The sequence below is a fragment of the Solanum verrucosum genome, unplaced genomic scaffold (assembly GCF_900185275.1).
Source record: "Solanum verrucosum unplaced genomic scaffold, falcon-dt-bn FXZP01000302.1, whole genome shotgun sequence".
NCBI classification, from domain to species: domain Eukaryota; kingdom Viridiplantae; phylum Streptophyta; class Magnoliopsida; order Solanales; family Solanaceae; genus Solanum; species Solanum verrucosum.
This window is the reverse complement of record NW_026019914.1, coordinates 359,390-503,568: the sequence shown is the minus strand read 5'-3', so window position 1 is coordinate 503,568 and position 144,179 is coordinate 359,390. Positions and strand designations below refer to the sequence as shown.

At 38.1% G+C, this 144,179-nt stretch overlaps 2 pseudogenes; both read right to left on the bottom strand.

Moving 5' to 3' along the window:
- Window positions 1–24,263: 24,263 nt before the first annotated feature.
- On the bottom strand, window positions 24,264–36,227 carry LOC125822483 (long chain base biosynthesis protein 2a-like; annotated as a pseudogene).
- A 12,952-nt stretch (window positions 36,228–49,179) lies between these two features.
- LOC125822465 (uncharacterized) lies at window positions 49,180–75,721 on the bottom strand (annotated as a pseudogene).
- Between the last annotated feature and the right edge of the window lie 68,458 nt (window positions 75,722–144,179).

The following is a 144,179-nucleotide window of genomic DNA, read 5'->3' as shown; positions in this document are numbered from 1 at the left end:
TCGAAGATTCAAGAGTTAATAATCAATCTAGAGGTGCGTGGATTTTGAAATCGATGTCACATAAAAGTAATTGTGCTGCTCTATAGTGATGAACATTCATGAATAAGCTAAGTCATCTTCAAAAAAGCTAATCATCTTTTGGTCCAAAGCATCTATACATAGAATCTCCTTTCGGTCTAATCTAAATGCCACGCTAAACAACTCAATACTTTACTTTATTCTCCCTTTCGATGCAGAAATAGGGCAAAAAGATCCGACCCATAACCTCTATTTTCTATCAAGTTACAGACATCAAACCTAAATTGCTAGTATTGGATTAATTACCCACTCCAATTAATCTCTTTCGAACAACAATCAGAGATAATAAGTAAGAATTAAGTTTGCAACCTTAACCCATAAATTAATCTCATGCTAAATAGCCCAAATTCATGTATGAACAAAAGAAAAACAGAGCATAACGCAATACCCACTACATTAAATCAACACCAAATCCCATAATTAAATCCCTAGCTCTTGGGGTTTTAGCCACCCATCACAAAAAGTAAATAAAGAATACCTTCCTTGAAGGCAACCATGGGTAACATGAAATTAAGCAATTACAAGTAAACCCACTTCAGTTTCAACTTCAATTTATCAAATTCAAGAGCAAAGTTTTAAAACCCCAAAAGCTAGAAAGTGTTCTTAGAAGGGTCAAGCTTTCTCTCTCAAAACTCTATCTTAGAACTAATTTTTCAGACTTCGGAATCATTTTTTCTCTCCTTTGGGCTATTTATAGTTTCCCAATATTTTGGCCATAACCCAATGAGCGTCTTTTAGATGATATTAATCAAGCTCGCAAGCTGATTCGGCGCATCGCCTTTCACTCTTCATCTCACCTTTTCATGCTCTAAGCTTCAAGTGATTGAACCTCAGTCGGCGAACTCGTTTGAGTCAGCCTTTTGCATTTGGCGAATCAGTGAGTACCACCTTGGTTCACCTTTAGAGCATTCAATCTCTTTTTACATTGTCAGTTTTGGTAATGATTAGCAAGGTCGCCTTTCTCATTTGATGTATCACCTTCTCCAATGGAGTTCGCCGACCTGATTCGATAGACACAACTGTTATGCACTGTCATTTTGGGTGAAGTTATTCTCACTTGAGGATCTGCCTTTTTCGATTGGCAATCAACAATGTATAGTTTGCACTTTTTTGCATTCTTGGCCATTCTTTCAAATATCAATCCTTTCCATGGCAAGGTCACTAAGGTTTCAAGCTTCTATACAACTAAAATAATGGGATCACTATGTCACCAGTGTTTCGTATCTCTTAAATAAGCTTCCCTCTACTTGCCTATAAGTCACCATATGAAAAACTACATCTACATTCTCCATCCTTATCCCATTTTAAGATTTTTGGCTGCCTGTGTTATGTTGTCTGTCTTAAAATACCTGATAAATTTTATCTAGGGTTATTCCTGCAGTTTCTATGGGATATTCATCCACTCCGAAGGGGTATGTCTTATATGATTTTCAAGCTCATAATTTTCTTGTGAATAGACATGTGGTGTTTCAAGAAGAATTGTTTCCATTCAAAGACATGCAAGCCTCCTCAAACCCAATGTTCCCGGTCCTTAACCTAATACCACTAGTTGATGTCCACCCCTCATGTCCTTCTGAGTCAGTGTCACTTTCCACTGAGTCTCCTATGGTACCTCAACTTGTCATCTCTCCTGAAACATCAGCTAACACTCCTATAGTACCTCTCCTAGCTATCCCTCTTGTGGTACAAGTAGCACCCTCAAGGAGATCAGGAAGTCTAAGTAAACCCTTTTTATGGTTGCAGGATTTGATACTCAACCCAAAACTAATACTTGTCTTTGTCCATTAGCAACTCATCTTACTTACACTCATCTGTCATCCACTTATAGACAAGCACTGCAGGCTTATGCAATTGTTTGTGAACTTATATCCTTCAAAGAGGTTGTTACAGACCGTGCTTAGGTAAAGGCTGTGGAATTGGAAATTGCAGCTCCAGATGCTAATAAAACCTCAAGAAAAGTTGACCTTCCACCTAGCAAGAAACCTATTAGGTGTAAGTGGATCTATAAGATCAAGTGAGGTAGAAAGATTAAAGGTCAAGCTTGTTGCTAAGGGGCTTGGTCAGAGGGAAGGACTTGAATATGGTGAGACATTCAGTCCATCAGCCAAGATAGTGACTGTTAGAGCTGTGGTTTCTCTGGCTGCATCTAAAGGTTGGTATATCTATCAGATGGATGTACACAATGCTTTTATTAATGGTGATCTACATGAGGAGTTTTATATGTAGATTCCTAATGGATTTGCAAACCGGGGGGAGCCACAAGGTGTCCAAACTATAGAAGTCTTTGTATGGTATAATGCAAGCACCTAGGCAATAGAACTTGAAGCTGATTGGGGCATTGGTGCAGATAGGGTTCACAGAAACTCACTATGACTACTCACTCTTCACTAAATAGACTAATGGTGATATTGTGGCAGTTTTAGTTTATGTGGATTATCTACTAATTAGTGGAAGTATTTCTCAACAGTGGTGCATGACTATTGTCACGCTCCGAGGCTACCCCCTTGGGATAACACGGGACCTAGGATCACGAGTGACCTCAAGCTAATCTTGTGTCTCGCATATATCAAGCATATTGAGAATAACTGAATAAGACATATACTATGCAGAAGCTAAAACAATGGATAACTGAAAGTGGGAAATACCCAACTAGTCTGAATGTATAAAACATACTAAGAGTTTAGCAATAACTGAAGCAATCACTTAACAACTCAAGTTAATTCTACTACTTTGTCTGAAAAGCCTCTAACTGTGTTGAGTTGCTGGGACATGCCCCCCAGCTAACTCTAACAAAACTGAAAACTGGAAATAAAGACTATAATGAAAGCATGTCTATTGTCCTCAGAATATGAGGACTCACCAATGAAGTTGCTGAAATGCATACCGAGAATCGATCTAAGCGCGATCTAGATGCTAAGTACCTGAACCTACAACATGAAAGGATGTAGCGCAGAGTATGTGTCAGTACTTTGAATGTACTGAGCATGAAGGATATAGATACTAAGATGAACAAACATATATAAGCGGAAACAAGGCATAACTGAACAATACTGTAAACTGAGCAAGAATGTAAATACTAAAAACATAACTGAAAAGCTAAACTGAATGCAATGACTAAGTACTAATCATCAACATGACATGCTGAACCGAATACTCAATTATATACTGAAAACATCGTCAAATGCACTAAGAGTCTGACTGTGGGAGCTACTATTAATTAACATAAAACCACGTGAGCTAAACGTGGAGTCTGATGTATATGCCCCATCGAGACGACCCAATATACCTTGCTGGGGTATAAAGGCATGACTAGCGTGATCACTAAATTTGTTGCCCAACAGAGGGGACTTATAATTCTACGGGGGCACATAGTTCTGGGATTATGAGGGTACGCTGAACCCTAGTCCAGTTTAGTCTACTCCCAACTGAATATGTATATGACTGAAATGTAACTGAAATACTGACATACTAAATAGCTCAAATACTGACATGCAAATCTGAGAATGCAACATTTATATATTGATAATGTGACATTCATAAACTGAAGTATGATTATTTGTTTAACTGACCTAGCAAGCTTGATTCATGAACTAAGAGAATCTACACAAACTAGGGTTCTGAGTTTCATGCAAGGAACTAAACAACGTTTCCAAGAAATCATGATATTTTGATTATGAATACTACAACATCTAAATCACAACAATTATCCAAGGATTTAGAAACCCTAGGTCTAAACAAGGTATGGAGAAACAAGAATCTGACTGAATTCTAGGGACCTAGTGGAAGAAAGGAATCCACTAGTGAAATCCCACATACCTTGTGATGAAATCTACGGAGAAATCCTTCGATTTTAGGGCAAAAGCTTGAAACAAACTTTCTGGTTGTTCTTGGGAAATTGGTGCCTCTTTCTTCTCCTTTTTCCTTTATGTTTGGATGATATTTGATGAATAAAGATTATGGGTATGTCTGACTAAGTTATTAGGCTTAAAATTAGTAAAACAACATAGTTTAGGCATCAAATGACGTTGTTTAAGTGCCCAACGCATAGGGGAAAGGACCAAACCGACCCTGACTTAAATCACTCGAGTTCTACCTACTACAGGACTGATGGGTAGTCGGTTGACCTACCAACTGTTGGTAAGAGGAGTCGATCAAGCTCTGCCCGACAGGACTTCACTAAAATGAGCATAACTTTTTACTCCGAGATGGGATTTCAGCAAACTAGGTGGAGTTGGAAAGAGTATTCAATTATATTTCATTTGATAGGTCATGTGCCACCTAATTCATTTTGTGCTAAAAGATATGACCGTTTGAATTTGACCCAACAACCAATTCCCTCCAATTAGTTGCGGACCCTCCTCACCTACGGTTCGTAGGTCCAACCATGGATCATCCTGGTCGACCGCGGGTGGGGTCAAAGGCCATAAATATTTGGTTCCCAATGACGGACCCTACCTACAGACCGTGTGTCAAACCACGGACCGTCGGTGGCTTCTGTGGTTCTTGAACCAGGTCTGGAAAGCTACATTATTTTCTATTTCTCAAACCCAAGGTGTTACAATATCTCCCCCTTGGGAACATTTATCCTCGAATGAAGTCTAAACAAGCTGAGTATGGAGGGAAGGATCTGCAATCCTTACCACTAAGTACTACAAACTGTTATCTAGCTAAACTGAGTTCCAAAAACATGCAAATATGCTGAAATGCAAGAACAATTGAAGGAACAAGATACTAAGACTGAATTTACACACGAGTGAACTGAGAGACTGGAGAGGAACTATTGCCTGAAGTTGAAACGGAATCGAAAGGAAAGAGATGAGGATACTTGGCCTTCATGGTTGCTTCTGCTTCCCAAGTAGCCCCCTCTACAGACTGACTCCTCCACAAAACCTTCACTTAAGCGAATTCTTTATTTCTCAACCTTCGATCATGACGATGAATAATTCCAACTGGAACCTCCTCATAAGTGAGACTATCCTTCATAGCTACACTCTCTAATGGTACTATGAATGCCGGATCACCCACACACTTCTTCAACAAGGAAATGTGAAAGACTGGATGAACCACTACTAGTTATGTTGGCAATTTCACGACCTAGGGTACCCCCTAGATATAACAAGGCGTATAAGACCCCAAGAGGCCTCATACAATCCACTTATCATATCATAACATAAAGCAATAGAAAATGGTACGAAAATTTAAAACATTTCAAAATAATCAAAGTCTTCCATAAAACGAGAAGAAGTCGTCGGACACTACATTATGATAAGAAATGTAGGCAAGAGTATGAGTTAGTACAAAATTGTACTAAATATGATGGCTAGCATAAACAACATAAACATAGTCATTAATCAACATAAGGCATAAGGTATAAGCATAATCAAGACATAATAAACATGATAATGAGAGAGAAGTACTTCCTTAAGTAACCTCACTTAACCTTAGTCAAGACTTGGGTCATCTCCTCTAGTCAAGCTTACATCATGGAAGGCATATCTGGCAACACTCCAAGTCAAACATCTTCATAACATAATCATATCCTTCATACTTATGTTTATACACATTGGGATTCACCTCTATGCCTAGCTTATAATGGCTAATGGGTATTCACCTCTTACCTTACTTACTTTAAGATTATGGGTACTCGCCTCCACAATCACATTGTATTACACGGGTACTCGCCTCCACAATCACATTGTATTACACGGGTACTCGCCTCCACATCATTTCATAAGGATCATGGGTACTCGCTTCCATGTTCATTCATCATAATAGGAATGTGGGGAATCACCTCTTGTTCAATTCTAAGGAGTATGAGAAATCACCTTATAGCCTTAACATATGGAGGTAAAGAGTAGTCGCCTCTAGTCTCATCATTCATTTGGCATTTTAGTCTAGATTCCTTTTAGGTGAGCAATCCTTTCAACCTAGAATCATTCATGCGAGTCAACTTTTCACATTCATACAATCATACTTAGAAATTCATTGTAGGAAGTATCTCTTCCATACTACAACATCAACAATCAATAATCCATAGTATAGGCTTTACTCTCAAAGCATCTTATCTCAGGATCATCATCTATGCTCTACTCTCAAGCAACTAACATCATAGTCATCACATATGCTTCAATCCAAGCAATTCTAGTCGTAATTCATCAATCCTATCAAGAGGTTTCTAAACCCATGAAGTTTCCCTTCAAGGCATAAAATCCAATTTCATCAATCCTAGGTTATATACATGGAATAGGCATGGGTACATGTAATTTCATCCTAAAAACATGATTTAAAACAAATTCAATAATAAACAATCATTATCTGCTCAATTGGATCAACATCTGTCAATACCACAACATTGGAAGAAACCCTAACTCAAATTGGGGAAAACTAGGGAACTCCATGGATGAAAGAAGTCCATGCATGAAAATCCATCATACCTTGATTAGAAAGTCTACAAATGCTTGAGGATTGGAGAATTGACCTTGGCCCTATCTTGAACTCTTTCTTCTTCTTCAAGTTCTGGGGAGAGAAATATTTCAGAGGATGCTCTTGGGTTTTCTTTTGATTCTTGAGAGAATGACTTAGGTTGGGGAAATCTAGAATAAAATACTTATATACTTTTCTAGGTTAAGAGAAAAACGGTGTAGTATTGCATTAAAAAATTTTGAAAAGACATTTAAGACCCCAACATAAAAATCTGCAGCTTTTCACTCTGAAGCTCGCCAAGGGCACTTGGCGACTCGCCAAGTGGACCCTTGGCTCACCGAAAATCACAGTAGCTCCCTCAAGGAGGCAGGTCCACTAGACGATGTGGTTGAGCATTGGGTGATGCGCCAACTATATCGGCGAGCCCCAACTTTGCTCGCCCAAATTTCTAGTACCTAGGGCTTCCTAGGTTGTCTACTAGGCGATGGGGTTGCTACTTGGCGGATCGTCAAGTAGCTTTGGCGACCACACTGCCTCACCAAGTTGGCTGGGCAGAAACTGTTTTCCTTCAACAATTTCTTAGGCGTCTTAGGCTCTTTCCCTCTTCCATGGCATTTACCCCTACAAACTTAGCCCCAGTTTAGTTACTAGGTTATAAGGTGTTACATTATCTCCTCCTTGGGGACATTCGTCCTCGAATGATGTTTCTAGACACCTTTCGGAAATAAGGACTCAATACTAGAAGCTCATCATGCATGTAACTCATCTAAATGCACACAACTAAGGAGGAACTTCATCTCCAAACTAAACATACTTAATGCATCTCAAGGAAGTAGGAACTACATCTATCAACCCAATATGCACACATTTTCAACCTTATTCATTGGCATGGAGGAACTACCTACTCCGAGCTACAGTCTTGCTCAACAAAATCTCATTGAGCTCATATGCATTTTTTTCTCGAAAAGCATAGTTAACATGTTCTTCATTTCATCTCATGAAGTCTATAGTCAACTAATACTCAATGCACAACAACATGAGGCAAACAAATCATAAAAGCCCTTTTTCTTTCAAAACTTAAGCTTTTTCATGAACATGCATAGAACAAGGAAATCATGGAAACACATAAAACACATATGATCTCAACAAGAGCAACACAAGAGGAACTTATTACCTCAATCTAGAATAAGAGGAAAAAAATGAGGATACCAGGACATCATATCGGCTTCGGCCTCCCAAGTAGCACCCTCAACAAGGTGGTTTCTCCATAACACTTTCACGGAAACAACCTCTTTGTTTCTCAATTTCTTAACTTGCCGGTCTAGAATCTCTATCAGCACTTCTTCATAGGAAAGGTTCTCTTTCACTTCCAACCCTTCTAGGGGGACTATGGATGTCGGATCTCCAACACACTTTCTCAACATGGAGACATGGAAAATCGGGTGCATCGATGCCAACTCATTTGGCATATCAAGCTCATATGCAACCTTACCAACACATCTCACAAGTAGATATGGGCCTAAAAAACGAGGACTAAGTTTCCCTTAATTTCCAAATCTCATCACACCCTTCATGGGTGAGATTTTCAAGTAAACCCAATCAAGCACATCAAATTCAAGGTCTATCCTTCTAACATTAGCATAAGACTTTTGTCGACTTTGGGCGGTTCTAAACCTCTCTCTAATGAGTCGAATCTTCTCTATAGCCTCATGAACTAACTTGGGCCCTATCAAGGCAACCTCACCCACCTCAAACCATCCTATAGGAGATCTACACCTCCTACCTTAAAGAGCCTCAAATGGTGCCATACTAATACTAGAATGGTAGCTAATATTATAAGCAAATTCAATCAAAGGCAAATGGTCATCCCAATTTCCCTTGAAATCGATCACGCATGCCCTTACCATGTGTCCAAAGTTTGGATAGTTTGTTCCGCTTGCCCATCGATTTGTAGATGAAAACTCGTACTAAGCTTAACTTGAGTGCCAAGACCCTCTTGGAAAGTCTTCCAAAACAGAGAAGTAAATTGAGTACCTCTATCGGAGATAATGGACAAGGGCACTCCATGCAACCTTACCATCTCTCTCAAATACAACTTAGTGTACTCTTCCATTGAATAGGAAACCTAGATGGGAATGAAATGGGCTGGCTTCGTCATCCGGTCTACTATAACCCAAATCGACTCATATTGCCTTCGAGTAGGTGGCAACCATACTATGAAGTCCATATTCAAATCTTTTGACTTCCAAGTAGGAATGCTAATGTCTTGGGATAAACCTCCTGGTTTTTTATCCTCAACCTTCACTTGTTGGCAATTTGGACATTTATCCATAAATCCCGCAATATCCTTCTTCATCCCATTCCACAAATAGACCTCCCGCAAGTCACGGTACATCTTGGTGGCTCCCGGGTGAATAGAATACCGAGAACTATGGGCTTCAGATAAAATTTGTTCCCACAAGTCATCCACATTTGGAACAAATATACGACCTTGGTATCTAAGTACCCCATCTCCCTCTTGGGAGAAAGCCTCAACGGACTTTTTAAGTACCGCTTCTTTCAATTCTACCAAAGTCGGATCAAGAAATTGCTTTGCTTTTACATTCGCCACAAAAGACAATTCTGACCCTTTATGAACTATGACACCATCCTTGGTGAAGTCTACCAACCGAACACCCAATCGCCACTTATGGACATCTCAAGCTAACTCTTTCCTATCCTCATCAACTTTTGCAACACTACCCATCGATAGTCGGCTAAGAGTGTCCGCTACTACATTCGCCTTACCGGGGTGGTATAGGACACTCATATCATAGTCCTTCAACAATTTGAGCAACCTTCTTTGTCAACGATTCAAGTTCTTTTAGGTAAACACATATTGTAAGCTTTTATGATCGGTGAAAACATTGACATGGACCCCATACAAATGATGCCTCCAAATCATTAAGGCAAATACAATTGTCGCTAATTCGAGGTCGTGGGTAGGATAGTTCTTCTCCTGAACCTTTAGTTGCCTTGAAGCATAGGCAATCACTTTACCATTTTGCATAAGCACACATCCCAACCCAACTCTAGAGGCGTCGCAATATACCACAAAGCCATCCGTACATTCCAGTAAATTCAACACTAGAGCAGTGGTAGTCTATCTTTCAACTCTTGGAAATTCTTCTCACAAGCATCCGACCATATGAACTTAGCCTTCTTTTGAATCAAAGTTGTCAATAGAGAGGAAATCATAGAAAACCCCTCAAAAAATCTTCTATAATAATTGGCCAAACCCAAGAAACTTCTAATATCGGTCGGTGATAGAGTTCTAGGCCAACTCTTGACCGCACCCATCTTAATCAGTCTACCTCAATACCCTTGCTTGAAATAATATGGCCTAAGAAAGCCACGGACCTTAATAAAAATTCACATTTACTAAACTTTTCATATAGTTGTTGGTCCTTAAGAATTTGCAAAACGATCCTTAAATGATCAATATGCTCATTCTCACTCCTTGAGTAAATCAAGATATCATCTATGAATACAATTACAAACATATCAAGGTATTGTCTAAACACCCTATTCACTAAATCCATAAATGTCACCAGTGCATTAGTCAAACCAAAGGGCATCACCAAAAATTCATAATGACCATATCGAGTAATAAAAGCCTTTTTTGGAATATCTTCTTCCTTCACCCTCAATTGGTGATAACCCGAACGTAGATCAATCTTGGAGAAATATCTTGCCCCTTAAAGTTGGTCAAATAAATCATCTATTCCCGAAAGGGGATACTTATTATTAATGGTCACCTTATTCAATTGTCAATAATTGATACACATACAAAGGGACCCATCTTTCTTTCTAATAAATAAAATCAGAGGACCACATGGAGAGATACTCGGCCGGATAAAATCTTTGTCCAACAAATCCTTTAATTGCTCCTTCAACTCCTTAAGTTTCACCGGAGCCATTCTATAAGGTGGAATAGAGATAGGTTGTGTATTCGGAAGAAGGTCAATTCCGAAGTCAATTTCCCTTTCAGGAGGAATACCGGGTAGATCTTCCGGGAAGACTTTTGGAAACTCTTTTACTACGGGGACCGACTCAAGAGAAGGGGTTTTGAAACCCACATCCCTCACCCTAACTATATGGTAAATACAACCCTTGGAAATCATTTTCCTAGCTTTAAGGTAAGAAACAAATTGACCTCTAAGCATAGAATTTCCCCCCTTCCACTCTAGGATAGGCTCATTTGGAAATTGAAATTTGACCACACGTGTTCTACAATCAATCAAAGTGTAGCATGTATGCAACCAATCCATACCAAGAATGACATCAAAATCTAGCATGTCAAGCTCTACCAAATCAACAAGAGTAACTCTATGGGATAAGGAAATGGGACATCTCCTATAGACCCTCTTAGCCAACACAAAATTACTAACAAAGGTAGAGACAGAAAAAGGTTCTAACAACACATCAAGGGGCACATCAAACCTCATAGCTATATAAGGAGTCACAAAGGACAAATTAGCCCCTGGATCAAGTAAAGAATACACATATATATGGAAAAAATTTAACATACCGGTCACCACATCCGGGGAACTCTCTTGATCACCTCTAGTTTGGAGAGCATAGAATCGGTTTTGCTTAGGAGAACTTGCACCTGAACCACTTGGACCGCATGAAGGGTTGGGTTGAGCCCTACGATGACCATCTCCATCATTATTTGCAATCGAAGGACAATTCCTTATTTAGTAATCCGTCTTTCCACATCCAAAGCAAGTATTGGAACCCGCTAAGCACTTCCCTTCATAATTTCTCCCACATTTTGCACAAGTAGGCATTAAAGGCCTATTACAATCTCCTTGAGGTATTAGGTTAGACACCCTCTCATTGTTAGGCCTCGGAGGAGCACTAGAAGAACTTTGCCTGGAGAACTTTTGTCGAAACCTTGAACGACCCCGTCCACCAGACCTAGAATGTGAGTAGTTACCATCATCCACTCTTGCTCTCTTTGCCTCTCTAGATCTTTCCTTGAGCTTTTCTTCCTCAATTTTTGGGCATGCACCATAACACGAGAGATGTCCATGTCTTGTACAAGAATAGTGGTGCGGGATTCTTTGACTACTATGTTGGATACTCCCGATACAAAGTTACTCATCTTGGCCCTACGATCAACCACAATAGAAGGAGCATACTTGGATAGTTGAGTGAACCTTAAGGCATACTCCCTCACACTCATATTTCCTTCTCTAAGATTAATGAACTAAAGTACCTTGGCCTCTCTCATCTCAAGAGGGAAGAATCAGTCAAGAAAAACACTTTTGACCTTTTCCCTTTCTATGGGTCCTGCTTCCACCGGCCTTGCCTCTTTCCACTAATTGAACCAAATCTGACCAACCTCTTTGAGTTGATAAGCGACTAATTTCACCTTCTCTACCAGAGTCACTCCCATAATAGCAATTACCTTGTAGACCTCGTTGATAAGTCTTCCTCAACTTTGGAGCCATAAAATTTGGGAGGGTTCATCCTTGTAAAATCCCTCACTATTGCCACCGTCATACCCACATTTGGGTCCACGGGAACTACCACCTCTCTATTGGCTTGCGTCGTCACGGCTTGAGCCAACACTTGGAAAGCCGACCTAAACTCCGCATTTGTTACATTCTCATTCAATGGGTCAATCAAAGCTTTGGAGGAGCTTGGGGAGTAACCTGAGGAGGAACCTCTTGATCAACATTGCCCATCTCAATCCTTCTAGCTAACCCTTCTAGTAGTCATGTCTTGAAAACCATCGGGTAAGGATTTAGAAAAAGACCGAATAGAGTTAAACTCCATGGCACGACTTAGACAAATGAAGAAGTGAGATTTCCTAAACATCTAATAGTCTCTCATTCATAAATGTGGAACACTTCACACTTATGAACAAGACTCTACTAGACATGGTTTGAGACATCCTGGAACCATTCTAAACCTTATGCTCTGATTACGAAGTTGTCACGACCCAAGGTACTCACTAGATGTAACAAGGCGTATAAGACCCCAAGAGTCCTCATACAAGCCACTTAACATATCATAACATAATCCAATAGAAAATAGTACGAAAATTTAAAACATTTCAACACAATCAAAGTCTTTCATAAAACGAGCACAAGTCTATAACATTTGTCTCAGACCATCTAAACTTGAACAATATAATATCCTTGGGACACATCCCATACAATAGTTCTAAAATGAAATGAATGATATAAAGGAACAATGGTGGCCAAATCCTCGAATGCTATGAGGACTCACCAAATATTCATTCCTTGATCAACTACGAACCTAGCCTTGAGTGTGAGAATCAAAGTCGTTGGACCAAACATTTTGATAAGAAATGTAGGCAAGAGTATGAGTTAGTACAAAAATGTCCTAAATCTGATGGCTACCATAAACAACAAAAACAGAGCCATTAATCAACATAAGGCATAAGGCATAAGCATAATCAAGACATAATAAGCATCATAATGAGAGAGAAACTTCCTTAAGTAACCTCACTTAACCTTAGTCAAGACTTGGGTCATCTCCTCTAGTCAAGCTTACATCATGGAAGGCATATCTAGCAACACTCCAAGTTACACGTCTTCATAACATAATCATATCGTTCATACATACTTTTAAAGACATCAGGATTCGCCTCTATGCCTAGCTTATAATGGCTATTGGGTATTCGCCTCTTACCTTACTAACTTTAAGATTATGGGTACTTGCCTCAACAATCACATTGTATGACACGGGTACTCGCCTCCACATCATTTCACAAGGATCATCCTTTAATCATAATAGGAATGTGGGGAATCACCTCTTGTTCAATTCTAAGAAGTATGGGAAATCACCTCATATCCTTAACATATGGAGGTCAAGGGTAGTCGCCTCTAGCCTCATCATTCATTTAGCATTTTTGTGTAGATTCATTTTAGGTGAGCAATCCTTTCAACCTAGAATCATTCATGTGAGAAAACCTTTCACAATCATACAATCATGCTTAGAAATTCATTGTAGGAAGTATATTTTCCATACTACAACTTCAACAAACAATAATCCCTAGTCTAGGCTTTACTCTCAAAGAATCTCATCTTATGATCATAATATATGCTCTACTCTCAATCAATTAACACCATAACCATCATATATTCTTCAATCTAAGAAATTGTAGTCATAATTCATCAATCCTATCAAGAGGTATCTAAACCCATGAAGTTTCCCTTCAAGGCATAAAAGCCAATTTCATCAATTCTAGGTTAGAAACATGGAATAGGCCTGGGTTCATTTAATTTCATCCTAAAAACATGATTTACTACCAATTCAATAATAAACAATCATTATCCACTCAATTGGATCAACATTTGTCAATACCCAGATTATTTGGAAGAAACCTTAACTCAAATTGGGGATCTCATCTTCACAAGTGGGGAAAACTAGGGAGCTCCATGGATGAAAGAAGTCCATTGATGAAAATCCATATTACCTTAATTACAAAGTCCACAAATGCTTAACGATTGAGAATTGACCTTGGCCCTAGCTTGAACTCTTTCTTCTTCTTCAAGTTCTAGGAAAGAAATATTTGAGAGGAAGCTCTTGGGTTTTCTTTTGATTCTTGAGAGAATGACTTAGGTTGGGGAAATTTGGGAATAAAATACTTATATACTTTTCTAGCTTAAGAGAAAAACTACGTAGTATTGAATTAAGAAATTTTGAAAAGACATTAAGGACCCCAACATAAAAATCTGCAGCTTTTCACACTAGAACTCGCCAAGTGGACCCTTGGCTCACCGAAAATTACAGTAGCTCCCTCAAGGAGGCAGGTCCACTAGGCGATGTGGTTGAGCATTGGGTGATGCATCAATTGGATCGGCGAGCCCCGACTTTGCTCGCCCAAATTTCCAGTACGTAGGGCTTCCTAGGATGTCCACTAGGCGATGGGATTTCCACTTGGTGGATCGCCAAGTAGCTTTGGCGACCACACTGCCTCGCAAAGTTGGCTTGGGCAGAAAATGTTTTTCGTCAACAATTTCTTAGGCCTCTTAGGATCTTGCCCTCTTCCTTGGCATGTTATCCCCACACACTTAGCCCTAGTTAAGCTTACTAGGTTCCGGGGTGTTACAGAAACTCTAACTCATAAGCCACATTACCAACCCTTTTCAGGATTCTGTGAGGGCCTACATATCTAGGACTGAGCTTCCCTTTCTTGTCAAATCTCATCACCCCTTTCATAGGCGACACTTTCAGGAAAACCCAATCATCGATCTCAAACTCTAAGTCTTTTCTCCTTACATCTGCATAGGTGTTTTGATGACTCTAAGCTATTTTTAGTGTATCTCTGATGAGCTGAACTTTGTCCATCGCTTCATGAACCTAATTTGGCCCTTTCAAGGCTTCTTCACCTACTTCAAACCAACCAACTGGGGACCTGCATCTACACCCATATAGTGCCTCATACGGGGCCATCTAAATATTGGAATATAAGTTGTTATTATAGGCGAACTCTATGAGAGGTAGGTGATCATCCCAACTATCCTTGAAATCGTTCATGTAAGCTCTAAACATGTCCTCTAAGGTCTAAATGGTATGTTCTGCCTCACCATCTATTTGTGGATGAAATGTTGTACTGAGATTTACGTGAGTACCAAGACCTTTCTGAAATGATATCCAAAAATTAGAGGTAAACTGAGGACCTCTATCTGAGATAATAGACAAGGAAACCCCATACAACTTGACTATATCATTGATGTAGAGTTTGTTGTAGTCCTCTGTTGAATCTGTAGTCTTGACAGCCAAGAAGTGAGCGGACTAAGTGGCTTTGTCTACTATCTCCCAAATGGGGTCATGTTGTCTGCAAGTACAAGGTAAACCCGTAATGAAGTCTATGTTTATAACTTCCAACTTATTTAGGAATGTTAATCTCTTGAGTCATACCTCCTGGATTTTTATGTTCTACCTTAACCTGTTGACAATTAGGACACTTAGCCACAAAATCTGCTATGTCCCTCTTCATGTCGTTCCACTAAAAGACTTCCCACAGATCACAGTACATCTTAGTGGAACTTGGATGAATGGAATGCCTAGAGTTATGGGCTTCTATAAAGATCTGCTGCCTAAACTCACCCACATTAGGAACACATAAGCGACCCTGATAACGAAGCACACCATCTCCCCCTTGGGAGAAAACCTCAAGTTTTTGTTGATGAACTGCACCTTTTAACTGAAGTAATATAGGATCACTATCCTATTTTTCCTTGACCTTCACTACTAATGAAGATTCTAACCCATTTTGAACTATCGCATCACCATCTGACGTGTCCATAAGACCAACTTCTAAGCCAACAACTTGGTGAACATCTTTTGCTAATTCCTTGTTTTCTTCCTCAATATGTGCTACACTACCCATAGATAGTCTGCTGGAAGCATCAGCCACTATGTTGGCCTTACCCGGATGGTAAAGCACATTCATGTCATAGTCCTTGAGGAATTCAAGCCACCTTCTCTGACGAAGAGTCAACTCTTTCTAGGTGAACATATATAAGTAATGTCTCCAAATCTTAAGGGCAAATACTACGGCAGCAAGCTCGAGGTCATGAGTCGGGTAGTTCTTCTCATGGACCTTAAGATATCTAGAAACATAAGCTATGACCACACCTCGCTTCATCAACACACAACCTAGGCCGACTCTGGATGCATCATAATAGATTATGTAACCGTTTGAACCTTCTGGTAGGGTCAAGACCGGAGTTGTAGTCAACCTAGTCTTCAATTCTATGAAGCTTTTCTCACACTCATCTGATCACTAAAACTTGACCTTTTTTTAGTCAACTTGGTCAATGGGGAAGCTATGGATGAAAATCCTTCAACAAATCTCCTGTAATAACCAGCCGAACCCAAGAAACTTTTGATATCTATTGGAGAGGTGGGTTTGGGCCATTGTGTCACTGCCTCTATTTTCTGTGAATCCACGTGGATTCCTTCGTTAAATACCACATGACCAAGGAAAGACCGACTTTAACAAATCACACTTGCTGAACTTAGCGAATAATTGGCGATTCTTGAGAGTTTCAAAAACAACTCTTAGATGAGTCGCATGCTCCTCTTCATTCTGAGAATAAATGAGGATATCAACAATAAAGACAATAACAAACAAATCCAAATACTATTTGAACACCCTATTGATTAAGTCCATGAAATTTGCAGGAGCATTTGTTAGTCCAAATGACATAACTACAAATTCATAATGACCATACCGAGTTCTGAAGGTTGTCTTTGGAATGTCACTATCTCTGACTCTAAGCTGATGACAGCCAGATCTGAGGTCTATCTTCGAAAAATAACTAGCACCCTGAAGTTGGTTGAACAAGTCAGCAACACTAAGGATAGGGTACTTATTCTTGATTGTGACTTTATTCAACTGAAGATAGTCAATGCACATTTTGAGAGAACCATATTTTTTTTCATGAACAACACTGGAGCACCCCATGTAGAGATACTAGGTCAGATGAAGCCCTTATCTAGAAGTTCTTTCAACTGTTCTTTCAATTCCTTAAGCTCAGTTGGAGCCATTCTGTAAGGACGAATCGAAATGCACTGGGTATCTAGAAGGGGATCTATTCCGAAGTCGATTTCCCTTTCGGGAGGAACTGTGGGAAGATCTTATGGAAACTCATCTACTACTGGGACTGACTCAAGAGTTGGGGTTTCGAAGTTTGGACCCTTGACCCAAACAAGATGATAGATATACCCTTTAGAGATCATTTTTCTGGCCTTAAGGTTAGAGATAAATTTACCTATAGGCACTGAGCTACTACCCTTCCATTCTAAGAGTGGCTCATTTGGAAACTAAAAATGAATGATCCTAGTCCTATAATCAACTGAGCCATAACATTAATGTAAAAATTAATGCCTAAAATGATATCAAAATCTACCATTTGTAACTCTACAAGATCTGTTGAGGTGACTTTCTGAGAGGCTGTGACAGGGCAATTTCTATATGCTCGTCTAGCTATAATTGGGTCAATAACTGGAGTAGAGACTGAGAAAGGTTCTGAGAGATTTTCTAGACTGACACCGAAGTTTATTGCTATATAGGGAGTTACGAAAAAGAGTAGCTCCTAGATCTAACAACGCATAAACATCTTGATGAAATACTCGGAATGTACTAGTGACCACATTAGGAGAATCTTCCGGGTCCTGGCAAGCCTGGGGAGCGTACAACCTGTTCTCGCATTGACCGCCACCTATACCAGTTGAAGCACCCTGTTGAGTTAGGCGACCTGCTGGTGCTTCTGGAGTTGTAGACTAGGCCCTATTATTGTTCCTTCATTGCCCCTGCTAGGCAGAAGGGCAATCTAACCTATGGCCAGACTAACCACACCTAAAGCACCCTTCATTTCCTACAAGACATTCGGCCGGATGGTTCTTACCACACATTGGATAAATCGATAAAGTCATGTTACATGAAGTACTCCTTTGAGACATAGAGCCTGATGCCCTGCCTTTATGATCCTGTCGGAACATAGGGGATGGAGCACTAGCTGATGAAGGTGCTGGGGTTGTAGACCTCTACTTAAACTGTGAGCAATTTCTACCACCCCATTTTTGTTGAGAGTGTTCATAGTTCCCTATTCTAGCCTTCTTGTTGTCCTTAGCCAGTTCCCTAAGATTATCTCCCTCAACCTGTTGAGCATGAGTCATAAGCCTAGAGATATTCAGATCATATAACAGCATACATTCATGCACTCTATCTTCACCAAGTCGGATACCCCAAATAGAAACTTACGCATTTGTGCCCTTGGATCTACAACCATGTGTGGAACATACTTGGAGAGCTGGGTTAACTTAAACCAGTATTCCTGGACTTACATTGTACAAATTCATAAAATCCTGAGCTTTAGCCTCCCTCAACTCTCTGGGTAAGAGCCTGTCAAGAAAAGCTCCAATAAAACACTCCCAAGTCATAGGAGTTGCATCTGCACCCCTGCTTTTTTTCCACTGAGTGAACCAAATGTGGCTACATCTTTAAGCTGGTAGGATGCCAACTATACCCTATCATTACTAGTCACTTGCATCACTGCAAAGATTTTCTTAACCTCATCAATTAAGTTTTGTGGGTCCTCACCAACCTGCGATCCTAGAAACTCAGGCGAATTCATCCAAAAAAAATCTCAAACCCTAGTTGCAGCTGATCAAATAATAGTGTTAGTAGGAACTAGGACCTGCTAATTGTTCTGATTGGCTACACTGTGATCCAAAAGTTGGATCGCATTCCGAAACTATGCATTTGTAAACTCATGGTCCAAGACTAGAGGAATTGTGTTAGCGTTGGGTGCATTAGCATTCCGTACAAAATATTTACGAGGAGGCATGATCTAAAATGTATAACGACGGATTAAAATGGAGAAATTGGATCATACCTCACGCACAATAAGAGTAGCAAAGAAAGTGATTTTTTTCTTAAAACACTTCATAGACTCCCTCCCATAGATTGCACTTCACACCCATGAAATAGACTATACTTAGTGCGGCTTTCAGATATCCTAGGACTTTTAAACTTAATGCTATGATACCAATTTTATTAATCCCTGAGGCTGCCCTCTTGGTGTAACATGGTGCCTAGGATCACGAGTGACTCCAAGCTAACCATGTGTCTGGCATATATCAAGCATATATCAAGCATACTGAGAATAATTGAATATGATATATACTATGTGGAAGCTAAATCAATAGATAACTGAAAGTGGGGAATACCCAACTAGTTTGAATGTTATAACATACTAAGATTTTAGCAAAAACTGAAGCAATAACTTAATAACTCAAGTTGATTCTACTACAATGTCTCAAAACCCTCTAACTGAGTTAAAATGTTGAGATACGCCCCCGGCTAACTCTAAAAAAACTGAAAACTAGAAATAAAGACTGTAATGAAAGCATGTCTATTGTCCTCAAAATATGACGACTCACCACTAAAGCTACTGAAATGCGGACCAAAAATTGATCTAAGCGCGATCTGGATGCTAAGTACTTGAACCTACATCATGAAAAGATGTAGCGCAGAGTATGCGTTAGTACATTGAATGTACTAAGCATGCAGGATATATATACTAAGCTGAACAAGCATATATAAGTTGAAAGAAAGCATAACTTAGAATTAATGTAAACTGAGCAAGAATGTAAATACTAAAAATATAATTGAAAAGCTAAACTGAATGCAATGACCAAGGACTAATCATGAACATGACATGGTGAACTGAATACTAAAAACCTGGTCAAATACACTGAGAGTCTGTGGGAGCTACTATTAACCGACATAAAACCATGTGAGCTAAACATGGAGTCCAATGTATACGCCCCATCAAGAGGACCCAATATACCTTGACAAGGGTATAAAGGCATGACTGGCGTGATCACTAAATCTGATGCCCAATAGAGGGGACTTATAATCCTATGGGGCCACGTAGTTCTGGGACTATGAGGATACGTTGAATCCTAGTCCAACTCGGTGTTAAGTCTACTCCCAACTGAATATGTATATGACTGAAATGTAAATGAAATACTGACATATGGAATAGGTCAAATACTAACATGCAAATCTGAGAATGCAACATTTATATACTGATAATGTGACATTCGAAAACTGAAGCATGATTATCTGTTTAACTAACCTAGCAAGTGTAATTTATGAACTAAGAGAAACTACACAAACTAGGATTCTGAGTTTCATGCAAGGAACTAAACAATGTTTCCAAGAAATCATGATATTTTGGTTACGAATTCAACAACATCTAAATCAAAACAATTATCCAAGGATCTAGAAACCCTAGGTCTAAACAAGGTATGGAGAAACAAGAATCTGACTGAATTTTAGGGACCTAGTGGATGTAAGGAACCCACTAGTGAAATCCCACATACCTTGTGACGAAATCTACGAAGAAATCCTTCGATTTTGGTGCTGAAACTTGAAACAAACCTTATGGTTGTTCTTGGGAAACTGGCGCCTCTTTCTTCTCTATTTTGCTTTAAGTTTTGATGATATTTGGTGAATAGAGGTTTTGGGTATGTCTGACTAAGTTATTAGGCTTATACTAAGTAAAATAACATAGTTTAGGCATCAAACGACGTAGTTTAAGTGCCCAATGCACAGGCAAAAGGACCAAAATGACTCTGACTTAAATCTGACGAGTGCCACCTACTACAAGACTGACGGGTAGTCAGTTGACCTACCAACCATCAGTAGGAGTCGACGATCAAGCTTTGCCCAACAGGGCTTCACTAAAATGAGCATAACTTTGTACTCTAAGATGAGATTTTAGCAAACTCGATGGCGTTGGAAAGAGGATTCAATTATATTTCATTTGATAGCTCATGTGCGACCTAATTCATTTTTTGCTAAAAGATATGACCATTTGAAGTTGACCCAACAGTCAATTCCCTCCAATTGGTTATTGACCCTCACCTATGGTCCGTAGGTCCAACAAGGGACCATCCTGGTCAATCGAGGATGGGGTCAGAGACCATATATATTTGGTGCCCAACAACGGACCCCACCTACGGACCGTGTGTCAGACCACATACCGTCGGTGGCTTCCGTGGTTCTTGCACCAGGTCCGAAAAGCTACATTTTTTTCTATTTTCTCAAACCCGAGGTATTACAACTATGTAGGAGATTCAATAAAACTTCAAGATAAAGGATTTAGGAGAAGTCAAATTCTTCCTATAATTGAGTTTTATAAATCTAGAAAGGGTATTTTAATGACAAAAAGGAAGTATGCTTTGGAACTTATTTCTGAGTTTGAGCTAGGAGGAGTCAAAACTGCCTACACACCACTAGAGATGAATCAGAAAATCACTTTTATAACTTAAGAAATAGAACAAAAGAAGTAAAATAACATTTCAAGTCCAATAGTTTTATAAAAGAAAAGTGGAAGTCTAAAACACTCGTCTCAATAGCCATCTAATACAATAGAATGAAATTGGGTCTAGCCCATACATCATGTCCAAAACTAAAAATAGGAAAGAAAACTAAAACAATAGAATCTTTCCTCGAAGCATGATGACTCACCAAATCTCGGGAATCTCAAAATTAACCACTAGCCACGAAACTTAGAAACCTGATTGTCGGACCCTACATTTGGGAAAATGTAGGAAAGAGTATGCGTTGGTACAAAACAATGCACGAAGTATGATAGCTATGTATAAAACATTTAAATCATGCTAAAAGAGGACATTTCATGACATGCAATTGACCAAGCTAAAACATGATATACAAGGGTTAGAAAACATAAGTCATAAAATATGATCAATGCAAGCTAACATCATTTGAACCTTTGAACACAAATGAGATACTTCTTGAAGTAACCTTAGGTCATTATTAATGTGCGAAGTGGCCTTAACCGACATAGAGACCATGTGAGCTATAACATGATCCCTCGGTGTCTCCCACACTGAAAAGAGTTGTCCTACTTGCCAAGTTAAGGACCATGAACTTCTAGCTTAGGTGGATCCACTAGCTAATGTCTATCTAGACAATCATCCTATGGGGGCACATAGGTAAGGTATAAGGAGATTGCTTCTAGAAACCCAACCTCTACTAACGGGAGAGCTTCCATCTCAATATCCTCTCGGTGCTAAGAATAAATCCCACGGAATAGTCATTTCTTACTTGTTCTTATTATCCATGAAAGGGAATGTCATCTTGTTAATCCAAGCTAAGTCATTATCCATGGAAAGGTATCATTCAATAACCAATCCAAGCTAGATTTCATTAGGTAGCTCTTAATCTTTGATTCAATTAGGTGAGAAGACCTTTCAACCTTAGAATCGTTACTATGTGAGAAAACCTTTCACAATCATGCTTTTATGTGTTTATGAGAAATCATTTCAACAACACAACAACAACATCATCATTAATACTTTACTCTCAAAGCATTCTTAAAACATTTGCATAGATTTCCTAAGAACATGCATAATTCCATAATTTACCTTTCAAGGCTCAAAACCCACTTTCAATCATCAACATTTAGGAAACATGGATTAGATATATATTTCATCATAAAGTCATGCAATTCTATCAATATATGCTTAATTTCATGAAACTCTTCCTTCATAATCAAAATCCCACATCATATACTCATAACTTGGATAACATGGGATTACATGGGTTCATAAGGAAATCATCATAAAATTATAGTATTTCATCAACTCATGCATAAGAGATCATAATCCAATCGTTTAAATCAATAATCAAGAGAACCCATGACAATTGAAGAAAATCCTAACTAAATTTAGGAATTTCTAACTTTGAAAATAGAGGAATTTGGGAACTCCATGAATGGAAGGAATCCATGGATGAAAGCTATCATACCTTGAAGACAATTGCTAATCTTCAATGGAGGAATTGAAACTTGACTTGAAACCCTAGGTTGAATCCTTCTTCATCAAACTTTCTAGAGAGAAATATGTGACAGTTCTTCTTTTTGGTGAATTTGGGGAGAATAAAGTAAATGAACTAATTTAGTGGTTGGAATCACTTATATAGCGGTCTTAGTGAAGTGTAAAATGACATAGTATAGAGAAAAAATAATTAGGAAAAAACTCAACTACCCCTAAACTTAACTGCCAAACCACTACTTACGGCGATGACCGACGGACTGTGGACAAGACGATGGGCCATCCTGCACGATCGTCGTTCGTGGTCAGAAACTTGTTTTTGGGGCCCTTGACCTACGAACACCTGACCACGGACCGTCATCTGATCGATGGCCCGTTGGTCAGGCCATGGTTCATGGCCTATAAGGATCCTGGGAGTGACATGTCCACGGACCACCCTACGATCTGTGGTTCTAGCCATGGCCCGTGGTTGGCCTCTGTGGCTGGCACTTGAAAATTCTTGAAATAAGTTAGCTTACCCTTTTTCGGATCCAGGGTGTTACAATTGGCTCAGGACTATTAATGTCAGCTAAACAAACTACGCAACTCAATGTCGATTATGACTCTGACTAGGGAGCATGTGTAGAAACTAGGAGGTCAGCCACAAGATATTTAGTGAAGTTTGGTGTTGCTTTAGTGTTTTGGAAATCTAAGAAGAAAGAAACAGTGTCAAGAAGTGCAACTGAGGCAGAGTACAGAAGCATGGCTACTTGTGCAACTGAGATAACTTGGTTATTAGGCTTGTACAAAGAGCTGGGAGTTAGTGCTAATCTTCATGTGCATATGATGTGTGAAAGTAAGGCAGCCATTCAAATAGCTGCTAATCTAATCTTTCAAGAGAGAACTAAACACATAGACATTGATTGCCACTTTGTAAGAGAGAATTTGTCAAGGATTGATGAAAACTAAACAGATCAACACCAAACATCAACTAGCTGATTTACTGACTGAAGGTCTGGGAAAGGCACAACATAACTTTCTGATGAGCAGACTTGGAATGAAAAATGTGTTTCAACCATAAGCCTAAGGAGGAATGTTAACTAATATAAATGGTTAAGCAAGCTATATGGTTGAGTTAGTTAACTAATCAGATATATTTAGTTAGAAATATGTGTAGTTGGCATTAGTTAGTTACTGAGTCATATTGAGTAGTATAAATACATAATATGTATAGATTCAATGTAACAAGTATGACAATTCAATCAATCTGATCCTCTCTTCTTCCCCTCTTCTTTTACTGTGAGTTTAAGCTCCACCTATGGAGCTATCACTATCAACTTCCGTCAGCAGCAACAGGTACCAAGTAATTTTGTCCACCAAGATTAGGATAGATGAGAAGAATCACCTAGTGTATTTATCTCCACTGGGATAGTAGACAAGTATTTTATACCCAATAAATCACCAACTCTGCTGATAACATGGCAAAAGCAACAAAATTGTCAGTAACTAGTCAACATCTACATTGCTTTTCTTTCTCATAAGATATTACTACATTGCCCAATGAGACAATATTCTCACAAGAATAAATAATTGAGACACCAATATACATTTGCCCCTATTATGATTATTGTATGAGTTGGAAATATGCAAACATAACATAAAGCAAGTCATCTCAGCGTTTTAGTACTCATTTTTTCCTCACGGAGATGATATATGATCAGGTCATAATTATTCACAATGTAGTTTCCCAAAACCCCATCCACCACCCTAGGATGAATTTGGAAAAGGTAACAAATATATCAAGTCTAGCAATTAAGTTTATGGGTGTATTAAATATTGTTTGGCCATGGATATTTTTCACCTATTTCCAGAATATTATTTCAAAAAAGTTTTTGGACATTGAACTGTTACAATTCTTCAAAATTCAATAACCGTTTTCACGTCAAATCACTCATAAAAATCCAAAAACAACTTCAATTTGTATGCATGACCAAATGTCTAAAACAATCCAATTTTCAATTTTATTTTTTCCAAATTTCACAATTTTTATGTTCAAACACCTACATCGATGACAAAAATGTATGCGTGAAATATCTTTCTGCAAAGAAACTGAAAAGTGACCATCCTAATATCAGTTTCCAAAAGTTCATATAAATCTAGAGGCAGTTCAAAGCCAGATTTTGTGGGTTCAATTGCACTCATTGAGTCTATAAGATGACAATTATTATCAACCACTAACAGTAAATGTCAAATTCACTTATGAATTCAACCCATATTGCTAACATTTCGATTTCTCTCAGAATATGAATTAAGTAAGAAGTAAGTCAAGTTCTATTAGCGCTTCTAACTTGTCAGTCTGTGATGCATTAAGTTGAGAGTGAAAGAAGAAAATGGAGTAGAAAAAAATTCGAGTGAAAGCCATGTGAATGAATTTGAAGTTCATAACGAGGGTATATAGCGCTTAAGAGAAGGAAAAGAAATTGAAGAGCAAGCTCTAACATCCAATGCTTTGATGAGATCTTCCTTTGAGTGGGCAGCAATGCAGTGAGTATTAAGACATAGATACAAGTGGGATCATGTTCTTTTCACAAATAATTATATAGATAGATAAGGATAAAGAGAAGAAACTGTACATTCTATTTCAGACACTCTCATGAAAAAGCCAGTAATTTTGCAATATTATAAAGCATTATGGGCATCACAGGTTAATCATAGTCTCCCAGAACATCAAATCCCATCTTCTACAGTTCAGACCAGAAGAAGTTGCTATTTTCACGTTGGCGTGCTATTTTTTGAGCTCCTATAACAATGAATTCAATAGTGGTTTACGAGTAGTTAGAATTTGAAAAGCTCATACAATTAATTATAAGAAAGAATTTTGACCTCTTTTTGAACCATCTTCACCAAGCAAAACCTTAATAGCATAAATGATTTGTTGAACAGCTGGAGGTGATATGGATATTGTATATACATGCGCTGGACAAGTGTACTTCAAATATTCAATTAGTTCCTGAAATTTTCATCTTAATGTTACAATCATATATTACAAATTACACTATCAAATTTACCAAACGAAAATCTCAAAAGTGGAAGGCAAATTACTATAGAAGTAGTAAATAAGTTTCCACCTTTTAATGGTTTATTGTCAGTTTGGAACATGATATTGTTCTAAGCCCACTATGATCCTTTACCGGAATGATAAATAGATATGAAGGTGTGGAGGACACAAACTAGGGTAGAACGTCATAGTGCTATGGTTGTAGTTTGATGGTAATATTATTTGGTTGTGTTACTGTTCTGCTACAATATATGTTGTTTAGTTTCTCTTGTACTTTCATTACGTCTTTTTAGTCTATTTTTTACTTGAGCCTCTAAGGTAGAGGTAAGGTCTACTAAGTACATTCTACCTTCTACAAACCCCACTTTGTGTGAATACACTAGATATGTTGTTGTTGCTTAAATTGAGTAATTAAGAGAAGAATGAATAGATGATAAAATAAAATAGTATAGCCATGATAGAATCTGTTGATACTCCAAAATAGCACAACTAGGTTACTCGTTCAATTTCATAATGTACGTAATTCAAGTAGAAAATCTATTGATTAAATAAAAAATTATATTTTTTTCTTGAATCATTTGCATCAAACTACTAATGATAAAGATAGTTCAGTAGCATTGCCATAAGAATGATGAAGGAAACATACCTTGGATCCTGCAATATAAACCCCACAGGATCCAAATGACTTTGTGAAAGTTCTCATCATAATGTCCACATTTGCAGTATCAATTCCCAAGAGCTCACATACCCCCTTTCCTATTTTACCAACTGCTCCAATGTTGTGAGCCTCGTCTACATAAACATATGCCTGCATCAAGAAGATCAAACACACAAAGACGCATGAGAAACAAATCCCAAAATGTATATAATAGAAATATAGTGAAACAGAGTTTGTCCCAGAAATGAAAGATGGTTAGTGTATTAAGAAGTTGAAGTTGTTCTTCTTGTTCTTAGAAAAATCATAAAGTTAGTAATTAAGATGAAAATAGTTTCAAAGAAGTACCTTGTACTTCTTGCATATGGCAACAATCTCTGAAAGCTTGCAAAGCTCCCCTTCTATGCTATATATGCCTTCCACCACAACAATTATCTTAGTCCACCGTCTATGATTTTGGGGCTGTCCCTCAGCAATATTCTCTCGTAAAACTCTTTCCAAATGTGAGGGTTCTAGAGAAAGAAGGGGATGAGAAACTATACCTTGTTTTCCAAATCATATTTGTACTAACAAGGAGAAGGGATACATTCTTCAAAACTTACTATTATGTTGAAAAACACAAATAGTGGCTCCAGATCCTCTAGCTCCATTGACAATAAAGCTGTGATTTAGAGAATCACTAATAATCAAACCTCCTTGCAATGACCCTATTTGAAGCTAAAAATGAAAATGATAAGCTAAACACAATGATACGATAGTAACACTATGTACCTCTCCCTATCAAGACATGAAGCACAACTGAGTTTGTTACGTTGCCCATACCAAAAATGGTAGCAGCTGATTTTCCAACAAATTTAGCCACATGCTCTTCTAATTCAGTATGTATTGTTGTGGTTCCTATTTTAGCAAATAATGACCTTTAAGAAGAAGGCTCCCCTCCCTATTCTAGAAAGATACACATGAGAAACTTGCCTACCTCCATCAACTCGGGTACTACAAGTGCTTGCGGAAAATATTTTCAAAGACTCAATTGTCCGATGAGAACAATATTCATCAAATGCAGCAAAACCAAGATAATTATATGATCCCAAGTTGAGGCACCTCGAAACATTTTTCGTCCGCCTACATAATTTGAATTTCTTTTGATTGAGAAAATAAAAAAGTATTTCAATACGTACTGTTACCCCTAAATACATGTCTTTTATAAAAAATAATTACGACACATTACATATAGTTAAAGTAAATTACAAATTGAAACAAGTAAATTACGACACTTTTGTATCTTGTTGTTATCATTGCTCACGCGCTTCACCACATCAAACCAAGCATCTGGAGAACTACATATTGGCCGTTCAAAACAGTCCTACAAAAGTACGATATAAATTAATTGACCAAAACTAGAAACTAAACATATTTATGATTAGTGCAAGTATTTTTATGTTTCTCATTGAAATAAATGTATGTAGCTCTAGAATATAGACCCCCTCCTAGAACATGGCCATATCAACACACCGGAGCATGGAAACACCACCCCCAAGACCACCAGACCTACCGAAACCACCAGATGAAAACAATAATATGATAGAGTGTTATATTCTATATTTTTATGACTTAACAAACAATGGAATCTGGTAAAGGGATCTGATCCATCGAGTGGTATTGTCCAGAACGAGTCATGGGAGCGCAACTGTAAAGTTGTCATGCCTGTTGTGGTAGGTGAGCATGACAGCTCAGGCCCAGAGCTCTCAGCCAATGGAAGTAGACTAGGTTGTATTTGTACATCCTATATTGGAAACTTTGACAATAAACAAACTAGTTCTTGCATAACAAGAATATTCAAAGCAAAACCTATTCTATTAAGAAAGAACAAGCTCATATGAACATCAAGGAACCTGATCGAGTGATTTGCAGAAAGTCTGGAGTTGTTTGTTGAGAGTTGTGCCTTGTGCTAAAACATTGTAAGATCTATGTGTATTCTATAAAAGAACATCGATCATGTCAATTGAAATCTATGTAAAGTAAAGCTCATGGCTAGAGTTAGTTATGGTGTGTGCAGTTCAAGTATATGTTATCTAGAGATAGCTAATACAGTGGGTAATAAAGTTATTATTCTGAGTCTAGTAATAGAGGTGTTACAATGTGTAGGATCAATAGTTTAATCATTTGTGATTACCGGAGGTTGTATTCACATGTTTCTTGAAGTTTTAGTAAAGTTGTTGAGAAATCCTGTGTGACTGGTTCTGATTTTCTTCTCCCTTGAGCAAAAAGATTTCCATGTAAACATCCTTGTTCTTTACGTTCAACTTTACTATTCTTATCACTATTTAAATAGTCAAGGGACCTAGTCTCTTGACTTGAAGTGGATTCATATAAGCCAACAATTTGTGTGAGTGTTTGAACTCTCAATACCGTTAATACCTAGAGAGGATCCTTCTTAAATGAATGCTCCACCAAACTTGGAAGAAAGACATTCTACCACCAGACCCCTTATTCAATGGCCAGTAATATGATTGGTGGAAGACTAGGTTACATGATTTTATCATGGCTGAAGATAGCGAACTTTGGTACATCATTTGGGATGGACCTCATGTTCCTATAAATGAAGTAAAGTAAGGAGACATAACTTGACTTGTTTCTAAGAATTTGATGGATTATAACGAGGTTTATAGGAAGAATATTGAAAAAAATTATAAGGCAAATAAACTCCTGGTATCTGACATAGGACTAGATGAATATAACCGGATATTTACTTGTGAGTATGCCAAGGAGATCTGGAATGTTTGAAAACAGCTCATGAAGGAACAAGTCAGGTGAAAGTGTCTAAGGTATTATGCTTGCCACCCCAATATGAGAAATTTTAGTATGAAGGAAACCATCCAAGAGATGAATACCAGGTTCACCTCGATCACTATTGAGTTAAATTTTTTGGGTGTGACGTTTTATCCAAGTAAACAGGTAAGAAAGATTTTCAGAATCCTTTCCAAGTCTTGGGAAAGCAAAGTTGATGTCATTTCAAAAGCTAGGGATCTAAAGACTCTTACCATAGATGAGTTGATCGAAACTTGAAAATCCACAAGCTAAACAAGAAACAAGATCACTCCTAGAAAGATTAGAAGAAGGAAAAGACCTTGACTCTCAAGGCTTCCCAAGGTGAACTTAGTGAAGAAAATGAATATATGGCATACTTTGCTCGAAGGTTTCACAAAGTTGTGAGAAAAAAAATGAATATAAGAAAAATGGAAGCTCCAGCAAACCCTCAGATGGAATTGATTTGTGTCACAATTGTGAAAAACTAGGGAATTACATCATATATTTCCCTATGCATGGAGTACAAAGATTATGTTAAAGCTAGAGGTCATAAAGGAAAATGAAGGAACCCGGTCCCTAACAAATTAAAAAGGAGAGTTGGAACTAACTATGTCATCAAAAGAGCTCTTGTTGCATGGAGAGATTTATCAAGCAACACTCTTGAACCTAAGTACCAAGATCAAGGATACTTTCATGATGGCAGTAAAGGTTGATGAAGTTGTTTTTGACTCTTTGTTTACTCTTATGACCAAATCAATTGATGGTGCAGATGAAGAGGTAACCTTTCTTGATATTAAACAAAATCTGAACGTCTACTCCATCAAGAAATTGAAAAGGTTAGCTAGTGTTCTGATTGACTCACTTTGTGAGTTGGCTGTTGAGAAGGATTTTTTAAATAAAAGTCCAAACATCTTTCAAAATAAGAAAATTGCTCTGACTACTTAGATGTTTGAAATTGAAGAAAGATCCTCTTCTCTAGATGTTGAAAACTTAGATCTCAAGAAGAAGCTGAAGAAAATCCCGAATCTAATTCTTAAGAAAAGAGTGAAGCTAGTAGGTTGCAGCTAGAACTTAAGTATAACCTAAAACAAATTGAGTTGAAGTTGATTATGTCTCTAGAGAGGAACTTGGTACGTGTTAAGGAAGAACAGAACAAATCTCTTAAATGAACCATCTCCTCTAAAAAGTTAGCAAATCTCACTAGTCAGGATACAACAATGGAAAGATTTTGGGATATCTAAAGTTAGGTCATCCTTATAATCCTCCTGATAATTCGTTGTGCATCCATTGAGGTCGCAAATGCCATCTTAAGAAAGACTGTGAAGTTTGGAAAAGAACGGAATATTGTTTCAAATTATTCCAAGCAAAAGGAAAATTTGAGAAGGGGACCTAGTATTGGTCCTAAAATGGAAAAAGCTAAGTTGACTTTTTGGACCAAGAAGTCACTGATTAAGACTCTGTCTGTATTTTGAGCATCAAGACTCAAATGGGTTCCCAAAGTTAACGAGTGATTTATTTTGTAGGTAAGAGTAGGAGGTAGCGGTCAATGCTGGTTCATGGATAGTGGATGCTCTAGACATATGACTGGGAAGACTGAAAGCCTCCTATCATTCAAAGCACTTCAGGGAGGAGGTGTCTCATATAACAATGGAAAGAAGGGCTATATTCTTGGCATTGGAAGAATTGGAAAATCTCTGGAACTTTCAATTGGAGACGTATATTATGTGAGTGGACTAAGGTACAATCTAATCAATGTATCCCAAATACACGACAAAGGAAATGAAGTCAACTTCTTGTCAGATTGTTATATTGTCACAAAATTGGTTTCTTAGATTGTAATTCTGATTGCTAAAATATGTAAAAATATATATGTGACTGACTTGGACACTGCTTGTGGAGATGACCTTACCTGCCTCAGTGCTCAGAGTGAAAATTCTAATCATTGACACAGAAGATTTGGTCATATTAACGCATCTCTTCTAAATAAACTTGTCTCAAAAGACATGGTTTGTGGATTGTCAAAAATCAAATTTGCATAATGACAGTTTGTGATATCTATGTTATAGGGAAGCAGACTAGATCCTTATTTAAACAGAAGAAATAGGTAAGCACTACAAGACTGCTTGAATTACTTCACATGGTTTGTCGATATGACCTACATTGGATCCCAAGACAAGAAAATGCATGTGTTGTTTGATATGACGAAAGGAAAAATGGTTGGAAGTGCATGGATTCAAAAACTCATCGCTTTGTTGTTTCTAGAGATGTTGTATTTGATGAAATCTCCTTGTCGCTGGAGTTGCATCAAAAGGAGAGGGTTCTGAAATATTGAAACCTGGAGTTTCAAACTTGTCAATCACAAGTGCTTCTCTATATAAAACATTTGATGAGGAGTTAAGCGAGAGGGCAGCCCAAAAACTCAACAAGAAGATGATGCATTAGTTTCGCTAAGACCAAACATAACTATTGTTAAGCCATCCCGCTTCAAAGATGAAAACTTTGTTAGTACATATTCATATTTCTTTGCAGGCCTGATTGACGATGAAGGGACTTCAGCTTTTGAAGAAGTTAAAGGAGTCAAAGAGTGGAAGTTTGCTATGGATGATGAAATGAGGCTCTAATGAATAATCAAACTTGAAGCTTTGTGCCAAATCCAAGAGATATACAATACGTTTCTTTCAAATGGGTTTACAAAATAAAAAAAAGAGCATATGGAAGCATACACAGATTTAAAGCTAGGTTGGTTGCTCGGGGTTTTTCTAAAATATATGGCAAAGACTACAAAGAAACCTTCCACCCATTGTCTAAGATGATCTCAGCTTGAATTGTACTAGCTTGGCAGCCTCATATGGTTGGAAAAAATGACAACTTGACGTGAATACTACTTTATTGTATGGAGATCTTGACAAAGATGTTTATATGGATCAACCACCCAGGTATGTTTCTAACTTATATCTTGATTGTGTTCACAAACTTAAAAAATCACTTTATGTATTAAGCAGAATCTACGAGCAAGGTATGAAAAAAATTATCAATATCTATATTTTTATGGCTACGCTGCATCATATTCAGATTGTAGCTTATTTGTTAAGAAACAAGGAGATTTCCATTTGGTTGTTCTTTTGTACATGGATGACATGATAATAATAGGAAACAATGATGCTGAAGTTGCAAGGCTTCCAGAAGAGCTTGCCATAAGATTTGATATCAAGAAGTTGGGAGAATTACATCATTTTCTTGACTTAGAGGTAACAAACACGGGTAAAAGGATATTTGTTACCCAAGAAGGGTATGCCAAGGAGCTTGTTGACATGTTTAGGATAAAACAAAGCAAAAAGTATTCTATGTATCTTGAGACTAGTATGAGATTAACATGTGAAGAAGGCTCACTTCTTGTGACTGTCTGACAAACATATTCTTTTCAATATGTCTGGTAGATTGGATGATAATAATATATATCTCGATATAGAGATTGATGATATGTCTTTTTGAGAAGTTTATAAGTTTTCATCGTGTCAAATCTTGCAAATGAATTTATGAATCCGACACATGAAATAAGTTAAGCATTGCTCTAAAGGAAATTAATCTTTGAATTAAATTTGTGAGTAATATAATTAATTGATTAGTATCTGAATCTTAACATGGAGAATTTTGAAATATAAATAGAGGAGTGCAATTATGAATTTATAGTGAAATGATTTGTAATTTATTATGGTAAGAATAATTTAAATTAATTATTTGAAACTATATCCATAATAGGAAGCTTCAGTAATTAATTTGGTGGTGCATAAAGTGTCCATATATAACTAAAACTCACAATCTTATTTTCTAGGAAAAAGGAACAAAGAACGTTACTTTTTGGTTCTTGAAAATAGGTGTCTTATTGTTCTCTTTTTTAAACTGGGAAGAATTCTATATAAGTAGACGTTCTTCTAACCTATAAAGACAATCAGTTTTCTATACAATACTTGTACACCCAAGTATTGGGAGAGTTCGATGTGAACATGGGATCGTTGCAGAAGACCAGAGACCTGCTGTCTAACTTGTGGAATCGCTTAAAGGTTCGTCTAACTTGTGGATTCGTTTGAAGGTATTCATGCTTCAAGAGGTAATTTTTAAATTAAATTTAAGAAAGTTTATTATATGTTCTAGCATAAACGTATTGATTATTTATTATTCATGTAAGCAATATGATTCTAATATGTTTCCGTTGTGCATATAGTTTTCCAACAGTAGACACATGTGTCCTAGGAGACATATCACACGTAGGATGCCACATAGGACACCATGTAAGACTGGACATGTATCTACTTGTTTAGTTTTATACAAATTTAAGTATTTACTTGCGCATATCCAAAATTATTGGACATAAATATCAATTGAAACAAAATTAAATAACACATTTATATATTATCTATATCTATATTACCTTAAAAGCATGAACTCCTAACTTGAATATTAAATTACTATAATATCTCTAACTTAGATTGTGACTTTTTCGATGAATTGTGACTTTTTCGATAAGTTGTGACTCTTTTCGAAGAGTTGTGATTTTTCGATGAGTTGTGACTTTTTCAATAAGTTGTGACTTTTCCAAAGAGATGTGACTTTTTTAATAAATTGTTACTTTTCCAAAGGGTTGTGACTTCTCGAAAAGGTCATGACTTTCAGATAAAGACACAAAAAACATTTGTTCATACTACCCTTTGTTCACTATACATAGAGGGGTTTCCTCTCATTTTTCAACCACAATTTTTTTAATCTTCTACTCTTCTTCTTCTTGCATTTTAATTTATTTTTTTTGTGTGATTTATTATCTTTGAGTGAGTTCGAAGTTTAGCGGAATATGAGGTACCACTATTCTGATGAAGTAAGTCGTTCTATCATAAGAGGGTATATTCCATAACCTCAAGTACTTGAGGAAAATAATTTTGATGACATGATAATTATTTTTTTGCTTAATAGATACATTAGTATGTAATGTTCTAATATATGAAGTTAACATGATGTAGCCTAAATTCATTTTTTTGTTATCAATTTCTCTTGTAATGTAGATATATGCTTCTGAATATCTTTTCCAAAATTTAGAGAATTGTCACAATTTATTTTTGATGCTCAAGACAAAAGAATGATTTTATTTATCAATGCTACTTATTTGATCTAGACTCTCATGAACTTTACTTCAAGATAGTTATTACTATATAAACACTGCCCTTTTGTTTTACTTATTTACTATTTCTTAATATTTTAGTATTTTAGACGAAGAAGTTCATATGACTACAAATAATGCTAGTTAAAGTTTGTATTAGTTTAATTTTTATTATTTAGTTAATTTAATTAGATAAATATTTTCATTATTAATGCAAATATATATTTATATTTGGGTAGATATTTGTATTTAAATTAAAGTATTATATGTCACAAATGTATTATCAAGTTAACAAGATCTTCTAGCTTCAAAATATATTATTTTAAAATGTTCCGAGTTTTTTTATCCAAACATTTGGTTAGATGACAAGAAAAATACAAAGCAAATATTGTCTATAGGGAAATATTAGTGAGATAAGACTAATTACATGATTGAACCTCATCGAATTGAAATAAGTATATACATTATTGAATTTAACTAATAAAATTATTCATTGACCATCTTCATAGGTTTGCATGAATAAAAGATATATATGACGATCCACGTTGCAAAAGAATCTGCAATATTATTTTTTGCTAAGCGTATTATTCAAATCTTCGCTTAAATAAGCAATACTATTTACTATAATATATATTTTTGAAATTGGTAATCACGTGCAACACACATGTCAAAAAACTAGTGCCTAGTATAACTGCAGGATGAAGTAGAGAGTTTAGCAGACCTCCGTATTAGATATTCGTTGCGCACTCGACATAGTATTTGGTGAGCTTCAACTAATAGATGTCTAGTAATCTTTGCTTGTACTTATAATTATAGTTTGAACATGTCCCGACAACTTTACATTATATAGTTATAGATTCTATTATAGGCTTAATGTACATTATAAACTTGTATAACATTATACAGTAATCTCACTTGTCGTTTACGTTAGCGCTAGTAGGCCACTACTGTTTCTTATTTAGAAATTTTTATCAATTTTTTTATTTACAGTGATTCATGTGCTTAGTAAAAATCATTTACATAGCATAAGTAACTGTAATTTGATCAGCTCATTCGATTAATATTGTCATTACACATATTAGCCACTCATATTAGTAACTGTAATTTCTTTTTCAGGTTACAAATACTAATATCATACTCATATTTTGTGGTATATTTATATATTGTATGCTTTATTTTGAACTAGTGTACACTATATATTCATTTTGGGGAAAAATGCCTGATATAGTTGGTTAACTGTAATTTCTTTTTCCCATCTTTTCATTTAATATAAATTAGTTGTTGGGGTGCTTAACGATGACTAAGATGAGATTATATGGGGCATAAAATAGGTTAAGGATTACGAGAAGTGAAGTTGCTTATCTCAATGCGATTATACAACCGCATAATGAAATCTTCATGTCCTTCGCTGATGGTTGAATATCCCTGCAACACAACACAACAGAAGAGGGATATCGTGATTACTCCATTGGTCTCATTTTAAAAAAAAAGTCATTTTAGAAGTTGAAGACAAAATGAGATTATTGTATGTTGTTGAAGAGAATTACGATGGAGATGGAAGGAAAAAAGACAACCTGAAGATTAGTAAAAAGAGAGCAGATATGACGAAGTTTGCCAAAGGCGATGATAATGGCACAGCTGAAGTAGGTGGTTAAAGTGATGAAGAAATATGGAATATTATTATTATTATTATTATTATTATTATTATTATTATTATTATTCACCATTTCTTCAACTAATTAGGAGGAAATGCAAAGTTATTAACATTTTAAACCTGCATATATAGTTGACTTTTTTTTTTACGTACATTTTACTCTTTTGCACATCACTGCCTGACATAACAACTCATTTACTATTTAATACACATCGCATGCATATATATTAAGCAACAACAACCATGCATATTACAGACTAGACCTCTCTCTATTTTTTTTTCTCAACTACGTTAATTTGCTGGACCCGAGAAGCAGGGCCGACTCAACAACATTGGAGGTCTAAAGCCAAACTTAAGAGAGGGGCCCTAATATTTAACTTTTTTCATTATTACTTTTATTTAAAATCTACTTTTCTAGCTATTTTAGATGCGAAGTCATTAGGTACTGTTTTATAATCAATTTGTTTTAATAATTCCTTTTCAAATGATAATATAGCTAATTCATTCAATCTCTCATGAGACATTGTTGATCTTAAAGAAGATTTAATCAATTTTAATTTCGAAAAAACTTATTTCGGCTGAGGCAACAGTTACAGAAACTGTTAACATTATTCTATAAGCAATATGTGTATTTGGAAAAGAATCAAGTCTTTTTGTTTGATAGGGTATTTTCATTAGATCATTATCTTCTACTTGTATTATTTCCCTTAACACTTTTAATTTAAAAAATAAATTTAAACCATCAATATCAGAATAACTATTACGTGTTAAAGAAAGTTCAAGGTTAAGACAATATTTTTAAAAAAAATTCTCATCATCTAGTGATCTCAATATTTTACCACTAAATAAGAAATCAAAAATATTTCCATATGCTTCAATTGGTTCAAATATATTTTGAAGTGAAAAAATAGTTTGATCTACTCTACATATATAAAGCAATTAACTCTAAAAGATTCTTTAAGGGACTTTGTGATTTCGCTATCCATATTTTCATCAAAGTGTTTCTTACGAAATTCAGGTTTGTTTTCATCTCATATGCAATTTTCTTAGTAGAAATCATAACACTCATAGTACATATAATATTTTTCTAAAATAAAATATATAAGTAATTATTTTTAAAAAATGGGCCCCCCAAAATATATGGGGCCCCAAGCGATGGCTTTAGTGGCCTAGGGGTTAAGACGGCCCTGCCGAGAAGGCATATTCCATCTAGTCCCTGGCCGAAGCTTCACAAACTTATCATCTTTTAAATTAATTTTGTTTTTCATGGATATTGTGGACTAAATTAAACTATCCTTATATATCCAAACCTTATTCACTTTATATGAATTTAGAGTTTTTCATTCAACTTTTGGTTCGCCACGCACAAGTTTTGTAGGAACTAAGTTATGTGGCATAATTAAGTTGTCTAATATTTCAAGAATTTATTATAGTGTTCATAAATTGAAATTGTTTTTTTTCTGGGGCTTATAATCTTTATTTGTTTTAGAGATCTTTATTTTGACAGTTATTGCTGGATGATAGAGTATTCTAACTCGAATTCAACACTGTCACCGGATCTTGTAGATAAATAAATCTTCAAGCTCAACTCACCACACGAGAAAAAAAGACTCCCTTTATCAAGTGTATAAAGCTGCGCCACTTCTTCCACTAATATAGCAATGCTTGACCCAGAAATCCGAGCTCGATCCAAAATATTTATGCTTGTATTCGATCTTTTTTCGTTGAAAACATTCACTTCAATCGTCCAATAAAGAAGATCAGCAACATCATTCACATGATACACAAGATTTTTATTTTATACAGGGTTTAAATCTCTCATTTTTACTTGTGTTCTTTGTCTTCGATTCTCAAACTCAACTTCTACAAATGGTGATGAAGAACCTTCACCATCTTTTGGCATCAAGTTATGTGTTGCCACCACTTCTACAATCAATTTTTCTTTACCATTATTCATAAAAGAAAAAAAAAACAGAGAGAAAAGAGACAGATAGGAAAACAGAGGAATAAGATTATACAGTTGACAGTGTTGAATTTGGGTTAAAAGATATGGGTTACGGCTTACGGATGGGGCTTTTAGGTGGGTATTTTGTTTTTTTTTTTAATAAGTTTAATTAATTATTAGGATAGCCAATAGAATAGCGACACATCATAAATGAATTTGCTAAGTGAAGTTATTATTTAGGTTGTTAAAGATGAAGGGGAAAATAGAGCCAAAAGGTTGACATCAAGGGCATGTTAGGCCCGAAAGGTAGAAGAGGGCTAATTTTGTACCAATTCGCATAGTTGAGGGATATTTTAGGCCCTTTTCCATTAATTAAGGACAATAGCTCAATTGCTGCTAAATATGTATTTTTAGCGGCAATTAGCACTCTTTATATATATATCCCTAAAGCCTTTAGCGACATTAGATCTAATGACACTTAACTAATGCTGGTAAAGACTTTAATACTATTGATTAATTTGCTTATTTATTACTGCTAAAAGTTATTTTTGTTGCAGTAAAAAATCAAAGTGGTGTGATAGACTCATAGGTTCATCTCCCTCTAAATGATGTACATTGTCCTCGATGCATAAAAAATACAATAAAGCTCTAGGGTATACCGGTGAAGCCTAGCCTTTCGAGTCTGGCACTTGCGTTGAGGAATTAGTCACCCTAGTAACCTCAATAGTGGTGTCGGTGGTGACCAGCACACACACAATGATGCCTCAAAAGGAATCTACACAACAAATAGTGAAGTAATAGGAGTTTCACGACCCAAAAGTTTTTAAAATAATAATTTTTTTGGTTTTATTTTAATTTAAATAGTGTACTATTTTTTACTTTATCTTTGGCCTTTAGTTTTAAATTCATATATTTTAGTTATAGCTTTATTATTTTGAGCGTCGCAAGTATTTGTATAATTTTTTTTAATTACTTTGAATAAGAAAATTAACTATTAATGAAGAAAAATATTTTAATCATGTACATCTTAATGGGACTCTTCACATTAGATTTGTGAGAGAAGAAGGACAAATTAAACAAAGTATTCATTAGGTTATATTTCTTACATAAAAAATAACATATTAACAAAATTAAACCATTTATCATTCGATACTTTTTCCTTGCAAAATTGGCTCGTGTTCTTTTTTCTTTTCTTTTTTATCGGATGTCCACTGCAGCTGCTTCTTCCTCATTGCTGCTTCTCTTGGCTCTGCTTCTTCTTCTTGCTTTTGTTTGCTCCTTTTGCTTCTTCGTCTTCTTTACTGTTGTTGATCCTTCTTCTTCTCTTTTATTTTTTTAAAAAATTAAAAAGGAAAATTGACGTACCGCAAAGGTGAATCGTTTTGAGTGAATTATATATCAAAACACTTGAAACATCGAGAGGATTTCATATCCAAAAATCTATGACTATTTAGAGGTGATTTTAAGTTGATTGAGATTGAATATTCAATGTATACTTCATGTATAATTAAGTTATATTCAACATTTTGCATGCATCATAATTTATAGTCAATGTATAGCTCTGATACCAACTTGGGGGGAGTCCCGATTCATAAATATATTATGAATTAATTTTTTCATAATACATCTTTTCTAGGGGTATTAATCTTATAATTTCTTTTATGTTTTCTAATATATACTCTATGTATTGTATGTCGTGGGTTTGTTGAAATGCTTCTATATTTTCTTTAATTAAATTACTTAATAAGGTAATATCTATTATAGTTTGTTGCCAATATTCTAAGTATTCTTGATTTATCATTAATCATTATATTGGATTTCTAAATCACTTAAGTTAAATTTTAACATTTCCATTTCTACTCTATCTAATTTGAATTCATACCATTCCTGGTTCATTAATTCTTCTTCTTCTTCTTCAAATATCAACTGCCATATCATTTGTTTTAGTTCCGTAATTTCTATGTTTCTTAATACATACAAGATTAATATTTTATATGCTAATATCATTTCGTCATGCAAATTAGGCATAATAATTTCAAAACATAATTCCCTTATACCATAGTTTTGACGAATATTATTCATATTAGATTACTATAAACTAGATTATTTTCAACATGTTTTCCTGTCACTGTTAACATCGTACTTTCGAAAGTATTTTCTTCCTAACAGCGCCTCAACTATGTTTACTCCCCTCACGGCTTCTCATGCCTATGGTTTCAACTTTAGGATGGCATAGTCTGAAAGTTTTCCTTTCTTTCCTCATGTTAACAAACTAGAAAACATCTAAAAATAATTCTAGTATATAATAACTAATATAAATTCTATTCTATCATTACTATGATATTCAGGAATTAATAAATTTAGTTATGCATAATCATAAATGTATATACCTGTGTAGTATCTGCACTATTTTGATCCATAGTTTTACTTGAAACTTAGATTTTTATTTGAGAGAATATTTGATTACAAAAGGGCTGTGCTTTCCGTGTAGAAAGTCTTGCCTCTATATGCCATAATGGCTACCTATTTATACACATATAAGTAACCTTACTATGGTTACTTTATTCCTACTATGATTACTTTACACCTAACTATAGTTACTTTACTATTCCTACTTTTGTACATATTCTAACTTAGACTAACACGTTAGTGCTTCTTTACATCTGCACTACTTTACAAAGTCAACAAAATGACAAACAACTTTACTTTACATTTTTGTACATAATATTTCTAACTTAACACGTTTACTACTATCTTTTCTTTTCATAAAGTAGCTCCACTTAGCAAAGTAGCTCCACTTATAGCTTTTTCTTTTTATCTTGTCGGTTTTGTCACTTCTTGTGTTTACTCTAGCTGCACGTCTGGGATCACATTATCTTCGCCTTGACATTTGGAACATTAATGATCCGGATATTTATGGCCAATAGTTTTGCAGTATCTGGTCATTATTTCTGAAGAGATAAAATCCTTCCTTATAGCTCTTGTTGTAGGTTGCTGCTCAGGTTTTAGCAGACTTAGCGCCCATTGCCTGAGTTCTTCCATATCTGCTGCTCTAAATTCTCGACAATTCGAATATATCATTGTTTGTTCCCGTGAATAATAACTCCATATTGAATTGTTGTTCAAATAATTAGATGTTAACTCATTCAGTATAGTAGCTATTCCAATAATCCTTTTTCCTGCATAGAATGCTGGTATCTCTACTTTTTGTATCTCCTCTATTTTTTCCGGTATAATCATTTCTCTAGTTAGTCCAATTTTTATAACTTGTATAATCGGTTTTATTTCGTCGTAAAGTATTTCTGCTGGTGCTGAATAAAACTTTATATAAAACAAAGTTCCTTTAGTTATTCTCTTGTAGTTCATGAATGCTTTATGTAACTCTGGTATCGTAGCTATTTCATCTCCAGTTTGGGTATATACTGTGTTCAATAATCCATAGTTATAGCAAGTTGCTATTAGGTTTGCATTTGTCTTAGGTAAAGCGATTAGTTTATTATATCCTTGCAAAGCTTGGGTAATATAATCTTCATGTGGATTTTGGGTAGTTTTTGATCTGGGGTTTTTATTTAAAAAGGTTTGTATTTTGTGGATATTTTCTATATATGCTCTGGTTATATGGTTATAGGTCTTTTTGTCTTGGTTTAGACTTTCCTTATAAGTATTTATTTGAGGTGGTACAAATATGGGGTTTTGTTTTTTGGGTATAAATGATTTTTCGAATATCTTGTTCATATTTGTATTGACATATCTTTTCTCCTCTTTTGTAGATGACATGCTACCTGTAGCTGCATGTAATAAATTGTTAGCTTGGGTTTTTCGGTGTTTCCCAGCGTCACCTTCTAGCTCTGGAATTTTTAAGTCTTCCGATCGACTTAGCTCCGCATATTTACCGTCATGCTGCTGACCTTTCATTTTTTTGTATCTCTTTGTCCATGTTATCTATCTTTGTACAAAGCATTGCTATAGCATTGAATATTTTTTCATCTTTGTCTAGGTCCGTTTGTGTAGCTTTGTCTTGATATGTAGTCTGCAATGACATTTTTGTTAGTACTTATTACTTCTATTGTAAATGTAAAATTCTGTATATTTAATACTAGTCTTCGTATTTCTTTTGTTGTTACTGAATCTTGTATCTTCCTTGTAATCCACCATTTCACCTGCGTATTATCTGTTCTTACAATGAACTTATTATATACTATATATGGTTCAAAAGCTAATAAACATTTATATAGTGCATATAATTCTTTTCTATTTATTTCCCATTTTATTTCAGGATTTGTAAATGTTCCTGAGTAGTATCTACAATGATGTTCTAGTTTTTCTTTTTCATATTTATATTTTAATACTCCTCCGTAACTTATTTCACTAGCATCTGATTCTACTATGTATATAAATTTTTTATTTTCATCTGGAAAATATAATTTAGGTAACTTCTTAGATAATGATTTTATTTTTTGTATCTGTTCTTGATCTTTTTTATCAAAATAATATTCTACATCTTTCTTCAATTTTTTGTGCAAAGGTTTTAGATTTTCTGCTAAATTAGGTATATATTCTCTTACCTGGTTTACTAATCCTAAAAATGATTGTAATTTCTTTTTCGTATCTATTTGTTCGTCAGAATTTATTATTTTTTGTACTATATGGTTTTGCATTTTTATACCATTTTTATCTATTTGTATTCCTAAAAATTCTATTTGATTTTTCATTATTTCTGCCTTTTTCTTACTTAAACTTATTCCTGAGTATGTTATAATATGTATAAATTTTTCTAACAATCGTATATGATCTTCTTCTGTTCGTGAATATAACAATATATCATCTATGTATACTATACAATTTTCTAGTTGGTTAAAATAATTATCCATAAAATGTTGGTATCTTCCTGGTGCATTTTTATATCCAAAAGGTAGTACGTTCCATTCATAAAATCCTTGTGGTACTGTAAAAACTGTTAATTTTTTAGATTCTTCTTCTAGCTTTAGATGATAAAATCCTGATTTACAATCAAATTTACTAAAATAATTATATCCTTGTATTTGTCTTAGGGATTTATCAGGTATTGAAGATAGATCTAGAGATTCTGTCGGAATTGTTTCAGGATGGCTATCGAAGATGAATTAACGGGAGTATCTACTGACAGAGCTTCAACAGAGCGTGACAATGGTGGAAATGGAAGTTTTGTGACAATTGATCACAATCATCCACTTTGTTTGAGTTCATCTGATGTGCCTGGAGCTCTCTCTCTTGGAATTCAGCTGACAGGGATGGAGAATTACACATTATGGATTCGCGCTATGGAGATTGCTCTGCTTGGACGAAACAAACTGGGATTCATTGATGGTTCAGTCTTACGAAGTGATTTCGATGGACCTTTGAAGAAAATTTGGGATTGATGCAATGCGATTGTGATCACTTGGCTTACCTGCAACGTAAGTAAAAATTTGCTCAGTGGCATTCTCTATTCATCCAGTGCAAATCAGGTATGGCTTGATCTCAAGGAACAATTTGACAAAATTAATGGATCTAGGCTTTTTCAATTGCATAGAAACATCTTCACTCTCACGCAAGGAACTTTGACTGTGTCTGCTTATTTTACTAAATTGAAGAGTCTATGGGATGAGTATGATTCAATCTTACCTCCGCCTAGTTGTGACTGTCATAAGACAAAGGACTATGTAGAGCAGATGCAGTATCAGAAGTTACTGCAATTCCTAATGGGCTTGAATGAAAGCTATTCGCAGGCAAGAGGCCATATTCTGATGATGTCTTGCCTCCCTAATGTGAATCAAGTATATGCATTAATCATACAGGATGAAAGTCAGAAAGGTATTGCTGGTTCTATTCATGAAGGAATGGAATCCTTAGCTATGTACTCTAGTAGAGCTGCTAGGCCTCCACTATTTAACAACAACAGACAACCATATCCTAGAAGGAACTTGTATTGTGATTTTCGCAATATGAAGGGGCATGTTAGGGCAGACTGTAACAAACTAAAGAAGTGTGATCATTGTAATGCAACTGGTCATGTGAAGGATAATTGCTATTTGCTCATTGGATATCCTGATAACTTCAAGGATAAGAAGAAGGTCAATACAGTAATGGGAGATCCACATAAAAGTGCTTGTTGAATGAGAACAACAAGATGATGGAAGATCCACATAAAGGTGCTTATATGGCCGGTAATCCCACTTCCACTTCCATTTCTTCCTTGAAATAGATTATAGCTACTGGGGCTACTGACCATATGATTCATGACCACACTCACTTGAATTCTAAGACTATAATGGGAAGCTTAGGAAAAGTGGAATTACCTACGAGTGAATTAGCTATAGTATCTCATGTTGGTAGTCTGAAGATAAATGAGAATGACCTGATCACAAATGTGTTATGTATACCAACATTTAGGTTTAATCTCTTGTCTGTCTCCAAACTGACAAAAGAATTGAACTGTAGTGTTGTGTTTTATCCTGCATACTGTGTGTTTCAGGACCTCTTGTCTGGGAACGTCAAGGGGATTGATGATATAGAGGATGGACTGTATGTACAGAATTGGAAGGCAGATCAACAGCAGGTGATTCAAACAATGTATGCAGTTAGAACTGATCCAGCTTTTTGGCACAAGAGATTATGACATGTTCCAATGGGAGTAATAAGGAAAATAAAAGAATTTACTTGCAGTAGTTTTAACATTGATCAAGGTCTCATTTGTCCACAAGCTAGGCAGACTAGAGTCTCATTTCCTGTAAGTCACACTGTAGTAGATGAGGTCTTTGACTTGGTACATATGGATGTTTGGGGTCCATATAAGGTTTCTACATATAATGGAATGAAATACTTCCTTACTTTAGTTGATGATAAATCTAAATAGACATGGACTTTCTTACTGGCATTAAAGTCTGATGTAATTGTTGTATTGAGACAGTTTTTGTTGATGATAAAGAACCAATTTGAGAAATGTGTCAAAAAATTTAGATCTGGTAATGGAGGTGAATTTTTGAATTCTACTTGTCCTGATTTGTTTGTAATACATGGTATTATTCATCAAAGGTCTTGCCCACACACTCCACAACAACATGGAGTGGTGGAAAGAAAACATAGACACTTGTTGGAAACTGCAAGAGCTATTAAATTTCAAGGTTGTTTACCTAATAGATTTTGGGGAGATTGTGTGGAAGCTGCCACTTATATCATTAACAGAGTTCCTTTGTCTGTACTTGGAAATAAGTCTCCATATGAGTTATTATATCACAAGCTACCTTCTTTAGTTCACATGAGAGTGATTGGTTGTTTGGCATTTGCTACAAGTCTCAGAAGGGATGATAAATTTGCACCTAAGGCTAGAAAAACAGTGCTATTAGGATATGCTGTTAGTAAAAAAGGATACAAGTTATTAGATGTTGAGTCCAGACTTGTTTTTGTCAGCAGAGTTGTTCTTTTCTTTGAAGATAAATTTCCATTTCAAGCACCAGGGCTGGTTGAAGCAGATGATTATGGACCTATTATGTCTTCACATACAGAGGATGAACTTACACCTTGTGTTGTTTTCAAGACTGTAGTACAAAATGGTGATGCAAATAGGAAGGATGAGAATGCAGATCCTAGTTCACTTGTAGTTAATGAGCATGCAGATCTTAGCCCATGTGCAGCCACTGAGCAGCCCAACACAGAAGCACATACACATGATCATTCTAAGGATCAGAATCAGGTTTCATCAGTACAACCTGATGATGTTACTTCACCTGCTGTAACTAGGAAATCTAGCAGGCATGTAAGCCTCCCATCTGGCACACTAATTACATATTGACAAAGCAGAAGACTACATCTGGCAATTGCTCTTATTCTATTGCTAATGTAGTAGATTATCACAACATCTCACCAGCATATAGGAGTTATGTGACCAAGTTCTCTCAGGAAAGAGAACCACTTTCATATCAAGATACTAGGTGGATTCTGGCCATGAAAGATGAGATACAAGCACTGAAAAATAATCATACATGGGAGATTGTTCAGCTGCCTAAGGATAAGAGGGAAATAGGATGCAAATGGGTATACAAAATAAGTATAAGTCTGATCGTGAGGTCAATAGGTTCAAAGCTAGGTTGGTAGCCAAGGGTTACAATCAAAAGGAAGGGCTGGACTATCAAGAGACTTTTTCACCTGTAGTAAAAATGGGAACTATCAGGGTTGTCATAAGTCTAGCTGTTGCACAACATTGGCAAGTATATCAGATGGATGTGTTCAATGCATTTCTTCAAGGAGATTTGAAGGAAGAAGTATACATGGAGTTACCACCAGGATTTGTTCACCAAGGGGAGAAAGGGACAGTGTGCAAGCTCATCAAATCACTTTATGGGCTCAAACAGGCCAGTAGGGGAACATTAAATTGACCACATCACTAGTTGATTCTGGTTTTCAGCAGAGTCACTATGACTATTCATTATTCACCAAGCACAAAGGAGAGAGTTTAGTGATGGTATTGATATATGTTGATGATTTACTTATTATAGGGAATGATCACAAATTGATATTAGAAACAAAAGATATTCTCAAGGACAGGTTCAAGATTAAAGACTTGGGTGATTTGAGAAATTTTTTGGGTATTGAATTTGCCAGAAATGAATCAGGGATACTTTTGCATCAAAGGAAATATTGTCTTGAGTTAATCTCAGACATGGGCTTGTCCAATTCAAAGCCAGTTGGAGCTCCTGTTGAGCTGAACCAAAAGCTCACAACTGCAGAATTTGACTTACATTTTCCTACTGAATCTGGAGATGATAGGGTGCTGGATGATCCTAGTATGTATCAGAAGTTAGTAGGAAGGCTGCTTTACTTAACAATAACAAGACCAGACATAGCTTTTGCAGTGCAGCTCGTGAGTCAGTTCATGCACAATCCCAAATCATCTCATATGGAAGCAGCAATAAGGGTGGTAAGATATGTCAAGCAAGCACCAGGATTGGGTATACTTATGGCAGCCAACACAACTGATCAGTTAATTGCATACTGTGATGCAGATTGGGCTGCATGTCCGAACAATAGGAAATCAATCACCAGTTACATGGTTACATATGGAGGTTCCTTAATCTCATGGAAGTCAAAGAAACAGGATACGATTTCAAGAAGTTCAGCTGAATCTGAGTATATGAGTTTGGCTTCAACTGTTGCAGAAATTATATGGTTGGTTGGTCTCTTTAAGGAGTTGGGGGTACAACTAAACCTGCCAGTGCCTATATATAGTGAAAGTTGCTGCCAACCCAGTCTTTCATAAACGAACTAAACATATAGATATTGATTGTCATTTTATAAGGGAAAAGGTTCAACTAGGAATGGTTCAACCCCTCTATCTGAAGACAACAGAACAGCTTGCAGATTTGTTCACCAAAGGACTCACTCATGTACAACACACTTATTTGTTTACCAAGCTAGGAATGAAGAATGTGTTTCATACTCCTAGCTTGAGGGAGGATGTTGAGGAACGAGTTAAATGTACAACTATTAGTTAGTTAGAAGTTGGTTAGAATAAATTAACAGACTATGAGTCATCAGTGAGTTAGTTAGGAATTGTCATTGTCAGTATTATATTCACTACTCCCTTTCTGTATAAATATAATAGCTTGTAACAGATTTTCATTCATTCAATACAATCTTCTCTTTCACAAATCCTAATAGTTTCTACACTGTCTTATCACTAATCAGTCGTTGAAGACTATTTTTATCAATCTCAAAGGCATTTCATGGACAATGCCTAGAAAGATTGTTGGCACTCTTTTCAGGTAGGAGAAAGCTAGAGTTGGGGCAAGAGATAGGGATAGATGGATGATTAAATGTATTTGGTGGACGATTTGGAAGGAAAGGAATGTTAGATGTTTTGGGAATAGGAGTAGAATATACAGAATGTTAAGCTCCATTGTAGATTGTTATTTTGTTTCTGGTGTACAAAGGCTTTTGCTGATGATACTGCAACAATTCTAGATGTTTTGGTGTCAGTAAAGGTTTGTAGTATCAGTCTTGTAAATTTTTTAATCTTCCTCTTGTAAATATGGTTTTCAAGTACTGCCTAAGTACTGAAATTAACAGAAATTGTTACCAGATTCAAGAAAGAAAAATAAAAGCATCAAGTTCCACCAATATTTGAAATGTCCAGTTTAAATTCCTTGCCTAAACCTTTGAATTTGGACATAATCACTCTCTAAATTTACCAAATCTGGTTTAGTAATCAGTTGTAAGAAAACAAGATGCATGACACAATCTCAGTACACCTTGCTTTGTTACATTTTGTCAAATTTTATTGGCCACACTTCTCTGCAATTAAGTGGGTTATCAACTGTCTTGCTACTAAAATGTGTTTGCGTCATAGTTCTTAAGCTAAAGTCGTCACTAGAGATTCAATGGCACACCATATTCGTGTGTTCCCAATGTAGGTTCAAATTTAGTCCACATGTGGAGTAGAACAATTCCCAAAAGAATAATAAAGAGGCACACATCAGGAGGATAGGAGGACATTATGGACAAGAGGGAGTTGCTCGGATGGTAAGCACCCCTCACTCACAAGCGTAAGGTTGTGAGTTCGAGCCACCAAGCGAGCAAAAAGGTGGGAGCTCCTGGGAGGGGTTAAAAAAAGACATTATGAGAAGGGGCACAAGAAAATCTCTATGCTATAAAGTAAGGGCCCACAATAATCTTTTTATATGCATATATAGAGAGGGTTCAGAGTATTCCATACAACATAAATATTTCATGAAGGAAATAAGCACCCACACCACTATTATAGCAGTGGAAAAATGGTCTGAATCTCGTGGACACAGCTAGAAGTTAATATTGAACAAGCTAGAATTATCTGCCACCAAACATGTATTGTTCAGCTATCATATGCAAGATAAGTGTGGCCAAACCAAATTCAAAAGTAGATATGTTTATGTACCTTTTTATATTTATCCTTTTTTTATTGATACATTTCTTTCCTTTTATTGCATTTTGTTTGTGTTGTTGGGAGGAGGGTTTGAAGAAGTAGACAGAGAAACTACTACCTGAGAGCTAGCGTAGACTGAAGTTTGTAAGATGCAAGCTTCTTTATGGTGTTCAGAACTCCAACTGTTGAAATTGTAATCATCCTTTGCCCAATCAGAATATCCTTATAAGAAAACAAATAATTCAAATTTCATACTACACAGCTTTTAACAATTCTAGCTATGAAATAACATGTAGCGATATGCTGCTTTCTAACAGAACTTAAAGGCCAATTATATGGAAAATATTAATTTTAGTAATTTCCAATCCCAGCATTTTTGCATCAACTCCTGGCAGACTGTCCAATGCCTTAATATTATTTCATCAAGTTCAATTTACATTTAAAGGGAAACATTTCTCTAGCACAAACAATAGATCTCTCAAATGACTTGCATATTTGAGATAGGTTAAAATTCGGCTTGACTCACACCTCAAAAGCTAGCTTAAAGGGAGCAGGATTCCCCAAGTATTATAAGGAGACCACACATCTCATTAACCACTGAGTGGACTTTTTCATTCTTTAACACCCAACTCACACCTAAGTTGCACGGACACTTCACTTTCGATGCTGCACCCGTGTCGAATTCTCCAAAAATACACTACTTTTGGAGAATCTGACACGCACCCATTGACATTTTTGAAGAGTACGAGCAACATAGACTCACACCCAGGGCTGGACATCTGGTGCATGGAAAAGTTTAATTTGGGGGCCCAACATCAAGTGAGATGGGTCCTGCTCTCATAACATGTTGAAATTGGCCTTTGGCCTAACACACACCTCAAAAAATAGCTTGAAGGAAAGAGGATTGCCCAAGCCTTGGACTTTTTCATTTTTTAACAAGATACTTTTACTCTGTGAAAGGGTGTAAGTACCAAGTCCCCTAATATTTCAAAGGTGAATATTGATCAAAAGCTACTCAAGAAGCAGCTTGCAATGCAATGACATGCATGTTTAAGCAATTGAAACAACATATAATTTCATAATCTATCAATGTTCATGAAGGCAACAAAACTTATGGAGCCTTTTATCCAAAGAAAAACATATAAAATAAATACTTTCAGAAAAAGTATTGAAAATACTAATAGTTCAACATGTCAGACTTGATGGAGGAACTGACATGAACAAAGAAAGTCATATCACAGATGCTACCAGACCTTATTCAGGCAATGGTGTGCTTCAAGGACTTCTTTCATGTTCAACATTGGCTCACCCATACCCATACAAACAACGTTTGTCACTCTCTGCTTGAATAGCTCTTCTATTGCCAAGACCTGCACCAGGTAATTACAAATAAAAATGGTCCCCACAAGTTTGTGCCACAAAGACATACCATGTTCTTGAATTTGGCATCCACCACAAAACAAAAAACAACACAAGCCCAACAACACAATCCTCTCGAGGGTGATCAAGTGTACAGATCAGAACCACGACTAATTAAGCTAAAGAGTTAAATATGATGCTTTACATTTTAGCAACTATGGTCTGTGAATAGGTCATCTACATCTCTATTTTGAATGATAAAGCAAAAATGATGGACAGAAAATCTATTGAAAATCCCACAATGTAACGTTTATAGCTACAGAGAAGAAAGTATGAAGACATCGCTATATTAGGGACAAAAATATTAGCATAATAGAGATGCAAAGAGAACCTGCTCAACGATTTCATGGCTCTTAAGGTTCCTTGAGAATCCTCCCTTGCCAGTCGCACAGAACGAACAGCGCAATGGGCAGCCCACCTAAGTAGCACAAAAATGAATGACCATGGTGGCAAAATAATGATTAAAACCACATAGGTTTTTAATAGTTAGTGCAGAGAGCATATGTTTAATCCATGACCACAATGAATTACCTAAGATGAAACACATGCTGTCAAGCGAAATGAATCATCATTGCCTTTAACTGGAATTCCAACAGTCTCGACCAGTCGGTTGTCTTCGAGTTTTATTAGCAACTGAAGTTTATTTGCAGGAATCGTAAGATAGTGAAAGAAGGGAAAGATGGGCAAGAAAGAGAAGTGTACTGCACAAAAGAAATTAACCTTCTAAAACATAACTATAACTAAAATAAAAAAATCGTAGGATAGACTTGCCTAAGAATATCAAGACAAATAAAATAGAAACATTCTTAGTGCACAACCACAACTTGTATATAGCATGTGACGTAAGTCCATTTTCTGACTCGTACAAGTTGCTCTCCTTCAGTAGCTAGATGTGAACACAACATCCTTCCATGTTAACAGAGTTATGTCACCCAAAAGACAGAAATAGGGTCTGCCAGTAATATCCATAACAAATTTGGCCGGTAATTTTTAACATCTTCATTCCTTCAAACGAAGGAAGGGAAAGAAGCTTTTGAATATTCAGAACACCAACATACATTACATATATACTTTGGTTATCAGATTTCATATGCATTAATATCTCCATATCCGAGGTAGATTCAAGCCAACTCAACAGTGTTGGTCATATAATTGGCTGGACTCACCTTGAACCAAATGGGTAACCCGAACCAAGGGACCAGATCTTGGTTAGAAGCCCACAAGTTAGAGATTCAAGTCAACTCAATAGTGTTGGTCATATAATTGGCTGGACTCACCTTGAACAAAATGGGTAACCTGAACTAAGGGACCAAATCTTGGTCAGAAGCCCACAAGTTAGAATGCCAAAGTGATGTGCATCAATCAAAAGAGGTTCATGGTATTGTTTGAAAGAAGGCTCACACAAAGACACATCTGTTGTGTAACAAACTGTCAAACCAGGCATTCTCAGGTTCCCTAAGTGGTACTGTTCCCACATGCTTAGTTCTCTCCATAGGATAAGACTTAAGTTTTGCTTTATCAGGATTAATTTTGCTTTGGGTAATTATAGTGAGGTGAGAAAGTAATATATAGCACATAAGCAGTGTATGTTGTAATGACCTCCAAGTCATTGGTCATTTCTGTGTATGTTGTAATGACCTCCACGTCACCTCTTTGTATGTTGTAATGACCTCCAGGACATAAGCAGTGTATGATGACTTAAAACGAAGTTTGGGGGTAGGGCCCACTTGATAACATGGGCAGCATGGATGACACTAACATGAGTGGCATATACCCCTCAAGACCATTCACACGGAGTCAAGCAAAGGATCTCCAAGGCCTACAAGCAATGTTCATGAAAAGGGAAGCATTAGAGGAGCTTGAAGGTCACCAAAGAAAAACATACAATGTGTGTAAGGTACACCAAAATGAGAAGGAAGAAGGAAAGAGGCCATGTGTGGAAATGACCATTTCATGAATTCAAGAATTCACAAAAGAAGGCAACCAAACAAGGCCCTTATCTCATTAAGGGTAAAATTGTCAAAAAGTGTCTTGTTTATTTTTTAGTATAAATAGTAGTATCTTTTATTTTGGGGAGACTTAGACTATATTGAATATTGACTCTCAAATTATAGTATCTTCTTAGTGAGTAATTAGGGTGAACTCTTGGGATTGCTTGTTAACTTCTTGTGTTTGATTAATCAAAGTGTTACCCCTTTGTGATTCTTGGTTTCATTTGATTATTCTTCTTTGGGTTGAATTTAGGTTGTTGAAGCCAATTGGGAGGTGAGTGTTTTAGTCCCTTGTTGCCCATAATTTCAATAACTTGAGTATTAATCCACATATCATTTCTTTCTTTATTCCTTTCCTTCCTTGATCGTTATCATTTGGTATCAAGAGCCTAGGTTTAGATTTGTTCTTACAAATCTAGTCTTGGTTTTTAAAAAGAGTCCAAAAAAAAAAATTTGATTTTTTTTTATTTTGATTTATTGTTTTTCACACTAGATCCTTGTTCCCTAGTGTTTTTTGAGTCTAGGTTTCAAATTTTGTTCAATTTGGAGTTGTAGAAGTGAAGTTACCATTGAAGGGTTTCAAGCTTTTCAAACCTTTCAAATTTTGAAAATGGGTCTTTTGATTGAGGAGAAATTGGAGGTTAATAATTAGTGGGGTTTGTTCTCTTAGTTGAAGGGAAGAAAATCCTAAATTTTGAGCCAATTTCGAGTTGATTTGAGTGTATTGGGGTTTAGTGTGTGTTCTTGGTGTTCTATGTGTTCTTGGTGTCTTCAACTTGCTCTTGAAAAAGAAGAAAGAAGAAAGTACATTTGATCCAACTTTTCAAGCCAAAGTTGGTCAAAGGTGTTTTTTTTTTGGGTCCATTAGTGGAATTTAAGAAAAAAAAAAAGTGCCACGTGGATCGACATATCAGTAGCCAGCGCAGCAGACAACCTGCCAGCGACGCCCAGTTGCACCTGACGCGCGTGTGCGTCAGTTTCAGAGACCAAAAAACCTGCAGGTTTTTTTTTAAGACCCCAAAAATATTCTAAGTATGGAAGTTTTTTGGACCTAGAAAATTTTCTAAGTGTCCAAACTTCGTGATTCTTTTTCTAACATTTTTCCCTTCAATTCCTCAACTATTTAACAATTAATTATCATCTTTAATTACTTGTTAACTAGTTTTAATCATCAAATGATCCAATCAAAGTCTTACAAGTGATGGACTTCTTTGAGGCATAATTTTTTTCTAAGTGTCCAAATTCACTTCTTCTTCTTCTAAACTCATTTTTCTTCTAATTTTCAGCTATTTTAACAATCAATTAACATCTTTAATTACTTTTAACTAGTTTTTAATCATTAAATCTTTTCTTTGATCCTTCAAAGTAAGTAACAAGAAGTAATTCTTCTACTTTTGTTACTTGGTTTATTTTGAGTCCGAATTTTTTTTGGTACTTCTTTCTTCTACTTTTATCATCTTAATTCGTTGATAACCTTCTTGATTCAAGTCCGTTAGTTTTTTTTCTTTTTTTTTCTTTTTTTGGGTCGTCCTTCTTTCAAGAGTCACAAGAATCCACTCCATCACAAAGGATATGTGATCTTGAGTTGATTGAACCGAGCTAGTTCACTATCAATTTTGAGACGACGCCATAGAAGGTGAGTGAGAGCTACATACGAGTGACGTGAGGCTTTTCTACTAATCTCGTTTGTTGAGTTTTGTAGGTATCATGTCTAATACAAGTCCAATTGGGGAGAGCTCGGAGAACATCATGGAGGTTCTCGCCAACATCTCTAAGCAAGTAGCGGAAATGAATGGAAGGATGGGAGGTATGGAGGAAAGGTTGGTACGGGTGGAAAATGAAAATAGAAGGAAAGCAATTCAACCCGAATATGAGGAGATAAGGAGGGCATCGGTGCATTCCACCACCCTTGCTCCGGGACAAGCTCATAATCTATGTTCTCCTCCACAAAGCCGAACCCGAAACTACCAACGCCCCACTTTCCAAACTCCCAACCCTCCAAACCACCTAAGACAGCCTACGCCACATCCAAATCCACAACCCTATCACCCGCCACATGAGAATCTTCCTTTTGTGGCCAACCAAGTCCAATACCAAACACCATTTCGAAATGATTCAAATGCATCTTTTCATGAACCTACATCACATCCACAAAATGCACCACAAATGCCCTACCAAGACTACCAATACCAAAATCCTCTCTATGATGAAATTCATGAGGAGTTCAATAATGATGAGTTTTGGGAGCTTAGGGGTAGGGATGGAAATGGAGTACGAAGGGAAGGAGTACGACCTCGGGACTTGGGGTGGGACCAAGGCATAAGATATCAAGAATATGGGAATAGAGGAGATAGAATGGGATATAGATGCGATAGGATGGGAAATAGAGGAAATAGGTTTAGGGAGAGGAATGATCATCAAGATAGGGGCTTGAACACTATCAAGGTCACACTTCCAAGGTTCAAAGGAAGTAGTGACCCCGATGAGTTCTTGGAATGGAAAATTCAAAGTGAGCGGATCTTTCTCACAAATAATATCTCAGAAACTTTGAAGGTGAAGTATGCTCTCACGCAATTTGAGGGGTACGCATCAACCTGGTGGGAGTCCAAGAGGAGGGAAAGGGAGAGCCATCATAACTACGAGTTACCTACTTGGCAAGAGTTGATTGCACTTATGGAGTTGAGATACTTGACTCCAAACTACTACCAAGAGGTGCTCAAGAAGGTGTACATGTTGAGGCAAGGTACCAAAACTGTGGAAGAATATTATGATGAGTTTGAGAACTTGCGGATGAAGTCTAAAATTGAAGAGAATATGGAATGTACGGTGATACGATTCGTGGCAAACTTGAGGTATGATATCTTGAAGCCCTTGAAGCTTAAGCACTATGAGACTCTTGAAGCGGCTTTCCATGATGCCTCAAAGGTAGAAGCAGATTTTAAAGAAGAAAAGTCATACAAGGCCAAAAATTCTTTAACTTCCACATGGAGCAAAGGTAGAGATAATTGGAAGACGACATCCTTTAGGGAGCAACCTAAAGGTGGAGGTCAAGTTGCCCAAGTCAAGCTTGATTACAAATCCAAGGCAAGTGAGCAACCACAAGGAGGTAACTATGTTAAACCTAACTTTCCTCGACCCTCTACAATTCAATGCTTTAGATGCCAAAGGAGGGGACATGTTGCTAGTGAGTGTCCAAATAGGAGAACAATTGTTGCTCTTCGTGATGGATATAAGACTGAAGATGAAGATGAGGGTGAAGAAAAAAATGAGGGAGAGGGAGATAGGGGTGAAGGAGAGGAAGGTGCTTCGGGGGATGAAGAAGAAAGGTTGGACGAGAGGGTAAATTTTGCTTGCTTCATGAAGAAGGGAAAGTCTTTGTTTGATGATGATGAAGACTTGAACATGAATGTCAATCTTTCATGTGTTGTGAGAAGAATTATGGGAGCCCTTGCAAAAGAAGAACTTGACCAAAGGGAGAATCTATTTCATGCTAGGTGCAAAATCCAAGATAAAGTGTGTTCTTTAATCATTGATAGCGGGAGTTGCACCAATGTGGTGAGTAGTTCCTTGGTGGAGCGTATGAAAATACAAACCAGCAAGCATCCCAATCCTTATAAGCTACAATGGCTCAACGAGAGTGGAGAGATGAAGGTCCTCAAACAAGTAAGTATTCGGTTTAGTGTGGGACAGTACAATGAAGAATTGGTTTGTGATGTGGTTCCCATGTTGGCATGTCACCTACTGTTGGGGAGACCTTGGCAATTTGATAGAGATGTTGTGCACCAAGGGAGATCCAACAAATACACTTTTGTGATTGAAGGTAAAAAGTATGTGCTTGCACCTCTCACTCCATATCAAGTGAGTGAGGACTATCGGGCTATGAAGGAGCTTCGGGAGAGAATAAAAGACGAGGCGGCAAAAGGTGAAGGTGAAGGTTCCACTATCGTTCCAAAGGAGGGGAGTGCCTTGGTTAAAAATAATAAGAACATGTGCATGATAGCAAAGCCAAGCAAGTGTTTAAAGGGTGTGGATGAGGAATGCTTTCTAGTGTGCCTTGTCAACACCAACCTTTGTTACATGCTAACCAAGATACTAGCACTTTGCCTAGTATTATTTCTTCTCTTTTGCAGGGCTATGATGAGCTATTTCCAGATGAGATGCCCGCTGGATTACCACCCTTGAGGGGAATCGAGCACCAAATAGATTTTATACCGGATTCACAAATCCCCAATCGTCCAGCTTATAGGAGTAACCCGGCAGAAACCAAAGAGCTATCAAGGCAAGTGGAAGAGCTTCTTGAGAAGGGGTTGATCAAAGAAAGCCTAAGTCCTTGTGCCATACCGGTAATTCTTGTTCCCAAAAAGGATGGCACTTGGAGAATGTGTATTGATTGTAGAGCCGTAAACAAGATCACGGTGAAGTATCGACATCCCATTCCTCGACTTGATGATATGCTTGATGAGCTATGTGGTTCTATTATTTTCTCCAAGATTGACCTTCGAAGTGGGTATCATCAAATTCGTATGAAACCGGGTGATGAGTGGAAGACGGCCTTCAAGACAAACTTTGGGCTGTATGAATGGCTTGTGATGCCATTTGGATTGACGAATGCCCCAAGCACTTTCATGAGATTGATGAACCATGTTCTCAAACCCTTCATCAACAAGTTTGTTGTGTATTTTGATGATATACTTGTGTATAGTAAGACAATGGAGGAACATGTATCCCATTTGAAACAAGTGTTTGATGTCCTACTACGAGAGCGTCTCTTTGCTAATTTCAAGAAATGTTCATTTTGTGTTGATAAAGTTGTGTTTTTGGGTTTTGTGGTTAGTGCAAATGGGATTGAGGTTGATGACGAGAAGGTGGAGTCTATCAAGACTTGGCCGACCCCAACTAGTGCAACTGAGGTAAGAAGTTTTCATGGGTTAGCAAGTTTTTATCGGCGATTTGTGAAGGGCTTTAGTTCAATTGCTGCTCCTTTGACCGAACTGATCAAGAAAGATGTACCTTTCGTATGGGGTGAGGAGCAGGAGAAGTCTTTTCAAGCCTTGAAATTGATGTTGAGTTCTGCACCCTTGCTCCAACTACCCAACTTTGACAAGGCCTTTGAAATTGAATGTGATGCTTCAGGTGTTGGTATAGGTGGTGTGTTGATGCAAGAAGGAAAACCATTAGCTTTCTTTAGTGAAAAGTTAAAGGGAGCTACACTCAAGTACTCAACTTATGACAAGGAATTGTATGCACTTGTGCGAGTGTTGGCTCATTGGCAACACTACTTGTGGCACAAAGAGTTCGTGATAAGGACCAATCATGAGTCCTTGAAGCATCTCAAGGGGCAATCCAAGTTGAACCAGCGACATGCTAAGTGGGTTGAATTCATTGAAACCTTTCCATATGTGATCAACTACAAGCAAGGCAAGGAAAATGTGGTAGTGGATGCTCTATCACGAAGGTTTGTATTGGTCAATACCTTGGTTTCTAGAATGATGGGGTTTGAAAGCTTAAAGGGATTCTATTCTATGGATTCCGACTTCAAATACCTTTGATAATCTTAGTCAAGGGAAGCAAGTTGATAGGTACCAATTGGTTGATGGTTTCTTGTTCAAAGATGGCCGAGCATGTGTGCCCATGAGCTCATGGAGAGAGTTATTTGTCAAGGAGGCTCATAGTGGTGGTTTGATGGGACACTTTGGGGTACCAAAAACACTTGATATTCTTAAGGAGCAGTTCTTTTGGCCCAAGATGAAGCATGATGTGGAGAGGATTTGTGGACAATGTCTAGAATGCAAGAAAGCCAAATCCACGACTAGGCCCCAAGGTAAGTATACTCCTCTTCCTACTCCAAATGGTCCGTGGATGGATATTTCTATGGACTTTGTGTTGGGACTTCCTAGGACTAAAAGAGGACATGATAGTATATTTGTGGTAGTGGATAGATTTTCTAAAATGGCTCATTTTATTCCATGCCATAAATGTGATGATGCATCCCATGTAGCATCTTTGTTTGTTATCAATGTGCTTAAATTGCATGGAGTCCCTCAAACCATTGTTAGTGATAGGGACTCCAAGTTTCTTAGTCATTTTTGGAAGAGTCTATGGGGTACACTTGGTACCAAACTTATGTTCTCTACTTCTTGCCATCCTCAAACGGATGGACAAACCGAAGTAGTCAACCGGACTCTTGGAAGCATGCTTCGATGCATGATTAGAGGAACCCCAACTACTTGGGAAGACCGTTTACCCTTGAGTGAATTTGCATATAATCGGTCTTTCCACTCCTCTATTGGAATGTCTCCATTTGAGGCATGTTATGGTTTTAAACCTTTGTTTCCATTAACCATGATTCCTTTGTCTAGCAATGTTGTTGTGAGCCTAGATGCCAAGAAAAGGGCAAAGGAGATGATGAACATTCATGCCAAGGTCAAAGAGGCCATTGAAAAGAACAATTCAAAGGTGGCCATTCGAAAGAATCGACGGAGAAAGGAAGTGATCTTCAATCCAGATGATTGGGTGTGGGTGCATTTCCGAAAGGAGAGGTTTCCACAAGTACGAAAAGGGAAGCTAAGCCCAAGAGGGAATGGACCCTTCAAAGTACTCAAGAGAATCAATGACAATGCTTACATGATTGACCTACCAAGTGAGTATAATGTTCATAATGTTTTCAATGTTAGTGATTTGTCTCCTTGTGTTGTAGGTGATCCTTTGGATTCGAGGACGAATCATTTTCAAGAAGGGGAGGATGATAACATGGGCAGCATGGATGACACTAACATGAGTGGCATATACCCCTCAAGACCATTCACACGGAGTCAAGCAAAGGATCTCCAAGGCCTACAAGCAATGTTCATGAAAAGGGAAGCATTAGAGGAGCTTGAAGGTCACCAAAGAAAAACATACAATGTGTGTAAGGTACACCAAAATGAGAAGGAAGAAGGAAAGAGGCCATGTGTGGAAATGACCATTTCATGAATTCAAGAATTCACAAAAGAAGGCAACCAAACAAGGCCCTTATCTCATTAAGGGTAAAATTGTCAAAAAGTGTCTTGTTTATTTTTTAGTATAAATAGTAGTATCTTTTATTTTGGGGAGACTTAGACTATATTGAATATTGACTCTCAAATTATAGTATCTTCTTAGTGAGTAATTAGGGTGAACTCTTGGGATTGCTTGTTAACTTCTTGTGTTTGATTAATCAAAGTGTTACCCCTTTGTGATTCTTGGTTTCATTTGATTATTCTTCTTTGGGTTGAATTTAGGTTGTTGAAGTCAATTGGGAGGTGAGGGTTTTAGTCCCTTGTTGCCCATAATTTCAATAACTTGAGTATTAATCCACATATCCTTTCTTTCTTTATTCCTTTCCTTCCTTGATCGTTATCACCACTTTTTGCTGAGATGACCTCATATAGGAATTTTGACTGCTCCGTTGAATTCGGAATATCAAATTTGGTAGGATTGCATATCTCGTTTTCGTGCACGGGGTTTCGAACAAATTCAGAACACCCCGTCGGAGATTTGGACTTGCCAAATTTCAATTGATATGCATCAGCGATCACCATTCAAGATTCAAGGTTTGGCCTTGTCTCTCCAATCACCCTTGACGATAAGCTTTGCATATCTTCTTGATTGGAATTTGAACAGGAAAAGAAAATTGTTCATATCATACAACTTGTAAATTGGGGGTTCCTTTCCACGTTTGGCCTGCCCATCTCCTCACATCATTTCGGGTAGGGACCTCTTCACCACCAGTGAATCTTTCCACCAAGCATCTTTGTAATAGAGCATTTTCCTCCTGTGTGCTTTCCTTTTCTTCAATCCACTGAATCAATTTACTTTTTGTAATCGCCTCTTTGTTATTTCCGTTTCCAATAAAGGTTTATTTAGTTGCGCTCTTGGTGTGATAGTTACACCTCTTGTACTTGATTTTTCATTAATAAACAACTCTATTTTGTTAGCAAGTCTCCCCCACTCTTCATTGAATTTCTTCAATCCACTGAATCCATTTACTTTTTGCAATCGCCTCTTTGTTATTTCCGTTTTCAATAAAGGTTTATTTAGTTGGGCTCTTGGTGTGATAGTTACATCTACTATACTTGATTTTTCATTAATAAACAACTCTATTTTGTTAGCAAGTCTCCCCCACTCTTCATTGAATTTGTTTTTTGGAATAATAATAATTGACCTGCTATGGCCTTTGACTGCAATGAGTGAAATAAATCTACCATATATATTGAACTTTTGTGTGCAATAAATGTAGGTAGAAATATCTCTACATCTCCACGATTTAAAGCTCTTCCTTTTGTTGACAAAAGCTTCACAAAATCTCTTGTGTAGCCATATAAGTGCATTTTTGCTCAAAATCATCCTTCTCATTGAGAATCTAGTATTCTCCACCCATTCAAATCATTCATGTTTTCCATCTCGGAGAAGGAAAAAGATGGAGAAGAAGAGAGAGAGAATATGAAAAGTCGCAAACACTAATGGTGAAAGACCACCGGAGAGGAATTCAAAAGCCCCGAGGGAACTTCGAAAATTTTGTTTGGGAACCCTGGGAGCATTGCTTTAGCTGATCCATTGTAATTACAAACATTTATTTATAAATGGTGAGGATATGCGATTTATCAATGCCGCGCCTTAGGATATAGCGGTATCTTGTTTATGAGTTATGGTTTGCTCGTTTCATAAGATTGTATAAAAATTGGAAACTATTTTATACTTTTCACAACTTATACGGTTTCATATTTACGAGAAAAAATACGACTTAAGAAATCCAAATTGTATGTCCAAACAAAACTTGAACTTCAAATCAATCTGATTTGAAATCATGATTTCATATCGCATCTCCAAAATAGGCCCTTAGCATGAGGGGTAAACTCTAGTTCTAATAGCTCCTTAGCACCAGAACAAAAATTCATGATGTCTCTTCGAGAAGGCAACCATTGTGCTAATAAGAATATTATCGGTCATTCAAAAATAAGAATGCCCTATGGGGTGTTTGGTACCACCATTAACCACCATGTCAACATTCAACTAGTCAGCAAAAATCAAAATCAATTTTACACAATAAAATAGTTGTCTTCAAAACGCCAACACACAAACATCATTTCTAACTTCTAAAGATATGAACAACTCCTCCCACCATATAGACGGTACACATACTAAAATCACTTTCTACTCTACTCTTGATCGAAGAAGTCATACGACACTAACTATAACTTTTGGTTGATACTTCTCCATCCATTTACAATGAGGTTAAGCCACTAATTTGTATATTTATTCTAGGGCTAGTAGGGTATTTGAGCAGAGCAGGTTTAACATTGGATAGTGCATGGCAGGACAGATTCACAATATTATGCAATCCATTGACAGGAAAATCAACTTCCACTCAAGGATCAAAAGGAAGGTTGAAAAGCCAGTGTTATTAGAAATCATCACTACATCACTTGAAGGGACACATCAATGCAAAGCAGGAGCTCTCATAGGTAAAACTAGTCCTTATGAGGACAACATACTTCAAAAAATGAGGCTTAGACTGCTTCAACAAAAAATGATCAGTTCTTAGAATTTGAATCTTAAAAATGGAAAAACTAAACAAGGGGAAAAATATGACCCTTTGGCATGTAGATAGTAGTTATCCTCCTCACATACGCATCAACATTTCATTGCCCTCGTCTTTTTCTTCTTTGTAACCCCTCTTCTTCTACTACTGTTTCTCTGCTTTCTTTGGTTTTTCTTCTTTTTGTTTTATTCTTCAGACAACTTCCAACTTTTGTTTCCTGTAATTTTTCATACACAAAAACTATTGCTACTTCTCTTTGGAGAGTTCTCTATTGCTTATTTCTTGTACTCTCTTTAAGTTCAATAACTAAAGTGATTGAATATAGGTCAAATACTGCAGCTTGATTTTCTAATAGTTGACTAGCCAAATATAAGAATTAATTTTGTGATTGAAGTTATCTTTCTTTAATTAATTTTGTGAATGACTATCTTTCTTTGGTCTTAGTGAATTTATTAGAATAATTTCATTAGAATTAATATTGTCATTATTGTATATTGGATGCTGCAATTAGCAAGCTTTGTAGCAACTTGATGTTGTAACATATATTTGGAACTTCTTGTGTTTTTGGAAAATGTGCACCTTACTTCGAAGACGAGTGCACTTTTATTCATGGTTTTCACTCGAAGTCCCCTAGCTCTATCTTTTTTGTGCTTTTGGCTTTTCAAACTGCAAAAGGCCAGTACTCCATGGTATTACGGAGGCACCAGACATATACAAAAATGGAGACACCGCATGCCAAAATGCATTGTGATCAGTCAACCAAAGTTAGCATGCAAGAAAGTTTATTACCCAAAGATATCTATAGCATCATAATTCTAAATGAAAACGGTGACAAAACTACTACACTAGCACACAGCATAACCAAAATATAAGCATTTAACAATGTTCACCTTAGTGGTCCCATCAGCTGCAGTGACTGCTTTATGAATTGGGGACCTCCCAACCCTCCATCCTGCTTCCTGTAAATCATTCCTAAATTCCAATGGCACTATCCAAAAAATAGTAGTAATTACAAAATGAAAGAGAAAGCATAAAAATTAAAAAGACTATGGCATAAAATAAACAAAACTATAGATAGATTTCCAACATAAAGAAAAACTCACGCTGGCTAAATTCCTGAATTTCCTTCTATGCACATTAAACAAAGTAATTAATTACTACTTGTTAATGAATGGCAATAAAGCTGGGATAAACAAACCTGACCAAAGTCGAGGGCAAGTTGCTGAAGTTGTTCCTCAGACAAGCCAAGGAGGAGGCGCGTCTCCATTTGAGAAGCCTTCTTGAGTGAGGGTACTGTGACGGTGCTAGAGATGGTTGTAAAAGTGCGAGACTGTAAGCCCGTGCGAAGGGAACTGAGCAGCCGAACTAAAGGAGACCCATCGCCATTTCAGAGCTCTATATTTTAGAGGATAAACCCCTCAACCCAAAAAAAATGGTTGCCGAGTTAAAACCTCTCGACTCTCAAAAGCCAAAGATTACTCAAAAAGACAAAAGGAAAAAGAAAGAAACCTGAGAAAATTAACAAAAAGGGCTCTCAAGTAGTGTCATTTTTGTTTGAGAAAATACATAATTACCCCATTAAAGTAAGACATGTTTTGTAAAAAGACACTTTAACTTTGCGGGTCCTAATACCCTCTTAAACAATTTTAAAGTGTTGTAAATAACTCATTTTCTAGCCACCCTTAATTGCAAGAAAAGAAATGCAATCACGCACCAGTTATTATCTGTTAGGTGTTAATTTTAATTTTTAATCTTTATTTTCATTTTTGTTTTTTCTTATTTTATTAACTTCATTTTCTTTTTCTTTTTTTGTTTCTTCTTCTTTCTTCATTACCCTCCTCTGCTCTTCTTCAGTCCTTCTAGCTGCCATCACCAAAAATCCTCTACGTAGCCACCATCTTCGTTAATCTTTCGGAGTCTTCATCATGTCACTATTATAATACCATCTCCACCATTAATATCAAAATTAAAATGAATTAAAATCCTAGTGGATAATATGCTAATAAGAAAATTTAGTGGGCTAATGGCCCTAAAATGTAAAAGATGTGTAAAAGAGTTAGACTTGATTTTATATTTTTAAAAATATTTATTGACAGAATCTTTACAAATAAAACACTACATAATATATATAGCCCACGGGATGGCCTCTAAGGCTCGCGGGTTAGGCCTAGGAGGCTAGTAGGTCAAATGAGGTTGGGTTAAAAAGCGTCATTCCTAAGTAGGCCAAGGGATTTGCGTTCTGGATTTAGCTCGTCGCACTTGTCTTGCCTAGTGCGGATTACCTCTTCTATGTGGTTTGCGAGCTATTGCATAGGAGCGGGGGTTTTACCCTGTGCGCACCAAAGGGTAGCGTCTGCGGGTTTCCCTTGTCATCCAAAAATAAATGGGCCAAAAAAATTTGGCCCAACCCCACATAATTCAAGGGTTGAGTTGGGCCGACTTAACAGTCTAAACCCATTTTTATAGCTCTAATTACCACCACCTTTTTGGGTTTAGGATTAGACACCCTATCTTTGTTGAACTTAGGAGTCGGTGCATTAGAAGAACCTTGACATGAAAACTTTTGTTGGAATTGAGGACGCCCATGTCCACCGGACCTAGAATGTGAGAAGTCATCATCATTGATCCTTGCTGTAACACCTCAGAATCCAGTAGACTAATCTAGGGGCTAAGTGCAAGGCATGAGCTAGAGAATTGGGCCTTGAAACCCTCCACGAATGTGCACACGAGTCGTGAAGGGCACCGCGGCTCGCGGTGGTGCCCATGATGTCTAGGTAGTTGCTAAAGAAGGCTGCCTACCTCCCAGGAGAGCCTAGACACCTCGTGGTGGTCACCACAGATCATGGGACCACTCGTGGTGGTGAGGCAGTAGCTTCACAAGGCTGCCTAAAATAGGGACCCTCTCCACGATCCAGTAGACGGCTCGTGAAGGCCACCACAGGCCGTGGGAGGGGTCGTGAACAAGAGGTTGTTTTTAGGGGAAGAGGGGTGGCAAACCTAGCTACTGGTCAAGGGCCAAGGGCATCACAACGGCCTGTGAAGCCCCACACAGACCATGAAGTCGTCCGTGAAGGGTTTTTATTAGACTTAGAGTGTAGGGTCAACTTCAAACGATCACATCTTTTAGCACAAATGAACTAGGTGGCCCAAGACCTATCAAATTAAAGGTCTCTGAGTCCTCTTTCCAATGCCACTGAGTTTGCCTAAATCCCATATAAGAGTAAAAAGTTATGCCCAAAATAATGGAGCACTATCAGGCTGAAATTCTTCACGACCCATTTGACGGGCCATGGTGATGATGACGACCCGTGGTGAGCTTCCAGTGAGCCAATTAGGCAGTTTTTAAGTCAGGGGTTATTGTGTCTTTTTCCAATTGTTTTTATCTCAAACCTACGTCTTTTTTCTCAAGCCTAGGACCCCTATAGAAGTCATTTTAACCCCAAAACTCACCCATTCAAGTCATTATTTCCAAAACCCAAAAGAATTCCCAAAGTCTCCCTCTTAAATATTTCTCTCTTTAGAACTTGAAGAAGAAGAAAGAGTTGGAGCTAGGATCAAGGTCAAGTCTCCAATCCTCAAGAATTTGTGGGCTTTTTTATCAAGGTATGATGGATTATTCATCCATGGAATCCTTTAATCCATGTAGCCCCTTAAGATTCCCCAATTTAGAAGAAAAATTCCCCAATTCTAGTTTGGGTTTCTTCTAATGTCATGGGTATTGATCCAATTGAGTGGGTTATGATTGTTTATGATTGAATTGATAGAATTACATATTTTTAGGATGAAATTACATGTACCAATGCCTAACCCATGTGTAGAATGATGAAATTGATGTAAGTGGGTTTTATGCTTGGAAAAGGGGAAATTGAGGAATTAGATGTATTCTTCTAGGATTGATGAGATGCATTATAGATTGCTTGAGATATGAATTGCTTAAGAGTAAAACATATAAACATGAATTGATTGAGATCAAGCATATATGATGAATTATGACTTGTAGGCTTTGAGATTAGGATTGTCTTAAGACTAAGATATGTATGATGAATGATGATTAATAGGGCTTTTATAGTAAAGCTAATATGATGAGTTATGATTAGTATGACTTTTAGAGTAAAGCTTACATGATGAACTATGATTATTAGGGCTTTGAGAGTAAAGCTTATGTCATGAATGTTGATTTGTAGATAGAATTGTTGTGGAAGGATTTACCCACATGATCTACTCTATGAATGTATAAATGTGAAAGGTTTCCTCAAATAGAATGATTCTAAGTTGAAAGGCTTGCTCACCTAAAATGAATTTAAGTCAAAGGACTATGATATGTGATGAGGTTTGAGGTGATTCCCCCAAGACCTTCTTATGAGAGGGATGTACGGTGATCTCTCATATTCCTAAGTTAGAGAACATGAGGTGATTACACATGTCATGTGATAATGGATGTGAGGTGACTACCCTTATAATATAACTTCAAGAAGCAAGGCAAGAGGTGAATACCCATTAGCCTTTATACCAAGGACATGGAGGCGAATACCTATGATCCTTATAAAATGTTGTAAAGGCGAATACCTATATCAGATCATCTTGGACATGGAGGCGAATATCTATGATCCTTATAAACTGATGTGGAGGCGAATACATATATCATATCATGTTCGACATGGAGGTGAACACCTATGATCCTTATAAAATTATGTGGAGGCCAATATCTATATCATATCATGTGGGGCATGTAGGCAAATACCTATGAATCCCCTAAAATGGAGATGGAGGTGAATACCTATGACTATACTAATAAGGCAAGAGGTGAATACACATTAGCCTTTAAAATAGGCATAGAGGTGAATTCCCATGTCTTGAAAGTAAAGAAAAAATAATGTGAATCATGTTATAAAGAATGAAGTGTGTGGATTGTTGCTTGAGTGGCCTTCCCTTAGATTGTATGACAAGAGGTGATGAACCAAGTCTTGAGTAAGGATAAGTTGAGGTTACTTTAATAAGTGTTCCTCTTATGGTATGATGATTTATGTGCATTGATTATGCTTATGATTTATGTGGTTATCTCTTATACTTATGGATTATGTCTTATGTTGACTAATACTTATGCTATGCTTATGTTGATGTAAAATGCTAGCCATCATATTTCGTACATCTTTGTACTAACGCATACTCTTGCCTACATTTCTTATCCAAATGTAGGGTCAAGCGATATTAACTCTCATCCCCGTGGCTAGGATCATAGTAGAGCAAGACTTGAAGATTGGTGAGTCCTCATAACATTTCAGGATTTGACCAATATTTCCTTATGTCTTTCAGTTTGTGTTTTGAACTATTGTATGGGATGTGTCCCAAAGACTTCCATGTATTAGATGGTTTGAGATAAGTGTAATAGACTTCTGCTCGTTTTATAAAGACTTTGATTATGTTGAAAATGTTTTAAATTTTCGCTAAATTCTATTATCTTATGTTATGAAAGCTCAGTTGGCTAGTATGAGGCCTCTCGGGGTCTTGTACGCCATGTTACACCTAGGGGGTACCCTTGGGTCATGAAAAACTTGGTATTAGAGCACAAGGTTTAGAATGATTCTAGGATGTCTAAAAACCAAGTCTACTAGAGTCTTGTTCATAAGTGTGAAACTCGCCACATTTATGAATGAGAGGCTACGAAATGCTTAGGAAACTTCACTTCTTCATTACTCTAAGTCGTGCGATAGAGTTTAACTCTATAAGGTCTCTCTCCTACTCCTTATCCGATGGTTTTCAGGATATGGCTACTCGAAGGGCTCATGCTACAAGGAACGAGGGTGAAAAGTTGGTTGTGATGCCATGTGTGGCTATGAGATTTGATGAGTTGTTAGACCCTTTTTATTTCTCTACTCCTATAGGTTATTCTGTGATGGATGTGAGGGTCTATAGAAAGTGTCCCATCTCTTTACTCCATAGAGTTACTCTAGTTGATTTGGTAGAGCTTGATATGCAAGATTTATATGTCATCCTTGGGACGGATCGGTTGCACTATTGTTATGTTTCTATTGATTGTAGAACCCGTGTAGTGGGATTTCAGTTCTCGAATGAGCCTATCCTAGAGTGGAAGGGGGAAATTCTATGCCTAGAGGTCAGTATGTGTCATATATGAAAGTTAGAAAGATAATTTCTAAGAATTTCCTTTATCACCTAGTTAGGGTGAGAGAAATAGATTTTTAAGTGTTGACCAACTCTAAGAAGCTAGTTGCTTTTCTAAAGTTGACCTTAGGTCGGGTTACCACCAACTGAGGGTGAAGGATGATGATTTCCCAATAATGGCTTTTAGAACCCGATATTGTTATTATGAGTTTTCGGTGATGTCGTTTGGTTTGACTAATGCCCAGGCGGCATGTAGGAGTTTGATGATTATGGTGTTTATATATACCTTGAGATGTTCAACCAGTAGACTCCTCCAAGGGTGGTGTTATAGTTCACCATGGTGTAGAATCGTCTTCTGTGACGAATGTGAAAGCTTAGTGATGCTTTGATCCGACCCTAATTGAATTGAAAGGTTTGTGCTTAGAAAGTTCGTTTAGGTTTTTTTCGAAGGGGGAGATAGTGTGCTTATATAGGTCATTGAGTGTTCCTAATGTTCATGATTTGGTTTTACTTGAAATTATAACCCTTGAAGGGGGTAATGAGGTTTGAGAAGTAAGGGAAGCTTAGTCCTCGTTTTGTAGGCCCATATGAGATCTTAAGACATGTTGGTAAGGTTGCTTATAAGGTAGAGTTTCCTAATGAGTTGACATCGGTGCATCCAGTTATCCATGTCTCTATGATAAAGAAGTGTGTTGGAGATATGATATTCATAGATCCCTTAGAAGAGTTGGGAGTTAATGAGAATCTCTCTTATAAAGAAGTACCGGTTGAGATTTTACACCTGGAAGTTAAGAAATTGAGGAACAAGGAAGTGACTTCCGTGAAAGTGTTATGGAGGAATCTTTTAGTTGAGGGTGCTACTTGGGAGGCCGAGGCCGATGTGATGTCCCGATATCCTCATCTTTTTCCTTCTACTCCTCCTTTAGGTTGAGATGATGAGTTCCTCATGGTTTGTTCCTTGTTTTGGTGTCATGTGTGTTTTAGATGTTTCCACGATTTCCTTATAATTATGCATGTTCATGAAAAACATGTGTTTTTAAAGAAAATGAGTTTATTTGATGAATTTTCCTCAAGTTGTAGTGTATTGAGTTTGAGTTGTCTATAGACTTCATGAGATATATGGATGAACATGCCTTAACTTGGAGTTGAGAGATTCCTTCTTGGATGTATGCCTAAAGTATAGATTGCATATAGACTCCATGAGATTGTGTTGAGCATGCTCTTAGCTTGGAGATGATAGTTCCTCCTTGAACATGAGAAACGTTGAAATTTCATGCATATTGGGTTGTTATTTGTTGTTCCTACCTTCCATATGATGCATTGAGTATGCTTAGCTTGGAGTTGATGTTTCCTCCTTGGCTGTGTGCATTTAGATGAGCTGCATGCATGATGGGCTGCTAGTTTTGAGTCATTTCCTTTAAGAGGTGCCTAGAATGCCATTCGAGGACTAATGTTCCCAAGGGAGATATAATGTAACACCTCAGAATCTAGTAAACTAAGCTAGGGGCTAAGTGCAAGGCATGAACTAGAGAATTGTCCCTTGGCACCCAGCACGAGGTCCCACACGAGTCGTGAAAGGAACCACGGCCCGTGGTGAAGCCCATGATGCCTAGGCAGTAGGTAAAGAAGGCTGCCTACCTCCCACAAGAGCCTAGACGGCTCGTGGTGGTCACCACGGATCCTGGGACCACTCGTGGTTGTGAGGCAGTAGCTTCACAAGGCTGCCGAAAATAGGGACCCTCCCCACGAGCCACTAGACGGCTCGTGAAGGCCACCACGGGCCGTGGACAAGAGTTGGTTTTTAGGGGAAGAGGGGTGGCAAACCTAGATACTGGTCAAGGGCCAAGGGCTTCACAACGACTCGTGAAGCCCCACTCGGACTGTGAAGGGTTTATATTAGACATAGAGTGTAGGGTCAACTTCAAACGATCATATCTTTTAGTACAAAATGAAAAGGTGGCCCATGACCTATCAAATTAAAGGTCTCTTAGTTCTCTTTCCAACGCTACTGAGTTTGCTCGATTCCCATATCGGAGTAAAAATTTATGCCAAAAATAGTGATGCACTGTCAGGCTGAAATTCTTCACGACCCGTTTGACAGGCCATGGTGATGATGACAACCCGTGGTGAGCTTCTAGTGAGCCAATTTGGTAGTTTTTAAGTCAGGGTTTATTGGTTTTTTTCTCACTTGTTTTAACTTAAAGCTACGTCATTTTTCCCAAGCCTAGGACCCCTATATAAGTCATTTTAACCCCAAAACTCACCCATTCAAGTCATTATTTCCAAAACCCAAAAGAAATCTATGTTCCTCTCAAATATTTTTCTCTCGAGAACTTGAAGAAGAACAAGAAAGAGTTGGAGCTAGGTTCAGGGTCAAGTCTCCAATCCTCAAGAATTTTTGGGATTTGTTATCAAGGTATGATGAGTTATTCATCCATGGAACCCCTTAAGATTCCCTAATTTAGAAGAAGAATTCCCCAATTCTAGTTATGGTTTCTTCTAATGTTATGGGTATTGATCCAATTGAGTGGGTTATGATTGTTTATGATTGAATTGATAGAATTACATATTTTTATGATGAATTCACATGTACCCATGCCTAACCCATGTCTACAAAGATGAGATTGATGTAAGTGGGTTGTATGCCATGAAAAAGGGAAATTGAGGAATTAGATGTATTCTTCTAGGATTGATGAGATACATTATAGATTGCTTGAGATTGAAGCATATAGATATGAATTGCTTAAGAGTAAAGCATATAAACATGAATTGATTGAGATCAAGTATATATGATGAATTATGACTTGTAGGCTTTGATATTAGGATTGTCTTGAGACTAAGGCATGTATGATGAATGATGATTAATAAGGCTTTTAGAGTAAAGCTAATATGATAATTTATGACTAGTATGAGTTTTAGAGTAAAGCTTACATGATGAACTGTGATTAGTAGGGCTTTGAGAGTAAATCTTATCTTATGAATGATTATTTGTATATAAAATTGTTGTGGAAGGATTTACCCACATGATCTACTCTATGAATGTCTTAATGTATAAATGTTAAATGTTTCCTCACTTAGAATGATTCTGGGTTGAAAGGCGTGCTCAGCTAAAATGAATTTAAGTCAAAGGACTATGATATGTGATGAGTGATTTTTGTTTAACCAACGACACTAACCTACGGTACGAGTGTCTACGATTGTCGATATTATAGTAACCCAACCAAGGGTTGGGGTCGTGTCCCAAGGGAGTGGTACTGAAAATAGTAGTTAATTAGAATGAAATTCTAATTAGTCGTAGCTAAAGAGATTTGCGAATAAAAACATTGTAAATTAAAGGGGGTGACACGAAAGTGTCAAATATCGATGGGGGGTTTTGTCACAAGTATAGTAAAAACAACAAAAAACAACAAGAAAATCAAGTATGGGAAAAGTTCTTGGGTGTGACCGCAATACAAGTTGAGATAAATAGTTGGGTACATGCTTTCAATAGGAAATTCGCAAGATAATAGTGACTAGGCTAAGCTTTAGATGGAAATAAGTTCCCTCTTGGGCAACTTACCCCGTTTCAAATGTGTTCCTCTAGGTCACCCATTTGTCGCATGAAGGCTAGCCTACGCCTTACCTCACTCACTCTCTTGGGCTGAGTGTTAGGATATGGGACTAGGGCTCACCCTCTCGGGTTGAACCTCATGTCGACCCACTCCTTAGGTCATCAGTCTAGCAATATTGGTTTCGCGACCTCCCTCTCAGGCATGCCGAAAGCACATGGGTGGCTTTGTATTTGCAACTACAAACCCATTAAATTAAACCACAACCACTAGGTGAAATCACCATTAAAATATATCTAACCTATCAACACGCAAGACCCAACAATAATATCAACATATATTTTTTAAATCACACCCCAAGAATGGGGGTTTTTAGCCACACATCAAGGAATAACAAAATACACCTAAAATGATAATGAAATCGAATGGGTATAAGAAATTAAACCTTAATTTAACCAAAGGAAGAAGAATAAAGAAGACCCACTTTCAACTTGGGGAAGATGAACTCCTTTCTTTAAGTCTCCCACAAAACCATCTCCAAACTTGAGAGAAAAATACTATAACTGATGTTCTAAAAGTGAAAACTAACAATAATGTTCGAACTCTTAAAAATAATAACTAAGGCTAGATTTATAGTTTTCAAATTTAGTGTTGCGGTGGACCATTCGGCGAGGTTAGTCGCGATCGCCGAATGACTCGGCGAATCACCTTTCTTCTGGTTCATCGCCTTTTGTGCTTTGCCTTCAGCATGTTTGTGTTTTGGACCGTTGGGCGGTATGGCATTGCTTCACGAAACTGTTCAGCGAAGGGCCGACTGCTCCTTTAATTAGTTTTTTGATCCACTTCCTTCAGGGCTTCACGTACAAGAACAAAGGGCGGAGTGCTTCCCTTCGGCGTTTCGTCAAGAGTGATTGGCGAAGCTCAGGCTTCAGTTTTTACGTTCTTTCCAGCCTTTTTGTTTCTTTTTACGCCTAAGTGTCCATGCTTCCGCTAACACTTCAAATACCTGAAACTTAATAGTTTTCATCAGATATTGAGACAAAATAAGCATTTGAGGATACTATTTCTATTAAAATAAAGTCATAAATGAGTCCAAATTGTGGACTCATCAACACCCCCAACTTAAACTTTTGCTTGTCCTCAAGTAAACTCAAGTTTAGCCGCTCAGAAAGGGATGTCTTAAACAGTGCTACACAAGACTCGATTATGAATGCACACAACATGACTCAATTTACTTATGCAGAGATCAAATGTGTACTCAAATATTCAAGTAGTGACTAACCAATATCAAAGAGTCTCATTCTCACAATACTTGCTTCATATGCAAGTTCAAGTTCAACCAAAGTGTTCTAATTCCTTCACACAAAGAATGATTCCATACTCACATATAATGGTTTAATCAATTAAAGTTCCGGAATCAAATGCAATGTTCACACTCACAAAGATGAATACAATGCATGCTTTCTCCCATTGGTTTGCCCGTATTTTCCAATCGACATTTGTTTCAGCTTACTCAAGATAAAAAAGGTCTTTCTAAGGCTTGTATTGGGGCTGAGTGCAAAGGTATGACCATTTAGGCTTAGTGACTCTTATCCTAATGAGATGTGGTATTCACAACACTTCATTTACTGTCCCTTCATCATTTTTTGCTAGTGCTCTTAAGTCATCCCATTATTCACTTCCTATGGATTGTTCAGACTCCCCATTTCTTTGGTACTTTAATCCACAACTTTCTTTTTCATTCTTTTTCATTCTTTTTCTTTTCTTTTTCTTCTGCTCTTTTTTTTTATATATGGAGGGGTTCCAATTTTCTCAACACCATAGGTTAAGGGAGACTGTTCTTGCACTTCTTGAGTTTCCCCTTTCTTTTCACCACACCCCCAACTTAGTATTTTGGCCTAAGTTGGCTATTCAACTAACCACAAATCAAGAGGATTATAGGTAGCGGATAAACAAAAGTCTAGTTTTCATCAAGTTTCATCCAAAGAAAGGTCAGGCTCAAGGGGTGTTAAAAAGAGATTCACACACTCACAAGGTAGGCCACAAAAGCGGTATATGTCAAATTGGTTCACACTCTTTAAAGTTGCCTAAGATCATATCAAGAGATAGCCTTACTTAGTCGACCGGACCAACGGGGCAAATTCTAGGATCTTTCATGCATGTTTCAAAGTAAGTTCATCACACTAGGCATCGACACTACTAGTCAAACAAGACTCGACATTTTTGCTAGTGTGCAACGGTCATCACAAGAGACTCAATTGAATACTTGGTTAGTCAAAATGAGATTCAAAGAGTTCACATATTGTCTATGCAACTTCATTTGGCCTCATTGTAGCATCACATTCATGTTCATTCGATTGAGAGTACTATTCAAGTCATCGGTATTGATCAAAACCGAGACTCAAATTTTCACAAGAACAACTACATTTAACACACAAGAGGTGGCGAAAATTTTCGGACGGGTCAAAATTTAGTTTGAAATAAATTAAAAGGAGTCATAAGCTCAAACATTCACACAAAGTAGTATTAACGCAAAACTTTAGCTCACAACACAAAACACGAACATTAATAGCACACACAAAATGTGAGCCTCACCTCACCTCACCTCACCACAAGTTAAAAAAAAATTGTCCTCAAATGCAAATAATCAAATATCCAGAATGTAAACAAAAGAAAGACAAAGAGGGAGGTAAAGAAAGGATCTTGTCTATGCAGTCTCTCTATCTGTCTAGGCATTAGTGCTCGGTGCATATGTTTGGATTTGGGCTTCAGTTCCCGGAGTCACCACGGAAGATACGTCAGTGCCGAACTTAATAAGATTGTCCAATTCTGTAGTTGCCAAAAAGGAATGGGCAACTGTAAAGAGTCCCCGGGCCATGAAGGGATAAAGGGGTCTCGTGGATCAGTCTTCCTGTTAGCACTGGGCTTCTTGCCTTTTCCTTTGTTTCCGGATGGATGTTCTTGAGCACACCCCCACAAAATTTAAATCATTTCAACGCATAAGAATTCGAGATTTCAACAATCAAAACAATATGGGAAAGATTATCATCTTAAAATAGGCATTCAAACATATTAATCCTATCAGAGAGGCCCAACACACGTCAATACGATAAGATCATTTGCATAAGAGTACAATTTCAATAAAAGTAAACTCGGGGTTCAGAAAACCAACCATAGATACCGATTAAAATGATATTGAAATGCTAGGCGGCAATGTAATCTAAATCCAAGCACAAATCAACGACTAAAATAATCTTAAAGTGCAAAACTATATAAACTAGAGTGCGGGTGTGAGTTTGGGAAGATAAAAAGTGAGGGAAAGTGAAAGAGTTTAAAACTTTTGAACCTTTAGCCTTAAACCCGTCCAGTTCTCACCCAGTCGGCCACGTCAATCGTGTTCGCTGACACAATCGACGATCTGCCAAGTGGTCACTTACCTTACCAAGTTTTACAGGACCTCCAGTTAATGTAAGGGTCCAAATGACGGACTAGATCACGATTGCCGACCTTGTCGGCGATTCGCCAAATATCTCCTGGGCTCACCGAGTTTTACAGACTCCAATTTGAAGATGTCTTGAGTCAAACGACGGATAAGGTCGGGCTCGCCGACCTCTTCAGTGATGCGCTGACCTCTTCGGCGATGCGCCGACTGGACTATTTACTCACCAACTTGCACTTTTCAAGCACTTTCCACACTTTAACCTGCACAAACAACAAACCATTATTTAAAAAACAAAAATAAAGCAATAAAAGGGTCTTGGGTTGCCTCCCAAGCAACGCCTTAGTTAACGTCGTGGCACGACGCAAGTCCTCATTCAAACTTCATTCTTGGGGTTTGCCACAGTGTTTCTAGGCAACCCCCCTTGTTATCTCGAAACCTCAAATATTGCATTCCCATCAACTGGTGGTAGGCAATTTGCACCCATTTTTCCAGTTTGGGTTGGGTTGCTAACATTATTAATATCATCGATACCATCTCGATGACCTTCCATGCTACCATTCACCTCTAACTCACCCATTTCTTCCGCTTAAAACAACAACACACAAAACAATACTAAAAATAAAGTAAGTATCACTATAACTAACAAGAACAAAATTTAACTTAACTAAGAATTCTCAAATAACACCACTCCCCGACAGCGGCACCATTTTCATGTTTTGCGTAACTAACGACACTAACCTACAATACAAGTGTCTACGATCGTCGATAATATAGTAACCCAACCAAGGGTTGGGGTCGTGTCCCAAGGGAGTGGTAGTGAAAATAGTAGTTAATTAGAATTTCATTCTAATTAGTCGTAGCTAAAGAGATTTGCGAATAAAAACATTGTAAATTAAAGGGGGTGACACGAAAGTGTCAAATATCGATGCGGGTTTTGTCACAAGTATAGTAAAAACAACAAAAATAAAAAGAAAATCAAGTATGGGGAAAAGTTCTTGGAGTGTGACCGCAATACAAGTTGAGATAAATAGTTGGGTACATGCTTTCAATAGGAAATTCGCAAGATAATAGTGACTAGGCTAAGCTTTAGATGGAAATAAGTTCCCTCTTGGGCAACTTACCCCGTTTCAAATGTGTTCCTCTAGGTCACCCATTTGTCGCATGAAGGCTAGCCTACGCCTTACCCTACTCACTCTCTCGAGTTGAGTGTTAGGATATGGGACTAGGGCTCACCCTCTCGGGCTGAACCTTATATCGATCCACTCCTTAAGCCATTAGTCTAGCGGTATTGGTTTCGCGTCCTCCCTCTCGGGTAAGACAAAAACAGATGGGTGGCTTTGTATTTGTAACTACAAACCCATTAAATTAAGCCACAACCACGAGGTGAAATCACCATTAAAATACATCTAACCTATCAGAAAGTAAGACCCAACAATGATATCAACACATATTTGCTAAATCACACCCCAAGAATGGGGTTTTTTAGCCACACATCAAGGGATAACAAAATACACCTAAAATGATAATGAGATCAAATGGGTACAAGAAATTAAACCTTAATTTAAGCAAAGGAAGAAGAATAGAGAAGACCCACTTCCAACTTGGGGAAGATGAACTCCTTTCTTTAAGTTTCCCACAAAACCCTCTCCAAACTTAAGCGAAAAAAAATACTAAAACTGATGTTCTAAAAGTAAAAATTAACAATAATGTTCAAACTCTTAAAAATAATAACTAAGTCTAGTATTTATATTTTTCATATTTAGTGCTGCGACGGACCGTTCGGTGAGGTTAGTCGCAATCGCCGAATAATTCAGCGAATCGCCCTTCTTCTGGTTCATCACCTTTTGTGCTTTTGCTTCAGCATGTTTGTGTTCTGGACCATTGGGCGGTATGACATTGCTTCACGAAACTGTTCGGCGAAGCGCCGACTACTTATTTTATCATCATTTTGATCCACTTCCTTTAGGGCTTCGCGTACTGGAACAAAGGGCGGAGTGCTTCCCTTCGGCGATTCGCCAAGAGTGATTGGCGAAGCTCAGGCTTCAGTTTTTACGTTCTTTCCAGCCTTTTTGTTCCTTTTTGTACCTAAGTGTCCATGCTTTCACTAAAATTTCAAATACCTGAAACTTAATAGTTTTCATCAGATATTGAGACAAAATAAGCATTTGAGGACTCTATTTCTATTAAAATAATGTTGTAAATGAGTCCAAATTGTGGACTCATCATTGAGGTGTGAGGTGATTCCCCCAAGACCTTCATATGAGAGGGATGTAAGGTAATATCCCATATTCCTAAGTTAGAGAACATGAAGTGATTACCCATGTCATGTGATGATGGATGTGAGGTGACTACCCTTATAATATAACTTCAAGAAGCAAGGCAAGATGTGAATACCCATTAGCCTTTATACGAAGGACAAAAAGGTGAATACCTATGATCCTTATAAGATGATGTGAAGGCGAATACCTATATCAAATCTTGTTGGACATTGAGGCGAATATCTATCATCCTTAAAAAATAATGTGAAGGGCAATACCTATATCATATCATGTTGGACATAGAGGCGAATACCTATGATCCTTATAAAATGATGTAGAGGCGAATATCTATATCATATCACGTGGGGCATGGAGGCGAATACCAATGAATCCCCTAAAATGTACATGTAGACAAATACCTATGACTATACTAATAAGGCAAGCGGTGAACACCCATTATCCTTTTAAATAGGCATATAGGTGAATCTTCATGTCTTGAAAAGTAAAGCAAGAATATTGTGAATCATGTTATGAAGAATGAATTATGTGGATTGTTGCTTGAGTGGCCTTCCCTGAGATTGTATGAATAGAGGTGATGACCCAAGTCTTGAGTAAGTATATGTTGAGGTTACTTCAATAAGTGTTCCTCTTCTCGTATGATGAATTATGTCCATTTATTATGCGTATGACTTATGTGGTTATCCCTTATGCTTATGGATTATGTCTTATGTTGACTAATACTTATGCTATGCTTATGTTGATGGTTTATGCTAACCATCATATTTAGTACATCTTTGTACTAACGCATACTCTTACCTACATTTCTTATCCAAATGTAGGGTTCAACGATATTTACTCTCATCCCCGTGGCTAGGATCATAGTAAAACAAGACTTGAAGATTGGTGATTCCTCATAGCATTCGAGGATTTGTCCACTATTTCCTTATGTCTTTCATTTTCTGTTTTGAACTATTGTATGGGCAGTGTCCCAAAGACTTCCATGTATTAGATTGTTTGAGACAAGTGTAATAGACTTCCACTCAATTTATAAAGACTTTGATTATGTTGAAAATGTTTTAAATTTCCGCTAAATTCTTATGTTATGAAAGCTAAGCTGGTATGCATGAGGCCTCTCAGGGTCTTGTATGCCTTGTTATACCTAGGGAGTACCCCTGGGTCGTGGAAAACTTGGTATTAGAGCACAAGGTCTAGAATGATTCCACGATGTCTCATAACCACGTCTAGTAGAATCTTGTTCATAAGTATGAAGCGCAACACATTTATGAATGAGAGGTTACGAGATGCTTAGGAAACTTCACTTCTTCATTACTCTAAGTCGTGCAATAGAGTTTAAGTCTATAAGGTCTGTCTCCTATTCCTTATTCGATGGTCTTCAAGATATGACTACTCGAAGGGCTCATGCTACAAGGAATGAGGGAGAAAATGTGTGTTGTGACACCATATGTGGCTATGAGATTTGATATGTTGTTAGACCTTTTTATGTCTCTACTCTTATAAGTGATTGTGTGATGGCTAAGAGGGTCTATAGAAAGTGTCCTGTCTTCTTGCTCCATAGAGTTACTCTAGCTAATTTGGTAGAGCTTGATATGCTAGAGTTAGATGTTATTCTTGGGATGGATTGGTTGCAATATTGTTATGTTTCTATTGATTGTGAAACCCGTGTAGTTGGATTTCAGTTCCCGAATTAGCCTATCCTAGAGTGGAAGGGGCAAATTCTATGCCTAGAGGTCAGTATGTGTCTTATATGAAAGCTAGAAGGATGATTTCTATGAATTTGTTTTTTCATCTAGTTAGGGTGAGAGAAATAGTTTTTTCAGTGTTGACCAACTCTAAGAAACTAGACACTTTTCTAAGATTGACCATAGGTCATGCTACAACCAATTGAGGGTGAAGGATAATGAAATCTCGATAACGGCTTTTAGGACCCGATACTGTTATTATGAGTTTTTGTTGATGTCGTTTGGTTAGACTAATGCCTCGGCGACATGTAGGAGTTTGATGATTATGATGTTTAGATAATACCTTGAGATGTTCAATTGGTAGACTCCTCCAAGGGTGGTGTTATAGTTCTCTATTATTTAGAATCATCTTGTGTGACGAATGTGAAAGTTTGGTGATGTTTTCGTCCGACCTAGTTTAATTGAAAGGAGCGGTGCTTAGAAAGTCTGTTTAGGCTTTTTCCAAAGGGGGAGATAGTGTGCTTACATAGCAAGGTCGTTGAGTGTTTCTAATGTTCATGATTTGGGTTTACTTGAAATTCTCACCCTTGAAGGGTGTAATGAGGTTTGAGAAGTAAGGGAAGCTTAGTCCTCATTTTGTAGGCCTATATATGAGATCTTAAGACATGTTGTTAAAGTTGCTTATGAGATGGAGTTGCCTAATGAGTTGGCATCGGTGCATCCGGTTATCCATGTCTCTATGATAAAGAAGTGTGTTAGAGATCTGACATTCATAGATCCCATAGAAGGGTTGGGAGTTAATGAGAATCTCTCTTATGAAGAAGAACCGATTCAAATTTTAAACTAGGAAATTAAGAAATTGAGGAACAAGGAAGTGACTTCCGTGAAAGTGTTATGGAGGAATCTTTTAGTTGATGTGCTACTTGGGAGACCGAGGCCGATGTGATGTCCCGTTATCCTCATTTTATTCCCTTCCACTCCCCCTTTAGCTTGAGATGGTAAGTTCCACATGGTTTGTTCCTTGTTTTGGTGTCATGTGTGTTTTAGATGTTCTCATGATTTCCTTATGTATATGCATGTTCATGAAAAACATGTGTTTTTAAAGAAAATGAGTTTATATGATTGATTTTCGTCATGTTGTAGTGCATTGAGTTTGAGTTGCCTATAGAATTCATGAGATGAATGGATGAACATGCCTTAGCTTGGAGTTGAGAGATTCCTTCTTAGATGTATGCCTAGAGTATATATTGCATATATGCTCCATGAGATTGTGTTGAGTATGCTCTTAGCTTGGAGATGATAGTTCCTCCTTGAACATGAGGAATGTTGAAATATCATGCATATTGGGTTGTTCGATGTTGTTCCTACCTTCCATATGATGCATTGAGTATGTTTAGCTTGGAGCTGATGTTTCCTCCTTGGTTGTGTGCATTTAGAAGAATTGCATGCATTATGGGCTGCTAGTCTTGAGTCGTTTCCTTTAAGAGGTGCCTAGAATGCCATTCGAGGACGAATGTGTCCCAAGGGGGAGATAATGTAACACCTCATAATCTAGTAGACTAAGCTAGGGGTTAAGTGCAAGACATGAACTAGAGAATTGGGCCTTGGCACCCTCCATTAGTGCCCACACAATTCATGAAGGGCACCACGACTTGTGGTGGTGCCCATCATGCCTAGGCAGTAGCTAAAGAATGCTTCCTACCTCCCGCGAGATCCTAGACGGCTCGTGGTGGTCACCACGGATCTTGGGACCACTTGTGGTGGTGAGGCAGTAGCTTCACAAGGCTGCCCAAAATAGGGACCCTCCCCACGAGCCACTAGATGGCTCGTGAAGGCCACCATGGGCCGTGGGAGGGGTCTTGGACAAAAGTTGGTTTTTAGGGGAAGAGGGGTGGAAAACCTAGCTATTTGTCAAGGGCCATGGGCATCACAATGACCCGTAAAGCCCCACACGGACCGTGAAGTCCTTCATGAAGGGTTTTATTAGACTTAAAGTGTAGGGGCAACTTCAAACGATCATATCTTCAAGCCCAAAATTAACTTGGTGGCTCATGACCTATCAAATTAAAACGTCTCTGAGTCCTCTTTCAAACGCCACTGAGTTTACCCAATTCTTATCTCTGAGTAAAAATTTATGCCCAAAATAGTGAAGCAATGTCAGGTTGAAATTCTTTACGACCCGTTTGATGGGCCGTGGTGATGATGACGACCCGTGGTGAACTTCTAGTGGGCCAATTCGGCAGTTTTTAAGTTAAAGGTTATTGGGTCGTTTCCCAATTGTTTTAACTCAAAGCTATGTCATTTTACCGAAGCTTAAAACCCCTATATAAGTCATTTTAACCACAAAACTCATCCATTCAAGTCATTATTTCTAAAACCCAAAAGAAATCCCAAAGTCTTCCTCTCAAACATTTCTCTCTCTAAAACTTGAAGAAGAAGAAAGAGTTGGAGATTGGATCAAGGTCAAGTCTCCAATCCTCAAGAATATGTGGGATTTGTTATCAAGGTATGATGGCTTATTCATCCATGAAATCCTTTCAACCATGGAGCCCCTTAAGATTCCCCAATTCGAGTTAGGGTTTCTTTTACTGTTATGGGTATTGATCCAAATGAGTGGGTTATGATTGATTATGATTGAATTGATAGAATCACATGTTTTTAAGGATGAATTTACACATACCCATGGGTTTTATGCCATGAAAAGGGGAAATTGAGAAATTAAATGTATGCTTCTAGGATTGCTGAGATACATTATAAATTGCTTGAGATTGAAATATGTAGTTATGAATTGCTTAAGAATAAAGCATATAAGAATGAATTGATTGAGATCAAGTATATATGATGAATTATGATTCGTAGGCTTTGAGATTAGGATTGTCTTGAGACTAAGGCATGTATGATGAATGACGATGAATAGGGCTTTTAGAGTTAGCTAATATGACGAGTTTTGACTGTATGACTTTTATAGTAAAGCTTACATGATGAACTATAATTATTAGGGCTTTGAGAGTAGTGCTTACGTTATGAATATTGATTTGTAGATAGAATTGTTGTGGAAGGATTAACCCACATGATCTACTGTATGAATGTATGAATGTATGAATGTATACATGTGAAAGGTTTCCTCACATAGAACAATTCTAGGTTGAAAGGCTTGCTCACCTAAAATGAATTTAAGTCAACGGTCTATGATATGTGATGAGGTATGAGATGATTCCCCCGAGACCTACATGTGAGAGGGATGTAAGGTGCTTTCCCATATTCCTATGTTAGAGAACATGAGGTGATTACCCATGTCGTGTGATGATGGATGTGAGGTGACTAACCTTATAATATAACTTCAAGAAGCAAGGCAATAGGTGAACACCCATTAGCCTTTATACAAAGGACATGGAGGCGAATACCTATGATCCTTATAAAATGATGTGGAGGCGAATACCTATATCATTTCATGTTGGACATGGAGGCGAATACCAATGATCCTTATAAAATGATGTGGAGGCGAGTACCTATATCATATTATGTTGGACATGGAGGCGAATACCTATGATCTTATAAAATGATGTGGAGGCGAATACCTATATGATATCATGTGGGGAATTGATATACCATGAATTTATGGTATATTTGATACGTTTCACTTAAATTTTGTGTGTCTTGGGCTATTTTGTGTTAGAATTAATGTTTTGTGTCTAATAATTGGAGGAAATAAGCCTGGAATGCAGTTGATGGAGATGAGAACTGAAATTATACAAAAAGAGCCACAGACAGAGTGATCCACGGACTGTAGGTCCTCTGATGGACCGTCGTTGGGTAGGCATAGATGGAGCATCAGGGAAGTGTGACTAAGTGTGGAGCTACGAAGCAACTAACGGACTGTAGGTCAACCCACGGGTCATCTTGCAAATCCGTCAATGGATTCACAGTGTTGAAGTTACAGTACCTGATGAAAAATCCTAAGTATGGAGTCACGGAAGGGGACCTACGGACCGTAGGTCGACCCACAGTCCGTAGGTCGTGTCGTCAACTGAAGCCACGTTCCAGACAACTTATTTCCTTATTTTTTTCCTTTTTATTTAGGACTTGTTTTCTATAAATAGGATTTATAAACCTCACTTTTAGATGTTAGACATTATTGTAAACTTTAGTTTTTGTGTTTTGGGAATTAATTTGCAAACTTTAGCAATCTAATTTCCGGATTTCGTTTTATAAGATTTACACTGTGCAATTCAATTGAAGATTTTGGGTTTCATCTATTCTAATTGTAAGTTCATGAATTATGTCTTCTTCAATATGAATTGTGAACTCTCAAGCATGAGTAGCTAAATCCACAACTAGGGTTATGGGAACCATGCGCAATTAACAAAGTATGAATAAAAACTAAGTTATTCTTGAATAGTGTTGATGCATGCATTGTTAATTCTTTCATTTAAAAGTCTTTTCAACGGTTGCAAACGTTAGAACTCACCTCATTCCTACTTGCCTGACCAAGGAGGTAATGAATGAGAAAAGAATTACGAATAGAGATTTAGCGGATGCTATTTAATAGTCTAATTTCATTTGGTGCGAGGGTGAAAACTAAGCCATACATTGTTGTGATGTCTAATCTAAGGTAAAGGTAAGGGTTAGTAAAGCATACACCCATAGTTGGACCAAAGTGCGAGGTGAAATTCCTTATTTGGAGGACCAATCACTTAGGGATACCTACCTTACCAACTTTGTATGCAAAACACTAAGAAAGAATTACTGTTATTAGGATTACTGCGTTAGGAGCTTCTAGGGAACACATATGCCCTAGTTTCTCTCTCATATAGATAACTCAAAGTTTGAATCTTGCTTACTTGTTACTAAATCAAAAATCTGTTACTTGCTTACAAAACCCCCCCTTTTTATTTACTTGTCTCGGAAATAGTTTGACTAAACATATATAATAGTGGGTTAAGTTTAAGTTTGAGCCATATTCCTCGTGGGATCGACCCCAACCTACAAGTTTGGTTCTTTATTTGACAACAATCACTTATTCTTCTTTAGGGAGGTGTAATTTGAGCGTATTAAATTTTGGCGCCGCTGCCGGGGAATATAGATTTTAGATTAAGTTTAACTACATTATTGAACTTTTAGTCAAGTATTCCCTGATTATACATTTTGTTTTTTTTTCTACAGGTTTCTACTCTAGTGTATGCCAAGTACACAAAATCGAGGCGAGCCACTGACCCCCTACGATCCTGAACTAAGCAAGACTTTGAGAAAAATGGCAAATATAGGGGTCCATAATAATCCAATCATAGATGAGCATGAATAAGGAGATGGATTTCAACCTCCTGGAGTTGCTAATGTGAACACTCAGGTTCGTGGTGCTAATCTAATCGGATATGTAGTGAGGGTACATAATCCTCCAGAACCCAGGTTGCATGATAACTATAGGGTTGACTTCAATACAATTGAATCAGAAGGGCCCATTGTTCTTCCTCTTCTACCTTCGAGGCATACATTTGTGGCGACCAATAGTCTGATGCAAATGCTTACATCAAGAGGGTTGCTTTCTGGTCTAGCTTCGGAAGATCCACATGGTCACGTGGATGAATTGAGAAGTGTCTGCAAAAGTTGTGTCGAACGACAAGAATTAGATATGAATGTCATTGGTTTGACCATATAATTCAATTCATACATGGAACCAACTACATAAGGTGTTCATGGCAAAGTATTTTCCAGTGTCCAAGAAGCTAAATCAGAAGGACAAGTTGAATAATTTCGTGGCATTACCTGGAGAGTCTATTAGCAGTTCATGGGATAGGTTCACTGCGTTAATCAAAAGTGTTCCGAATTACCGCATAGATGACGAGTCATTGAAGGAGTATTTCTACAGAGGGCAGGATGACAATGGAAAGGCTGTGCTACATACTATTGCTGGAGGATCATATGGTGAGTGCAGTTTTGAGGAGATCATTGAAAAATTGGAGAAGATTTCCCGGAATAATAAGGCATGGAGCACTAGAAAGGCTAATACTGGAAGAAACACATTCGTTGTTCAAGCTGCACAAGATCATTCTAATGATGACATTCGTGAGGAGATGGCTTAGATGAGTATAGAACTAGGGTTGGTATTGAAGCATGTGAGTGGAAATGCAAAAAAGGTTAATGCGGTAAACTACCTAACTAGAGCTCCACCGCCAGCAGTTGAGGAATGTTACTATGAGGAAGATGCATATATGGTGAATGATCAGAAGGGGGGTTTCCAAACCAACTCCCAGGGTTCCAACTCGGATAATTGGTGCCAAGGTCAAGGAAACAAAGGTCGGATCTGTGGCAAATACAATCGCGAGGGAAACTATGTTCGGGATGGGAACTACAATCGTGATACCAACTACAACCGAAACAACTATGGCAACATGAATGATCGAGTTTGGCCCTATGTTCCACCTGGCAGAAAATCTGGTAATAGAGAGGCCGGTGGTAGTATGTCACGTGTTGAGGATATGTTGCAAAACATGATGAAGAGGTTTGATGCTAATGATCAAAATGTGAAAGAGATGCGTATTGAGTTATCCGGGATTGGTCAGAAAGTTGATGCCCATGCAGTGTCGATAAAGCAACTTGAGCAGCAGTTTAGTCAGTTGTCTGCTACTGTGAATACATGCCAATCGGGCAAACTTCCTAGCAACACCATCCAGAATCCAAAAAATGATGGGCATTGTATGGAAATCACGACTCGCGGAGGAAAACAAACTATTGATCCCACCATGCCATCAGATGTTGAAAAAGTGGTAGAAAAAGATGAGGGTGAGATTAAGGTTACTACAGAGACGAAAGATGCCATAGAAAATGAGGCTAGTTGACTCAAAAAGTTGTTCCCATGCCTAGATCTCCACCTCCCTTCCCACAGAGGTTATTGCAAAAGACTGAAGAAGGAAAATACTGTAGGTTCATAACTCTGTTGAAGCATTTTTCCATCAATGTCCTGTTTATAGAAGCTTTAGAGAAAATGCATGGGTATGCAAAATTCATGAAGGACTTGTTAACGAAAAAGAGGGCTGTCAGTTTTGAGAGTGATGAGAGGTTGCAACATTGTAGTGCCATATCTACGAGGTCATCGGTACAAAAGAAAGAGGATCCTAGAGCTTTCACTATTCCTTGAACCATCGGTAAGATGCACTTTGTGAAGGCTTTGTGTGATTTAGGTGTGAGCATTAATTTGATGCCATTGTTGATTTAAGAGGATCCTAGAACTTTCACTATTTCTTGAACCATCGGTAAGATGCACTTTGCGAAGGCTTTGTGTGATTTAGGTGCGAGCATTAATTTGATGCCATTGTCGATTTATATGAAGTTGAGTTTAGGAGCTCCAAAACCGATTGCGATGCGTTTACTTATCGCTGATAGAACTATGAAGAAGCCCATTGGAGTGCTTCAAGATGTCCTTGTGAAGTAAGGTCATTCATTTTTCCAGCCGACATTGTGATACTTGATTTTGAGGTTGACTTTGAGGTTCCCATCATCGTAAGGAGACCATTCCTTGCTACTGGGTGTGCCTTAGTCGATATGGAGAGAGGCCCGATGAAGTTCCGACTGAATAAGAAGGAGGTGACCTTTAACATCTGTAAGTCTATGAAGCAGGAAAGTGATCTTAAATCGGTATCTGTGGTGAGTCACATTGTGGGACAATATTCTGGAGTGTGTAGTAAGGAGAAGTTAGGTGCAACCTAGTGCAATGAGAAAAAGCACCATGATCAAAATACATAAAAGCGCGAACTAGCTCCTGTTGATCTGGTGTTGTTATTTAAATCAAGGTTGCGCTGGTTTCCTGGGAGACTCAAGTCCAAGTGGACCAGACCATTTAGAGTGACCCAAGTGTCTCCACATAGAGAGATTGAGCTCGACAAAAGGAAGGGGGTAAGGTTTAAGGCCAACCACCGGAGGATAAAAAGCTACATGGGGAATTCTGAGAGTGTCAATGCAATGATAGAGGAATGCATCTTGATGAAGTCTGAGTATCAAGGTGTCTGCGTCGTGCCGCGACGTTAAATCAAGTGTTGCTTGGGAGGGGCAACCCAAGATGTACAATCTAGCCAACTATATGTTTTTCTTTTCGATATAGGAATTTTCTTCTTTTATTTTGATTTTTGTAGCTCTTTAGATAGGTATTTTATTTTTGTAGTAGTGTTGCCTAGATATAAAATAGGGTCTGTGTCTAAAAAGTGTCTAGAATAGGTAAAAAGAATGTCCTAATGGTTGCTATGTATGCAGGGACGAAAGGCAAAATCTACAGAAAATAGTCGTGCAGTGGTTTACGGAACCCATCGACGACCTGTTGGTCCATCCACGAACCGAGGATAAAGTATGTAGATCCCAGGTAAGTTTCTAAAATTCTCCAAGTGTCAGAGTGACCTACAGTCCGTAGGTCGACCCACGGACCGTCGACGGGGTCTCGTGGGTCCAACCTAGGTTTCTGCCTTACCCGACCTGCATTCCTATTTTATAAAACCTTTCATTTTTAAAACCATTCCCCACTTCCAAAATTCTCTCCCAACCGTTTTTCATCCCTCCAAACACCCATAATCATAAATACATCCCCCAAATCACTCCCAAATATCCCTTAACAATCTTCCATCTCCCATATCTCCATTTTCTCTCCCTACTCACATCTATTTTCTCCCTGAATCAATTTCACAGTTCGGGTTCAGAGTCGAAAGGCTAGCAAAGGTTCAAGGAGTTCATTGAACTAACACACTTACCCACTTCGATTACTTGTAAGGTACCATGGCCTCGAAGCAAGCTCCAACCTATGCCGCTAAGGGCAAATCCAAATCCGTCGCTCATTCGCGATGTCTAATAATTGAGGAGGACACTGAGGACATAGAGTACATTCCTCCCACCACCAGGACCTCCCCCACTGCTCCCCATACTACCAGGAACCGAGCCCAGCAGGTTTGCTTCGACGTGGTCACTGCCCCCGAGTCTGAGGAGGGGACCATACAGATCGGAGCACGACTAGCTCAAAGTCGCATTCCAGCTCTAGTTCTAGCGACAGTATCGCCTCTTCAGCAAACTTATATAGCTCAAGCAACAACCCAACACCTACTAGCATTGACTCAGCTCCCAAGGCTGATGAGCCTAACATACAGTGTGTCCCGGGCCAGTATCAGCTTTACATAAATGACACAATGTTGAATGAGCACCAGGGGATGACTAGGACTGTGACTGAGGAGCGCAAGGTCCTTACAGTTAGCCTCTACATTACGTCGGCTAATGAGGAGCTCTTCTAGCAACACCGATGCATGTGAATGGCACGGAACGCCGGGAAGTACAGCAAGGAGATAGCTAAAGAGTTTTATGCATCATATGTTGCCACCATTAGGAATTCCATGTCTAAATGGGTGAAGCCCGTCGCTCAGCCTCTACTTGAGTCCGTATTAGTGCAGGGTTACACAGTCGACATCTCAGAGGTCACGATTCACAGGTTTCTATATGGCCCAGCCCACACTCTGGCCATTAATACGAGAAAATATGACTACCGGGTAAGCATTATCAGAGCGGGTCCTTCCAGAGAGATGCTGAGCAGAGGGAGCCTTTTCTGAGGTGGCTTGCACGACACATTGTGTAACAACCCAGAAAACTTGTAAGATCAAGCTAGAGTCTAATGGAAACTAATAGGTGAAACTAGAGCCTAACGTGGGAGCTTTTGAGTTTGGTGTTTGGTTTTACGTTTTATATTGACTTCCCGAGCTTAGGTTGAGGTATCTAGGGGTTAAACGTCAATGTACAACCCCCCAAAGACCAACCAAGGGTCCATGGGGAGTACCCTAAAGTCTAACCCCCAAGGCTGCCTAAGATCACAAAAGCTGCCAAAATTCCATGAACCACGGATGACCAATCACGGCCAGTAGATTGAGTGACGCCCCGTAGGTCATGGGGCGTGGTTCAAGGCCCGGTTGAGGAGCTGCAGGTAAAACCCACGGACTTGGAGCATGCCCAGTAGATCAATTGACGGATCGTAGGTCTATGGGGTGTGCATTGCACCTGCAATCTGCCCAAAGTCGGCCAATAAGTGGGTTAGTTTAGGAAATTCCTAATCTGATTATATTAATGTAAAATCATTTTAATTCATTTTATTAGACTTATATAAGGTTTTTTAAACAATTAACTAACCTATTAACTTCATAATCCCCAAGACCCCAAACCAGAACTAACTTTACCCCCAAAGTTTTCCCAAATATACCTTCTCTAGAACTCCATTAAAGACCAAGAAAGAATTCAAGTTAGATCTTGAAGAAGGGAGATTTTCAATTCAATTTTCATGGAGTTCTACACTTAAGTTATGGGAGTTTTCATCCTTGTCTAAGTTCCATTAAAGGAGCCCTCTCAAAATATGTGTTCAAGTCACCAATTTTCCCCCAAAAACCTAGAGTTCAATCTATGTCACGAGTCTTTTTCCAAAACGATTTCTATTGTTTGATTATGATTTATTATGGTTGTTTATGATGTATTAACATTGTATTGATGGATTTTTGATGAAAATTCCCCTTGGATCCATGATTTCCCCCACTTTACTAAATTGACTTCATGATGAGGGAATTGTTGAATATTGACCCAATTATGTGATTTATGGTTGTTCTTGGTGTAATTACATGATTTAAGTATAATTCTACATCTATCCTTGATTAAACTAATATCCTATGGTGAAATTGATATAGTCTAGGGTTATGTCACGAAAGAGGCAATTTAAGGGTTTAGATGTGACCTGGTAAAATTGATGAACTTCTTTACGAATTGTCTTAGATTAGATCACCTAGACATGGATTGATTATGAGTAAAGCTTCTAGACTTGAACTAACTTGATTACGGTTTATATGATGGATCATGGTTGTGTAGTATTGCGATTGAGTTTATATGCTCCTATATGACTATAATTGATCAAGAATGAGGCATGTGGTTAGTTTACCTTAAGAATTAGGTATGTATGATGATTATGTGAGGCATTGCTTGAGGGTAAGGCTTGAAGTATGAGGATGAATCGTAAGGTTTAAAGAGTAAAAGCTAATATGAATAAGTTAAGAATGATAAGGCTTATAGAAGGAAGCCATTATGTAGGTTAAATTGTATATGGCATTGTTGTGAAAGGACTTCATCTACATGACCTCTAAAATGAGTATATCTGTCTATGGATAGGATGAATGTTGTACTTGAGTTATGACTATAACTATGTCTCATATGATGAATGCTATATATGTTGACTAAACATGACCCTTGAATGCAATATATGTGAATTATGCATGATTGTGATAGTATGTACATGCTTATGAACACTTTGAGAGGGGAGTGTCTATGATGATAATGTTGTCGTTGTTGTGTCATTGTAAGGACAATTATACACACACTCCATGTATAAATAAGATTATGAGGTACTTATGGTGTCAATTGAAAGGCTAGTTCTCATATGCACCTTTACATACTATTATGCATGAAATGTACATGACCACTGACGTTCGCGTAATCAAGACACAACTTCCGATGCAAGTGTGTACGATTGTACAATAGTAAAGTAAATCAACCAAGGGTTGGGATCGTTCCCACATGGAGTGGTTTTGAGAATTAGTAGAAAAATAAAATTTAGTTCTAATTACTCATAGCTAAAGATATAATCGATTAAAAACATGCTAAATCTAAGGGGTGACGTAAACGTCAATTATCAATGGGGATTTCGTCACAGGTAAGTAAAAACAACAAAAATATAAAAAGTACTAATCAAGGAAATGGGTTTCATGGGATGTGATAGGAATACGAGAAAAATAAACTATTGGGTACATTATTTTGACAATAAATCTGTTGAATATTTGTGACTAGGCTAGACTATTGTGGGGGTAAATTCTCTCTCGAGTAACTTACCCCGAATCAAATGGGTTCCTCTCGGACAACCACTTGCCACATGAAGAGCTGCCTCTGCCTTAGCCCACTCACTCTCTCGAGCTGAGTGTGTGGGAATGAGACTAGGGTTCACTCTCTCGAGCTGAACTTCATGTCGACCCAATCCTACCGGCCATCAATTTAGTGGTCTTAGTTTTACGACCTCTCTCTCGAGCATGCCGAAAACACAAAGGTGAAATCTTATTTGTAACTACATAGTACAGCTTCACAGAACTGCTCGGCGATACGCCGACTGCTCCTGTTCACTGCCGATTTGATCCTTTCCTTTAGGGCTCAGCACATTGGAATAAAAGGCGAGGATAAGACCTTTTGGTAACTCACCGAATGGGTTCGGCGATTCCCAGATCTTCATTCCTTCGATCTTTCAACTACTTTTGTTCCTTTTTGCTAAGTAGCGTCCATGCTTTCCCTCAAACTTCAAATACCTGAAACTTAAGGGTTTTCATCAGATATTGAGACAAAATATGCATTTGAGGACACTAATTCTATCAAAATATATCCCTTAATGTGTCCAATTTGTGGGCTCAAGAACAACCCCAACTTAAACTTTTGCTTGTCCTCAAGCAAACTTAAGTTCTGCCGTTCAAAAAGAGTGTCTCGAACAGTGCTACACAAGACTCAATCATGAATGCACACAAAAAGACTCAATTTACTTATGCAAAGATCAAATGTGCACTCAAAGATTCAAGTTGTGACTCACCAATTTCAAAGAACCTCATGCTCACAATACTTGCTTCAAATGGAAGTTCAATCTCAACCAAAGTGTTCAAATGCCCTCACACAAGGAATGATTTCATATTCACACAATGGTTCACAGTTTAAAGCTTCGAACATAGATACAACACTCACACTCACAAAGAAGAACACAATGCATGCTTTCACCCATAGGTTTGCCCGTATTTTCCAATCAACATTTATTTCAAGATCAAAAAGGTCTTTACAAGGCTTGTAATGGGGCTGAGTGCAAAGGTATGGTCATTTAGGCTTAGTGACTTTCATCCTCATGAAATGTGGTGCTTACAACACTTCCTTAACTTTTCCTTCATCATTCTCTTTAGTGCTCATAAGTCATCCTATTATTCCTTTTTCATGGATTGTTTGGGAACCCCATTTCTTTTGTACTTTATTTCACAACTTTCTTTTTCATTCCTTTTCTTTTTCTTTCTCTTTTCTCTCTTTTTTTTTATATGGAGGGGTTCCATTTTTCTTAAAACCATGGGTAAGAGGCGACTTTCCTTGCACTTCTTGACTTGCCCTTATCTTATCACCACACCCCCAACTTAGGATTTTGGCTTAAGTTGGCTATTCAACTAACCACAACTTCATGAGGATTATGGGTGATGGATAAAGAGAGGTCTAGTTTTCATCAAGTTTTTTCCAAAGGATGGTAAGGCTCAAGGGGTGTTCAAAAGCGGTTCACACACTCACAAGGTAGGTCACAAAAGAGGTATATGTCAAATTGTCTCACACTCTTAGAAGTTGCCTAAGATCATATCAAGAGATAACATCACTTAGTTGACCGAACCAACGGGGCAAATTCTAGGATCTATCATGCATGGTTCACAGTAAGTACACTAGGCATTGACACTACAGTCAAACAAGACCACACTTTCACTAGTGTGCAATTAGCATCACAAGAGACTCAATTTGATAATAGGCTAGTCACAAGAAGATGCAAAGAGTTTGCATATTGTCTATGCAACTTCATTTGACCTCATCGTAGCCGCACATTCATGTTCATTCAATTGAGAGTACTATTCAAGTCATCGATATTGATCCGAACCGAGACTTAAATTTTGCAAAAGAATAGCCACAAAACACATGAGAGGTGGCAAAACTTTTTGGACGGTTCAAAATAATTTTTATTTAAAATAAAAGAAGCCATAAGCTCAAACATCCACAGAAACAGTGTAAACACAATTTAAGCACAACACCCAAATATAAAAAAAACATGATTCACGAGTGGCACACAAAGGTGGGCCTCACCCCACCATAATAAAAAAAACATTTTTCCTCAAATGCAAATAACAGAATATCCAGAATTTAGAATAAAGAAAGACAGAGAGGGAGGTAGAGAAAAATCCTGTCTACACAGTCGCTCCATCTGTCTGGGCATCAGTGCCCGATGTGTCAGCATGTAATTTGATAATGGCCCGTGGAGCTTCTGCAGAAGATTCAACAGCAACTGACTTACTAAGATTGTCCAAGTCATGAGCCTCCAAAGAGGAGTGGACAACTCTGAAGAATCCACGTCTCCACGAAGGAATATTGGGGTCTAGGGGATTTGTTCTCTTGCGGACACTAGGCTTCTTGCCCTCATTATCTATTTTGGGAGGACTTGTTGCCTTTCTATTTTTTCTGAAATTTTTTGCTCTTGTTTGTCGGGGTGGCATATCTCTTCTAGCTACTTTTGGTCTAGCCATTTCTGCAAAGCTTCGAGAAAAAGTTAGAAAGTATTTAGACAAAAGTAAGGCAGTTCAATGGCAAAATTACTTCACTGAACCAGTTGGCAAAGCGCGCAACTACTTCGACGGTTCGCCGAGTGCAGTGCATAGAGAATACAAGGGTGCAGACAAAGGGCGAACCAAAAGTCTTTTGGCGAGTCACCTAATGCTTTTGGCGATCAAAGGCTTCTCGCCGAAAGTTACAGAATTCAACATCATATTTGGCATTAAATTAAAGGCGAGATGGAGATTTAAGGTGAACCGCTGAGTGATTCGGCGAGCTCGACCCAGCTCACCAAATGACCCAACGTGCCTGCTTTTGACACAACTTCCCAAATTTAACCTCGCAACCCTCGAAAACAAAATTAAGACATTCACAACTCAAATTAGGCTTAGACCCAGTGACAATCATGCACAGCCCATTATTTTCATCCAATTTAAAGTAGAACTTTCAGGAATTCACTATTTAAATTATTACGGGCGAAAATTTGAGAACCTAACAGGCAAACAAATATTCTAATCCTACCAGAGAGGACCAGCACACATTATCAAAGTAATGTCATCGTATTTTAACACAACTTTTGAGAAAAGGGACGTAGGGCTTGAAAACCAACCTTTGGTGCCGATTACAAAAAGACTGAAACATTAGACGACAATGTAATCCAACTCCAAGCACAAATCAACACTAGAAATACTTTAGAAATGCAATAATGTAGGAGCTAGCGTGCGGGTGTGAGTTTGGGAAGACAAAAAGTGAGGGAAAGTGAATGAATTTTAAAATTTTAAACCTTTGGCTTGCAAAACAATCCAGTTTTTGCCCATTCGGCGATATTAGTCCCGATCGCTGTCTATTTCGCGTAACTCCAAGTAGTCATTTTTCTCGCCGAAGTTTGCAGAACCTTCATGTTTTGTGGGAATCCAAACAGCGGTCTCTATTGGGATTATCGACATGGTCAGCGGTTCGCTAATAATTTCATGTGCTTGCCGAGTTTTACAGACTCCATTGCAAGATGGTCTTGAGTCTAACGGCGGTCTAGTTCGGAGTCACTGAACCGTTCAACAATTAGCTGATTGGACCTGTTGCTCACCAATCTGCACTTTTCATTCACTCTCCACATTTTCATCTGCACAAATAACACACCATTATTTTATCAAAGAAAAAAAAAACAATAAATGGTTTTGGGTTGCCTCCCAAACAGTGCCTTAGTTAACGTCGTGACATGATGCAAGTTCACTTTCAAACCTCATTTTTGGGGTTGACCATAGTGTCACTAGGCACCCCTTGCTATCTTGGATTGAGGTGAGACGAGATATGACCCATTTGGGTCTCTGACTGCTTGATCAAAACTGAATGGGAGGTGATGGTCTGGCTAAGGGTGGAGACATCTTCTTTCATGTCTTTTAATATTTTGTCTAAACCTTTAACTTTGTTGAGAATACGTGAGAGCATATCCTCAGACCTACCACCTTCCGAGTCCTTGGGCTTTTGGCGCTCATAGGGGGAACATATCTATCCTTCTCCCCATCCTTCCAATTGGAATTATGGTCCCTCCATTCAAGATCTCGATCCTTCCAGCCTTCGTCTCTATCCCATCCTTGATTACCACCCTGCCTTGGGTAGTTTGAGTGATAGCCACCGCCTTGGTTGGCTAGAAAGCTTACCTCCTCGTTATACATGGCTTCAAACTTCATCTCCTCAAAATTTACACACCCAACCCCTCACGACATTGACACCCCATGCACCATCCCCCATGACTTTTTTGGATAAAATGTCAAGTTGTGTCATGATCTTGGCCATGCTTTGGTTTCTCTCATGATTTTTTTCAATCTGCTCCTTAGATAGCTTGAAGGTGAGAGTAGAGACTTGGTCCTCTCGAGTGTACCACGCTCTGTTGATAGTTGTCATGCCATCTAAAAGTTGGGCTGCTACTGCATATAGCTGCTGCATTAAGCATCTAGGTGAAAGTTGGTCAACGACCCCTTTGTTTACCGAGTCCAAACTCCTGTAAAAGTACTGCATCAGCACATTATCGGGTAAACCATGGGTTGGGCATTGAAGCACCAACTTTTTGAACCGTAACCAAGTCTCATGCAGAGGCTGTCGTTCCAGACGCTTAATCTCTGAACGCTATCCCAAAGGGTCATCATCTTCGAGGGAGGGAAAAATCGTACTTGAAATGAGGTTACCAATTCCTCCCAGGAAGTGATGGATTCATGCGGCAACTCGGCAAACCATTTGCACACCTCTCCCATCAACAAGAAATGGAGTAATCTTAATCGGACTGACTCCTAATAGATGTTTTTGAATGAGAATGGTCCACACACATCTACTAAGTTACGAAGATGCTCGTGAGGATCCTCGTGAGCCAACCCGTTGAAAAGTCCCTTTAGTTGCAAGAATCGAAACATAGTGCTCGTTATGTGGAACACTGCATTTCCCTTGGCTGGAGATAACTGGATAGCTCCAATACCTCCCATGAGATGAGGACCATTGATGTTGGGCTCTTGGACATCATTGAGATTTCTGATATCGTCTTGGTGGCCCACCTGGCTACCATTGCTACCGTTAACACTCATGCTTTCTGAAATATTCACACACAAGCAAACAAAACAAAACTAAAGATTAAGTGAGTAAACTACAACTAATAAGAACAATATTTTTACTAAACTAAGAATTCTCAAATAACACCACTCCCTGACAGCGGTGCCATTTTGATGTTTATGTAATTAAGACACAACTTTCGATGCAAGTGTCTACGATCGTACAATAGTAAAGTAACCCAACCAAGGGTTGGGATCATTCCCACAGGGAGTGGTTTTGAGAATTAGTAGAAAAATAAAACATTTAGTTCTAATTAGTCATAGCTAAAGATATTATCGATTAAAAACATGTTAAATCTAAGGGGTGACGCAAGCGTCAATTATCATTGGGGTTTTGTCACAACTAAGTAAAAATAATAAAAATACAAAAAGTACTAATCAAGGAAATGGGGTTCTTGGGATGTGATAGGAATACAGAAAAACTAAACAATTGGGTATATGTTTTTGACAATAAATCTGTTGAATCTTTGTGACTAGGCTAGACTATTGTGGGGGTAAAATCTCTCTCGAGCAACTTACCCCAAATCAAATGGGTTCCTATCGGACACCCACTTGCCGCATGAAGAGCAGCCTCCGCCTTAGCCCACTCACTCTCTCGAGCTGAGTGTGTGGGAATGAGACTATGATTCACTCTCTCGAACTGAACCCTACTGGCCATCAATTTAGTAGTCTTAGTTTTACGACCTCTCTCTCGAGCAAGCCGAAAACACAAAGGTGAAATTGTATTTGCAACTACAATTTCATTAAGTTCCACCACAACTACTAAATGAAATAACATCTAAACGACAAATAAATTATCAACAAGCAAGACAGAAGTCAGAGACTCCCAATTTTAGGAACTTTGTTGTTTTAAGTGTTGGTTCGGGAGGAGGGCAACCACTTCCTCTTCCGGGCCCTTCCAACCCATCAAACTCCTCCTTGGAAAGATTCGTTCGCGCTCCAGGTCCTGTTGGAGTTTTGGCTCGTGACTCACAATTCAGGTTTTGCTACTAGGCATTTGATTAAGACATTGCACAATGATCCGAAAAATTTGTCGTATCTCTATGTTGAACCTAGCTCTGCCCAGCTTGGATGAACAAAGTGTGTAATGCGTGGAGTGAGATCACTACCATATCCTTTTTAATTTATCTAGTGAACATAGGCTTCGAGTGTGTACCAGGCGAGACTATGACTGAGTCAAGGCTATATAGAGTAATACCTTAATGAATTGAAGCGGATAAAGCTCAGCATTTCTCTAATTTGAATTGAAAGTTGCTTTTGACTCCTCCGCCTTTGAAGGCTGGTTCTCCATTCTTGATTTAGTGAAATAGGGGGCGCTAGGAACGAAGTAACTCGACCAAGAGGAGAGGAACGAAGAACGAAACTTTACGACACGACAACAAGACAACAAAGATGAATTTTATAGGGCAGGCGACTCATAGGCAATGGCTTGGTTAAGGAAACCCACCAGAGCCGTAGCGAAAGCGAGTCTTCATAGGGCAATTGTCACTGCTTATGGACCCGAACCTGGGTGATCTATCCATAACTAAGATGAAGCTTGGGTGAAACTGCAAGATACGACTTATTTAAACTGAATATTAAAAATGAACCAACAGATAATCTAACCCATATTCACAAAATTACACCCCAATAATTGGGGTTTTAGTTATACATGTAAAAGAGATAGAAATTTATACCAAAATGAGTTTGTATTCAAATAGGTATGAAGATTTAAGTCTCAAAACAAGCCAAGATTAAAGAATCCACATGACCCAAGTCCAATTTATTGGAGTTGAAACCCTTTGAATCTTCAAGTTCTTCAAAACCCTCTCCAAACTTAGAACTCAAAAGTCTATATTAAAAATTCTATATTAAAAAATGTGATACTAAACTACAACTCTTCAACGAGTATTTATAGTTTTCAAAAATCTATGCTGTAGCGGATCATTCATCATCGTTAGTTGAGATCGCCGATCAACTCGGCTATCCGCCCTTTGGTAGGTTTCATCGCCGTCTTGCTATATCCTTCAACGTCGTAGTGTTTGGATAATTGGGCGACATAGTACAGCTTCCTGAAACTGCTCAGCGATATGTCGACTGCTCCTATTCACCGCTAATTTGATCCTTTCCTTCAGGGCTCAGCTCACTGGAACAAAAGGCGAGGGTAAGACCTTTTGGTGACTAGCCGAATGGGTTCGGAGATTCTCAGATCTTCATTTCTTTGATCCTTCAGTTACTTTTGTTCCTTTTTGCTAAGTAGTGTCCATGCTTTCCCTCAAACTTCAAATACCTGAAACTTAAGGGTTTTCATCAGATATTGAGACAAAATATGCATTTGAGGACACTATATCTATCAATATATAGCCCTAAATAAGTCCAATTTGTGGGCTCATCAACCATGATGATCCACTTGAAAGGTGGAGGTGTTAGTTATTTTCTATATTGTTGTATTGATGCAAGTTCCTTCTTTCCTACCCCTGCATATGGCTATGTATGATATGATATGACTATGTATGATATGTTAAGACTATGTATGATATGTTACGACTATGATAGTATTGTTGTGTTAAATGAAAGGCTATTCTCAGGAAGACGCTATGAATACGACGTGAAAGGTTGACTCACATGTTGATGATTCTAAGTGAAAGGACATTCTCACTTAAGGAATCTATGAGCTATTATGATGTTATGTTGGTTTGAGTGCCTAGTGCATTCTCTTATGACCATGAACTTAAGTAAAGACTTAATATGACTTTTAAAAGGAATTATTCTTAACATCAAGTGGATAGGAGTATGAGATGGGCTTCTTCATGCTAGTAGTTCGGTTCCCAATACGGTGTCTCATGAGATGGAAACCTCCAAGTTAGTAGTCAAGGTTTCTAGTAGAAATCACCATATCCTATAACTATGTGCCCACATAGGTATATAGATAGTGGATCCACCTTTAAGATATTATGTACGTTCTACCTTAGGCAAGTAGGACACCTCTTTTTGGTGTGGGGGGTGGAACACCGAATTCCATGTAGATCACATGGTCTATGTTGGTTAAGGCTAAATCTCTCTAACTGATAAGAATATGAAATATAATAAGAACATGGGAATGTTCTATGGTTCCTCAAGAGATTCTACTTAGCCTGAATGAGGGTATGAGACTTCATTCGTGCATTGCACAAGTAGGCTTTGAGAGTGGGCATGATATGTCTCTTTTATGATATGATGATTGTGAGTTGAATGTATTCTTTGTATGAATTATAAATACGAATATGGATAGGTTTACATAGTGTGAATGGGGGTATGGGACTTCACTTATACATTGCACAAGTAGACTTATGAAGGGGTTATGTTGTGGGTTCTCTTATGTTATGATGACTTATAAACTATGTATGAAAGGTATGTATGGATAGTAGGTTGACTTCACTTGTTACAAGGTATGAACATGAATGTCTTCTTACTTATGTATGTTGGCTATGAATAAGGTAAAGTAAGATATGTATGTTGATGGTGACCTAAGAGTGGTACTTAGTGTAGATAGGATTATGGGATCCTACCTATCCATTGCACAAGTATAGCTTAGGGTTGCTTATGTGGTAGTTCTATTAAGATGATTTGATCTTGCTGTGTGACTATATGTATGAATTATGTCTTGTGAAGATTGGGATATGTACTATATGTATGAATTATGTCTTCTGGTTTTTGGTGCGGAACAGACTGTCCCCGAATCAGGCGGACAATGTGGTTACATGGGACTAGGCCATGATGGCAACCATTATGGAAGGTTTGGAGATCGATATCGCCCACATCCTGAATGCGGAGATCCATGAGAGGGCCTTCAAGTCCACTACAACGCTGCCTTTCCCGTGTTTGATTTTCGAGCTCTAGAGGGAGGCTTCTATTCCCGTTTGGCATTATTACCGATTGCTCTATGCGACCAAGACTCTAGACATTAGCCTCATTCGGGATGATACCAATCTTGCTTCACCTCGGAGAGAGCCACAAGTTAAGGTACCGTTTTTGGGTGATGATCTTGCTGCGGATGTTGAGCAGATCCAGGCTGATGATACTGCCATTTTGACCCCTACAACGGATGCCTAGGCTCCACCATATTTCGCCACAGTCAGGGCCCTAGTTCCTCCCGAGCCACCCCCTCTTCTGGGTCCACTCCCGTTCCTCTAGCTCGAGTTCTGAAGCTGGAGCTACAGATGGCCACACTGCTCTCGCATAATAGGCCGTGGATGCAACGTTCTGTTAAGTAGTCCGAGGCCAGGAAGGAGAAGCTGATGGACCAGAAGATTCAGACCGTTCATAAGCGCCTAAATGTATTCGAGTTGCGAGACTTGGAGAGGCCGTCCCTGACTATTGATTTGGCTACCTTCCAGACGGATTTGGCCAGCCTTCGTGCTGATGTTGATACCCTCCTAGCACCTCCTGAGTTTGCACCAGAGATTGCCCCTACAGAGGAGGCTGATACAGTGGTGATGTCTGCCCTATTTGGCAATTCCATGCCACCACCAGACTCTTCCCGTGCTGTTGGGAAGCGCCCCCAATCTGACCACACTATTGATACTGAGAAGGCTCGATGATTGAGAAAGAAGAAGTGCCAACAGTTTTAGGAGGCCTAGAAGGATCTATACTTGATGAGGAGAGGAAACAAAATTGGGACCGTGAGATGAATATTGGTCCATCTTGTAGTGTGAGCACTATTGAGGGTTCTTCGTTGTTTGATGAGTGCAACTACTGATGGCGCTCCTAGAGTTGATCCAGTAGGCTCTGGGAAACCGGACTCACCCACTTCTTAAGAGGTGTTCGGCGCATATGTGCCATAGGTTTGTTTAACCCTATGTTTTACTTTTGAATTTTGTGCATTGGGGGCAATTGCACCTTATTTCGTTGGGGTGGGGTAAATGGATTGTGAGAGATAGGGTGAAGTCTGAGTTACCCAACTCATAATCTTCTCTTGGGGTTTTCTTGCCTGTGTTCTTTTCCACCAAGAGACTGTTTTCCTTTCTGTTGAACCGACATGTTTTAGGAATGTATGTGTAGAAGTTAATAGAAGAATGAAAGCATGATGGCATAAAAAGCATAAAAAGTTGATACCCGTCATACAAAAAAGTTTGAAATGTGCTAGATTTTAGGCTTGATGAGTTAAATGTATTGGATCTCAATAGGACATGATAAGGAACCAATTTGACCTCATGACTTAAGCTAAAACTTAAACTGGGTAATCTAATAATTTGATAATGAAACAATGTGCCAAGTGTGTGTGAGAAAAGTTTGAATGTTCATACAGTGTGTGCCAATCTAGAACTTGCCCCGTTGGTCTTGCTAAGATAATATAGGCTAGAAGCTAGGAAATGATCATAGGCCCTTGTTCAAATAAGTCCACTAAAGCCTAAAATGATCCAACCAAATGAAATAAATGGTCCCCTTGATCCAAATGTTTGAGCCTAAAATAGACCACTTCTTTCAATACACCTAACTCACTTTCCCTAAAATAATTGTTTTGGCCCTGGTCCCTCCTTGGACATGTGCACCTTGACTTAGGCGAAAAGCCTAAGTTGAGGGTGGCTAATTCAAAAAGTTACCTTGATCTTGGCCCTGGTCCGATATGGGATATTGTGCACCCCAACTCTTGCAAAATACATAAGTTGAGGGTAGCTAGGAAAAAGGAAACCGAAAGAAAAATGGTATGAAAAGAGTTGTGTGAAAGATAGAAAATGATAAGAAAAGATAGAAAAAGATGTGATTTTGTTCAAAAGATAAATGACAAAAGTGCTAAAAGAAATATAGAAAATGAAATAAAAGAAAATAGAGGAAACATAGAAAAATACGAGTTATAAAGTCAAGAGTCACATCTGTGTTGAAAAGAGTCAAGGGAAAGAAAACAAAAGAAAAAGATGTCAAGAATTGGTTGAGAAAAGAGGTAAAAAGCCAATGTAATGTCAAGCATGTCACTAAAAAGTACCCACATATATCCTACCTGACCCTGAGCCTACGTTACAAGATAAGAAAGTCCTATAGTAATCCTAGTGACTAGTTTGGAGAGTCTATGCAGTGAAAATAAGGGCAAGCCTATGGTATTGAGCACAAATTGTACTTGAAGTCACTTCTGAGCGTGAGTGTTACATGAATCCTACAACTCAAAATTCATTTGTAATGTGTGAAAAAGGATTTCATTTGAAGTGAGGGCACTAGTTACATTGTCGGAATCTTGGTACCTTGACGATTGTGAAAAGTGTATGTTGTGATGTCTATTGGTCAATCTATGTCATGTCTTAATCCGCATGAGTTAGCTTGTTGAGTCTAGATGAAAAGGTTTGCACTAAATGAGTAAAGTGATTTAGATGGCCATGTGATTTCTTGAGTTTATATGTTTGTGTCACGACCCAGAGGTACACCCTAGAAGTAACATGGCATACTTGACCCAGAAGGGGTCTCATACAAGCCCTTAGCATATCATAACATAAGATGATAGAAAAGTACAGGAATTTTAAAACTTTTTCCATACAATCAGAGTCTTTTATAAAAGCAAGCGGAAGTCTTACTACACTTTGTCTCAAACCATCTAAGACAACATTTGAATAAAACTCTTGGGACATAGCCCATACAATAGTGTTAAAACATGAAAATAAAAGACATAATGGAAATACTGGCTTTTGTCCTCGAAGCTATGAGGACTCACCAAATCTTCAACTCCTTTACTCCTTAGAAACCTAGCCTCAAGATTGGAACTCAAATCTCCGAACCCTACATTTGATGAGAATGTAGGCAAAGTATGCATTAGTACAAAATGTACTAAATATGTTAGCTAGCATAACATCATAAGAGCATAATATCATAAGGGTTAGTCCAAATAAGACATAATCCAATACTTCATGAAACATCAGCTATAAGCATAAGAAACAATATCATAATCATAAGTAAAGTCTCCAACATAAGCATCATATAAGCATTATTCAACTCCTAGTCATTCATATCATAATAAGACCATTATCAAGTAACCTCAAAGCATACTTGTGCAATGCATGAATAAGACCTCATAATCTCATCCAAGCTAAGTATCCCTTTTTGGTCATCTTAATCATAGTCTATATGCATAGTCACGACCTATGTTTTAATATTATAAGAGCACTATACTACTTAGTAACCTCAAAGCATACTTGTATAATGCATGAATGACATCCCATAATACCATTCACACTAGGCATAACCTTGAAGATACCATATTCATACTTACCACTCATTTGGTTTTATTCTTAGCTTACTTCATATAGACAAGGGAATTATAACCTCTAGTTAATTATGTCATGGAAGGCAACTATAGCAACAACCCAAACTAAACATACATTATCTAAGAGAACACTTCATAAGTAGCTTCAAGTCATACTTGTGCAATGCATGAATGTCATCCCATAATTCCATTCATACTAACTACCACCTTAGCTATCATACTTACTAGTTGGGGGAAACAAGTCCCTCCTTTTTATTTGCCATTAGTCATTTAAGGTACTTCTCTACTTAATACAAAGCAAGTCACAACACATGAATGAATTGTATTTTTCAATTCAAGGCTACCAAGAAATAGCACCCTAATAGGCTAGACCAAACTAGTCATCTTGCTAACATAAATCTATTATGCTAAACTAACTACCATGGATGGCATAATATCATGCAAGCCCAAGCTAATCTAGGAGGGGTACACATGTTCCATCCTAGCTACCATGAAATAGTCTTAGACCAACTAAGTCATGCTACCCTTACAAACACACTATGATGCTACCCTTAGGCGAATATCATTTCTCAATCCTAAGCTACCCTTAGGAGAGTATATGTCCTCAATCCTAAGCTACCGTGAAATGGTCTTGGCCTAACAAAGTCATGCTATCATGAAATACATCTTACAATGCTAATTCAAGCTACCCTTAGGAGAGTATGTTTCCTAAATCCTAGGCTACCCTGACTACTCCTAACTCAGTCCTCCATGAAATGCATCTTACAATGCTAATTCAAGCTACCCTTAGGAGGGTATGGTTCCTCAATCCTAAGCTACCAATCTTGGTCTTGTCTTACCAAGTCAAGATATACATGAAGGGACCATATGTCAAAAATTCAAGCTATTCTAGTCTAACATGCTTTGATTCATTTTAAATGATTAGCTTTTCAACCTAGAATAATTCTATGTGAGAGAACCTTTCATCTCCTAGCATATTTATGCCTAAGTGTGTAAGTGAGAATTGGCATTCAACAATACACTACAAGATCACATCAAATTAGATTTACTCTCAAAGCCCTAACATTCATGACTACAAGCCTTAATCTCAAGCCTTTGTTCTTACAATCATCATTAATACCTAGATTTTAAGGCATTCTTATCACATTCTTCATTAGTAGGTGATTCTAGTCATAATTCATCATAAAGGTTCAATTTCAACTTTATTAGTCATGATCCATCATATACACTTTACCCTAATTAAATTCATGTTCACAAGCTTCTATTCTGGAACAATTACTTTACATGACATCAATTCTAGAAGATCATCTATCAATCCTCAATTTCACTTCACAAGACATAAACCACATTCTTGAATTTCTTCAATTAAACTAGGGTTAGCCATGGAAAACATATAAATTCATCATATTATCATGATTCAATACTAAGACAATCATAAAAAAGTACTATCCACTCAATTGAAATCATACCCATCACTACCCACAATATAGGAAGAAACCCTAGCTAGAATTGTGTTTTATCTTCACAATCATCGGAAATCTAGGGGGCTATATGGATGGAAGAATCCATAGATAAATAAACTAAAATACCTTGATTCAAAGACCTCTCAAAATATTGCAACAATGGAGTCTTGTTCTTGACCTAAGCTTCAAGCTCTATCTTCTTCTTCAAGTCTTGAGTTTTCTAGAGAGATGATTTTTGAGATGAAGAACTTTGGGATCTTTTGGGGTTTTGGACTTAGTGACTTAGCTGGGGTGGTTAATGACTTAAAATAGTTTATATAGGTGTGTAAAGTCCATACTAAATGACCACCACTTAAAACAAACTAAGAAGGAATTTACTAAAAGACCCGTCACTAGGCAGCCCACTCCTAGGCACCACGACAGGGCCTCATGATCCGTGGTCAAGACGACGAGCCGTGGTCCTGCCCATGGTCCTTGGGCAGTGGCTTGGCTAGTGTGTGTTGGCCTCCAACATTCTATGGCATCTTCACGAGCCTTTCCACGGGCCGTGGTCTTTAACACTGGCTGTGAAGTGGCTTGTGAAGGTAAGAAAAATTGAGGCGGCCTTGGGTGGTACACTGCCTCACCACCACGAGTGGCCCCACGAGCCGTGGAGTCCACCACGAGCCGTGAAGGCTCTTGTGGTCCAAGGCAGTGCCATGTCAAACTTGGGTTTGCCTTGGCTGTTGCTTTAGCCCTTGCCCCTTTGCCTTGGCTCATGCCCTCTTGGCCTTGACTCTAGCCCTCAATTTAACCCTAGATGGTCTACTAACTACGGGGTGTAACACGTACCTTGACGTTTAACCCCTAAACCCTTCATATCAAACTCTAGAACCCTAACTTAAGGCTCTAGTTTAGTCTACTAGTTTCCGGGGTATTACAATATCTCCCCCTTGGGATCATTCGTCCTCGAATGACGATTCTAAACACTTCTTAAAGGAAACGACTCTAGACTAGCAGCCCATCTTGCATGCAACTCATCTAAATGCACATAAACAAAGTAGGAAAACATCAATTCCAAACTAAACGTACTCAATGCAACACAAGGGAGTAGGAACTACATCAGCAAACCAAAATGCATGAAATTCTATATTTACTCATATTCAAGGAGGAACTACCATCTCCAAACTAAAACATGCTCAACACACTCTCATGGAGCTCATCTGCAATTTATTCTCAAAAAACATTTATCTAAGGAGAAATCTCTCAACTCCGAACTAAGACATGCTAATCTATTCATCTCATGAGGCCAAATATGCAACTCATATGAAATGCACAACAACATGAGGAAAATTAAATCATGCAAACTCGTTTTATGGCCATATCTAATACACACATGACTCCACAGAAAGAACAATTAAGAGGAACTTATCATCTCACGCTAAAGGAGGAATACAAGGAAAAGGATGAGGATATCGGGACTTCTTATTGGCCCTTGGCCTCCCAAGTAGCACCCTTAACTAAACCCTTACTAAAAGATCACTCCTCAATATTTTCATGGAAACTACTTCCTCATTCTTCTATTTCATAACTTGCCAGTCTAAGATCCCAACCGGTACCTCTAAATTAGAGAGGTTCTCATTAAGCAACTCTAGCTCACAAGCAACCTTAACAACATTACTCAACATCTCATATGAGTCTACAAAACCGGGACTAAACTCCCCAAACTCACTACGCCTCTCAAGGTGAGAATTTCAGGCCAACCTAAATCATGAACATCAAGAACACTTAATGACCTTTCTATCTAAGCACATCATTCCCCCCTTGGGAGTAAGCCTATACGAATTCTTCTAAGAATCATTTCTTTCAACTCTAAGGTCGGAACAAGTCATCACTAAGCTTTTACATCCATTACACAAAATGATTCTAAACCAAGGCGAATTACACTTCTACCTTTCTTAGAGGAGTTTACTCACTCAACACATCTAGGCATTACTAAAACACCCTATTCATCAAATATTTCAACATACCCCAAAACTCATCATGACTAAGTCGTGTTCTACCATCAAATACACATAACCATAACGCAACCCATTTATACCAAAGAAAACATTAAAGCTGATCATATCAAGTCTATCTAGTCACATAACAATGATTGGCATCATAACCAACCTTTTCTCCATCGTTCTTTGTAGCATGATCCTTTCGAGTAGTCATATCCTAAAGACCAATGGATAAAGAGTAGGAGAGAGAGATCTTATAGAGTTAAACTCTATGGCACGACTTAGAGAATGAAGAAGTGAGATTTCCTAAGCATACAATAGCCTCTTATTCAAAAATGTGGCGCGCTTCACATTTATGAACAAAACTCTACTAGACGTGGTTTGAGACATCCTCGAACAATTCTAAACCTTGTGCTCTGATTACCAAGTTTGTCACGACCCAAGGGTACCTAGAAGCAACATGGCGTACTTGACCCCGAAGGGGTCTCATAGAAGCCCTTAACATATCATAACATAAGATGATATAAAAGTACGGGAATTTTAAAACTTTTTCCATACAATCGAAGTCTTTTATAAAAGCAAGCGAAAGTCTTACTAGACTTTGTCTCAAACCATCTAATACAACTTTTGAATTAAAATCTTGGGACATAGACCATACAATAGTCTCAAAACATGAAAATAAAAGACATAAAGGAAATAGTGGTTTTTTTCCTTGAAGCTATGAGGACTCACCAAATCTTCAACTCCTTTGCTCCTTAGAAACCTAGCCTCAAGATTGGAACTCAAATCTCTGAACCCTACATTAGATGAGAATGTAGGCAAAGTACGCGTTAGTACAAAATGTACTAAATATGTTAGCTAGCATAACATCATAAGAGCATAATATCACAAGGGTTAGTCAACATAAGACATAATCCAATACTTTATGAAACATCATCTATAAGCATAAGAGACAATATCATAATCATAAGTAAAGTCTCCAACATAAGCATCATACAAGCATTATTCAACTCCTAGTTATTCATATCATAATAAGACCACTCTCAATTAACCTCAAAGCATTCTTATGCAATGCATGAATAAGACCCCATAATCCCATCCAAGCTAAGTATCCCTTTTTGGTCATCTTAATCATAGTCTATATGCATAGTTAAGACCTAGGTTTTAATATTATAAGAGCACTATACTCCTGAGTAACCTCAAAGCGTACTTGTGCAATTCATGAATGACATCCCATCATACCATTCACACTAGGCATAACCTTGAAGTCACCATATTCATACTTACCAGTCATTTGGTCTTATTCTTAGCTTACTTCATATAGACAAGGGAATTATAACCTCTAGTTAATTATGTCATGGAAGGCAACTATAGCAACAACCCAAGCTAAACATACATCATCTAAGAGAACACTTCATAAATAGCTTCAAGTCATACTTGTGCAATGCATGAATGGCATCCCATAATACCATTCATACTAAGTACCACCTTAGCTATCATACTCACTAGTTGGGGGAAACAAGTCCCTCCTTTCTATTTGCCATTAGTCATTTAAGATACTTCTCTACTTAGTACAAGTCAAGTCACAACACGTGAATGAATTCTATTTTTCCATTCAAGGCTACCAAGAAATTGCACCATAATTAATCATCTTGCTACCATAACTATATTATGCTAAACTAACTACCATGGAAGGCATTCTGTCATGCATGCCCAAGCTAATCTAGGAGGGGTACAATTGTTCCATCCTAGTTACCATGAAATAGTCTTAGACCAACTAAGTCATGCAACCCTTACAAGCACACTATGATACTAATATAAAATACCCTTAGGAGAGTATGATTTCTCACTCCTAAGCTACCCTTAGTGTATATGTCCTCAATCCTAAGCTACCATGAAATGGTCTTGGCCTAACAAAGTCATGCTATCATGAAATACATCTTACAATGCTAATTCAAGCTACCCTTAGGAGAGTATGTTTCCTCAATCCTAGGCTACCATGACTACCCCTAACTCAGGCCTCCATGAAATGCATGTTACAATGCTAATTCAAGCAACCCTTAGGAGAGTATGGATCATCAATCTTAAGCTGCCAATCTTGGTGTTGTATTACTTTGTCAAGCTATACATGAAAGGATCATATGTCACAACTTCAAGCTATTCTAGTCTAACATGCTTTGATTCATTTTAAATGATTAGCTTTTCAACCTAGAATCATTCTATGTGAGAAAACCTTTCATGTCCTAGCATATGTATGCCTAAGTGTGTAAGTGAGAATAGGTTTCAACAAACACCACAACATCACATCAAATTAGCTTTACTCTCAAAGCCCTAACATTCATGACTACAAGCCTTAATCTCAAGCTTTTCTTCTTACAATCATCATTCATACCTAGATTTCAAGGCATTCTAATAACATTCTTTATTAGTAGGTAATTCTTGTCATAATTCATCATAAAGGTTCAATTTCAACTTTACTAGTCATGATCCATCATATATACTTTACCCTAATTAAATTCATGTTCACATTCTTCTATACTTGAACAATTTCTATACATGACATAAATTTTGGAAGATCACCTATTAATCCTCATTTTCACTTCACAAGGGATAAACCCACATTCTGCAATTTCTTTAATTAAATTAGGGTTAGTCATGGAAAACATATAAATTCATCAAAATATCATGATTCAATACTAAAAAAAATCATAAAAGAGTACTATCCACTCTGTTGGAATCATACCTATCACTACCCATAATATACGAAGAAACCCTAGCTAGAATTGGGTTTTATCTTCATAATTGGGGTAAATCTAGGGGGCTCTCTGGATGAAAGAATCCATAGATGAATAAGCTAACATACCTTGATTCAAAGCCCTCTCAAAAGCTTGCAACAATGGATTCTTGTTCTTGACCTATGCTTCAAGCTCTATCTTCTACTTTAAGTCTTGAGTTTTCTAGAGAGAGGATTTTTTAGATGAAGAACTTTGGGATCTTTTGGGGTTTTGGAATTAGTGACTTAGCTGGGGTGGTTAATGACTTAAAATAGTTTATATAGGTCTATAAAGTCCATATAAAACGACTCCCACTTAAAACAAACTAAGAAGGAATTTACTAAAAGACCCTTCAATAGGTAGCCCACTCCCAGACACGACGACAGGGCCTCACGATCCGTGGTCAAGACCACAAGCCGTGGTCCTACCCGTGGTCCTTGGGACGTGGCTTGGCTAGTGGGTCTTGCCTTCCAACGGGCTGTGGTCTTCACCACTGGCCGTGAAGTGGCTCATGAAGGTGAGCCAAATTGAGGCAGCCTTGGATGGTACACTGCCTCACCACCATGAGTGGCCCATGAGCCGTGAAGGCTCTCGTGGTCCAAGGCATTACCACGGCAAGCTTGGGGCAGTCTTGGCCCTTGCTCCGTTTGCCTTGGCTCATACCCTCTTGGCCTTGACTCTAGCCCTCAATTTAACCCTAGATGGTTTACTAACTATGGTGTGTAAAATGTACCTTGATGTTAAACCCCTCATATCAAACTCTAGAATCCTAACTTAAGGCTCTAGTTTAGTCTACTAGTTTTCGGGGTATTACAGTTTGCTTCTACACAAGTGTCATTTAGAGTTTTAGTGTGTCGCTTGAGGACAAACAAAAAGTTTAAGTTTAGGGTGCTGATATACCGTGAATTTATTATATTTTTGATACGTTTCACATAGAGTTTGTGTGTGTCTTGGGATATTTTGCGTTAGAATTAATGTTTTATGTCTAATAATTGTAGGAAATAAGCTTGGAATGCAGTTGATGGAGATTATAACTAAAATTATGTAGAAGGATCCACCCATAAAGTGATCCACGGACCATAAGTCCTTTAAAGGACCGTCGTTGGGCAGGCGTAAATAGAGCATCAGGGAATTCTGACTAACAGTGGAACTACAAAGCAACTAACAAACCATAGGTCGACCCACTGGCCATCCTGCACATCCGTCGATGGATTCGGAGAATTGAAGTTCCAGCACCTAATAAAAAATCCTAAGTATGGAGAATCCTAAGTATGGAGCCACGGAAGGGGACCTACAGACCGTAGATTGACCCACGGTCCGTAGGTCGAGTCGTCAACGAAGCCGTGTTCGAGACAACTTATTTCCTTATTTTGTTTCATTTTTATTTAGCACTTGTTTTCTATAAATAGGAGTTATAAACTTTTCTTTTTGAGGTTAGACATTATTGTAAACTCTTAGTTTTGGTGTTTTGGGAATTAACTTGCAAACTTTAGCAATTTGATTTCTGAATTTCGTTATATAAGATTTTCACTTTGCAATTCAATTGAATATTTTGGGTTTCATCTATTATAATTGTAAGTTCATGAATTATTTCTTCTTAAACATGAATTGTGAACTCTCAAGCATGAGTAGCTAAATGCACGACTAGGGTTGTGGGAACCATGAACAATTAACAAAGTATGAATAATAACTAAGTAATTCTTGAATAGTGTTGATGCAAGTATTGTTAATTCTTTCGTTTAAAAGTCTTTTTAACGGTTTCAAACGTTATAACTCACCTCGTTCCTACTTGCCGGACCAAGGAGATAATGAATAAGAAAAGAATTAAAAAAATAGAGATTTAGTAGATGTTATCTAATAGTCTAATGTCAATTGGTGTGAGGGTGAAAACTAAGTCATATATTGATGCGATGCCTAATCTGGGTAAAGGTAACAATTAGTAAAGCATACACCCGTAGCCGGACGAAGGTGCGAGGTGAAATTCCCTATTTGGAGGACCAATCACTTAGGGTTACCTAACTTACCAACTTTGCATGCAAAACACTAGGAAATGATTACTGTTATTAGGATTACTGCGTTTTGAGCTTATGTGGAACACATATGCCCTAGTTTCTCTCTCATATTCATAACTCAAAGTTTGAATCTTGCTTACTTATTACTTAATCAACAATCTGTTACTTGCTTACCATCCCCTCCCCCCCTTTTATTTACTTGTCTCGGAAATAGTTTGACTAAACGAATATAATAGTGGGATAAGTTTAAGTCTAAACCATATTCCTTGTAGGATCAACCCCAACATACAAGTTGAGTTCTTTATTTGACAACGATCGCTTATACTTCTTTAGAGAGGTGTAATTTGAGCGTATCAGGCATAAAGGCGAATACCTATGAATCCCCTAAATTGGACATGGAGGCGAATACCTATGACTATACTAATAAGGCAAGAGGTGAATACCCATTCGCCTTTATAATAGGCATAGAGGTGAATCCCCATGTCTTGAAAAGTAAAGCCAGAATAATGTGAATCATGTTATGAAGAATGAATTGTGTGGATTGTTGCTTGAGTGGCCTTCCTTGAGATTGTATGACTAGAGGTGATGACCCAAGTCTTGAGTAAGGATAAGTTGATGTTACTTCAATAAGTGTTCCTCTTATCGTATGATGATTTATGTGCTTCGATTATGCTTATGATTTATGTGGTTATCTCTTATGCTTATGGATTATGTCTTATGTTGACTAATGCTTATGCTATTATTATGTTGATGATTTATGCTAGCCATCATATTTAGTACATCTTTGTACTAACACATACTCTTGCCTACATTTCTTATCCAAATGTAGGGTCTGGCGATATTGACTCTCATCCCCGGGGCTAGGATCATAGTAGAGAAAGACTTGAAGATTGGTGAGTCCTCATAGCTTTCGAGGATTTGACCACTATTTCATTATGTCTTTCATTTTATGTTCTGAACTACTGTATGGGTTGTGTCCCAAAGACTTCCATGTATTAGATGGTTTGAGACAAGTGTAATAGACTTCCGCTCGTTTTATAAAGACTTTAATTATGTTTAAAATGTTTTAAATTTCTGCTTAATTCTATTATCTTATGTTATGAAATCTAAGTTGGCTTGTATGAGGCCTCTCAGGGTCTTGTACGCCATGTTACACCTAGGATGTACCCCTGGGTCGTGACACTTGCCCTTTTGCACTTTTTGCCCTTTCCTCAAGCTTTTCCTCCTTAATTTTTTTGGCATGTTTTAAACGAGAAACATCCATTTCCTTGATCAACATGGTAGGGCGACACTTTTTGACAACACAGTCGGATACACCCGACACAAACTTGATCATCTTTACCCTAGAGTGGGAAACCATAGTCTGAGCATATTTCGCCAAATGAGTGAACTTCAAAGCATATTCCTTCAAACTCATATTTCCTTGTCGAAAATTAATGAAATCAAGTGCTTTTACTTCTCTCATTTGAAAAGGAAATAAACAATCAAGAAAAGGTCCTTTGAATTTCTCCCAATCAAAAGGACCCACATCAACCACCCTCTCACTTTTTCATTGTTCAAACCATACTTGAGCAAAACCCTTGAGTTGATAAGAGCCCAAAATCAACCTTTTCAACCATAGTAAATCCATGATACCTACTATATTATACACCTTATCAATGAACTCTTGAGGATCCTCATCAACCTTAGAACCATGAAATACCAGAGGTTCATCCGAGTGAAGTCCCTTATCCTTGTTGCAGCCATACCCTTATTTGGGTTCACGAGAGTATTAGCCTCTCTATTGTCTTGAGCCATCATTGCTTGAGCCAACAATTAGAAAGCAGCTCAAAATTTGAGATGAGTAACTTGCTCGGCCAAAGGATTAATCGAAACTTGAGGAACCTCGGGCTCCATATTCTCATCCGCATTCCTTCCACGTAAGCTTTTCGAGGGGTCATATCCTGTAAAGGATCAAACATGATTTAGGATAAGTATCTTTATAGAGATAGACTTTATTGCACATATTTAGAGTAACGAAAGAAGTGGAGTTTCCTAAACTCTTTGTAGCCTCCTATTTTGACGAGTAAAAACCACAATATACTTAAGAGCTTCGCTAGTCAAAAATAGTATAGTATAAAGATCGTCTCCATAAGGATTGGTTCTAGTAGAAATTCAATATAATTTCTTTCAATATTATTAAGAAAATTTCAAATCTTGAGAGTTGTGTGGTAAAACTACTATATTGAAAAATGTAAATTATTCGCACTGATTAGCCAACAAACAATGAAATGAATATAAAAACAGCTGATTATCAATTAAGGAACTTAGGGCCACAGAAAATATGATAGCAAAGTTGCAATACTTAGGTATGCTAATGTTTAAGGTTCACAAATAATTATTTCTACTTCTTAAGACTACAAAAATTGATCACTATTTTTATCAATAAGTAAAACTCTTCTTTCAAATGAATTCGATTTCCAATAGACTAGGAATGTAAACAAAGTAAACATGTGCACAAGATGTACTAGAAGTGCTTGGTCTAGGAAAGCTTCTTGCGATTACTTTCTTACTCCAATCCTTAACAACAAATTCTCAAGCTCTTTCGATTACTTCATGAAATTATCAATCAAGAACTGAACCATAAGATGAAAAGATAATAATTAAGGCACCTTTCTTTCGATTAAAATGCAAAGAATAACTAACTTTTTTTGTACCAATATGAATAGCAATTCACGGTTCTATGCATTCAAACAAATGTAAAATCCAATATTAGCAACCTGTAACAACTAGAGAGCACCCCCTAGTCGTTACATGCGTATTCGACCTCTCGGAGGTCTCATACAAGCTAAGGCATTCATTCATCGCATAGATCATAAAAGTCACTAAGAATTTAAACACTTTCCTTACAAAGAAGACATTTCATTAAAAATAGCAAGTGGAAGACTTTCTAGACTTTATACATGATGCCTCAAAACCATCTAATACTTGAATACAACAATGGGACTAAGCCCATACAAGACTTAAACACAATTCTAGAAATACATCAAAAGGAACATGTAGTGTATTGTCCTCGAATCTATGAGGACTCACCAAGTCTTCATTGTCAACACTTAGAAACCTATCAAGTAGCCATGACATGTCACCATCTCCCAATCCTTACACTTTAGTCAAAAAGGGGAAAGAAAGGGGTTAGCACAATCAAGTAATAAGTATGGAGACCATGCAAAAACATGCTTCAACAGACATTTACAAGAATATATGCTTTCATAACATTTTTGATGAAAACCTTCACTTCACAAGTATAAGAGATATAATACAAGTCAACATTCACATATAAGACCATAGCCAACCATACACGTACTCAACATATCCATATCCAACCCATGCTTAACTTTAGAAGAACACATGTCATTTCATTACCATAGGACCTCTACCTAATATAGCCTTAAGACACACTTGAGTGAGACAAGAAGTGACCGCCCATACAACCTCTTCAAGCACACTTAAGTGTTCCTCAAGATTACCTTAGTTAAGGACATTTCCTTTACAACATAACATCAATAGACCAACATTCTTTAAGAAACCACTTAGGAGACTTTCAAGCACAAAAGGGGACTTTCACATAATAGTCGTTACACTTAGGGAACTCCCTTTAGTATCTTCAAAGCCTACTCGTTCCATGTGTAGATAGCATCCCATACTACTACCTACACGTTGTAGAACCTATCCAATAACTATAGTGCACATCCCACATGATGGGAATAGGCATAACCGACATAGACCATACTAGCTAGGCATGGAATCCGGAGTCTATCCTACTTCGTGGAGGTTGTTCTATTTGCCAAGGGTAGAACTAGTAACCAACCCATGTAGGCACATGGTTTGGGGGATGTCCAAGGAAGTTCATTGTGCCTAATCTCATACTCAACTAGGCCACCTTCCTAACCACATCCACTCAGTGCTAGCCTTGTTTCCCATAGAATATTCAATCACATATGTACTAGAGAGGGTTCCTTTTCTAGTTCAACCAACTCATAGTACCTCTTCCCAAGAAATGCCCCATTTCTTAGTCATAGCCAATCAAGGTTCATAAGGATAGCTCATTTAACTTTCTTAGATAAGGATTCTCATGCCGTTCCGGCTCCATACATTTCTAAGTCTATCATTTCACTCAAGAAGGGAACATCGCCCTAAGGCCCATCCTTCAAGGTTATACATTTACTTAGGAAAGCTAGACTTATGGAAGGGCACCATTTCTTAGTTCTGCTAATTCAAGTCTTGGCCTAGAATTCCTCTTTTAGCATTTATGGAAAGGGCACCATTTCTTAATTCTAGCCCACTTCACACATTCATGCATTCAAGACTTTAAGTAACAAGAAGAGCCACTTTAGTCTACTAATCAAGTCACAACATTATCATTTGAGGACATTTCATAATCCAACATCATCACATATATACATCATGAGAAATCATACTTTAAATCACAATGCTATCCACTTTACATAGGATCATCTCAAGATTAAAAAAAAAACTCATTCACATCATATCTTCACATATAGCTTCACATAAAACTTTACATATAGCTTCATATAGAACTTTACATATAGCTTCATTTATATATGAACACAATAATACAACAATACTCATATAATGCCCTTCATGACCACAATCATAATTCAAAAGCAACAAGAAACACTTCTACCAAAGGTGGATCCAACCTAAGAAACAATTATCGCAATATTAATAGATCAAGCCATCTTACCACCTTTCAAAGGCCATAAGCCACAATACTCAATTCCATGCAAATTATACAATATTCAGCAAGTTAGGTCAACTTACCCTCTTTCCATAGCTATCTTCATAATCCTGATACTCCAACAGTTAAAAATACAATAACAATGATAATAACAATATTCAACTATACAAGCTAAGCTATACAATATCCAATAACCAACATAAAGGCTAAATCCCAATTTATGACCATTCAAGGCTACTACCTCACATTATACAATTCAATAACAATTTCCAGCAATTCAACATAGCTAAGATCATATAAGAACAGCCCACATCAAACCACTCAATAATCCTTCATCAATTACTCAAAATCAATAGACCCACTTTAGGCCAAATTTAAAGAATTTGAGAAGACATGGGTTCACAAAGATTTCTTTCTTAAAACCATCAATAATCATTAATAACAACATGAAACATCATTTAAAATTATTTAATGCAAGAACCCATGCTTAGAATTTTAAATAGGGTTTTGTGTATTTGAAAAACCTTGAAAACCTTTTGATTGGGCTCCTTGAAAGAAAAAATAATCAAGGATAAAGGATCCCCATACCTTAATCATCAAGAACCAAACGAATTTGAAGAAGAAATCAGTAGCCACCATCAACCCTAGCTCCATCTTTCACCTTGAGCTTCCATGGGGTTTTTGAGAGAGGGAGGGTTTTGAATTTAGGAGAATGACTTTAAAATAGACTTTAAATGTTTAAATATACTTAAAACAATAACCCAAGGTACCCAAACTACCCCTCATTTAGTTGGACCTTTTTAAACAAGTCTAACATGAGTTTTATTTCCGCAGATTTCACCGGGAAACAAGTCCGCGACGCGGAGGTGTTGCCACAAGTTTCTGAAAATTAAATTTTGAGACAGAAGAGTCCGCGACACGTCCGCGACGCGGACCAAACATTTGGCCCTTGGTGGAGCTACTCCGCGACGCGGACATGCTCCCTCCAAGCACAACTTCAAGCTGCCTTGGCAGCTTGCTTGGCCAAGGTTGGGGTCCTCCTTGGTGACCCTTAGGGTGGCCCCCGGGGCGTCGTATCCAAACGTTTTGACCCTAAAAACATTTATTAAGACACTAGGGTCACCTCCACTGATTTTAAACTCTAAACAACACATAAAAACATGAACAACATACTAGAACACACCGACACGTAAAAGACTAGTTTCCGAACGTCTTGGTCGTCCCTTGACGTTTGACTTCCAAACTCTTTAAACTGACTAAAAAGGCTATTCTTCATTATTTTAAGAAGTTATTAATGCATAAAACTCATGTGAGGCTCTACTTTATCCTACTTCATTTTGAGGGGTGTTACACAACCCTACATCATATTTCTTTGCCCTATTTAGAATTTTCTCCATAAAAATAAACAAGTTCACAAAATAAGAAAAAAATTGAAGACATTACAAACAACTCTTAATTCAAACTTCCATTTTGGATTAGAATGGTGTACCCTTCTTCGTTCTACGTTTTTCTTTTGCTCCTTGTCGTTTTTCCATTTTTAAAAGATACCCTCATCTTTGGGACCCATTTCCTTATAAAGCATGGGGTCTTCCTCCTTAAAATCTCAAAAATACCCTTATTTAACATTATTTCATTGAGTTCCAACGCAATCGCACAACGGAAATCAGGACCGTGCAAGACTGCCAACTACTAACTCCCATACTTTCTTGCCAATATGATTGGAACTTGATGTTGCACGATTGCATGTATCTTTTCACTATAATAAAGTGTAATTTTATCTATCTTTTGATTCATTTGGCTATAATTTTAGGCCTAACTTCACCTGACACATTTAGCAAGGAAATTAGCAATACATGTACAATATAAGGCCAAAATAAATTAAAATCCTTTCAAAAAGACCCAATTTCTCAAGACTATTGCTCTTATCATATTCATAAATGTGACACGCTTCACACTCTTGAACAAGACTTTACTCAATGTGGCTTGTCAGACTTCTTAGGACCTTTTTCTAAAACCTTGTGTTCTGAATACCAAGTTTGTCACGACGCAAAGTACACTCTAGTCGTGACATGACGTATAAGACCGAGAAAGGCCCTACACAAGCCACTTGACATACATAAACAAAATATATTAGAGAAAAGCAAGAAATTTCATAATAAGTAAAGAGTTTGACATAAGCGGAAGTACATCAAAGTCTAGAAAAACCATCTATTACATGAAAAGAGTGTCGAGACTTAACCTATACACCACATACAAAGTCTGAAAATCAAAACATATGGAAAGCAATAAAACTGACATTATCCTCAAAGTATGAGGACTCACCAAGTCTTAAATCTCTAAGGTGATAAACTAGCCACGAACGGTATGAGAGGAATCATCACATCCTAAATTAATGAAACAATATAGGAACAAGTATGCATTAGTACATGGGATGTACTAAGTTTGAGTGGAATGTAATAAAATATTAGTCACTGTCATAAGTGGACATAATTGAAAATATGATATGTATGACCAAGCTAAACATAGTAAAATCATCTAAGAAAGATCGTAAATAGAACCTACGGGGGTACATAGTTTGGAACTAGTGGTTGCTTGTAGAGACTACCCTATTTAAGCCTCCACCTCAAAGTTTCTCGGTGCTAAGTTAAAACCCAACGGAATAGTTATTTTCAAAAAGTTATTATCATGGGGGAAAGGTATAATTCAATTACTAATACAAGTTAAAACATTATAGAGTAGCTCATTAATTCTTCAATAACTGTAAGTGAGAAAACCTTTCATCAAGCCATGATCCCTTAATATGTGAGAAAATCTTTCAAAATTCATTGATGCTTATCTTAAAGCAACCTAGATTATAAAACATTCATTTTCATAAAGCATTCATAAGTTCAAGGAAACATATTTGTAGATTCATAGCTTTTCTTCAAATTCGTTCAATTTAGGGTTCATAATCAAAATCACGATCAATGCATGAGCTCACATAGAATTGATTGGAAAACATGTAACTGAATCTAAATAGTCATGATACGATCAATATCAAACAATTGAAATCCATACAAATAGAACACATGAGGAATTAAATTTAAACCTAACCAATTGAATTAGAGAACTGAATCTTTAGGGACTCAATGAATGAATGTAACCCATTGATGAACTCCCTACATACCTTATCTCAAAGCACACAAGATATTGTTGAAGAGAGGAGACTTGAACTTAAAGAACCCTAGCTTCTTCTTCCTTGATCTAGACAGAGAATTTTTGAGAGAACCTTGAAGAAAATTTAGGAATTTAATTGAATAAGGGAGTTTGGGAATTTTTGAAGGATGAAGTGTAGTTATTAGACATAGAATCAGGGTCAAAACGATGTAGTATATGCATTAAGTGCATAGGAAAAGTCCCAAATACCCTTTAAAATAATTGTTGGATAGACCTATTGTTGCGACCTATTACCAGTAGGAATTACTATGGCCTATCCTAGTCAACTGCATAACCAATTTCAATTTCAGAAACCCAAATATTCAATCATTTCCCACAAGACCATTCTACAGTCCATCGAACATTATCATGATCTGTAGACCTCATCTGTAGAACTCAACCCTCACTCCAAAATTTCACTAAGTCTCGAACCTTTCTACAAAACCCATTCTATGACTTGTAAACTAAATGATGAAACATCAAAACCTTCCATAGAACTGAGGTCCTAAATCAAATCTTTGAATCAATTCTACGAGTACCATTTACGGCTCGTTAGCATTCATATGGTTAGTCCTATCAAGTCGTAGGCCGAATCTTCTTAAACTTAATTTTCCAAAAACTCAACCCAACTTCTACGATTGCCTTTTTACAGCCCATAGGACTTACTATAGCTCGTAGGTAGGACTCATAGTTCACTGCTTCAGTCAATTTTTTTTTTGTATTTTCCTTTCATTTTGACTTTTTAACTTTTGTGGGGTTACATTTGGAAATGTCAAGTCTTTGATTTTTGACCTACGGTGGGACATGCCGATTCGTAGAAGGGTCTACAGGCCATAAGAAGTGCACATAGGAGTGATTTAGAGAATCTATTTTAGACCATAGTTCTACGAAGAAAGTTGATGAGTCATAGGTGGAATCCATAGAGTGATCCAGACCTCTTTTCTCAAAAAAGACGATGTGCGGGCAACTCGATAAAGTCAGACTTAGTGAAATATTGGGCTTGAAATTGGGCTCCATGATTGTAATGACCCTCCAGGTCATTTTCTTTGTTTTCCATTCTTTTCAGAATTTAGAGCTTTCTTATAGCGACCACAAGACATTTATGACCTGCTAGGACTAACAGTTCGGTTGTCGGGTTTTTCGTGTGTAGCAGTTTGGGACTTTGAAGATTTGGGTGAGCTCTTGGCGTTCAGAGCTACCGGTTTCTGTTTGTTTTAGCTAGTCTTAGTCTGTATATTGTATTCAGAGATAGCCTGTAATTGTCTTGTAATTGTGAAAGCCTTGTACTACTATTTTGGATTAGTTAGAGAGAATCCCTGGCTTTGTCACGGTCTTTGGCTACCTCGGTTCCTTGATATTCAATGTTAGGAGGTCCGAGCTCCTTTGAGGGTGCACATTAGGTAGGTGCAGTTCTTGGTGTAGTGGGTGCTCCTTAGAGAAAAGTTGGGTTGACTAGTCCCAGCAGAGTTTATCGTCCGTTTATGACTATGTGTTTGTAATTTCTAGTGTGGGTTGGGCTATAACACCCCGGAAACTAGTAGATCAAACTAGAGCCACTAGCTAAGGTTCTAGGGTTTAATGTATGAGAAATAGAGTCGTAGATGAGAATTTATGTGCTTAGAAAGAGATGTTTAGTGGTTGAAAGGAAAGGTATGTATTAAACCTAGTAGGCTAGATGACCTTAGAGAGTTTGGTTGAGCATGGGACGGGAAAGTACCAAGGCAAAAGGGCTAGCCTAAGCCAAAGGGCCAAGGCTGCCCAACCTTGGCAGCCACTGCCTAAGAGCTCACGACAACCTTCACGACCAGTGGTGTATACCATGGTACGTGAAGGGGTACGTGAAGACTCCTTAGACACTTGGGAGGCAAGGCCAAGAGGCCTAGGCACTGCCCCAAGTCCACGAGACACTTCACGAGTCGTTGGGTTGACCATGACCCGTCAAAGTGCCTGTGAAGGTGCCTTGGAGTTTGAGGGTGTTTAAGGGCCATGGAAAGTTGGGGGAGCTACTAGAAAGTGGACCACGGGCACCACCACGGACCGTGGTGCCCTTCACGAACCGTCCAAGTGGCCGTGGTGCCTGGGACAAGGCTGCCAAGTTGAGGTCAATTAAGTAAAATCCTATTCGACTTAGGTAAAATGTGGGTCATTTTGTAAGGGTTTTATACACCCATATATATATATATATATATATATATTTAAGTCATAAACCACCCTAATTAAGTCATTCTAAATCAAAACCCCAAATCACTCCTCTCTCAAATATTTCTCTCTCAAGAAAGAACCCAAAGCTTAAAGAAGAAGAAGAAGAAGAGAAGGGAAGAGGGAAGCATCCTAGGTCGAATTTACCACATTGATTCTAGCTTGATTAAGGTATTTTAATCTTATTGATCCATGGGTTCTTCCACCCATGGAGCCCCATTAGATTTCCCCTAATTGTGAATTCAAAAACCCAATTCTAGCTAAGGTTGTGATTGCATTGTGGGTAGGGCTTGGGTGTGATTCCAATCCAGTGGATATCACTCAATTATGATTGAATTACCTTTATTTAGTGATATTATGATGAATTGATGTGATTTCTATGGTAAACCCTAATTTATTGATGAATGTGATTTATGTGGGTTTATGCCATTAGAGGCAAGGTTGAAAGTTCATATGTGATCTTCCTAATTCAATGTTATGTGTTGAAATTGATCAAAGTTAGGATCATATAATCATGAATTCACCTAGACTCTATTGTATATGGTTGATCTTGTCTTGTGAAGTTAGAATTGAATCTTCATGATCAATTAAGACTAGAATCACCTAGTAATGAAGAATGTGATCAAATTACCTTGAAATCTAGGTATAAAGAAGAGATTTAGAAAGAAACCCTGAGAGTAAGTCTTGTGAGCTTATAGTTAGGGCTTTATGGTGAAGCTAATGTGATAACCTAGTAGGGTTAAGGCTTTGAGAGTAAAGTCTAAAAGTCTAATCGGTTGAATTGTGGTGAAAGGCCTATATTCACCTAACCTACCTTATGAATGCTTGGTAGATGAAAGTGATAGAATCACTTTATCATGGATGGGTTGTCAAGGACATCCTTCCATGAGAGATCAGTGTTAAGCAAGGCTTAACAAGTAAACCTTGGGGTGTATGCTTGGATCCAAGTGGATATTGACAATGAGATGGATTGTCACACAAGATAGGTTCTGGACTACAAGAAGAAAGGAGAGCCACACCTAGTTGATGGGAGGACTAGCGAAGTTAAAGGGGGGAACTCTTACGTAGTAGAGTGTGGGTTTTCCCAAAGTTAGGTCCCATGAGATGGGAACCTTCACATAGTTGAGTTGAGGTTCTTGGTAGCAATCTCCTTATACTATGAAATAAGACATGCTTGAGAAGCATCTCATAGTGTTCTAAAGCATAAGTTGAACTAAGACATGCTTAAGAGAGTATATCATAGTGTTCTAAAGTATAATGGAACTAAGACTTACTTAAGAGAGTACCTCATAATGTTCTAAAGTTAAGAGAGGAACTAGGTTCCAAACCAAGAAGTGTTAGCATGAGGACCTAACGGTAGTACTTAGCATGTATATTATTATGGAGAACTATGAATGCATTGCACAAGTACGACTTAGGGTCATTTAGGAGAAGTCTTGAGATATGATTAGACTAGAGTTGCCCTTCCTAGTTATGGTTGACTAAAGGTGAAAGATTCCCTTAGTTATGAGAGTTAAGCTAATAATGAGGCCAAAGTAGGGTGAATATGACTAGGATGACTTTAAGGCTATGCTTAGTGTGAAGGGTAGTATGGGATGCCTTTCATGTATTGCACAAGTGTGTCTCGGGGTTACTTAGAAGTGTGGTACCTTTATGGCATAGAGAAGCTTAAGAGTTGACCTTGTATATAGGTTTAAGGTTAAAATTACATGAAGACCTAACTCTTGAATACGAAGGTGGACTATGCCCAAGAATGACCAAAGAGAGGTACTTAGCTTGGATGGTAGTATGGGATGCTATCCTTGCATTGCACAAGTAGTTCTCTTGCAATATAAAGGACTTAGGGTTGAAGTATGTAACCATGAAAGTTTAAGTAAGACTATGCCATGAACTTAATGTATCTCCTATGCTTATGATCTTTGTCTTATGTTGACCATGTTTATATGATGCTTATATTGGAGACTATGCTATGGCTATGATGTTTATGTTATAATTATGTTATTGTCTCTTATGCTTATGTCTTATGTTGACTAACCATTTGAGATGCTCTTATGATGTTGTATAGCTTTCATACGTAGTACGTCGTACTAACGCGTATTGCCTACATTCTAACCAAATGTAGGGTTGGAGGCTTGAGTTGCTTGGGAGGTTAGAGTTTCAAGGATTCTAGAAGAAGTGAAGAATTGGTGAGTCCTCATAGCTTCAAGGACGAACCCTCTATGTTCCTTTATGTCATTTCTTATGTTTTTAGGCTTTGTGTGGGCTACGTCCCAATGAGTTTTATTCAAGAGTTGTTAGATGGTTTTAGACAAAGATGTTAGAAAAGACTTCTGCTTTTATGAAATGTTTTCGATATTACGATTTAAAGAAAGTTTTAAATTTTCTCGTATTCTCTATTATCTTATGTTATGAATGTGCTAAGGGATTGTATGCGACCCCTTCGGGGTGAAGTACGCCATGTTACGACTAGGGGGTGCTCTCGGGTCGTGACATGGGCATAATCCTATATTTCTTCCTTTAGATCAAGAGTTGAGTTAGGGGTTGATCTTAGGGTTGGCTTTTCCATTCTAATTAGTATCAGAGCATATAATATCAACAGGGTCTACCTTTCTCCTAGTTGCGAGTCATGTGAGGGTTGTGGAGCAGGAATGCCTTGAGACTTACAATGATGGTGGTAAGAGGCTTTGACATTAGTACATTGGTGACAAAATTCAGCTTTGAGGTGAGTATCAATTCAGTGAAGGACATCTTTCTTTTCGACGTATTAGGACTATGAAGGTAGCATCTCAGATTGCCAGGGGTTCTGAGGTAGGTCGTGGTGCTGGCAGCAGGCATAGTTTAGGCCAAACTTCTTATGTTGGTCATTTTGGACCTTCAGGTTTTGGGTCTCATGTTGCTCCACTTGGGTCTTTAGAGGCAATATCTCTCGGTAGTGGTTGCTATGGTTGTGGTGAGATAGGCCACGATGTTAGTTATTGTCGAAAGGCCCAATAAAGTTTGCTAGGAGTGGTTCTAATTACCTAAAATGTCATCTAAAGATCCTAAGAGTCAAATCTCAGATCAACGTATCATTTCACACAGATTAGCTACTGCACAACGCAGCATACAAACACTTTATATCTTTATCAACATAAAAACAAAAAACATCACAGTTTTCACAATAAACACAGAGTCAACCTCCACTCATCCTAACAACTAGAATGGCAGGTTGCTCATCACCCCCTACCGAAACAAAAAAAACTTTGCCCTCAAAGTCAATGAAGAAAAACAAAATAGGGCAATGAAGAGGGGTCATACCTATGGCGCTCTAGGCGCCGGTATCCATATTAGCGTCGGCACCTTTATCAACGGGTGCACTCTCAGAAACCAGCACAGGATCATGATCGGTACCACTCATCGGGATAGGTACTCCGCTACCTGAAGCTCCAACTAACATGCATCTCACTGGTGTTGCTCAAGTGCTCTTTTTTCTCTAGCTTCCTTCCTTGATGATCTGCGGGCTTTCTTTTCTTGCCTTCTTTCCTCTCTAGACAGGTCAACAAGTATCCCTCACCAGATTCTCAAACTTTGTGTTTTCTCTTGTCGAATTTGCCCTTAGGGAGTTTTCCCCATAGATCGTCAAGGGACTAAGTGGTAGGCTGCTTACTGAATATCTTCATCAATAATTCTGGCATGACTGGAGTGGGCACTTGTAGCGTCTTTTCAGCCAGGTTAGCAACTTGGGATCACATCTCAACCAATTGCTTCTTGAACTCTTAATTATTGCTCGATCCGGCAGCCTGCAACTGTGTTTGTACATGGGCCTCCAAGCCATCCATCCTGTTCTTCAAAACAGCAAGTTCCTTCCGCATTTTATATTTTATATGCTTCTCCACAGCTAACACATCGCGCTCTATGAGTTGGGGCATTCGGTTGACAATTTGGTTGACCAAAGTCTTGGTCTGTCGCTGATCTGCAACCAACCTTTCAAGGAAAGCAGTGGGAAAAGTGATATAAGTACCTGTAGCCTGGGAGTTTGAAGCTGGTGGTGATGATGGTGCCCCAGAAGCTGGTTGTGATAGCTCTCCCTACTCAGTTTGGCCTGCAACCCGTGGGACAACTACTGGTGTATGAGGTACTACCGCTAATGGTCCCACCGCTCCTGATTTTCTCCCAAAAAGAGGATTGTTGACATCTTAGATTTTGGAAGCTGTAGTTATCTTGGATGCCTCAACCGGTTTGTCCACCAACTTATTTGGAGGAATGTTCGCCTGCAAACAAAGTTTCCCTATCAGACAGGGAAACATAAAACCTGGTCGCTCATTCAGCTCTCTATCTCGCATCTCCGTGGCAATGATCCGACCCACATTCACAAGGTAACCAACCATAAGGCAGGCGACCAATGATGTTAATGATGGAGACAGTGTATTATCATTTGTTGTGGGTCGCAGTTGTGCTCGAAATATTGACCCCAGACCTTGGCCGAAAAGGTGAGGGATGCCTTTGTAATCGGCACATGTGGATCAAACATCCATTCTACTACTTCTTTTTCTGTGGCAATGTAATCAACAATCCAACGCATGATGAACTCTTGCGAAGTAGAATCATCTATCTCTGATTCACTCATGACAGTGTGGTGTTTTCCCTCATATAGCACTACAGAAACTGGTGTTGTATACTCACGGCCATGTAACATCCTATTAATTGTTTCCTCAGAGATGTTCATAATTTTACCTCGAATAATAATAGTATCTAAAGGAGCCAATGTGGCTGCAAGTGTCTTATGTGCTCTCTTTGTTGTTTCAGTTACCGTAACAATGTTCATTAGGGTGGCTGTGTAGATAGCATATAACTCTCAAGGTAGATTGCCGATGTATTCCCCAAAAGTATTGTTCATCAATTCAAATTGGTGAATCTGGAACAGTCTGTAAATATCTGGAAATGCCTGGATGTCTGCCATGACTACCCTAGTCTCAGGCATGAGTGGTCTATTTCTAAATCCCCCCGACTTGTTCACGATTCCATTTTCGAAGAAATCCTCTGACATGTTCCCCATCCACATAACTCTGAAACAATCAATCAGCTTTGTCTCACCACTGGGTGAAATTCGTGGAGGTGAACATACTAGACCATTGTATCATCTGGAGTCACCTCATCATTCCCCTTTTCTGCACCTGCCTCTGTCTAGGATCCAGTTGTAGCCTCTGGTCCTGCTGCAGGTGGAGGTGCGGTATCATCTTCCTTAGAACCGCTTTCAGACTCTGCACTGCCCCCCGAACCATCATAAGAATGGCTACCTGAACTAGCATCAGATTTGCTACCTTTTTCCTCTCCTCTTCCGGAACTGCTACATTCCTCTTCAGAATGGGAAGGAGTGTTCTGGAGGATAGCACTCGCTGTACAGGAACTAGTAGCTCGAGGTGGGTGATCTTCAGCTGGAACATTTATCCATATCTCTGAACTACTAGATTCCTTAGTATGATCACCTTCGGATTGCGAAGCAGTAGGTGAGGAAGGTGGAGCTGCGTTCTTTCGTCAGGAAGCCATAGTACTTGAACAGTTCCAACACCCATTAATAACCAGTTCAGTAATACGACACACTATCGGGTACTCAAACTTCCCCTGTGTAATTACAACGTGACGCCTTGCCTTAAGAAAACCGTCACCAAATCTATCATTGGGAAGGGCCACAGAATCAAACTACATAAAAGAATTAAAAATACAGAAAGTAAAACTAGATTATTTTTTTATACGAGAGATAAGATGGGCCGTGGTGGATTGACTGATTGGGACAAAGTACTGGAATAGATCACACATAGTTTCACGGTCCGTGGAGTGAACCATGGTCCATGAAGACCATCGTGATCCTACTCAGTGTAGTGCATTTTTCCAAGTGTGGTTCACGAGGGGTTTTACAATCCATTGAGTGAACCACGGTCCGTTAAGCCCATCGTGGACTTACACTTAGATATTTTTCCAGTGCTCTTCTCCCAAAATCGACCATATGCTCAATTTCAACAGTTATAATCAACAAAATTCCCTAGAGCTTACATATTTCCACCTACTTTGGACTCAACTTACACTAATGACATCCCTCAACACTAATTATTTGCAATTTTATCATACCCATAATCCACAACGACAAAACTCGCCCAATTTCAACCAACCCACAACAATTTCACATCAACAATGGTAGTTCATCATATAATAAAGGTAAATTTGACTAACTTAAAGCATATCCCACTTGTTTTTTGACAAGAAAAAACTTATAAAAGGTGTTAGAAAGACTTACTTCAAAATTAGAGGAGAATTTCACTCACAAAGAAGAAGAGAACTGTTGACTTGAATTCCTTGGAAAAATAGAACTAGGGTTTAGATTCTAGGATGAACATTGGTAGTTTTAAAGATGAAAAACTATTTATTGTGTTGCTAATAACCGTTATAGTGGAGAGGAAGGGAAAATAAATTGACCCTTGGCGCTTAGCATGGCTTATAAACGTTTAAAATTTGTGCGTGGGTCAGGTCGGGTACTGGTACTGCTGGGTAGCAGATGACGGACCGTGAAGTTGCCCGTGAAGGGCACCACGGTCTGTTGAGACATCCGTGGATATGACTTGGGTGAGTACAACTTACCTGAGGTTTACGAGAGGCTAAACGGTTCGTACATCCTCTGATGGACCGTGAACCCTTCCGTGAACCAATTTATCACACTTTCCAGTATCATCCTTTGATTGATGTTGAGAATGATGGGCTGTAAAGTTTCCCGTGAAGGGCACCACGGCCCGTGAGACTGCTCGTGAAGAGTAGTCTACACCCAATTCTGCAACTCTTAGTCCAAATCCTTCCTGCAAACGTCAACACACCATGAAACTTTAAAAACAAAGAAAAATTTGAGAAAAAGGAAACTACCTATTATAATTAACATCTTGGGTTGCCTCCCAAGCAGCACACAATTTAACGTCACGGCGCGACGCAGGTTACTTAATTACTCAGAGTTCATCAAGTTTACATTCTTCCATAAGCTTCACTTCTTCTGGAACACCCAAGTATGCTTTGATTCGCTGACCATTGGCCTTGAATCTCTCACCCTTGTCATTATCAAGCTCAATAGCACCCGACTGGAACACATGAGTTACCTTAAAAGGCCAAGAACATTTGGATCTCAGCTTCCCAGGAAACAGACGAAGTCTAGAATTGAAAAGTAACACCAATTCACCAGGAGTAAAGGTTCTCTTCTCAATATGCTTATAATGATACAACTTCATCCTCTCCTTGTACAGTGCATACCTCTCATAAGATCTCAAACGAAACTCATCCATCTCATTAATCTGATTCAGTCTCAGGTTTGCAGTTTCACTACAACTAAAGTTCAGCTTCTTCAAATCCTCGAGTGTTTTATGCTCAAGCTCTACCGGCAAATGACATGCCTTTCCAAATACCAATTGATATGGTGACATACCAATAGGCATCTTGAAAGCTTTCCGATATGCCCTTAGAGCATCACCTAACTTTTGTGCCGAATCTGTCCTATTGGAATTCACTGTTTAGCCAAAATTGCCTTAATCTCTCTATTGGACACCTCCACTTGACCACTAGTCTGCGGATGATAAAGAGTTGCCACCTTGTGTTGTTTAACCCCATACTTGGCTAGAAGCGCACCGAATACCTTGTTGCAGAAATGGGAACCGCCATCACTGATGATAGCTCTGGGTGTGCCGAACCTTGAGAAGATATTCTTCTTAAAAAAACCAGCAACACTTTTGCCATCATTCTTAGGCAAACCAACTGCCTCAACCCATTTGTACACATAGTCCACTGCCACCAATATGTACTTCTACCCATAGGAGCTCACAAATGGGCACATGAAATCAACTCCCCACACATCAAACAACTCTACCTCCAGAATAGGTGTCATGGTTAACTCATGGCACCGAGAGATGGCTCCTTGCCGCTGGTACACATCACAACTCCTTACTATGTCCATCACATCCTGATGAATTGTGGGCCAGTAGTACCCACACTGAAGTACCTTGTGGGCTGTCCGAGCACCTCCATGATGGCCACCTACTGGAGAGGAGTGATAGGCCTCTAGAATGTGAAACATCTCAGCTTCAGGTATACATCGCCTGATGATGTTATCAGCACACACCTTGTACAAATAAGGTTCATCCCAAAAATACTTACCCACATAATGCAGGAACCTCTTCCTTTGCTGAAATGTCAGCCCCTTAGGCATCAAGTCACTAACAATAAAGTTATCAAAATCAGCAAACCAATGAATAAGATCAGGAGAAGCGGCTAATACCTACCCATCCGAGAACAAATCATTAATTTCAAGCTCAAGTTCCTCTTTCTTTTCAGCCTCCAACCTAGACAGGTGATTAGCTACCTGGTTCTCACAACCTCTCTTATCCTTAACCTCAAAATCAAACTCATGAAGAAGTAACACCTATCTGATAAACCTTGGCTTGGAATCTTTCTTTTCTATGAAATATGTCAGAGCTGCATGATCCGTATGGCCTGTTCAGTAACTGTGTATTTTCGCTATGCTCCATTTAGTTACTTACTAGCATAGTAAATCAGATGGAACATCTTGTTGCGCTTCTACCCCAACCCAACTCGTAAGGCAGTACCACTAGCATCGCACATTACCTCAAATGGATCAGCCCAATCTGGGCCAATGATCATTGGGGCATAAATCAACTTCTCCTTCAAGCATTTAAAGGCTCTTAGACATGCCTCATCAAAAGCAAATTTCACCTCCTTCTCTAAAAGCTTGCACAAGGGGTGTTCAATTTTTGAGAAATCCTTGATGATACGCCTGTAGAATATAGCCTGTCCTAAGAACCTTCGAACACCCTTCACACAGATAGGTGGAGGCAATTTTTCAATAACCTCAATTTTCACTTTATCGACCTCTAAACCCTTTGTGACACCTTGTGCCCAAGGACTATGCCCTCCTTGACCATGAAATGGCACTTCTCCCAGTTTAACACTAGATTGGCTTCCTCGTATCTATATAAGGCCCTGCTAAGATTAAGCAAACAAACATCAAATGTATCACCTACCACTGAAAAGTCATTCATGAATACCTCCATAGTATCCTCCACCATGTTCGAGAAGATAGACATCATATACCTCTGGAAAGTTGTTGGTGCATTACATAGTCCAAATGGCATGCGTTTAAATGCAAAGGTGCCATAAGGACATGTAAATGTGGTATTTTCCTAATCTTCAGGAGCAATGGATATCTAGTTGTAGCCAGAGTATTCATCTAAGAAATAGTACCACACTTTTCCAACCAACCTGTCAAGCATCTGGTCTATGAATGGCATTGGGAAGTGATCCTTCAAGGTCCACTTGTTCAACTTCCTGTAGTCCATGTACACTCACCATCCATTGACTAGTCTTTGTGGGACCAACTCATTCTTTGCATTCGCCACCACTGTCATACCAACCTTTTTGGGCATACATTGTACTGGGCTCACCCAGTGACTGTCAAAAATGGGATACAACACCCCAACATCTAACCACTTGATGATTTTCTTTTTGACCACCTCTTGCATTGGTGGGTTTAACCTCCGCTGGTGCTCAATGCTTGGGCTGCACTCCTCCTCAAGTTGGATTTTGTGAGTGCATATACCTGGAGGTATCTCGATGATGTCAGCAATGGTCCACCCAATTTCCCTTCTATATCTTATCAGCAATTTAATCACAACTTGAACCTATTCATCATTTAAATCTGTAGCCAAAATCACAGGCAAAGTGTTGTTAGCGCCCAAAAATACATACCTTAAGTGACTGGGTAATTGTTTCAATTCCAGAACATGTGGCCTCTCAATTGATGGTTTTGCTGGAGGGCTAGGCCTATTTTTTAAATCCATGTCTAGTTTCTTTGGAGCATAAGAGTGTGCTCCTATACCATGTAAGTTATTTATGGTTTCCACATAGTCAGTCCAGAAATTCGCTTCAAAATTCATCAACACGGCTACAAATGTTTTAACAACCAGCCTTTCCTCAATTGTTGCTCCCATCTCTTCTTCCTCAGAAACATCTATCGCGGACACCACATTTATGTCATGTGGCTATTTCATTGACCTGCAAATATTAAACTTTACCTCTTCTTTATTGAGTTTGAACCTCAGTTCTACTCTTTGAACATCTACCAATACTTGTCAAGTGCCTAGAAAGGGTCTTCCCAAAATTATAGGAACCTCAAAATCCACTTTGCAATCCAAGATCATGAAGTCTGCCGGAAAGATGAATGTGTCTACCTTTACAAGCACATCACATAGGATGCCCACAGGTCACTTCACTGACGTATATGCCATTATCAACCTTATTGTTGTGGGTTTTGGAACTCCTAACCCCAGTTGCTTGTAGATGGCCAGCGACATCAAGTTTATACTGGCCCCTAAGTCACACAATGCCTTTGCAAGTTTGATTGATTCGATGGTGTAGGGTATGATGAATGCACCTGGATCCTCCTTCTTCTATACCAGAGATCTTGTAGCAATAGCACTGCAGTGATGAACATTGTTAGTCAAATCAATACTTACAGCTCTTTTTTTTTTGTAACCAAGTCTTTCATGAACTTGGCATATCCTGGCATCTGCTCCAGGGCTTCCACTAATGGTATGTTTACTGACAGCTATCTCAGCATGGTGATGAACTTCGCAAATTTCCCATCTTCGACTTTCTTTTTAAGCCTTTGAGGGAAAGGAGGAGGTGGTCTTGGGATTTACTGTAAAGGCATAGTTTCCTCAACCCCTTTCTCTGTTGCTCCTGCTTGTTTCACTGTTGGCTGGGCATCCTCCAAGTCATCTACATGTTCAGCTTCTACCTCGTCTCTTCCAGTTTACTTTACCACTTGTTCATTCTCACTACCTGCAGAAATTAGGTCATTAAGAATCTTACCACTCCTGGTGGTGATAGCCATGCAATGCCCGTCTTTCTTAGGATTTTGAATAGTATCACTAGGTAGTGACCCATTATTCCTCTAGTTCAGTGATGTTGAAAGTTGCCCCAACTGCTGCTAGATTTAATTGATGGTGGTAGTGTGAGAATCTACCAGTTGAATCATACTGGAGAAGTCACCCCTCATTTCCTTAACCCCTGCATCAGTTGACTCAACTTTTTGGAGCACCTTAGTCATCATGTCTTCTAGCTTAGACCCGCTAGAACTACCACTTGCCCGTCTCTATTACCTGGTGGCATATACACACCACTGCGATCATTTCTATACCCATCTCTATTCTTCTAGTTTCCCTGCTCTCTAGTTGCCGGCCTATCATATTGTCCTTCCCTTGAGTAGTTCTGACCTACATTTCCAAAATTGTAACCCTGGTTTCCCGACTTATAATTACGGAAACCTCCTTGATTTCCCAAGTATTTATCCTCCTCATCTAGATCAATGTCTTGATCTTCATACCTGTTTGGAGTTCCTACAACATTTACCTTTTCAGAACTCGCAACAATATGCTTTGTGAGCAAATCTATTTGGGTCCTCATGTGTGCCATGTCCTAATCTTTTTCTTCTTCCCTTTCCCTTTGTTCGGCTGAAAGTTCAAAAGTGAACCCCAGGTCTCCTACTTCTGCATCTCTAGTGTACCATGACCTATTATTCTTGGACACTTCGTCCATCAATTGCATGGTCTCTTAGAATGGCTTCCTCAAGAATGATCCTCCACACACCGCATCAGCAACAAGTTTAGTAACATAATTCAAAGATCTATAAAATGCCTGTTTTAGATGTCTCTCAGTGAGACCATGGTTTGGACACTACTTCAGCTTTTGGATGAATCTCCACAAGGTGTCATACATCACTTCTCGTGGGAACTACTTGTGGGCACTTATCTCATCTTTCATCTGCAGTTCTTTTGATTTCGAAAAGAATTGGTCCAGGAAAGCCTCCTTCAACTCAGTCAAAGTCCTGATTGAGTCATCCGGCATCTCATTCAACCAGTTGGGTGCCTCTCCAGTAAGAGACAATGGAAACAGCCTCAATCACATTGATGCTTGGCTAACTCGAGGAATTTCTTGCAATTTGCAGATCGCCACAAAGTTCATCAGATGTTCATTAGCATCATCACCAGTTGCACCCTTGAATATACCTTTCAGATTCAACAGTTGAATCATAGTACTGGTGATTGTGAATGTCACACCTAGAGGTAGTGCAGGTAATATTATTGCTCCTGTGGCTCCAGCTCCATCCAAGTCTAAGTAATCATCTTGATACATCATATGAGTTAGATGTTGTGCTCTACCCATTGGAGCTATTGGTTGGCGGTGGGGAGGAATTATTTCATCCACTGCTATGTTTTCTTCCACCACCCTAGGTGTGTTGTTCACAACATTCTGCTGAATACCTCTTGCAGTGGTTTCATCTTCCTATCCTAGTCTTTGCCTCTGAGCCTCAAGTTCTTGTGCATTCACCATTTTACGGAGTGTCTTCCAAAGTTCTGGGTAGTATGGGATCAATGTGGCTCCCTTACTTCTGGTACTTGGCATACACTGTCGAACTCACCTGAAAGAGACACAGACAAAGAACAAGACTTAAAATTAGGAAATATAATTAAACGTCGAATAAAAGCAAGTAAAACACTTCTGAATTGAAATTCCCTGGCAGCAGAGCCAAAATTTTATACGTCCAAACTTACACCTCAATTAAGAGATATAAACGGTCGAAGTCAATTTAAAGAACTCAACGTGAGTTGAGGTCGATCCCACAAAGAATTTCTTTACAAAAATGATCTCACTGTCGCGTTTACTCAAACGCCTTATTATTTCCTAAAGAAACAGTTACGAAAAGTAAAATGGGTTTACTTGTGATGTTCTAGTAACTAAAATAGGTAATCAAAATCCATATTAACAATTAATAGAGTTTTAAGTTTTAAAGTTGTTTTGATGATTAAATGAAACTAGGATCGTGTTCCCCAGAATGTTACATATAATGTTCTTCCGTAATTGAGTTTCAGGCAATTTATCTTTACAAAATACATTCTAGTTAAGTATATCTGATACTTCTCAGTCTAATCAGATAATTTTCACTCAAGTCCTCTCGTCCCTGAGTGTTATTAGCTTTACCCTCGCTTACAATAGTGTTAAAGTTCTTTTCTCTCGAACTCGAACATTGACTCCATTTCTTCCGGTTAATTTAACTTTTTCCTAACTATCATTTTTCTCTCGAAAAATGACAAATACAAACTCACTCCAATGCGTGGACTCGTTAGAATACATGAATAACGAAAGCTAAATGATAATTTGTGAATATAAATCGCCTATCACTCCTTTTGCAGAATTACATTTTAATTTACGTCATAGATCCAACAATCCCAGTTGTGGTATTTAGCCACTCATGATTTCACATAAACATTCAAAAATATAAAATGAAAACATGATGAGAAAGTACTTACGAGAATAAACAAATCAACAAGCACTTTGAAAATTCAAGAACCGAAAATCCAACCTTCAAACTTGATTCAATGTTAAAATCAAAAATCAAAACTAGGAATATTTGAAGTTGTGTTCTTCATTCAAGATAAGACAAGATAAAACGTAAAAAAAAACCTAATTAATTAAATAAAGTGTTTTAAAAAAGAGTCCCACTCGAAGTAGAACTGAACTGTCGGGCACCTCACGGATGCTACCACGGTCCGTCAAGGTCTTCACTTAGAACTTCCCAACTTGGGTCTTCAATGCCTGCACACTAGAAATTCCATCACGGACAACACCACAGACCGTTAAAGAGATCACGGTCCCTCTGGGTGCCCGTGGTCTTCACTTAGAATTTCCCAAGTTTGGGTCTTCAATGCCAGCATACTGGAAATTGCATCATGAACAACACCACGGACCATTAAAGAGACCATGGTCCGTCTGCGTGTCCGTGGTTTTCACTTAGAATTTCCCATGTTTGGGTCTTCAATGCTACCATACTGGAAGTTGCACCACAGATGATATCACGATCCGTCTTGATATTCATGGCCCGTAAAGGCGTCTGTGATCTTTACATTGTTTGTCATCAACTAAGATTCCAACTTGCATTTTTATCTTTTCTATCTTCTTTCACTTCCACTTGTTTCACATGTACAAACACTACCAAACACATTATGTCCACATAAATACACTCGATTCTAGTATGAATTCTTAGTTTTCACGACTCAAATGTTCTAAGATTTTGCGGCACATCAGTATACGTGATGGTTCCCCAACTCAATACAGAGGTCCTCATAAAGTTTTTTGAGAAATATTTTTTAGGTGCTTCGAGCGCCATATCCATGGCTAATACACATGCAAAATTGAGGAATATGCGCGATTCCTAAAAAAGGGCTTGTAGATGCGGAAATGGGTGCGAAAAAATTGGTGTGATTATACGTAATGGTTCCCAAACTCAATATGAAGGTCCTCATAATGTTTTTGAGAAAAAAAATTTGGGTGCTCTAGCATCAGATCCTTGGGCTAGCACACACGGAAAATTGAAGAATTTGCGCGATTCCTAAAATAGGGCTTGTAGATTTGGAAATAGGCGCAAAAAAATGGTGTGGTATATTTGATGGTTCCCCAACTCAATACGGAGGTCTTCGTAAAGGTTTTTGAGAATTTTTTTTGGATGCTATGGGCGCTAGATCCATGGGCTAATACAAATGAAAAATTGAGGATTTTCCGTGATTCCTAAAAAATGGCATGTAGATGCAGAAATGGGCGCGAAAAAAATATGTGTGAGTATACGTGTTGGTTCCCCAACTTAATACAGAACTCCTTATAAAGTTTTTTGAGAAAATTTTTATGTGGGTCTTATGAAAGTCAAATCCATGGGCTAATACACACAAAAAATTTAGAAATTTAAGCGATTCCTAAAAAAGGATCGGTAGATACGGAAATGGGCGCGAATAAAATGGTGTGAGTATACCTGATGGTTCCCTAACTCAATGTCGAGGTCCTCATAAAGCTTTTTAGGAAAAAAAATTTGGGTGCTCCGGGCGCCACATCCATGGGTTTATACACACGAAAATTTGATGAAATAGCGCGATTCCTAAAAAGGAATTGTAGATGAAGAAATGGGTGTGAAAAAATTGGTGTGCATATACGTGATGGTTCCCCAACTCAATACGGAGGTCCTCATAAAGTTTTTTAAGAAATTTTTTTGGGTGCTCCGGGTACCAGATCAATGGGCTAAAACACAAGAAAAATTGAGGAATTTGAGCGATTCCTCATAAAGGACATGTATATGTCGAAATGGGCGTGAAAAAAGTGGTGTGAGTATAAGTGATGGTTCTCAACTCAATACGGAGGTCCTCAAAAGTTGTTTTAAGAAAACAAATTTGGGTGCTCTAGGCGTCAAATTTATGGGCTAATACACACGAAAAATTGAGAAAATTTGCGTGATTTCAAAAAAGGGCATGTAGATGTGGAAATAGGTGCGAAAATAATTATGTGAGTATACGTGATGATTTTTCAACTCAATACGATTGTCCTCATAAAGTTGGGTGCTTCGGGCGCCCGATCCATGGATTAATAATACACATGAAAAATTGAAGAATTTAAGCGATTCCTAAAAAAGGGCATGTAGATGCGGAAATGGGTGCGAAATAAATGGTGTTAGCGGAGGTCCTCATGAAGTTTTTTTGAGAATAATACACACGAAATTAAGGAATTTGCGTGATTTTCAAAAAAGGGCCTGAAGATGCGAAAATGGGAGCGAAAAAATGGTATTAATATATGTGATGGTTCCTAAACTCAATATAGAGGTCCTCATAAATTTTTTTGATAAATGTTTTTTGGGTGCTCAAGGTGCGAGATCCATGAGCATTGAGGAAATTGCACGATTTTAAAAAAAAGGTCATGTAGATGCGGAAATAGGCGCGAAAAACTGGTATGAGTATACATGATGGTTCCCTAACTCAATACGCAGGTCCTCATAGAGTATTTTGAGAGAAATTTTGGGTGCTCCGGGCACTAGATCCATGGGCTAATACACTCAAAAATTGAAGAATTTGCGCAATTTCTAATAAAGGGCCCGTAGATGTGGAAAGGGGCGCGAAAAAATGGTGTGAGTATACGTGATTGTTCCCCAACTCAACACGGAGGTTCTCATAAGGTTGTTTGAGAAAAAAATTTGGGTTCTCTGGGCGCTAGATCCATGGGGTAATACACACAAAAAATTGAGAAATTTGAGTGATTCCTATAAAAGGGCCTCTGATGTGGAAATGGGCGCGAAAAAATGGTGTGAGTATACGTGAGGGTTCCCCAACTCAATAAGGAGGTCCTCATAATGTTTTTTGAGAAAATATTGTAGGTGATCTAGGCGCCAGAACAATGAGCTAATACACACGAAAAATTGAGGAATTTGCGCGTTTTCTAAAAAAGGGCCTGTAGATGCAGAAATGAGCGCGAAATAAATAGTGTGAGTATATGTGATGGTTCCCCAACTTAATACAAAAGTCCTCACAAAGTTTTTTGAGAAATTGTTTTTGGGTGTTCTAGGCGCCTGATCCATAAACAGACGAAAAAAATGAGGAATTTGCGTGATTCCTAAAAAAGGACCTGTAGATGTGATAATGGGGGAAAAATAAATGAGTTAACCTTTTGAGGTTGTTCTAGCAGATGAGACCGAAGTTCAAGGTGATCATGAAGTGGTAGTTGCTTTGTCGGGATTAGGTGAATACTCAAGGAACCCATTAAAGCTAGATATTGATCTAAAGAATCGAGAAAATTCTCCCACCAAACCATCCATGGAGGAGCCACCAAAGTTTAAGTTGAAAGTGCTCCCCGCTCATCTTCGATATATACGTTCTTCGAGGGTAAATAACACCTTGCATGTAATCATCACATTTGTCTTGCTCGAATGGAAAGTAAAATTGTTTCTTGAGGTGTTGAGAAGGTACTTCAAGACAATAGGGTGGACTATCACTGACATTGTGGGCATTCTACCCGACATTTGCACTCATAAGATTAAACTTGATAATGAGTGCAAGTTGAGTGTCGAACATCAAATGAGATTGAACCCACTGATGCAAGAGGTGGTAAAAAAGGAGATAATAATGTGGTTGGATGCAGGTGTGATTTAACCTATTGAGGATAGCAAATGGGTGAGTCTGGTACAATGTGTACCAAAAAAGGGCGGCATCACGGTAGTCCCAAATGAAAAAGGGGAACTTATTTCTATGAGACCGTTAACCGGATGGAGAGTATGCATGAACTAGTGGAAGTTAAATTCTTGGACAGAAAAAAATAACTTTCCCATACCTTTTATGGATCAAATGCTAGATCAACTTTCGGAGTGTGGATGGTATTGTTTCTTGTATGGTTATTCCGGGTATAATCAAATCTCAATTGCACCTGAAAACCAAGAGAAAACCACTTTCACTTGTCCCTATGGCACTTTCGCTTTCAAAAGAATGCCTTTGGGGTTGTGTAATGCCTCGGTAATATTTCAACGTTGCATGTTGTCTATTTTTGTTAATATGGTAGAAGATTCAATGGAAGTCTTCATGGATGACTTCTCAATTGTGGCTGATTCTTTTGAAACATGTTTAGCACACCTTGGGCAGGCTCTTCAAAGATGTGTGGAAGCCAAATTGGTTTGAAATTGGAAGAAATGTCACTTCATGCTTAGGGAAGGCATTGCTTTGGGTCACAAGGTCTCACGAAAGGGGTTGGAGGTTGACAAGGCAAAGATTGACGTAATGGAGAAGCTACAACCACCAATCTCGGTAAAGGGCAATCGTAGTTTCTTGGGGCATGCCGGGTTCTACCAGAGATTCATCAAAGACTTCTCAAAAGTTGCACTCCCATTGTGCAAGTTGTTGGAGAATGAGGTGAAATTTGACTTTAATGATGCATGTATGACAGCCTTTAAGTGTTTGAAAGAAAAATTAATCTCTACCTCGGTGATTATTAGCCCAGATTGGTCAGAACTATTCGAAGTGATGCGTGATCCAAGTGGGAATGCATTGGGTGTTGTTTTGGGACAACAGCGCAATAAGTTATTCCATCTAATCTATTATGCAAGCAAACCATTAAATGGTGCTTAACGTAACTACACTGTTATGGAGCAAGAGTTACTTGCGGTGGTTTATGCTTTTGAGAAATTCCAGGCATACCTGCTAGGCAACAAAGTGGTAGTTCACACTGATCATGAAGCCCTGCGGTACTTAATGGCAACCAAAGACGCTAAACCACGGTTGATAAGATAGGTGTTGTTGTTGAAAGAATTCGAGTTTGAAGTCAAAGATAGAAGAGGTTGCGAAAATCAGGTAGACGATCACTTAACTAGGTTGGAGGGCAAAGAAAACGATGAGCTTGAGTTAGACATAAATGACTTATTCCCAGATGAGTAGGTGTTCATGGCCACCCTTACTCAGATCCTTGGTATGCTGATTTTGCTAACTATGTGGTATGTGGGCTAATGCTGGAAAACCTGAACTTCTATCAACAAAAGTGATTCTTGTTCAATGTCAAGAGATACTTTTGGGATGAGCCATATTTTTCAGAGAATTTGCAGACCATATTATGAGGCAGTGCGTGCCCGAAGGAGAAGTCAACGAAATTCTCAATGGTTGTCAAGCTTCGCCGGTTAGTGGTCATCATAGTGGTGTGCGAGCAACCGCTAAAATACTTCAAAGTGGTTACTATTGTCCAACCCTTTACAAAGATGCTCATGAATTTGTCAAGAAATGCATAGAATGCGAAAATCAAGGTGGGGTGTCCAGAAGGCATAAGTTACGTCTTAAACCTATTCTGGAAGTTGATTTATTCGATGTTTAGGGAATAGATTTCATGGGGCGTTTGTGAGTTCGTTTGGTATCAAGTATATTTTGGTGGCTATGGATTACGTTTCTAAATGGGTGGAAGCCATGGCACTACCCAACAATGAAGGGAAGAGCATTGTTCAATTCTTAAAATGCTACATCTTTGCAAGATTTGGCACCCCTCGGGCTATTATGAGTGATGGAGGTTCGTATTTTTTCAACCAACTCTTTGCTTTTGTATTTAGTAAATACGGACTGAAATATACAGTGGCAACACCAATCCTCAAATGAGTGGCCAAGTTGAGATGTCAAATAGGGAGATTAAGAGTATCTTGGCTAAGATCGTGAATGCTAATAGGACTGATTGGTCCCAAAATCTAGATGATGCTTTTTGGGCATATCGTACTACTTAAAAGACACCAATTGGCATGTCCCCATATCAGCTGGTTTTTGAGAAATCTTGTCATTTGCCGATTGAACGGGAACACAAAGCACTATAGGCATTAAAGTCATTAAAGTTGGATTGGGATAAGGCTTGGAAAGGAAGAGTACATTAGCTGAATGAATGGATGAATTTAGGTTTAGGGCATATGGAAGTTGAGCTCTCTACAAGGAGAAGATGAAGAAAAGACACGACTCAAATCCTTAGGAGAGAATTTTGAGTTGAAGTTTGGGTGTTGCTATACAATTCTCGACTGAGAATCTTTCTGGGAAAGCTCAAGTCAAAGTAGTCCGGTCCATTTAGAGTAACACGAGTGTTCACAAATGGGGCCATTGAAGTCGAAGGTAAGGAAAGGCAACACTTGAAATTATATTTTGGGAAATGCCATGAAATTTCAGTGATTGAAGTGGTTTACTTGGAAGATGCTTCAAAGCATTTCCACGTCGTGCCACGACGTTAAATAAGGCTCTTCTTAGGAAGCAACCCAAGTGTTAGTTGTTTTGAATAATGTGTGTTGAACGTGCAAGTATAGGTGATTCTGCGATGCTAGGACCCATTCGACGATCCAGCGAATGGGTTTGGCGATCTCGACTTTGCTCACTTTTGTGGCATCAAAAGTGAGTTGAGATACTGGAATATTTGGTGATATACTCAGACCACTCGGTAATGCGCCGAAAATATTGGGCGAGCCCGACTTTCTCCGCCCGTTGCACGATCCTGCAAGGTCAGAGTCCTGGAATTTTTGGCTAGGTTTCGCGTACGCTAGGCGATGCACCAATGCTACTATGCGTATCCGATATCGCTCGTTTTCCTACCCCAAATTGGAGTAATTGCAGTCTGGATATTTCGGCGAGCAGAATGTAGTTCGATGGCTTCTACAACCCATCACCAAATGTCTACTTAGTGAAGATTCCTTCTCACCCTACTGTGTCTGTTTAAGTGCCAGCGACTCTCATTTTTATCTTTTTTATTTTTATTGTATTTTGTTCACTTTGTGTTGTATTTGTTCTTTCATAACATTGAGGACAATGTTGTATGCTTTTGGTGGGGGTGGTAGTAGCTTGTTGTTTTCTCGCATTGTCAAATGTCGGTTGTGGTCAATATCGATGACCTAAATAGTGCTCTTAATTGAAAGACATGAATGTCCGGCTACGCTGAGGCAAACGAAATTACATAGGCAATATGTGAACTTTTAGCATCTCGTTGCGACTAGCCGGTTGTCAAATGAATCTCTTGTGATGAAAATTGCATGCTAGCTAGAAAGTGTGGAGTCTTGTTTGATATTGTTACAAATGCCTTGTGTGATGAGGTTGTTTTGAACATTGTGTTTGATGACACCTAGAACTTGCCCCGTTGGTCTGATTGATTAAGTGAAGCGAACAATTGAAATGATCTTAGGCAAGAATTTTGAAGAGTGAGCCAATTTGACATTATACCTCTTTGTGGCCAATCTTGTGAGATGTGTGAACCTAGCTTTGCACCTTTTTAGCCTATCCTTTCCTTGGAAGAAACTTGAGCAACTTTGACCTCTTTATCCCACCACCTAAAACCTTATTGAAGTATTAGTATGTTTAAATAGCCAACTTAGGCCAAAAGCCTAAGTTGGGGGTGCGGTGAAAAAGAAGGAAAGTCAAGAAGTGTGAAGAATTCCCCCTTTGATGGATTGTATTGAAAAAGATGAAACCCCTCCACGTAAAAAAAAAACAGAGGAAACAAAAGAAAAAGATTGAAAAAGGGCAAGAATTGTGAAATAAAGTATGTGAACATAGTGAAAAATGGGGTATCTGGTGATTCATGTCTAGTTGAATAATTGGATGGAGTTTGAACATGCTTGAATGTGAAAGAGAAAGAGAAAGAGTGATTTTTAGGCCACACTTCATGAAGGTAGAAGCCACCAAGTCTAAATGACCATACCATTACACTAAGCCCCGTTACAAGCCTTAAAAAAGCCTTTGTGATCTTTAGTGAGCTGAGATGAATTTCGATTGGAAAATAAGGGCAAGCCTATGGGTGGAGTCATGCATGTGTTCGTCTTTTTGAGTGTGAGAGTTGTATGTGATTCCGGGACTTTAAATTAAGAATTTTGTATGAATGTGGAATCATCTTTGTTGTGAGGACATTTGAGTACCTTTGTTGAGCTTAAAATTGCATTTGAAGCAAGTATTGTGAACTTGAGTATCCTTAATAATTGTGAGTCACAATTTGAATCTTCGAGTGCACAATTGAGCATTGTATGAGTAGTTTGTACCTTGTTGTGTGCATTTATGTTGAGTCTGATGCAACACTGTTTGTAGACATCCTTATTGAACTGTTGATCTTAAATTTTACTTAAGGACAAGCAAAAGTATAAGTTGGGGGTGTTGATGAGTCCGAGATTTTGACTCATTTAGAGCTTTGTTGTGATAGTATAAGTTTCCTCAAATGCTAAATTTATGCTTTAAAAATGATGTTAGAGAGATAATTTGCCGCATTACAGGCTAAGGAGCAAGGCAAGGACACTACCGGACAAAAAAGGAATCAACAAGCTAAAAGAGTGGAGAAAAGCGACCCTGGTGATCGCCAAGAACACTCGTAGGACCGCCGAGTGGCTCTTAGCCCGCCCAATTTGACAGAACACCACCTTTGAGACGAGAGAAATTTGGGCGAAGGATGTTCCCTATTGGAGACTCGCCGAATGGATCGACGAAGAGGGGTTGTGTCCGCTAAAGTGCACAAGACTATCACTGAAGCTGCAAGCAGAGTGGAGATAAAAAGGAACAAAGGGTGCATCGCCGAACCACTCGGCGAACCCTGAATCAGACTGCCAAAGTTAGAGTACGATAGAGATGAAAACTAAGCTAAGAGGGTGATGGACAACAGTGATTGGCAATTCGCCGACCAGAAGCACGACTTTCCTCGCCAATTGGCCCCAAAAAGGCCAAATTTTGGATCAGTATAAATTGATATGTTTTTTTGAAGAGAAAGGATATTCCAAACATTATGAAAAGAGAGATTGAGAACAAAAACACTATTTTTGTTGGTTTGAAGCATTTTTCTTGAGATTTCTAGTTGGGTGTTATAATTAAAGCAAGATTTATTCATTTTAAGAATTTGGAAATCAATACCCAACTATGGAGCATGTGATAGGTATTGAATTTTCTCCTTTGATGATGATTAGCTGAAACCCTATTCTTGGGGGTTTGACCATGTGACTAATTTCTTAATTTAGTTGAATGGGTGTTAGAAATTATTGATTGTAGCGTTAATTCGAAGTGGGTCTGATTTGTTGGTGCGGTTAAATTGCTTTGTTGAATGTTTATTTCAATGTGATTTAGTGTTTTATGCTTGCTTGAGAGAGAAGTGTAAAACTAAGTTGATAAACTAGCATTTG